At 32.9% G+C, this 144179-nt stretch overlaps 6 protein-coding genes and 2 long non-coding RNA genes across 19 annotated transcripts; 2 read left to right on the top strand and 6 right to left on the bottom strand.

Moving 5' to 3' along the window:
- Positions 1 to 312: 312 nt before the first annotated feature.
- LOC145332254 (uncharacterized) lies at positions 313 to 4376 on the bottom strand. Its single transcript, XM_080177205.1, has 7 exons — positions 4221 to 4376; positions 2900 to 3025; positions 2742 to 2833; positions 1368 to 1522; positions 700 to 771; positions 453 to 624; positions 313 to 344 (listed from the first exon to the last, which is right to left on the bottom strand). Exons 1-7 carry the CDS (start codon positions 4250 to 4252, stop codon positions 319 to 321), a joined length of 675 nt encoding a protein of 224 aa, XP_080033331.1. The 5' UTR covers positions 4253 to 4376; the 3' UTR covers positions 313 to 318.
- A 10282-nt stretch (positions 4377 to 14658) lies between these two features.
- LOC145332253 (chitin deacetylase 1-like) lies at positions 14659 to 26434 on the bottom strand. Of its 2 annotated transcripts, XM_080177203.1 has the most exons (19): positions 26258 to 26389; positions 25688 to 25817; positions 25265 to 25297; positions 24377 to 24444; positions 23960 to 24028; positions 22537 to 22609; positions 22247 to 22362; positions 19693 to 19774; positions 19087 to 19159; positions 18802 to 18913; positions 18253 to 18334; positions 17924 to 18039; positions 17516 to 17698; positions 17289 to 17375; positions 16911 to 16997; positions 16639 to 16732; positions 16059 to 16139; positions 15646 to 15723; positions 14659 to 15137 (listed from the first exon to the last, which is right to left on the bottom strand). In XM_080177203.1, the coding sequence occupies exons 1-19, from the start codon at positions 26260 to 26262 to the stop codon at positions 14985 to 14987; spliced, it is 1722 nt and encodes a 573-aa protein (XP_080033329.1). In that variant the 5' UTR covers positions 26263 to 26389; the 3' UTR covers positions 14659 to 14984. The 2 variants fall into 2 exon arrangements, with proteins under 2 accessions (XP_080033329.1, XP_080033330.1); XM_080177204.1 differs by lacking the exon at positions 25265 to 25297 and having other exon boundaries at positions 26258 to 26434.
- Positions 26435 to 39967: 13533 nt separating this feature from the next.
- Positions 39968 to 41869, bottom strand: LOC145331508 (uncharacterized). 4 transcript variants are annotated; one of them, XR_013883767.1, is made up of 5 exons: positions 41801 to 41869; positions 41079 to 41159; positions 40711 to 40842; positions 40417 to 40601; positions 39968 to 40107 (listed from the first exon to the last, which is right to left on the bottom strand). It is a non-coding gene; the product is annotated as an uncharacterized LOC145331508 (long non-coding RNA). The 4 variants fall into 4 exon arrangements; XR_013883765.1 differs by having other exon boundaries at positions 40417 to 40842; XR_013883764.1 differs by having other exon boundaries at positions 39968 to 40088; positions 40417 to 40842.
- Positions 41870 to 42231: 362 nt separating this feature from the next.
- On the bottom strand, positions 42232 to 66395 carry LOC145332506 (G2/mitotic-specific cyclin-B-like). Its single transcript, XM_080177511.1, has 17 exons — positions 66287 to 66395; positions 65372 to 65425; positions 63773 to 63870; positions 62800 to 62889; positions 62144 to 62244; positions 60806 to 60894; positions 58905 to 58977; positions 58185 to 58252; positions 54964 to 55068; positions 54064 to 54123; positions 53723 to 53812; positions 53138 to 53224; positions 52714 to 52770; positions 52544 to 52600; positions 44634 to 44737; positions 43662 to 43733; positions 42232 to 42331 (listed from the first exon to the last, which is right to left on the bottom strand). The coding sequence occupies exons 1-17, from the start codon at positions 66341 to 66343 to the stop codon at positions 42232 to 42234; spliced, it is 1362 nt and encodes a 453-aa protein (XP_080033637.1). The 5' UTR covers positions 66344 to 66395.
- An 11658-nt stretch (positions 66396 to 78053) lies between these two features.
- LOC145331884 (protein SPEC3-like) lies at positions 78054 to 80000 on the top strand. Its single transcript, XM_080176757.1, has 4 exons — positions 78054 to 78146; positions 78730 to 78823; positions 79437 to 79503; positions 79882 to 80000. The coding sequence occupies exons 1-4, from the start codon at positions 78066 to 78068 to the stop codon at positions 79979 to 79981; spliced, it is 342 nt and encodes a 113-aa protein (XP_080032883.1). The 5' UTR covers positions 78054 to 78065; the 3' UTR covers positions 79982 to 80000.
- Positions 80001 to 80247: 247 nt separating this feature from the next.
- On the top strand, positions 80248 to 81772 carry LOC145332869 (uncharacterized). The gene is made up of 3 exons (XR_013884363.1): positions 80248 to 80384; positions 80788 to 80839; positions 81295 to 81772. It is a non-coding gene; the product is annotated as an uncharacterized LOC145332869 (long non-coding RNA).
- A 1057-nt stretch (positions 81773 to 82829) lies between these two features.
- On the bottom strand, positions 82830 to 122460 carry LOC145332868 (bestrophin-1-like). 2 transcript variants are annotated; one of them, XM_080177958.1, is made up of 18 exons: positions 122374 to 122460; positions 120103 to 120192; positions 118248 to 118296; positions 91834 to 91879; positions 91381 to 91460; positions 90936 to 90991; positions 90271 to 90318; positions 89561 to 89636; positions 88634 to 88717; positions 88250 to 88321; positions 87849 to 87913; positions 87137 to 87231; positions 86505 to 86545; positions 85957 to 86010; positions 85171 to 85254; positions 84264 to 84344; positions 83899 to 83961; positions 82830 to 83071 (listed from the first exon to the last, which is right to left on the bottom strand). In XM_080177958.1, exons 2-18 carry the CDS (start codon positions 120189 to 120191, stop codon positions 83024 to 83026), a joined length of 1131 nt encoding a protein of 376 aa, XP_080034084.1. In that variant the 5' UTR covers position 120192; positions 122374 to 122460; the 3' UTR covers positions 82830 to 83023. The 2 variants fall into 2 exon arrangements, with proteins under 2 accessions (XP_080034084.1, XP_080034083.1); XM_080177957.1 differs by lacking the exon at positions 122374 to 122460 and adding an exon at positions 120883 to 120943.
- Positions 122461 to 127351: 4891 nt separating this feature from the next.
- Positions 127352 to 142680, bottom strand: LOC145331588 (uncharacterized). 7 transcript variants are annotated; one of them, XR_013883790.1, is made up of 11 exons: positions 142535 to 142680; positions 141335 to 141407; positions 140760 to 140857; positions 140286 to 140384; positions 133428 to 133503; positions 132540 to 132619; positions 131501 to 131569; positions 130130 to 130244; positions 129014 to 129186; positions 128520 to 128656; positions 127352 to 127802 (listed from the first exon to the last, which is right to left on the bottom strand). XR_013883790.1 is itself a non-coding variant. In XM_080176333.1 (9 exons), the coding sequence occupies exons 1-9, from the start codon at positions 142636 to 142638 to the stop codon at positions 129109 to 129111; spliced, it is 792 nt and encodes a 263-aa protein (XP_080032459.1). In that variant the 5' UTR covers positions 142639 to 142644; the 3' UTR covers positions 129005 to 129108. The 7 variants fall into 7 exon arrangements, 1 of the variants encoding a protein (XP_080032459.1); XR_013883791.1 differs by having other exon boundaries at positions 128520 to 128635; XR_013883793.1 differs by lacking the exon at positions 128520 to 128656 and having other exon boundaries at positions 127352 to 127831.
- Between the last annotated feature and the right edge of the window lie 1499 nt (positions 142681 to 144179).

Below are 144179 nucleotides of genomic sequence, written 5' to 3'. Positions count from 1 at the left end.
AGGAGATGTAATTTTTGGTGAGCCTCTTCAGTAAGGAATTTTACCTCACTTAAAGAAGAGCTTGAACATCTTTGAATATTTCCTTTCAGAACAACTTATTTTAATTCCCCTTTTTACCCCAACTATTATAAATTCCAATTCAGAATTGATTTGCAATTCTAGTTTAGTCTTGATAGATTTATTGAAAAGTCAATATATGCACATTAATTTGTTTTAAAAATATTTTAAGCTGGTAATTTTCAATGATTAGCACAGCAAAACATAGTGATGTTATGATATTATTTTATTTAAAAACATATTTTAAATGTATATAGTATCTTACCAACTCGTACCAGCCTCTAAACCTAAACAAAATATTTAATTATAAGAAATAAGTTTATCAATATGATTTTTAATTCAACATTTTAAATTGACACCAATAATATTTTTTAAAGTATTGTTAATCTTATTACCAAAATATGATTTAATACAAATTTCTCCAATAACTTTGTTATTAGGTTGGCTTGGTCTCCAGAGGTCAATGGCCAGTGTTGTATTAGTGTAGATGTGGACAAAATCTTCACGTTCATATTTACCCTCAGTTTTGAAAGATTTGTAGGGCATCCAATGTAGCAAGCGACTACCCTGTACGTACAGATAAAGTTATACAATATTAAGCAAATTATAAACAAATGACATCTTGAAAAAGTTTGAAGTTACCTGCCAACATTGTTCTTTTACTGCTGGCTTTAAAATACTACTTGTGTGATAAAACTCATAATCTTCAAAAGTCTGTAGGTATAATTGTTAAATGGTTAATATATAGACTATAAATCTAGTTTATGTAATATTACAGAATACAATTATTTCCATGAGCACACACTTTCTCTTTCTTACATTTGTTTCTTATTTTTGTTAAAATGTTTAAAAATGCATGTTTATGTATTTTCTAAAGTTAATAGGTACTAAAATATTCTCTTCATTTTACATTGGTTCTTTTTTATCAGTTATCTGGTTTTCTTAGGTTTTGCTTATAATTGGGACCAGCTTTGCTATACTTTATCCTCTTTATTTTCAGTAGCAGAATAACAATAACTAATTATTGTATTCTTATAACAAAGTCGCAATCAAATATTCTGGCAAGATATGATCTGGAAAAACTGGAAATTTTTAACAAAGGTAGAAATTAAAATTTTATGGCATTTGATCATTGATAATATTGACAGAATACTCGAAAGTCTCTATTTTTATGTGCAGTATTACAAAAAAAGTGATACATACATATTTTTGTCATTTATTAGGTGAAAATGTATGAATTAGAGTATAAAAGATAATTATACTGCAAATAAAGTATTAGAATTTAAAGCACAATAAAAGATATTTTTTACCTGAAAGAGACCAGTCATACTACCAATAGTAATCTTATTGCATGCTTCTTCTGCTTTATCAAAAGTATCATACAGTACAGGGAAGTTTACTATAGAATAATTTCTAGGACAGGCCATTTTTTCCCAATCATGTGTGGACTCCTTGATCAATGTTCCTAGAAGTATAGGTTTTTTTTAAATACAACCATCTCGTAATCAATGAGCAAATGGCACTTAGAATCCGAATTTCTTTATAATATTTGGCATGAGTAGTAATTGGTAGGTCTATTTTTCATAAATCGAACAAAAAGTTGGAAAAGTAACGGCCAATGGCTGGTGGTTCAGCCATTTTTTGGCTATTTCCAGGGCAAATCTGCAGGGAGTAAGGGAGGGGACAATGGGCAATTAATTCAATATAAGAGTTATCAAAGAAAGGGCATGAAATCCAGATTAATCCAATAAATTTGGTGGAAATTATAAAGGGATTGTTAATTGAATAATAGATTTCCATAGTGTCATGCAAAGTGAAATCACAACTTGTTTTTGATGAAATATATTGAGGTTTTATGGTGTGATTTTTATATTACAAGATTATTGGACCCGGCCAGCTGCTAGCTGGCTGGGCAAGAATATGACTGCCCCTTTTTACTCTGTTTATTTCCCTTGCCCCTTGCCCCCACCTCCCTTCTCAGCCGTTTAGCCATTTTTTGGCTTTTTTTGAGGCAAATCCATCACAAAACCTATCTTCTCATAATACTCTTTGCTGCTCCAAAACGTTTTAAACAGGTCTAGCCAGTAGTTGCTGGTACTAGAAATCTAAAAAGATGTTTTTTTTTGTATCTTTTCAGATGAATTAAAGCAAAAATATGTTTCAAATAGTTGATTTCTATGTAATTTATGACAGATTTGGCCTAAAAATAGCCAAAAAAAATAGCTAAACAGCTGAGCCGTTAGCCGTTACTTTTTCAACTTTTTTTTAGATTTAGGGAAAATAGACCTATCAAGGATTACTCATGGAAATTTTTAGATCAAAATTTGAATTCTAAGTGCCATTTATACATTGGTTACAAGATGGTTGCATTAACCCCCCCCCCCCTTATTTAAAATATTTTTGTTTTATAAAAAAAATAGATCAAAAATAATATATCAAGAGGATAGATGAGATTTTTCCTTGAACTATTTCAATAAAGCATATGATTACACTAAAATGAAATGTTTTCTATCTTTTTATTATAAAGAATAAACTGTTTCAGCAATTCATGACATTTTCAAATTTTAAGTCAAAATGATTATAACAATTAATTCTTTATCATTTTAAAAATCATTCAATTAAAATTTAGTATAGAAGTTGGAGAAATATCAACAATTCTAATGTCTAATGTATGTTTAAACCACCTGTTATATTCCAAGTTGTGGTTGAATTTATAATATTTCCAGGGTCTCTTGTGTGGGATTTACAGGAAGAAAACTTTGTCAATTCTTCAATGCTGAATCAAATAATGAAAGCAATTCATTTTATTGATTAAGATTATAAAATAACAATTCAAATTTACCTTAAATATCTGTCCCAAACATCAATATCAGACAATAGACCAATTAATGGTTTATTATCAAAGTAGTAATGGCCAACTTTAATCATCATGGAATTTGTACTGTTTGTCAGTCTTCCATTTACGTTGCTAAACATATTTTTATGTGATATAAAAATGTTAAAACATTCAAATATTGTTAATACACAATAAAATTAATATCAGACAACACCAAAAGCATCACCTGGGTCTAAAGAAATATTAATCTAAATTTTAACACCAAAAGCAATATTATTTTTGTAATGATATTATTGATGAAATGGGTATTTCAAAACTTGAAATTTTAAGTTAAAAAATTGTTTAAAATATCGAAAAATTCAACAATTGCTTCACTAATGTCAAACTGACAATAACAAAATTAACAATTATATAAAAAATTATTCGAAAGAGTTTCAAAAATTACAAATAATGCAAATTATTTCAAAGATATCAATTTTTTAAAACATTATTTGATTGTCCATGGTAAATCTATGTATTGTATGTAAAAAATTTATTTTTGTCAGGTTGACATTGGCAAAGCTTTCGGTGAAATTTTTAGGTATTTTTTATTCAGGTATCTTAAAATTTTTTTTTGTCTATAGTTCTTTTCAATAAGAAATACACATATTTAGTGAATATTATCGTTCTACTACTGTTTTTAAGCCTCAAAACTCACACCTTTACAGATTTTACCCACAACCTACTCCTCTCTTTGTAATTAAAGTGAGAGAAATGGGCAATTAGAGTTACTTGGATACTGATAAAAAATCTTTTTTTTTGTTTTTTTATTTTATACTAAATAAAAGATATGGTTTACTTTATCAATTTCTAAGAAACTATACATATGTTTTAAGCAAGGTATATGTTAACGGATAGGAATAACTGACAACTATGTCAAAAAGTTTAGTTTCAGCTATAGAAGGATAAACAATGTGTGCATATGTGTGGCAAAGAATCTTGCTAACCGCTGAACTGGTATGGTTTTCCTTTAGAGTTCAGCTTCTAGTGGTTCCAGGGAAGATACCATCGCCCACCCAAGAGAAAAAGCTCCTTTTCACCTTCTTTTTCTTTTTCAAAACTAAATTATCTTTGAGACAACTTTAATTTTAACCAAGTGTGCATGACATAACGTTTCTTATTGGCTTGTGAAAGCAACATATATGTATTTTCAGAGAATGTTTTTTTTCTCCCATTGACATATCCTGTAGAGTGACAGGACAATTGGTTAACAAATTAAATATGACAGTCATGCTATACAAGATACATCTATACATAAACATGTTGTGATTTTGTATTAAAGACCAACCTTAGGATTTTCCTTGTACAAATTTCATCCATATTTTTTCCCCCAACAAATATGTCAAGTTTATTTTTTGGAAAAGAAATTGCAATACACAAATGAATCCATTTCCTTGTGTATCTCCAATCAGAGGGAGTGGTGAATGAGTGTATACCATCAGTTACTATGCTTTCTAAATAGGCAAAATTAGACAACAAAAAATACTTAAATGTTCTTCTTTTCCTGATATCTTCAACATTTTTGTCATTTAGAAAAACATCCGCTTTATTTTTTAAAAATGATATTGCAACACAAATATGACTCCATTTTATCTTATAAAAAGATTGTGGATTTGATGTGAAAGACTGCAAACTATCCACAACAAAACTACCAACATTTTTACATGACATATTATTCAAATAAACAAAGACATCCAAGCCTTTTTTGTTTTGGTATGAATGATTTCATATTCATTTTACATATAATATTATATCAATCAGAGTATTACCTCTTTTTACTCCCTAGATAATAGTTATTTATTGCATCGTAATGTAGACAGCTTTCCGCAGATATTAAAATTATAAAGTACTAAAAAGACTAAAACCAGTTCTCTTATCCCAAAGGGGCCCAATTCCTAACAAAACTGGCATTAATATTATGATTGTTATTCTAATATTCGTAGAAAACTGACTAAATTAATACAATATGAGGGGGGGGGGTAACAAAATTTGAAGGAATGTGGGTAAACACTTCCCATAATCTGTTGAGAGAAGTAATTACCACCCCCCTCTAAAAATTTACCTCAAGGGTAAAATTTTTTTGGGGGATAATTTGATTATGTAAAAAAGTACCTCCCTTATAATAAAATTTTAATAATTTAATATTTATACTATTAAATATTTAGTAGTATCTCATTCCTATACATGAAAACACAATAATCAACACAAAGGCATCTTGATAACCTATGAACCAATATGATTCTCCTTTAAAATTTAACTTCTTATAGGTTCTGGTAAGGTTTTAACTAGTTTTGGGGAGGGTACCACAACCCTGGCACCCTCTCGAGATAAATCACCCCTAGAAAAAAAAGATTTGATATTCACTGAAATGTTTAATTAAGTTGAGTTATCAATTATATGAAAGCTTTACAATGACCCCATAGATCCCAGGATGATTTTGGGCTATTTAATTTTTAAATTAAAGTCTTGGAATTGTTTAAGATTTTTTTTCTACATTTATAAAAAAAATAACAGACATCTTTAAGGTGCAAGCTCACTGATTTATGTTTTCTTCTCAATATTTGGGACTATATTTCTTCTTATTGCCTTATCAATAGAAACAAGGATGACAAACAATGGATGGGAACACAGTCAAAGATTTCAAAAAATATTTGGAAAAATCAAGAATCACAAAAACTTTCTCACATGTATTTTTTATGTTTTTTAGTATTTATATTTTGCAGCGTGACTGACAGACTGACGGACAAACTAAATTATATTACGGACAGAAAAGTGAATTATAGAGTAGCTTTGCTATTAATAAAAAGATTACTTACTGTTAATTACTTATTTAAAATAAAAATTTAATATTTACATTCACAAACCTGGCCTGAAAAAAAGTTGTAATTAACTAGGGATCTAAAAGGATAAGACAATAGACAATAAATTAATATAGTACATCTCCAATGATTATACACAAAATCATCCCTTCTTTGGACACTCTTAATTAACCAACCAATCAAAATTCTATAAAAGTCCTCTAATTTGATGAAAAACTTTGGGGACTATTGAAATAAACAACCCAATAGTCAAAGAAGAATTAAAGACTAGAAATCAATAAATAATATGTATTGTTATACTTGTATGAGTGTGTAGCCATAGTTTTTTCATAGATAGTTATGGAGTAGGAGGAGACACTTATGTAGCGACTAGGGCCAGCTCAAGCTCCACATTCAATTGCATTATTACTTCACCCACAGTCTCATGTTAGCTACTCTTCTTTACCTCACCCTCGCACCGAGTATGGCTTAACGAATGACGCTCTCCATAGAGTAGCTTTGGTTACAGGTTGCACTGATATCATGTACGTGTTTATATTTTGTTTCCAAACTACTAATTTATCTCCCTTCTTACACAACTAAGGGAAAGATGCGTGAATGAATTCCACTATAGGGACTACAACTCTCACCACCATAACCCAGTGAGTTATTATTGAACTACGATGCCCCTTTATGATACTTCAAAAAAAATAAGATTCATTAATTTAGAAGTATTTTTAAATATAATTTTACTTACCTTAGAAGTAGAGAAATAGCTGGTATTTGCCCTCCAAATCTTATTACACACTTTAATCTTTAAATATCAAGATAAAGACCAGAATTATTTCCTTCAAGTTACATAGTCCTTCAATTGTATTGGTAAATCCTCATCCTAAGCCGTTAGGGGCTTTTTCCCAAGAGGGAATTTGGCAGGCTAGATAATATTAGACAATAAAAAACAAAGCTCTAAAACAGTAGGAAAAACAAACCTTAACCATCATTGTTTTTTTTATCAATAATATATTAACCATTTAGGTTATTGATTAAAATTATATTCCAATCAAACAGAGCAAAAACTCTTACACAAGCTGACACCTAAAATAGGTTTTATCTATAATACAAAGTAGCTTGATGTCTGTCCGTCTGTCTGTCCCTTAAGATCTTGGTAACCGCTGAACCGATTGGATTCTACTCTTCAGGGTATATACCTATTGGTCCTTTGGTGGTTTTAAGCTATTTTCTTGGGGGGTGGGACACCCCCAACCCCCCCAAAAACCAAAAAAATCCCCCCATTTTTTTTTTTTTTTTTTTTTTTTTTTTTTTTTAGAAGAATTCTTTTGTAGAAATATTCTTTTGTAGAAATATTCTTTTGTAGAAGAATTCTTTTGTAGAAGATTTCTTTAGTTCTTCTTATTTTTTTTTTGAATTTTTTGTTGTTGTCATCTCTTGGGGCAAAGCCCCTAGAGGCTAGGGGCGAAGCCGCTAGTATTTTACAAAGATTAAAAGAATCTAATCACATTACGATTGATAATTTTTATAAAACAAAATGATTAATTAATTATAGAAAATCTTAAAATATGCTCATTTGAAAAGATTTTTACTTTTTAATTGAAAAAATTGTAATTAACTAAAGAAAACTTAAGCCTTGCTTATCTCATCAATGGATATAGAATATAGGTGGATACTATGACAGGGGAAAAATTTCGTCAATTTAGGTTTTTAACAAGAACATCCCTTATTGGTTCATCCAGTTGGAGGGGAGGAGGTAAAGGGGGTGAGCTACAAATTTCACTTTATTAGAGTATATAACAATCTGGCCTAAGATCCAAGTAATAATAAATCCATTACCTCATCAAACATGGGTTTTCCAGTGTTGTATGTCATAAGACCATTATCAGGACCAAATCTAACATCCATCTAAGGAAAATGGACAACATTGAAATATTTCTATATATCTATAATCTGTCCGTCTGAAGCTTAAGATCTTGGTAACTGCTGAGCTCTACTATAATGCAATGACCCTAGATGCTAGACGGCAGATGCTAAGCTAACAATTTTTTTTAAGTATATGCTTTGATTATTTTTATATATTTTTATTAATTCTTGATAATCATATAGCTGTTTTTCAAGCAATGTTCGACATTTAATTATCAGAGAAAAACATGACAACAACCAGAAGTAGCAAAAAAAATATAAAACAAAGTAACATAAAGCGTAAATATGAATAACAATCTAACAAACCTCATTGTCCACAAAATTAAATGTTCTTAGCATTTTTTCTGCACCAGTGGCAGAAAAAAGGAGACTTAGCAAAATCATTTTCTAAATATAAATACTATATACCTACCTATTCTATTCAGATATACAAGGAGAATTCGTAATAAAAATTATTTGGAAAAAAACTGTTTCATTAATTTGCATAGTTGATCCCTCCTCATTTTAAACTTTTGTTAAAACAGAAAAAGTAAAAAAGTACATTTGGGGGAGTGCAATTACTCTTGGGAGGATGGAGGTAGACTCCCATAAAATAGTTTTAAATTTTTCCTATGAGAAGATAAGGGAGAACCATATCTGTTCCGTGGTTGATAAGAACATTTTGTACAAACAGATAGACATTCTGTTACTTAGGATTATGTATACAAATACATTTTAGAGTCTTATCATTTAATGATCTATGTACACAACTCTTTTAACATTTACAATTTTTTCTTATTAAAATCAGTAGAAGTCTATTAGAATTGTTTTTTGTTATTAACATATAAATAAAGTGTTTAAGTGTTAAACAAAGTGTTTAAGAAAATAAACACCTCCAGAGTAAGGTGCCTACTATAATTTTTCTCATTTGTGCATAGTTCTTTATCTTTGAAACCTAATCTAATCATTGTAAAATGCTTACCAATATCATGGTTCAGACCCTTCTATCTCTGCTTGGCATGTGAGAGAGGTCTGAATAATATTACATGGTTGCACAATATTTATATCAATTTTCACAGCAGAGTACAACAAGAATAATATTTCTCACAGCAGAGTATAACAAGAATAATATTTCTCACAGCAGAATATAACAAGAATAATATTTCTCACAGCAGAGTATAACAAGAATAATATTTCTCACAGCAGAATATAACAAGAATAATATTTCTCACAGCAGAGTATAACAAGAATAATATTTCTCACAGCAGAATATAACAAGAATAATATTTCTCACAGCAGAGTATAACAAGAATAATATTTCTCACAGCAGAATATAACAAGAATAACATTTCTCACAGCAGAGTATAACAAGAATAACATTTCTCACAGCAGAATATAACAAGAATAATATTTCTCACAGCAGACTATAACAAGAACAACATTTTTCATAGCAAAGTAAAACAAGAATAACAATTTGCACAAAACAACATTAGCCTTAATAATCCTCTTCAAATTTATTTTTGAACGCAAAGCTTTTCTATAATTAGAGTAGGCTCATCTTTCTCTTTTCTTCAAATTAGACAAGTTAGATTTGTCCTATCAATTTCAAGCTTCGTATTATTACTTATTTAAAAGTTAATGATAATAATTCTAAAAACAACTAAGTAAAATATTGTAAGGGAAGCATAATATTAATCAAGTCGACTCCCCCCACCATCAAACAGTTTACTAACAGGGAGATTTTATTCTAACAATTTTTAGCATCAGGTAATAGAGATAATCTAGTGACATATTCTCTAATTCAGACAATAGGAGAAAAGTGAAGGTATATACCAGATATGTCGACAGTGGTAAGAAAGGATAATGAGTCAACTATAAATATTTCTTGGGTAAATGTGGTAGTCAGACAGACAGACTGTCACTTCCTAGAGCACGCTATGCTCTGGGACTACCGATAACACCCAGGTGGTTAATCCCCTCACTATCACATTTTTAGCCAACCCATTCTTCTATTGTTTGACCGTCAGAGAAAGCGGTCAAAGTTATCACCCGCCGATATGGGGAGGGAGTTGCCCCTCCCCCCCTGCATGTTCCAGTAACCTACCCTTTTCCGGGGGACGTCTACCTTACCCCCTACAGGGGCCTGCCCATCTGCTATTCACCTGGCTGCAGCCCCCCATTTTCTACCTAACCCACTATTGTAATCTGTTTGTATATAAAGCCATTAATTTGTTGTGTATATGCAGTTCAAATAAAACATTCAAACTGTAACTACTTGTAGTACTTTATTGATAGAATCCTTAAGGCTAGGGGCTCTTTTTTTGTGGTAGGGTTGAACCGCTTCACCCTACCACATAAACACTGTTGGGAGGCCAGATGAAAAAAGTTTATTTTAGTGTTAGGCAAAAATGACTTTGCAATTGTATCACTAAGTAGGTCTAATAACAACCTTTGCTAATTTTAAAATCCAACTAAATCTAATTTTTGAGAAAATTAGATTTGAAAATTTTAAGTTTAATTTTCATCCCCTAAGAGTTGCCAAACAATCATGACAATGTAAGTAAAGATTATTGATTTAAAATTTTGCTTTTATAAAATTCTTCATAAAACCACTCCTGAAGGGAGTTAATTAATAGCCATTTTTATCAGTTGCTTTGCTAAGGTCACGGAAATTCAGCCTTAAATAAATCATATATAGAGTGGTTTTATGAAAGACTTCATAAAAGCAAAATTGTAAAGAATTGAAAAGTAGAAATATTTGTTTTTCTTCTCATAGATGAGTGTAAGATCTTAGGGGATGAAATATGAACTTGATATTTTCAAACTCGAATTTTTCAAAAATTAGATTTAGTTGGATTTAAAAATAAGCAAAGGGTGTAATTGTCGTACTTACTGATACAATTGCAAAGTCCTTTTTGCCTAACACTAAAATAAACTTTTTTCATCTGGCCTCCGAACAGTGTAAATTATATCGTGTAATATTTATTGATGTGTTGCATATGACAAAACTTAAAATAAGTTAGCTAAGAATAGTTTTATTCCTTAGGATAAAGTTAGCTTTCAAGCAATTATATCATTGAAAAATTTTGTGGCTTAATTCATTGGATACAAAAAAAAAAACGGAGGTGTTTGTCTCGGGAATAAGGTATAACCAACAAGTAAAATAAATCTTGATAACTTTTTGGAGAAAAATGGAGAGGTCATCAATTTCACTATATGTGGCCCGCAACGACAGATGAAAACCACGTATAGGTTTCGTGAGGGATCTTTTACGAATTAATTTGTTATTGGTATAAGCTGTGTTTGTTGTCTGCTATAGGAAACCCTATTTTAAGTTTGATGAATTTTAGGGTCAGATGGACCATCTATATATATTATGTCTATTCTTCAGGTAAACCTGTAATAATAATTATTTCTCACTATTTATTATAAACAGATTTTCGCGGATATAGAATGTCCGGCATCTCTGGGCTAAAAAAATGGTTTTGATTTTATGGTCGTACATTTTATATTCGTAGAAAACGTGATATAATACGATGCTAGACATAGTTTTTTCGTATGGATGAGAACCAGTTCCTATCCACGGGATTCGAATGAATACGAGAAATCAATTTACAAAAAACTCCATTTAAGTTTTCAGTATCAGTTACTTCCTATTTTGATCAGACCTACTGTCCGTCCAAGTTATTGAGTAGCTCTGTATCTATAAGATACAGAAGCGTACTATGAAACAAAGATGACAACATCCATAAGTAGCAAAGCTAATGAATATAATAACATACCAAGCCAACATATGATTTATAAAGTAGGTAATGTATTGATCAACAAGATCAAGAAATAATCAGAAGTATATAGCAGACGAGAAAAGCACACTTACTCTATGTTTATTTGATATCTATAGGAAATTTATAGACAGACTGACAGTAAGTTTAGTTATAGAGTAGTTGCTGTTATTAAACAGAAACTCTTAAGATTAAAAAAATGATTTAGTATGTCCAATAGCCGCAGAGTAAATCAGTATTTTTTTCAAATTAAATCTTACTTCTGTTTAACAATACCTACAGGCCAAGTAAATTATATCCATTCTCGCTGCATATGTATTAATGCATCTTTTTAGATCAGAGATGGGTTTTTAATAAATGCCACGTTTTTACGACAATTTTTTAGACATTGATTGATTGAACGAAGACGATGGGAAAGTATACAACTTAAGAATTCAAAATTTTAAAATTATTATTTTAGCCATTTGTATAATGTCTAATACAACTTAAATCCATTTTTGCTGCATGTTTATTAATGCATCTTTTTATAGCTGTATTAGATATTATACAAATGGCTAAAATAATAACTTTAAAATTTTGATTTCTTAATTTGTATACTCTCTTAAAATCATACGGGGCATTGATCTTCAAGATGAAATAAGGTTTAAAACAGAGTACACAACTTAAGGATTCAAAATTTTAAAATTATTATTTTGGCCATTTGTATAATGTCTAATACAGATCTAAAAAGACGCATTAATAAATATGCAGCGAAAATGGATTTAAGTTGTATTAGACATTATACAAATGGCTAAAATAATAATTTTAAAATTTTGAATTCTTATGTTGTATAATCTCCCATCGTCTTCATTCAATCAATCAATGTCTAAGAAATTGTCGAAAAAACGCGGCATTTATTAAAAACCCATCTCTGTATTAGACATTATACAAATGGCCAAAATAATAATTTTAAAATTTTGAATTCTTAGGTTGTATACTCTGTTAAAAACCTTATTTCATCTTGAAGATCAATGCCCCGTACAATTTTAACAGAGTATACCACTTGAGAATTCAAAATTTTAAATTATTATTTTAGCCATTTGTATAATGTCTAACACAGCTCTAAAAAGATGCATTAATAAATATGCAGCGAAAATGGATTTAAGTTGTATTAGACATTATACAAATGGCTAAAATAATAATTTTAAAATTTTGAATTCTTAAGTTGTATACTCTATGTTGAAATCCCATCGTCTTCGTTCAATCAATCAATGTCTAAAAAATTGTCGAAAAAACGTGGCATTTATTAGAGATGGGTTTTTGAAAGATGAATGCAGCGTTTTTTGACATTTTTTACGATATGAATAACAAGTGCGGCATTCACGAGTATACAACTATTTATTTAATTATTTCGCTTTTGTTAGTACAGCCTTTATTAAAGAAAAACAAATTATCTTAAATCCATTTTTGCTGCATATTAATTAATATATGTTTTTAGAGCTATATTAGACATTATACAAATGGCTAAAATAATAATTTTAAATTTTGAATTCTCAAGTTGTATACTCTATTTAGATTTCGCGAATGCCGCGCTTGTTATTCATAGCGTAAAAAATGTCGAAAAAACGCGGCATTATCTTTTAAGAACCCATCTCAGAGATGGGGTTTTAAAAATACCAAGTTTTTTTGACAATTTTTTAGACATTGATTGATTAAACGAAGACGATGGAATTTCAACACAGAGTAAACAACTTAAGGATTAAAAATTTTAAAATCATTATCTTAGCCATTTGTACAATGTCTAATGCAACTTGAATCCATTTTCGCTGCATATTAATTAATGGCTAAAATAATAATTTTAAAATTTTGAATTCTTAAGTTGTATACTCTGAGATGGGTTCTTAAAAGATGCCGCGTTTTTCTACAATTTTTTAGACATTGCTTGATTGAACGAAGACGATACACAGAGTATACAACATAAGAATCCAAAATTTTTAAATTATTATTTTAGCCGTTTGTACAATGTCTAATACAACTTAAATCCATTTTCGCTGCATATTTATTAATGCATCCTTTTAGATATTAGACATTATACAAATGGCGAAAATAATAATTTTGAAATTTTGAATTCTAAATTTGTATACTCTGTTAAAAACCTTATTCCATCTCGAAGATCAATGCCCCGTACGATTTTAACAGAGTATTCAACTTGAGAATTCAAAATTTTAAATTATTATTTTAGCCATTTGTATTTTGTCTAACACAGCTCTAAAAAGATGCATTAATAAATATGCAGCGAAAATGGATTTAAGTTGTATTATTTTGAATTCTTATGTTGTATACTCTGTGTTGAAATCCCATCATCTTCGTTCAATCATTCAATGTCTAAAAAATTGTCGAAAAAACGCAGCATCTTTTAAGAACCCATCTCTGTTAAAAACCTTGTTTGATCTTGAAGATCAATGCCCCGTACGATTTTAACAGAGTATACAACTTAAGAATTCAAAATTTTAAATTATTATTATTTTAGCTATTGGTATAATTATCTAACAGCTCTAAAAAGTACTTAAATTAATATGCAGGAAAAATGAATTGAAGATAATTTGTTTTTCTTCTATAAATACCGTACCAACAACAGCGAAATAATTATATAAAAAGTTGTATACTTTGTCTAGTCAATCAAAAACCCATCTCAGGCATCAAAACAATCCAAACTATAAACATGAAAATACCATGTAAAAGTTATTGAAATGTCAAAAATGCACATAAAAATATAAAAATATAAATTACATAATGCAATTAAAACCAGCTTATTTAAACAACATAATTCATTCAGAAAAAAACCTATGCGTGATTTTTAGCAGTAGTGTGGCATCACTTTTATTCTACCCTCAAATATTGTTTAAGATTGCTTCTTAGCTATATTTTGTTCCTAAATTAAAACGTTCATTATAAATGTAATTAGACAAACTTATCGCACTTAGCTTTTCATAGTGAAATCACTTAAAAATCAAGAAAGAATTGATAGTAATTTCTTTCATCGTATTATAAACAGCTTTCCGCGGATATAGAATTCACTTTGGGGCTAAAAAAAACTAGTTTCTTATAATTGTACATTTTTATATTCGTAGAAAGCTGATTATAATAAGATTCTAGACATAGTTTTTTCGTATGGACGAGAACAGATTCCTATCCACCGGATTCGAATGAATACGAGAAATCATTTCCTATGCAATACAGAAATAACTTTATAATTAGTCAAATGTATATTTAAAATGAATAAAAGCAAAATGACTATCACAGTTGTCTTAGCAGATAAAAAAATATGATGAAAAAATTTGACAAATTTTGTGCATTACATTTCCATTAGGTAATAATTAGAATTAATAATAAATATAAAATAATAAAATAATTTTAAGTTCATACTCTGTACTACAAAAAAGGCAAGAGGATATTACTTTAGAATCTTTGAAAAAAGTACCAAATAAAGAGCAAAAGAATATGGAAAAAAATTTAAGTTGTACAAAAGTAAAGTTTTATGTGAATGAAATTGAACATTTTTCAATGTGAAGAGGATGCTTAGAAGCTGAAGCCATCTCCAGTTGGGTCCAGGATCCAGGGATACATCTTGGGGCAGGGCATGCAGGTGTGCAGCCTCAAGGTTTCTCCAGGAAGCTCTCTGGTGGTCAGAGGACAGGGGTTGGGCAGGCTGCAGTAAGGCTGTTCCTTCACCTAAGTTAAAAATTTATTAATGGACAGACTGATAAGAAACGTCTTTAGGTAATTCTAATCTATTAGGGAAATTTATAAAAACTTATATTAGCTCATATTCAAAACCAATTTGTATTATTGTTCAGTAAATTAAAGAAAATATTTTTTCACAATATTAGAGTGTACAGTACAGCTATTTGTATATTGGAATTAAAACAAGGATCCACAAGTAGCGAAGCACAAATGCTCATCGATAGAGATATGGACAAGAAAGGTGTAAGTCAAACCAAGAAACCTTACTCACATTTAAATATCTTTTAATATTTAAACTTTGTAGCAAGACTGACAGGTCTACAGAAAAAGTAAATTTCATAAAAAAATTTCATTGGACTGCCTGACAGACAAACTAAGTTATTGAGTAGCTTAAAGAGCAACATTTTAAAACTGTAAAGGAAAATTCGTCCAAGAATAAAACTAATAACCTCAACAAGAACATTACAAATTCTGTAATCTGGCAAAACTGAATTACCTGGCATTTATCCTTCTTCCAGTCCTCGAAGTCTCTGAGAGACTGAGTGGCAGTAGGGTTCTGCATCCATTGAATAACCTAAAATTTTATAAGAATTTAGAATTCAATACACTAAAGTTGATAAATCTTAATTGTTTTAAAGATTTTTTTCATTTGTTTCTAGCAGTTTTCACGAATGATTGATAATATGGATAAGGTTTTAGGCTATTATGAACAAAAGTTTGATTAACTTCAACCTGTATTATTTAAATCCTAGATTTTTTTGATACGAAATTACATCTTTTGAAAATGTACAATCATATTATATTCTTATTAAAGTACGAAAAGCAAAATACAGTTAACCTCTAAGCAAAGTGCAAAAACCTAATATTCCTATCCAAAAAACATAATTTTGACCCAATAACCGGTTATACCTGGATTTCGGTGACAAAGTAGACATCAGTGTAAGTGGCCAGGATAAAGCCCATCCATTCAGACAGAGTATCATCAAATCCCTGAAATAAAAATTGTAAATAGACTTATTTAATAAAAAACCTTGAACATTTAGCAAAATATCAGAGTTTAACTAAATTAATATTTCAGTTAGAAAAGACTGTCAAATCCCTTTAAAAAACCTAGCGAGAAAAGAAAATTAATTTTAAACTTTACTATATACCAATTTATATAAAATTTCACTGAAAAGGAATTAAAATAACAAACCAAAACATTTTAAAGTACTGGACTAATAAGAAAATTAATCATTACTTATTGCTTTCAGATAGCCTATCACTTATTTTTTATTGAAAATATTAGGGAATAGAGAGTGGGAAGGGAGAGTCTGAAAAGTTTTTGTTTAACCAATTTAATTAAATTATTTTGGGTTCTGGGTAGCCGAGCAATGTTATGTCCCCCACGGGCTAGGATTGGGAAATGCTATCCATATTTTGAAATTTATTTTTAAAAAAGTAGACTTAACAGTGCTCAACAGGAAGTTTATGTGAAAACACCAATTACCTTGTTAGAAATCAACCAGGAGGGGTCAAAAGAGAGTGAAAGAGGAGCTCTGTTAGTTCCATAATGCCTCTCAAAGTTATGCTGAAGCAGAGATCTAAATAGAATAATAATAAATATTTAACAAGATGACGGCTGAAAAGTAACAGATGCCATAAGTGAAATATTTCAAGAAAAAGATTAGCGGGGAATCAAATACTTATCCTATTAATTGTTACATAAAAGTAACTAAAAAGTTAAAGATAGGCAATCAGCTGATTATTAAGTTACTATACCTGAACTGTTCCTTGTAGTAAATATTGGAGCAAGAAGAAACAAGATGGCAACCAGTCAGCTGTTCATCAAATGTAGGGTCATCACGTCTGAAATTTAATAGTATTTCAAATTCAGATCAAAAGTATGAGAAATCTTTATTACTGCTTAGATATTGCACCAGATTTGCAAGTACTCCGATCAAGTGATGCTTCCATCTGGCCAAAATACCAATAGTAATACCCCCATTCACCACATAAAACCGATCTCCTACTTCTGAATGCAAGAACTGAATAATGAATTTATGACAAATTCTCTCCTATAAATATCCACGTAATTCCCAATTCCATCCTTTTCTATTGACAATTATAGAAAATATATAAAAAATTTTAATAGTTTACCTGTCCAACTCGTTGATAGGCATCTCCCAGATTTCATGAGATCTGGAGGGACAATTCTTGGCATTTCCATGGCACTTGTGGGGCATTCTAAATAAAAAATATTTTAAGGATAACATTCACAAGTAGCTTTCATTCTAAAAATATTTTACTTTAAAACCAGTCTGTTTAAAAAATTTTTGTCCAAAACTTTTTTAAAAGATAATATATAATAAAAAATGTATAATAACCTGTATTGAAGAGTGTAGGGCCAAATGGGGACACGTCCGAATGGGGCAGTGATTGAAGAATCATACAGGAAGAACTGATCAACCATCATCTGGAACTGTTCGTTGCCACCAACTCTGAGATAAGGAGCTCTCACACCAACAACAGAGCCATCAGTAATGTTGGCAAATCTCTCAGTAATCAATCTGAAAAATAAAAATTAAACTTTTAAGTTCCAAAACTAATCAGGCCAAAATTAAATAAATCCAATTGATAAACTATAGCTAAAGACTGTTTATTGAAACAGCTATTCTGAAATTAGAATAAGACTATAAATGACAAAAATCTAATTTTAATAGGTAATCCTAAAAAAGTAAGAAACTTTTTTTTCTTTTCTGTATAGCTATTTGTACCAACAAAAATGTTTATACCTGGCACCAGCCATCTCTCCCAGCCAGGTGTCATAATTGCCCTCAGTCCAGTACTTGGGATCCTCATTATTGGTAATAGAAAACACACCAATCTCATGACCCAGTCTGTGCAGATCCTGAACAGACAATAAAAAATCAAAATGTGAAAAATTTAAAAGCATATTTCCACTGTGAATAAACAATAATCTATTAGGGAAAAGTAAAGCTTCAAATTAAATTGAAAGTTGCTATGAAATTAAATGCAACCTTAATAAAAATTAATGATGGACAGGACAAAACATGCAATGAGTATACAAATAATTTTAAGTAAAGATACAAAGAGTGCATACCTGTACAGCAGAGTAGTTCGTGTACTTGTGAGATACAAAGAAGGTTCCTCTAGCTGTGCAACCATTAGGGTTCAATCTCTCACTGCAAAAAAGATCATTAAATTAGAATAGATAATCTATTAATATTGCATATTATAAGTAATTTATTAAACTAAAGCTTACAATGAAGGTCTTTCAGAATAGTCAAAAAAAACAAGCACAGAATTTTGACATATTTTACCTCATCAATTACCTCTTACCTTTTATTAGGTTAAGTAACACCCACCAGACAACCAACCCTTTTATTACACGACCTTTGAGAAGTCCTAACTGTGCATGGTAAGCAGTTGCACCTGTTTTGGGCCATTGTATTCCTCCTATTCTAACTATTAATGCCGCGCACCTGACATTAGCAGTAACCATTTTTAACGTCTTTTAGTTAGGACACGGTGGTAATCGGAGATTCAAACCTATTACCTCCCAATGACGAGATTTACGCTACGTAGTGAGCTACGGTCGCGGCTTAGAAACGTAGATACACAACTCAATATGATATCAATGAAAACTTACGAATGGAAGAGCTTGCTGTAGACATTAATATTCTCTCCGTTAACAGCACCGGCGAAGGTAATTGTGATCATCTGGGGAATGTTGCTCACCTCCAACTTACCACCCTCAACACCTTAACAAGAAGTTTAAGTTCTAGTTTGGGTGATAAAACAAATAAATATCATAATATTAAACAGCTTTTCCAGCTTAACTCTAAACTAATTTTGATCCAACAAAAATAAAATGGATTCAAAAAGTATTTCACAAACTATTGGAAATTAAATAGGCGCAGTTTAAATTATATACCTGGAGCCTTAGTACCATCAATGGAACAGTAACAGTTGGGCAACACACATTCAGCTGTGTTACAAACATCAGCCTAAAAAAAAATATTTAATTAACACTTGATAGGAATAAACGCATCCAATTTGATATTGGTTGACTTAAAAAGAGATGTCCAAGTTTGACAACAATCATAGGATTATTTTAGTATGGGGGGAGGGGCAAATAAAAGACAAATGATGCAACATTAATTAGAATTTAAATTGAAATGTCTTTAATAATAAGTTAAAATTATAATATTTTCTCACCCTATTTTCTACCCCTGTTGAATTACTAAAAGAATGGCTATTTCATTTTGATAGCCATCTCACAATTTATAAAAAAAAAGGGGGGTAGGTTTTCTGGTAGAATCCGTAAAGGTGTGTGTTTTAAGACTTAAAAATATTAGTAGAACGATAATATTCACTAAATATGTGTATTTCTCATTGAAAAGAACTATAGACAAAAAAAATTTAAAAATAACATAAATTTTTTTATCGTTTTACTACCGTTTTTAACTTATAACTTTACGGATTTTACCAGAAACCTACCCATCTATTTATTATGGAGCAAAGCTGATAATTTACTTACTCTGTTAGGATCCTCATCAACGCTGCAAGCATTCTCATCAGATCCGTCAGCACAGTCAGGCTTCTTGTCACAGAAGAAAGACCTGAAGAAATGCAATTTAATTAGTTTAGAATTCTCGAAGGATGTGGGCATTAAGGAGGGGGGGGGGGCTTTAATGCAACCATCTCGTAATAAATGAGTAAATGGCACTTAAAATTCGAATTTTGCTCTGGAATTTTTCATGAGTAATAGGTTGCCACGTATGGTCCCTCAGATGTCAAAACTTTATTTTAGTGTTTGGCCAAAATGACTTAGCAATTGTATCTGTAAGTACGTCTAATAACACCCTATGCTATTTTTAAAATCCTAGAAAATTTTTTTTGCAAGAAAATTGCATAAATTCGCAACCTTTTTTAGAACCACTACATAACTCGAGTTTTAAAACTTTTTATATAAAATCCTTTTTACAAAAAATATCAATAATTACTTAAAATTAAACCTGAAAGAAAAAAAATCTCATTACACGTGTTAATTTGCATGTTTTAGGTCTTTTTTTGAGGAAAGTATAACTTCCACATTTTTGACAATAATTATATTTTTTAACATTTCAAAGTAAAATATAATAAAACTTAAACGATTTTTCTTGTATTATCAGTTGAAAATTTCATCAAACATGCAATTTAAGTGATGAAAATTTAATAAAATCATTTTTTGAATGTTTAGAATTACCAATTTTCTACATTTAAAACAAAATGTTAACAAAATTTAAAAACATTCTAATATAAAACTTTAAAAATCAATAACATTTTATAAAATGATGTTTTAAAAAATAAATCATTAAAAGGTATTAAAATGCATTTTAAGTTGCTTAAAATTAAAACGAGAATATCTTTTTACACTTTATTCTTTGTAATAGAGATTAATCGTCATTTGCTGAAAATGAAACATTTAATAAACTAATTGAATCTTTTTGTGACCATATTTAGAATTTTTAATTTTTACACTAAGGTGTTTTTTAATAAAAATCTTTGTTAATTTCTGTTTTACGACAAAAAAAGAAAGGGACTTTTTTACTATTTCTAGGTTATCTTATGCAATTTAAACTATATAATATGAAATAAATTTTAATTGTCTTTCTTTTGAGCCACAAAACACTGTAAAATGTAACATATATGCAAAAATAACAATTTTTTTAATGAATATTATAATATCCTTACATGACATTGCGTCAGAGCTTATTCTTTAGATCATATGTTCATGAAAAGTAGCCATAACTTGGAGGGTTGCGCTATTTATTAGAATATTAAATAAACTTGAATGGTAAAAATATTAGCATATCCTTTGTTAATTCAAATGCTTTAGGTATATTGTTCGGAAAGTTAGTTAAAAAAGAGAGAATTTGCTGTGTATACTGTTGAAAGACTTTCAAAAATGTGAATTACAAAGCAATCCTAAAAGATCGGGCCGTAGGCGAGTCTTAGTCGATTGGGGGGGTGGGGGGGGGGGTGGGGGTGGTTAATGATCACCTTTTCCAACCAATATTCAATCAACTTCTATTTAACACTTATCAGTCGGTCGCCTGCCCCCCTATTATCTCAGCTCCTATTTGATCAGGGCTCAAAAATTTTGTGCATGTCCCCTGTTTCATAATGAATTTCCGACTATAAGTGAATCAGATTTTCGTTATTAGTATACGAGGTAAAAAAAAGAACATTTTAAAAAAATTATTTAAATAAAACCCAACGTGTATTGGCAGTACAAACATCTTAATGCTAGCAGACATATGTTTATCAACATTTGCAGAAAGCTATTTCCACAAGAAAAATTATTCAGGTTTCTACCTCACAATTTTAAATATTTCTTTTTGATAAAATGTTTGACATATATCGTATAATCATTTACCAAAAAAAATATTTTGATAATTTAGATTTCAGAGAAGATTAATCCTTTCAAAAAACTAAGACGACATTTTACATCTTCTGTCATGACATTTTAGAAAAAATATAAAAAAAACAAAATTTAGTATGAAAACTATTTTCATCGATTTTTCTGAAGGTATTATCATATTCTGTGGCTTTGTTATTATCATTTACTTATATTGAAAGTGCCAAACTTTGTACCCTAACTTATTCATTTAATAAAAAATCAACCGTGTTGCATTAAACCCCCCCCTTGTAAAAAAAATTCAAATACTGTAGTGGCATACATTTTTTAAAGCACGAAAGACGCAACTTTGTAATAAGCCAAATGTAGTATGCTGCCTTTTCTAAAGGTGACAATTTTAAATAATTGAAAAATAAAGGTACTTTCACTCAAAGTGCCTATCAAGCACTGAAAAAGCATTCCACTTATAAAATAGTTGAAAATAAGCGGGAAGAGGGTTTTTTAATTTGTATAATTCATTGTAAGATATCCTAATCCTTCAAGACAACCTCGTACCCAATATTGTTTAAACTAATATGAAAAAAAAACTTTGTAAAACAATTAAATTCTTTATTCCAAATCAAGCTGGGTGAAAGGAATTATATGCAAGACTAGACACTTCTAGGGAAACAATGGAAAAATTTTGGCTTGCCTGTTGATACATTCTCCATTACCACACTGCAGCTGGTCATTAGGGCAAGCAGGTTCAGCTGTATTCAGGTTAGGCCTCACTAGTCTAGGCTTGCTTAGACGGTCACAGTTATTTACCTATAAAAAATATGATGTAATTAAACAATTATTGTTATTGTTTATATCCTTACTAAAGGTTTCACAAAATAAAAAAATTTAGTGATTTATTTTCAGAACAACCAAGAAATTGTTACTTTATTTAATGGAATTTATATTTTATGGCACAACTATTATCTAGCATGTGAAACTTACTTTGGCTTTCCAATCACAAGTCTGACGCTCCAAATCAAAAGCCAGTCCATTAGGACATTTTACACTGGCCAACCTAAAATGAAAAAAAATATATTTATTTTAATTTTAACATCTAATTTTTCTTACAGTAAAGAAAGTTTATTTCTTTAGATTAGCGAGGCAATTATTTAGCTCCTTTAGAAGATTCTCAAAAAATTTAATGATGGAAAGAAAATATTAGGGTAAGATTTTTATGAAATCTATTCAGTTATTTGGATATCTGGATATTCTTACCAAATATTTCCAATAATACCATATCTAACATATCTAACTATTCATTAGGATACCTTTTTTTTTATCTAATAGGGCAAAACCAGCTCTAGCACAATAAGCTATTTGGATATCTGGACAATCTTAACTAATAATTCCAGTGATACCATATCTAGCATAACTATCAAGCTATTTGGATATCTTACCTAGTAGTTCCAGCAATACCATATCTAGCCTATCTATCTAGCTATTTGGATACCGTACCTAGTAGTTCCAGCAACACCATATCTAGCCTATCTAACTATCAAGCTATTTGGATATCTTACCTAGTAGTTCCAGCAATACCATATCTAGCCTATCTAATTATCAAGCTATTTGGATATCTTAGCTAGTAGTTCCAGCAATACCATATCTAACCTATCTAGCTAATTAGATATCTTACCTAGTAGTTTCAGCAATACCATATCTAGCCAATCTAATTATCAAGCTATTTGGATATCTTACCTAGTAGTTCCAGCAATACCATATCTAGCCTATCTAATTATCAAGCTATTTGGATATCTTAGCTAGTAGTTCCAGCAATACCATATCTAGCCTATCTATCTAGCTATTTGGATACCGTACCTAGTAGTTCCAGCAACACCATATCTAGCCTATCTAACTATCAAGCTATTTGGATATCTTACCTAGTAGTTCCAGCAATACCATATCTAGCCTATCTAATTATCAAGCTATTTGGATATCTTAGCTAGTAGTTCCAGCAATACCATATCTAGCCTATCTAATTATCAAGCTATTTGGATATCTTAGCTAGTAGTTCCAGCAATACCATATCTAACCTATCTAGCTAATTAGATATCTTACCTAGTAGTTCCAGCAATACCATATCTAGCCTATCTAACTATCAAGCTATTTGGATATCGTACCTAGTAGTTCCAGCAACACCATATCTAGCCTATCTAACTATCTAGCTATTTGGATATCGTACCTAGTAGGTCCAGCAATACCATATCTAGCCTGTCCAACTATCAAGCTATTTGGATATCGTACCTAGTAGTTCCAGCAATACCATATCTAGCCTATCTAACTATCAAGCTATTTGGATATCGTACCTAGTAGTTCCAGCAATACCATATCTAGCCTATCTAACTATCAAGCTATTTGGATATCGTACCTAATTGTTCCAGCGATACCAGCTCTATCACATCTAACAACATCTCTACAATCCCCATCTGTAGTCAGTCTAAAGAGATTAAAAAAATATTAATTTGCCTGGAATTGTGAGGTCGAGCCACCCACATAAGGTAAAAGTTTTAAATAGGTAATCTTTGTTGAGTTGGAGGTATACTTTTCTTACATGTTAATAATTTAACTAATACAAAATTTAATTATTAATCTTATATTTTAAAGAATTAAAAACTGAAAAAACAGGGGGCCATGCATCTTCAGAATAAAAATCTTAAGTAAAATTATTTCTTAATCCCATTAAAAGATAAAGAAATTCCCCTTTAAATTGCACAGAGGTGATTGGTATAAAAAGAATAAACAAGAGGGGAAATTTAAAAAACAAAAAATATCAATAATTTGTTACCTAAAATACTCTGTGGCAGGTCTGTTCTTGCAGAGATCCTCAATGTTGTCCTGGAGGCCTAATTCATCCTACAATAAGAAAAGTTTCTTAAAGTTTTAATATATAAAGATGGTTCAACCTAGCCTAGTAAAGAAATTACAAAAATATTTTACCGTGATAAACTTCATAAATTTATTATGAAAATTACACATCTTTCAAATTAGATAAGCTCATATAAAAACAAGTACTTTTATAATTGTGTCAAAATGGAGGTTGTAATAAAAAAAACACTATCCCAATTTTGAGGATTTCTTGACTTGAATTATACTTTGGTGTTGCTTAACAAATTAAACATATTTATTAGTTTAGTTAGATTAAATTATAAAGGAAGAAAATATAATTCTTAAAAATAACTACATAAATATTTCTCACCAATTAGACAATGTAAATGTGCAAATTGCACCCAATAAGACAAAATGTAAAAATGCAATATTTAAGCCATTCTTAGCTTTAATTTGCATTAAAAAAAGAATATAGAAAGACCTATACATCCAAATTATTTAACTCAAAAGAATTAGGAATTAGACAATGGGTCTAAATTTCATTTTTAGCCGTCTTTGACTTTGGGTACTAGAACTAATGGAACTTTTCTTATTTTAGCCATTTTTAAAAGTAATTAGAGACTAGCCCACATAAAGCCACAGGAATTGTTCAGTTGCTAGCAGACAAGCCCAATAAAATATTAGCAATACAAACAACCAAACTTTAATTAAACAGTTACTTTGTTAGTTACAAATTTCTTCACAACAAAAAACATTTCATCAACATCTCATTAGAGGAAAGCTAGACTGATAATTCTAAATTGCCCATTGTCCCATCCCTCTATCCCTGATTAAACTACATATTCACCTTTCTTTCCCCGGTATTGTATCTGTTAAATCTCTAGAATTAGAAGCAAAATTTAAGCACAGGAAAGTCATTTATATATTAATAAACAACAAATGACTGAACACCTCCTGTAAATGGAAATTTACCAATGAAAGAAAAACTATTGGACCATTAAGGCATAAAGGAATGTTACTGTGGGGTTAAGAGACCCACAAAGAGCCATAATCGTCCAATAATAGAAGATAATTGGAGTTCTAACTATGTTAATATTATGCTACAGTAGATTTAAATTTCTTTTAATATTGGCAATCTAATTAGTATATATTTCAGTTAGAGATACTAAGCCAAATATTTAGATTTATCATAACATAGGATTATTAAATTTAGCTTACATGCATGGTTAATGGAAGAGATAGAAATAGCATAAATTAATTATCAACCTACCTTCCTAGGAGCTCTGGAATCTGAATCCTGACTGGCCTGAACATTACTGCTAGCAGAGTTGGAGCCTGACCGGAAGCCGCGGCTAAACTGACCCAGTGCTACACCCACGCAGCATAACAAAATAAGAGGCCTAAGAAATTAGATTAAAATTATGAATTAAAACTATCAGAACAAAAACTTGACATAATTACAAGTATAAATAATCAAAAGTTGAGGGAAATATCTTGAGTCTTTAAAACAGATCCAATAACTTCAACAAGCACTACTCAAAAATAAAACAAAAGGAATTGTGGTATTGAAAAGAGGAGGATATTCATTTTTAGTAAATCATAAAACTTGAACATGATAAATAGTCATTAAAAACACAATTTCAATCAGGAACGACCAAAGAGGATTCGGAGGGAGGGGGGGGGGGAGTTGGACGTAATGCTCAACTCTACACATTTAAAACTCATAATTTTAAAAATCTTGTACACCCTTAATTAAAGTTTATAACCTAAATTTTTATAACCTAAATATCGCTATCACAAAAATTATGAGGATTCACAAAGTTTAATAAATAAAACTTACTTCATTTCACCCCAACAAAAATGATAATACTATCAGATTGAATTACTTGCTCTTGTAGCTTCCTTACTACTGATTGTACTTTCAAGATTTTGTACTGTTAAAACCGGTTTTTATTCCATATTCTAATTCTGAAAATATATCAATTAAATCATTAATTTTTTTCTAAAATTTTAGTATGAAAATGAAATAAAATCATCATTTTAAGTTAACCAAAATTGTTGTTTTACCCTTAGTAGCCGAAAAGCTAGAACTATAAAAATGGCATTTTTTGGGCACAGATAAAGTCACGAAACCTTTTGCTGTAAAATAGAGCGTCTTATATGCCCTGGGAAGATTAAGTATACATCCTACTACTTTTAACCAGTGGCGGGCACAGAGTTTAGACGGGCAGGTTACACACAGCTTAAGCAAAATCGAGGGGGGTGTGGGGAATGGACACTTAAGGGGTGTATTAACCCAACCAAAATTTAGCCAGAGGGGTTGATACACCCCCCTTACGCACGCCTCTACTTGTAGTTAAAAGGAAGTTAACTGAAAAGCGACATATAAGAATTTTATCAATTTTGATATCTTTCCAAATGACCTGATATGGCCTTAAAAAGAGGACTGAAGAGCAGAGACTTGCTTAAACCCATTTTTAAATATTTATACCAAAGTTGTGGACTTTTAAAATTAATTTTGATTGGTTCTTTCATTAAGTTTAGTGTCCAAACGTTTCAATCACAAATTTTTATTTAAAGAAGGGATATTTTTTTTCAATTTATCAGCCATTGTCTTATCCCTTTAGATCTCTGATAAGAAGCGCAACAATAATAAGCAAACATTGCAGCATATAAGAAGAAAGAAAAATAAAATTTATGTAAGAATCTCGATGTTTCAAATGATTTTAGTAGATTTTTTTTATTTTTTTGAAGATTTGTTTACCTATGCACAGATATCCAATGGTGTGGGTAAAGGAGTGTTTACCCCCTTTTAACTAAATTTTATACCCCCGAAACCCCCTCCTTAAACCCCCCTCCAAATAAAAAGCTTGGATGTCCCTGAACCTATAAATTCAAAAGTATAGATTTTCTTCAAAACTTTATATCTGTGTTAAAGTACTTCGGCAATAACATTAAACAAATTACCCCTTTTGTAAATGAAATTTATTGGTTGAAAAGATTGGTCACTTCTAGTTAAGGCCAACAAATGTACAATGTCCTCTCAATCCCAACTGTTTTTTGTTTTATTTATTTGTACAATAAAACTTCGCTACTTTTGGATAAAGATACATAGTTAATTTGGATAAAGGACGCAATCTAAAAAGAGATAATGACCCTTTGACAAAATAACCAGTTTATTTTGTAATCTATTTAAAATGACATCCAATTAATTTTAAATGCTTAAAATATATTTGAACTAGGATGATGACAATATTCATAACAGCGAAGCTTAACAAAGAAAACAACTAAAGTAAGAAATATTACAATATAGAATAACAATAGCAGCTTAATATCATATTAGGTTCTAAGCAAAAGTGTAATAATTTTTCAAAATTATTTTAATACAGAATCTTAAACACAGTTTTCGGGCTTATAGTGATGCTTTGCTAATAACTTTTTGTCGCATAGTCTTAGGAATCATTATTCCAAATTGAAATAAAACACAAAAATTGTTGTCAAAAAAGCAAAAAGGAACATTTTTTTGGACACGCAGTCTTTCTTGTAACGTCTATAAAGCAGTGTTTCGGAGCCGGAGCCGGGAGCAGCAACATTTTTGGTGGAGCCGGAGCCGGATCCGGAGCCGTATTTTTCGTTAAAAACGGCTCCGGCTCCAGATTAGCTAAAAGTGATTTTTTAAAGTAATAATATAATTTGGCAACGGTCTATTTCCATATAATAAACTGAAAAACTATTGTTAATTAACAAATAGACACACATCCTTCTACTTTTATATAGTTTTAATCAAATAAAAGCAAAATATTTTATATTATTTATTTTATTTTATCAATTTCAATAATGAACAAAAATTGATATATTAATTTTAAGATAGGAGCCGGAGCTGGAGTTGGAGCCGCATCAAAATTAAACGGCTCCGACACCCTGTTATAAAGTTTCTACGTTTTTAAATTTGTCTAATTGTTACAGAATCATCATGTCAAATACATTTGAAAAGGTCTAAATTAACGTCATATATATCCACACAAAAGCAGGCATGCTGTTCGTCTAGAATACTGATTAATTATTGGCCATTCAGTTTTATCATTCTAACTATATAGTAGCTGCGCTATTAAATGTATATTTGAAAGCGAAGCTTTTCTATAATACGGGTAGGTCCGTAACGGATAGTTCTGATCGTTATTTCAATCATGATAAAATTGTTCTATCTATTTAAAACTCTCCATAAAGCTTCTTTTAATTTAGGACACGTAGCAACTCAATAATAGTTAACATTTAGTTGCCCTATTAATGTAATATTCAAATCTTCATTCTTACAACGATTGGGCAAAATATCTTTATAGTTAAATATAAAACGTAATTAGTTAGTTATCAAATGTATTTAGTCTACTTAATGACCTAATTCATCAAACTAATGTTTATTAGTAGCGAAGCTACTCTATAATTCACTTTGTCCGTCAGTCCGTAACGCTATGGGGGATTTACTCAGCTCCTATAAAAGATAGAAAGCTGAATTTTTTGACAACATTCCCATCATTAAGGAGCACAATTAACTATAAAACATCAATGTCGGTAGAACGGCTTTTTAGCAGGTTTTTGGCTACTTTTTATTTTCCACATTTTTCCTCATATTTTTGGTGTTTATGGTCCGATTTTCAATTTTTTTCAGTTAGATATATCAAAATTAAATTTTCCGTCGTTTAGAGAACCAACAATGACGGTCAGACTGCCTTTTTGCAGGTTTTTGGCTATTTTTATATTTTTTACATTCTCCACCATATCTTTGGTGTTTATGGTCCGATTTTCAAACTTTTTTCAGTTAAAGATATCAAAATTAAATTTCCCATTGTTTGAAGAAAACAACAATGACGGTCAGACTGCCTTTTTGCAGGTTTTTGGCTATTTTTATATTTTTTACATTTTGTCCCCATATCTTTGGTGTTTATGGACCGATTTTCAAAATTTTTTCAGTTAAAGATATCAAAATTAAATTTCCGGTCATTTGAAGAAATTAACAATGACGGTCAGACTGCCTTTTAGCAGGTTTTTGGCTATTTTTATATTTTTTACATTTTCTCCCATATCTTTGGTGTTTATTAATCGATTTTCAATTTTTTTCAGTTAAAGATATCAAAATTAAATTTCCCGTTGTTTGAAGAAAACAACAATGACCGTCAGTCCCATCCACAACATTTTGTGCTTCGCTACTTATGGATGTTGTCATCCTTGTTAATATTTAAGTGCAGCCATTCTAATAATTTGTACGTCTGTCAATTTATTTTGTCCGTTTGTTTTTCGCTTTAATTAAATGTTGTCATTCTTGTTTCAACGAAACTTTAACCCTGAATTCACGACCAAAGCCTTAAATAAACAGCTATGTGAGTTCATATTGTTGTTGGCATTTTAAATATGTAGTGGCTTCTAAAATCACTTCAAACAAAGAAATAACAGTACTATGACTGTCTAGGCTAGCATTATACAGTGGTGTGATTCTATTGTTAAAGTATTAACTCAAGAACCGCTAAATTGAAACTTAACAACACCCCTTTGCTTTAAATAAACAGGAGTTGTGCATTAAAAACAGCTAAAACTTTGGTTGATAGAAATTATTAAAGTTGCAATTGTTACAACTTTTTAAAATAAGATTTGTAATTTAAATGAAAAATCTTAATTAATGTTCTGCCTATTAAGTTCTGACACTCTACAAGAATTATTGTTTGTTCGTCCTTCTTTCTGATAATAGATATTCGCTTTTGTGGATGTCAAAAATGTATTTGATATGCGTGGATACCGTTTGAAAAACAGGAAATAATGCTTTGTATTTCTGAAACAGTCAGGCTATATTGGTAAATTGATTTAGAGTTATTTTCAAATACAGCAAATATTTGATCATCAAAATGGCATACAGCTTATCAGTTTTGTATTTACTTTTTAAAAGCGAAGTTTTTCTACAATTAGGGTCGGTCCGTCCGTCCGTCACGGATAGCTTTTTTCGTTAATTTAGACATGTTAGAATTGTCCTATCGATTTCAAATTTTGCATGGTGATTCCTGTAGTAGTTAGGTACGATTTAGAAAGCGTAGCAACTCTATAATCATTACCAAAATGTCCGTACGTCCATTTTAAACATGTTGATTTTTTTTACATTTTTAACAACAAATTTGTATGTGACCTAATTATCCGATTGGTCTGATTTTTGGTATTTTTGGTCCATTTTAAACATGTTGATTGTTTTACTTTTTTAAATAGCTTTTTTCGTTAATTTAGGCATGTTAGAATTGTCCTATCGATTTTAAATTTTGCATGGTGATTCCTGTAATAGTTAGGTACGAGTTAGAAAGCAACTCTATAATTATTACCAGAATGTCCGTACGTCCATTTTAAACATGTTGATTTTTTTTACATTTTTAACAACAAATTTGTATGTGACCTAATTATCCGATTGGTCTGATTTTTGGTATACTGATTCCTGGGACAACAAAGAACAATATTATAAGCGAAGCAACTCTATAATCAAGTCCTAAAAATGTAAGTATGTCCATAATCATTATCCTCTATCAAGCAGTTTTTCAACAAATTTACTTACAATTTTGCTTTGACTCTTATACATTCGCATTCTGATTATTCAGTTCTGACATTATACAAGTGTTAATGTCCGTTTGTCCTACCGTTTCAGAGCTTCGCTTTTATGGATGTTGTCATCCTTGTTTATACCCTGAGGTGTTAGTTTATCTGTCAGTAATGCAATTGAGGACACAGAAGGCATTTTAAAATGGTTTATTTACAAGAGTGATATTAAAGATAGTGAGCTGATATTTTTTAAGGCCAAGGCATTTCTCCACCCTTAATATTATTTTTAATAATAGTAATTTGTTTGTTTCTTCATATCTTAAAACTGAATATGTTTTACTTTATCTAAAACACAGAATGGCTATTTGTGTTTTTGAAAATTTACATTTTTTTAAAAACACTGCGAGACAATCAGTGGCGTTAGCCAAAAAATGCAACTAGAACGTATTTTTGGTGCGAGGCTACTATACAAGTAATTTGTACTTATTTTTATAATAAATAAGAATAGCTATTTATCGGATCGTATTATAGATAGCTTTCCGAATACTAAAAGAGATTAAAACCAGTTCTTTTAGCCCCGATGAGCCGAACACCCGGGTTAACAAAACTGGTATTAATATTATGATTTTTATCTTTATGTTCGTAGAAAACAGGCTATAATACATGATTTTGATTATGGCCCAGAACCGGTTCTAATCCAGCGGATATTAATCGGTTTCGAAGCCAAACTGGAAATGAAAATTAAACGATTTAAAAATAATTTTTTTACATATAAGATAAGATTTACGTCATCTCTTTATTATCAGTTAAGGTCTCCAAATTACAATCAGAATGAAATGAGTTAGAAGTCGTTTCAATCTGGTTTTCCTTATATAATAAATCTAAGGAAATTTTTTTTTTTTTGGGGGGGGGGCGGGGGGGGGGGCATGCTGAATCACAGAAAGGAACAAGGCTTCTTAAAAATGATACATATCTATTGTGTTTTTCTTATATTTTATTCTATTTTGAATTTTATGTCATGGGTTGAACTGAGCACCCTCCAACATGCTCAATGAGATACCCCTACAATCTAACAGAATTCTGTATTTCTTCTTAGATGGAAGGATATGGTTTTACATTTGCAGCTTACAATTATAAACATATAAAGACACTTTTATTAAAAATGATTTTTGAAATAATACTTTAAATCAAATCAAATATTTAAAAATAAAAATAAATAAAATACAAAATGCTAATCTTTAGATTGAGTAAAAAAAATATTTATCTAATCCTTAAAACACTGAAAAAATATGCATTTAAGGTAAGGCTATTTACTATAAAGGACTCTATAGCTAAAGTTTATGGCAACAGACGGACAATATACTTGAATTATAGGAAATCTTTGCTTATGCACACAATATTTTAAAGACATTTTAGGTAAGGCTATTTTACATTTTTGTTAGTAAAATATATATTTTAAAAGACTTATTCCAAACTCCAACCTTCTAGACAGACAAAAATAATAAATCGTAGAAAAGATTTGCATCTAATTTTTCAAGGCAATTTTATGCATATAAGATTTCTATTCAATATGTATTATGTGTAAGGCAACTTTAAATTTTTTTTTTTTATAAATCAACAGACAAACTAACATATATTATATAGAAGATAAACATAGTCTAATTAAAGAATCAAAATAAGATCTAGCTACTGCTTAGCATCACTTTTAACAAAAAAGATCTGCATTTTGGGTAAGGCTACCACGGCTATTGGTTTAACTGAATAAAATATTTAAAGGTCAAGATCACATGAGAGAGAGATATATATCCTTCTTTATGGCCCGGGCAGCGGCAAGGCTCACCATGCCCGGGCTTATCCCAATATGCACTTGGAGGGCGCTCAAACTATACTGACTCCCTTAGATACTTTGACACACACACACAAACACACACACACTCACAGACAATTTTGGTTTTTAATAAATTCCGTCTGAATATCACCAACGATTATTGCAAAATTTAAAAACATTTTATTCTAGGAATACTACGATACAAATAAAGGACAATGGAAGATAAAATAATCTTCTTTTCAACTATGATAAACAAAGTTGCACATTTTAAATTCGGATGAGAGGGGAGGGGGGTAATAAATTTTGAGATATTGTTTTTTGTGCTAGCTACTGTTCTTCTAAAAGCGTCCCACTTACAATTATAATATATCTTATTCAGCTTTGATGGAAGATTCATTTTTGTCCCTAGCCCTCTCACTTATTTTTATTTCATAGTAAGAATGATGTCTCAATAAACCTTCTGAGATCAACATCATATCAATATCATTAATTTGCTGTTTTGTGTTTTGCTTTTTGTTTCCTCATTATTCTGATTATAGCCAGGGAGGGTGGGGACAATGGTTTTATAATAACGTTTTCTTATTTGTTGGCTTAACAAATTTTATTGAATTTCGATTAGTTGGGTCATTTAGTTGAATGTACAAACGTTCCACTAATTGTAATCTACAGAAGATGCAATTTTGTGTACATCAATTTATCGGCCATTGTCTTATCCCTTTAGATCCCTGGATTCTAGCGCTTCTATGAAAAAAGTTTTATGCAGAAATGATGGCACACAGACACTTTCACCCACTTAATTCCCCCCCCCCCCCTCTTGTGTTAACCCCATACTATTTTATATATTATGCAGGAGGTCTTCAAGGGGTAACTTTTAACCCCCCCCCCCTTATCATAATACCATAAAGTACATTATAAAAAAATTATATTTTTTTTTCAGGAATGGCAAAAAATGAATTTTTTCTTTATTTTATTATGATGTTCTCTCATGGTGCAGTCTTCATATTTCCCTCCCCCCAAAGTTCCGACAGGGATCACAAGTCACTTAGCAACAAAAATGCTTCTTTTACAATTGCTAAAGACAGCGCATTTATTAGGTGTTTGAAAATTTGAATCTATGTTAAAATAAAAAACATATTTATTTCAAAGGTTTCTTGTATGTCATTTAAGATATAAATCCCCACTGTCAAACTATGGTTTCCTAGGGATGTGAATTGAACAACCCCCATCCTCACTCCTACAGAGAAAATGAGTAATACAAATTTTCAAAACCCGTAAAAAATTGTAAAATATTATTAATGATTTTGAGGAGCTTGAGGGTTAAGCTTAGATTTTCTAAATTTCACTTTTTATACCTTAATTGACATCATTTTTTTTCAAAAAATCTCGAATGATTTTTAAAAATCTTAAGCTTTTAATGGATTAACATTTACACCATTGCATTCTTTACATGAACTTATAGAAATACTTTTTACGAAATGTTGAGAAAGAAAAATTTCTTAAAACAACAAACCTAAATTTATTAAACTTAAGATTCTGAAAATCGTATATACCATCGTATTACAGACAATTTTCAAACCCAATAAAAGTAAAAATCATAAAACTAATACAAGTTTTGTTAGCTTGGGACTTTGGCCCCTCGGTGCTAACCAAACTTGATTTAATCTTTCATTTCAATATCCGCGCAAATTTGCCTATAATATGGTGCGATAAATAAGTGTATTATAATTTACTTTAACATTTGTAGAATTGGCCCAAAATTCTGACCCGGCATCCATGTCTCCTCTTGACCTTGGTTTCATATTCAACCAAAACTAAGGGACCTTGTGCGCCAGGGGGGGCCTTTAAGTCTCAACTTCCCGTATACTTCAAGTCGATCACACCCCCCCCCCTCCAACATTCCTTACATGGTATTAAAAATTTGTTCATCAAAGCTATCTCCAAATTTTACATGCAAGTATGTAAGGTGGAGGTGTTTTTTATACATTTCAATGGTTTATTTTTACTAGCTAAAGCAATTGAAATTTGAATCAAACTATAAACAGCATACTAGAAAGAGCTACTATCCTTATAATAATACAGATACAGGATACAGAATCTCTGTGTATCTGCTAAAAAAGGGGGGAGGGTGGTCGACTTTAAATTAACATTATAGATATCTAAATTAAACTATGGTGATTTTCTTAAACTCGTAACAGTAATTTTTTACACCCTGACAAATTCCTGTGCACGCGCCTATATTGACTAGAATGGGGAAAACATACAAACACTACTTGAAATTATGGTATCAACCTCCCTCCCCTCCCCCACCTCATACTGCAACCCCCCCCCCCCCCCCCCAACACCATTATCATACAAACATGCATACAAACAAACATAAACCTTATTCTGAATATTATATGTCTTTACATGTTGGCTAAATCATAATGACCTATTGATTACTTTTTAAATTTGGACTACCTTTAGAAGTTTCCTTAAAATTATAGCCTAAAATTTACCAACACAAGACTTCCCAGAAAATGTTCGTCCGTTTTTGAAATCTTATTGCTCATTAGGTCCCATGTAGAAACAAATATCAAACTAATTTGTACATTAAGAATATGTTTTTACTAAAAAAGGCTTGTTGAGCACTCCCCCCCCCCCCCCCCAAAGTAATTAAATAAATCAAAAATAAAGGAGGTGGCCGCGGAAGTTAAGAAGTCTTAATTATGATCTTTTAAAACAAAATTGCTGCCATATTTTAGTTTTAGATTTACATTACCAAAAAAGGTTAAACAGTTTTGCACGGTGACCTTAAAATTGTCTTTTATTTTGATCTGTGTGTGTAGTTTTCAAGTTTTGAATTTGGAGGAAAGTACATACAAAAACTTTTCTTAGTAGAGCAGTTTTCTTCTAGTCTAAATTTACTTGTCTCGAGCTGTTTAAAAAGACAAATATCAAAATTTTTAAAAGCAAAACTTCTCTAAAGTAAGTTCCAATTGTTTGTACATTTTTCTTGCTTGTTTTTTTTTTATTTTTTTGACAACAAAATTCAATCTCTCATGACTAAGTGATGCATCAAGATATTTCATCGTACGCAGACTAAATCCTAGGTAGCACTCCCATGTCTCAATCTTTAAAAAAATAGCCTAAAACTATTTCATGGCTTGCTCATAGCTTCAGTTTAGTTAGCGCGAGATCGTAATAGACCAACAAATAAGCCTGACTTTATATAATAGGATTAATTTGAATGCCGCTAATGAGAGACGTCCAATTAATGGGGGTTAAAGGGTGATTTATCTATCCCAAATTGAATTTGGAAATAACCCCCCCCCCCCTCTACTAAAAAATTTACCATACAATTTTTTTGGAGGGGATGGGGAAGCTGTTGTTCTCCCTGAGTAAAAGTTTTGAGGGAGTAAAATTCTGAACAATTATATGTTTACAATTATTTTTAGTTTGGCTTCGAAACCTATTAATATCCGCTGTATGAGAAAGTGTTTCAGTCATACTGAAAATAATGTATAGTCAATTATCCACTAATATAAAAAAAAATCATGAAATTAATATTACATTTGTTAGCCCTGGAATTCGGCCCCTCGGTCGGGGCTAACAAAACTGGATTTAATGCTATAATTTTTTATTTCAATATCCGTGGAATAGCTATTATCATAGCCTCATTTTTATTTACAGTTTCGAATTTCCCCAAAAACTCAAGTTTCAAAAATTTGCACACATTTATTCTTTTGCATAAATTAACTTTTTCGTAATTTCAATAATTTTTGCAGCTTACACAAGCTTTAGAGAGTTTCTTAAATAACATTTATTCATTTCTTTTATTCCAGAAAGTGCACTTTTTCCCCTACGGTCTTGCATCAAATTGAAAAAAAAATGACAGCTGACTGAAGCATGTTGACTTACTGGTGACAATGGCAGGAACTTCCCATTTCTAGCGGCTGCCACTTCTGTAATTGTCAGCTTAAGATTTTTGACAGATATCAAAATCTTCCTTGATATGTTTAAATGTAAGACTCAACAAGGATGACAACATCCATAAAATCAACTCCTGCAACTAAACGCTAGAACAAACATGAACAATTGTAAAATGTGATTTATTAAGGGTGACAACATCCATAAAATCAACTCCTGCAACTAAACGCTAGAACAAACATGAACACTTGTAGATTGTGATTTAATAAGCAGAATATAATTTAAAAGTATTCTCAAAACTGTTACAAAATTTTTCGTTTTTGGACTTAAATATATAGAGACAAAAAGCTTAAAAAATTGTTTTTTTTTGTTATCCTAGGAATCATAGTTCCAGAAGTTAAAAGCTATCATGTTTTAAATGGACACAAAGAATTCCTGGTAACGGTCATAGAGTTGCTACGCTTTCTAAATCGTACCTAATTGTTACAGTATTCATCATCTACAGTTTTAAATAGATAGGACAATACTTACATGCATAGATTTACTTGAATCGACAGACGAATGTACAAGCCCTAATTATAGAAAAGCGGTGCTTGTAAAACATCGCCACTATAGATGTGATAATTATCCTTTATGTTTTCAATTCTGGTTAGAAATAAGTTTTGGAATAGGCAACAGCCTCTTATTTTCATCCATTTACATTTCATATTGACCTTTTAATATCTTTTTTTAAAGCAAAGGTTTTCTAAAATTAGGGTCGGTCCGTACTTCCGTTACAATTACAGCTCTTTTCGTTAATTTAAATAGATTAGAATTGTCCTATCGATTGCAAACTTTGCATGCTGATTCCTATAACGGTTAGGCAGCAACTCTAAAATCTATATAGTCCGTACGTCCATTAAAAACAAGCGGTTTTTTTTACTTTTTTGACACCAAATTTTTGAATGTTAAAATTATACTATTCATCTCTATAATCAAGTCCTAAAAAAGTCAGTATGTCCTTAAAAAGTAACTTGTATTTATTCAGTTTTGCAACAAATTTACTTACAAATTTGTTTTGACATATGCATTGATATTTAGTTTATTCAGTTCTGACACTCTACAACTGTTAATGTTCGTTTGTCCTTCCATTTCAGAGCTTCGCTTGTATGGATGTTGCCATCCTTGTTTAAATAAACTTACAACTACACCCCTTAGCATCTGAGGGCTCTGTATTGTAAAAGAGAAAGGTGACAGGAAAATAGTCTGAAACCATTTAAGATCTTTATAGTAGCTTTCCGAAATTGGAAAACCCTATCAGTTTAATGGTTATCAAGATCTTAATGGACAAGCAAATAACCTTACTACTTTATAGGATAAAGAATGAGAGGTCATCAAAATAAGAAATAATTCTATTTTTCATTTCTTATCTGCGGAAAACTACCTTTAGTAAGATGCGATAAATATGGATTCTAAATATCTTCGTTTGAAAAAAATCAATTTTACACAACCATTACATGGTCATTAATCGATTAAAATCGCTGAAAGTGTCTTCTTAACCCTTACAGCTCGGGCCCCAATTCCCACCTTAATAGATCGGGGGGGGGGGGTCATATTGACCCCCCCCTCTATCTCGGCTTCTGTTACAGATAAAGACGTAAAATTTTTTTCTGGTGGTTCATGTGTATTTTTAGAGAAAATTACTTTTTCTAGTCATAGCGGTCAGGCCGCTCCTTAGCCGCTTTTTAGCGGCCAGCCGCTGAATTTTAAAACAGCTGTAGAGCGGCCAATTTTGCAGCTAGGATGATCAAATTTTAGGACGAACTTTTATTTTTCATAACAAAAAAATTACTTTTTCTGATCATCGCCGAAAAACGGCAAATAACGGAAACCGTTATTTTCGGCGGTTACGGCGGTAAAACGGCGGTTGGCGGCGCCAATTAATATTTTTATCTGTTTATTGTTGCTCAAGAATTTACCAAAAAAAATTATAGGTCTCTAGCTGTAATAGAAGCCACGATATTCATGATATATGTCTGTAGTAAAAGCCGGACAAAAATCGGTCAAAAAGTCGGTCAGGGTGCGGTCAAACGGTCATAACACCACTTTTCTCATAAGGTCATTTATATCTTAGTATTCACCAAAAAAAATTTAGGTTTCAAAAGTCATAATGTAGAAATTAAGATTTATTTAGAATTTTTTTAAAATTTTTGTGCTACCCAACCGACTTTGACCGGACACCACGACCGACACAGACCAGATATCCTAATAAAATCAACTCTTGCCGACGCATAATTACTAAACTTAAAAAGTCATGAAGTCACAGCTCTCCATCTTACCTACAAAAAAAATGACATTGAAAAAACTAGAGGGGGGGGTCAATATGACCCCCCCCCCGATCTGTAAGGGTTAAACAATGCAATATAGAAAAAAACCAGATATTTCTAGATTTAAAGTTGTTAGTTGTGTCTGATTATGGTGCTTTAGGGTCAATTTGGTAGCGAAGTTGCTCTACAAATATGTCGTACACGTTGGCAAGCAAGGGTGGGGGGAGATGATAAAAATTTAAAATATAGTATCGAACAGTAGGTTGGATTTTTTTATTTTTTTTTAGGGGGGGTGGGTTGGTAAAAACACCCTTCAAATTTGAAATCAAGACTCGTAAATAGTCTTTTTGTGATATATGCAATTTAAAAAGACGATTTTCAAGTCTTGATATTATAAAAACGACGTGGTAGAAAATTAAAATTCTTTCAAATATATGCCATATAAATGTAGTTTAACAAATTAACCAGGAAAAAATATGCGGTTCACTAAATTAAGTTCAAATGCCTTTCGTGAAACTACCCCTTTAATATGGATTTATGACCACTTAACACAAGCCCTTTAATCGCTCTCATCCATGATTTTAACTTGACATTAAACGGCTTAAAATCAAATAAAATTAAAAATTCCATAAATTCCAAAAGTTTCAAAAATATTTTAACCCTTACAGATCGGAGGGGGGGGGGCTCCAAAAAATTTTTCGTCTTTATCTGTAACAGGAGCCGAGATAGAGGGGGGAAGGTCTCAGACCCCCCCCCCCCCCCCCCCAATCTGATAAGGTGGGAATTAGGGCCCGATCTATAAGGGTTAAGGCATAGAGGAAAATTTACGCAAGTCAGACAGAAGCACAAACAATATCCTTATCAAAGACCACTGTTTTAGAGGTCATCAAGACCAAGCAATTGACATAAAAACTTGTAAATGTAAAAAAAAATAACAAAGATGTATTCTATAATATTTATTTTATAATATAATATTTGTACTTTTTTTGAAAAGATAAAACAGGTACATAATTTAATAGGTATGATTAATACATAAATATATAATATGATATTATTGATAATTCCTGATCGGGGATAGGACAACTAAAAATTACCAAGAGACAAGGGACTGGCATTCTGTGTGAATTCTAGCGAAAATATCCCAGATGTTGGACCAGATTTTCATGTACTTTGATAAACTGATACTCACAGCTAGCTAAGTAACGGTACCTCACATCAACCCCCTACATCCCATACTCTACTATTTGATGAACGAACTGCCCAATAAATAAAGTCCATAGCTACCTAAATCGACAATTTTTTTCCCCGTATATCCACGTACTTTTTATTCCCTGAGTAAAAGTAGGGCCATATTTAGCAATTTTGATAATTGTCCATTGATCTATCCCCTACCTAGGATAAAAGTCATAAAATAAAAAGATTTTTACTATAGATAAATAAAAAATCTGCTATACTTAACTATTATAATCACAACAAACATACATTAGAATTTTCAACAATTAAGATTTTCTGTGTTTTTTTTTCCTGCAGCAAATATTCTTCATTTATGTGGTTAAATGAAATTTTATTAAAAGGGACTATGCACGAAAAAAAGCAAATGATTTTAAGCACCTTCCGGCAGTAATCTGAGCATATTTTTAGTGAAATACACAGGTTAAATGTTGGAAGGTGATTAAAATCACTTGCTCTCGTTCGTGCATAGTCCCCTTTACTACATAAATTGTTGAAAAATCCTCAAGAAAACAAAATCTTTTCAACTATAATTACTAAATAATACTGATAATGTAAAAAATAAAACAACTAAAACTTAAAACTATACTGTTAAAAATTATTTTTATATTTAGAACTTTAGTTGTTATGAAAAACAGAGGGCTTAATTTAATTAATGAAAACTGTTATTGCTATCTTAAGTTCTTTAGCAAAAATTAACATCTTAAGCAGTAGTATTAAGAAGGGAAATGTAGTAGTGTTAATAAATTAAAGGCCTGCCTTTCCATTTTTAGGCCCCCTAATGGTTAAAACCCCCATGTTGGAATGTAATAAGTTCTAAGTACAAAAATAACCGTTTTTACAGTGTATTAATAAAAATGTCATAAAGTAACATTTTGTAGATTCAGGTACTTGACACATGAGAACTAAAATAAACAAGAATAATTAACATCTAGAAGTAGCTCAGAAATATTAAGTTAACAGAAATCATAATCCTGGGGCATTTAAATTTTGTGTTCACCAGGAGGGCTAGGAAGCAGGAATAAGGTATAACCAACAAGCAAAATAAATCTAAAATAATATTTGGGGGGCAAATGGAGAGGTCGTCAATTTTACGATGTGTTGCCCCCCAACGACAGCTGAAAAACACGTATAGGTTTCGTGATTTTCTTCCGAATTAATTTCGTTATTGGTATGAGCTGGCTAGGAAGACAAAAAAAAGTTAGATGAATTGAAACAAGGATAACAACATCTAAAAGTAAAAGCTTTAAACGGACTAAGTTGTTCATATATAAAATGTTCCTTGTTCAAAGAGAATATCCGATGAATCTTAAATTACAAAACCTTTGTTATTTATGTCTTTTGAAGCATGACCGACATGACAGACCGACAGACAAAGTATATTTTATACTGGATGCTTATTACATATTGGTGCAGGAAATCTTCACCAAAAATTTAAAGCAGTCGGTAAAACTAAATGTTCTCCATAGCATTACTTACGGACTGAGGGACAGACAAAGTAAATTATAGAGTAGCATCACTACTAAAATAAACTAGAAAATATTACCTGAACGCCTTTATTCTACAACCGCAACATGTTCTTGCAGTGCAGCTTTCACTAGGTCCTGGCCATTAGAGAAAAAATAAGAATTTGAACAGTAACACACCTTTCCTTTCCAATAACCTATACAAGTCATTAACACCAAGGGAGGAGAAGGTTGCGCTAAAAATCCGTAAAGGTTATGAGTTTTAAGTTAAAATAGTAGTAGAACGATAAAAATTTATGTTAACTTTTTTTTCAATTTTGTCTATAGTTCTTTTCAATAAAAAATACACTTATTTAGTCAATATTATTCTTTTACTATTTTTAAGCCTTAAAACTCACACATTTACGGATTCTACCAGAAACCTAACCCTCTCTTTCTCAAATTACATTGTCTAAATATAAATTTTTTGGGATTCTCTTTCTATTATGGTCGCCAATAAGTTATAAATAATTTAACTTTTGACTAATTCAATCAATTCATCTCTTATTTTTTCACTATGTTCCTGACAGTTCTCTAGGTTCTCTTGGCACAGATGGGGCATCATGGCAACCCTAAAGCAGCAAAAAAAACTTTAAACGGCCAGACCTCAGGATAATCTAATAGTTACATATGTTTAACATAAACAAATATGGACAAAATAAAATTTTTAATTTGTCCCTTAAATTAATGGATTGATCGACATCGTGGCAAAGCTTAGCACATGTAACCTTCTTATTATCAATTGTCTTGTGGACAAAAATTGGAATTTCATAAAAAAAGCTGGAAGAAAATCTTTGGTTATAGTACCTTTCGTAACATCGCACCTTAAGGGGCGATTCTTCGTATTTTTCACAGTAGCTTTTCTCATATTTCTAGCCCCTGCGGGGGTCTCTAACCCTGCGGGGCCAATTACCTAACCCTGTGGGTCAATCACCTAACCCAATATAACCTAACCTAACACAACCTATAAAAAGCCATTTTAAAAATACGACGAATCGCCCCTTATAGGGCGATGTTACGAAAGGGACTATTCCGAAAACTTTTTTAACAATTCATATGGGAAGCCCTTAAATTTATGGGTTTTTTAAAGGAAGTGACACTTTTTGAAACCATTACTAAAAGTCAAAGGAACTCAACTAAATAAAGAATTATAGCTTTTAGATTTGAAGAAACGGCGATGAAACCGCCGCTCTTGCCAAAATTTTTATTACCTTTAGATAATTTTCAATCACCTGAGATAAATTTTTTTTTCAAAAATATTCCCTTATATTTTCTCTTGACACTTGTAATATTTTAAATATGTCAATATTAGAAAATCGTAAGTGTCAAGTGTAAATATATAAAAACGGCATCATACTTCTAGTAAAACCACACTTCTCTTTTCCTGCATTAGAAGCCTTCCACTTTCCTGTCATTCCTTATAATTGAATTTGGCGAGAAAAGGCAAAAAAAAATTCGGCGGGAAACGGCGGTTTTCGGCTGGAGCGGTGGTTCCGACATCATTTCTTCACAGTTCCATATTGTACCACTTTAAAGCAACTGCCATATCAAATCTCAGAGCTGTAACTCTTTATTTAGTTGAGTTCCTTTGACTTTTAGTTTTGGTTTCAAAAAGTGTCACTTCCGCCTCCCCCCTTTAAACTTCCACAAATATTGATTTTTTCACTCGGTTATAAAATTTTACAAGGACACATATGTAAGTCTAAAGTATAAAAATCTTAAATGAAAAAAAAACCTTAAACTGTTATTTAAAAAAAAATAGGTAAATCAAATTAAAAAATGAAAATAAAATTTCTAAAAAATCATGAAACTTACAGGCTTACATACTTAAATTATGTGAAATACAAAAATGCTTTAAGTCCTTTGAGGATCCAGATTTTAAGCATAATTAAAATATTTCACCTTTGATGTTTGGACTGACTGGAATACTTCTTCTTTGCACCTTCGTACCGAGAGTTCTCTCCAATCAAAGTTCTAAAATAATAAAGAGTTAAAGGCTCTTAGAAAGATCTTTGTAAACTAAGAATCATTTTACAGTGAAGCTTTCAATATATCAATAATGAGGAAAGCTATCAATATATTTTGGGAGGATACCTCCACCAACCCAAGAAAATAACCCTAAGATATTTCTTTTATTTAAAAAAACTAAAATTAAAAATTGAATAATAACCCTCACCTACAACATTTTTATTTACCCCTAGAGGCTACAGTAGAAAAACTAAAGAATTAGGAATTTACCTTAGCCAGTGAGTTACTTAAGTCAGATGTTAGGCTTTAGTTTCTTTAATCAACCACTCCAAATCAAAATATAATACTAAGGTTTTATGATCTTCAAAATCATTTCAATGAAGTTTATTAACTCCAGGGCTTTTTCTTGTAGTGCCATAACCCTGCATGGCTGCCAAGTACTAATTATAACCTGACCTAAAGTAATAAATAAACAAACAGAACTACAACAATTAATTAAAAGTAAGGGTGGAAGAGTCCTAAGTGTTCAGTACTTTGTGTGAAAAGACTATTAGGACATCTTCATTATGTCAAAAGAAAAAAATATCCAATAATAGTTCTCTTCCGTCCTTTAACTACTGAATCTCGAATCTCAGCCCAACACCGTGTAATAACGAAAAAAGTTAAAAATGCTTCATATACTGTAATTGACATAAATAATTAGAGTAGGAGCAATGTCTTGGCCCAAACCAGGCTAATCTCAATACCATGCACAGTTTGAGTTTGGGTGTCTAAAAGGCATGTGGCCATGTACATAAAATATAAATCATGCATAGCACTTAGGCCAGATTTAGTTTGGGATGCACCAAAATAAGATCTCATTGTTCATTCCGTCCTCATCAGGCTATATTCAGGCTACTCACTAACCTTATCATGGAAGCACAGATTGGAAGCAACTCATCTGCTGAATACTTAGTATAGTACATCAGGGTTGGAGTCCACAGCTCGTCAAGATCTAGCTTCAGCTCATCCTAGATAAAGGGATAGCTCCATGAAATGCATTTGAAATTAAGGGATAATGTAACAAATTAAAAGGAAGGGGGGGGGGGGGAGTCAGATGTGCCACTTTTTGAAACCTTAAGTAAAACGCGCATGATCTCAGCGCATAAAAGAGTTACAGCTCTAAAATTTGATTCAGCAGTTGCTTTTATGGAGAACAATATGGAACTGTGAAGAAACGGCGGCGGAACCGGCGCTCCCGCCGAAAACCGAAATTTTATCATCTGACATAAACTTTTTTTTCTCATAAAAATTTCCCTTATATTTTAAACATGTCAATATTAAATAAAAATTGCAAGTGTAAAATCTTACAAGTGTCAAGTGAAAATATAAGGGAAATTTTTGTGAAAAAAAGTTTATTTCAAATGATTGAAAATTGACTATTATGGCATGAAAAGGCAAAAAAAATCGGTGTGAAACGGTGATAAGACGGCAGTATACGGACAAGCCTTTCATAGAGTTGCTATGCCGCGGCTTATCAAATCACCACCCAGCGCTAATCCTATTATCACCATTTCACCCCTGCCCCTCCGGGGCCTTGCCGAGACCTCACAAGTGGTCAGATTGGACAGCTCTAATAGTGGGAGGGGCGCGGCCCCTCTACAACCCCAAGCCCCAGTCAACTATCTTACCGGGAGATGCCTGCCTTCCCCTGACTGCAGCTTACCCCACAAATATCTACCGCAGCAGGGCTCCACCCTCATCTCCCAACACCCCCTTCTACCTAACCTATGTTATCATCTATTTTTGTATATATAGTAATAATCCTATTGTAAATGTATTCAGTTTAAAATATATCTTTGTAGTAGTAACTACTGCTAGTTCTTTATTGATAGAATCTTTAAGGCTAGGGGCTCGTTTGACTCGAACTCGCGACTGTAGGTTGAAACGCTTCAACTTACCACATCTTGGTGTCAGCGTGTTTCAATCAAGCCCTGCTAAAACTAGCCAATTCTATCTCTGATTGGACCCTTTTGCAAGTAAGGGGACAGTCAGCCGCCAACTAAGAAGCCAACTGACCCGAGAGACGGCCTTTTTAGGTCAATTTTCCATCATTTTTGAACGCATTACGTAGGCATCTGGCCTACTGCAGGCAGATTCGGCCTGCTAAAAGCGCCAGTTAACGGCGTTTTCCATACCGTGTGGGAGCTGCGCTAGGTGCGCAACCATGGTGATCGGATAATTTAGCCCAGACGGCTACAGAACCAAGTCTAATTTGGCATGTGTAGCTGGGACAAGCCCCAGGACACCCAGGCCAAACCTACGAGACGGACAGCTGCATAGCTGGTCTCCCTGAGAAGGCAATGTGTGGCTGCGAAGCTCCGGCACACAAGTAAGGCCTACCACTGCGACGGATAGCAGAATTCGAACCCAAGGCGCGGAAGGACGGGACATTTCTGCCGCCACCTCTCTGGATTCGAACCCACGGCGCTGCAGGACGGGACATTCCCTGCCGCCACCTCTCTGGATTCGAACCCACGGCACTGCAGGACGGGACATTCCCTGCCGCCACCTCTCTGGATTCGAACCCACGGCGCTGCAGGACGGGACATTCCCTGCCACCACCTCTCTGGATTCGAACCCACGGCGCTGCAGGACGGGACATCCCCTGCCGCCACCACTCCAGATACGAACCACCAACGCTAGCAGGACGGGTATTCCCTGCCGCCACTGCCTCTAACCCCAACTGTGTCGCTGGAACCAGCCCAGGACACAACCTACCGGCGCTTGCAGGACGAACATTCCCTGCTGCCACCACTTCCAGAATCACCCTTAGAGCTCCTAGTGATAATTACACATAAGTGTTTCCAACTGTCAACCAAGTGATAAAGTATAAATTGTTGATCTAGTGATTTAAAAAGCTCAAGTGGTTCGAAGCTCAAGTGTAGACCACCTTCAGAGGTTTGCACTCACTATGGTAGGCGAGAGCACCATAGCTGCGGCCCGGCCGCCGCCGAAGTTCCGCCCGACACCGGCAGAACGGGAGGCCCCCTTGTCCAATGGCCAGGACCTCCACTTCCCCTGCCATATTAGGGTGAGGTTCCCCACTCACGACCCTGCCCAGCACGTACAGGTTGATGCCATGGTTGATTCTGGCAACCGTGTACCAGGGTCTGCTGTTATTTCCGAGTCCCTCATGCATGCAATGGGCGTGCAGAGGATGTTGATTCCGGACAACACCCAAATCCTGACCACTAATGAGGAAGGGCAGCCCCTCCAGGTAATTGGGAAGTTACATGAGTTGTATATGGCAGTTAGTCAAACTCTCATACTCTGTGGTACGGAATCTCTCGCATCCACTGAACTTAGGGGGGTACTTCTTGTGTGAATTCGGAACTAGGCTTTGTTTCGACATGCAAACCCCCTGTCTGTGGGTGCGTGGGGAGTTCATCCCCCTCCGCGGCTTCCCTGTGGACCGGGAGACCGCAGAGAGAGAGTTGAGCTACGAGGGGCCCCTGCCAGGCCCTCTGCCGGAGCAGCCGCGCGTAGTCGAGCGAGGGACACACTGGGTGGATACTGCGCTGAACGCCCACAGGGGGACCAACCTGCTAGCCATGGGAGTGCCCCCAGTGCCCCTGGAGAACCTGCCAACGACGTTCCCCGAGATTTCCAGCCCTCCAGAGCCCATCTTCTCTGCAGATACCTTTATCAACGGCCAGCCGTGTCCACCTGGCCCCCTCTACCTGGAGCCCCCAGCAGCCCAGCCCGCTAAGTCGCGGTCAGCTAAGTCCGAGACCAGGCCCGTCAAGTCGTGGTCTGATGCACTTGGAGCCGCACCCGACCCTCACGATTCAGTCACTCCCGGCGCCGAGCCCGTCAAGTCGCGGCCGGACCCCCCCGGAGCCAAGGCTGGCCCCGACGATTCAGCCACTCCCGGCGCCGAGCCCGTCAAGTCGCGACCGGACGCCCCGGGAGCCAAGGCTGGCCCGCGCCAGCCACCACTTACAAGCTGAATGCTGTCACTCCAGCCAATGGCCAACCACCCCAGCTCCGAACAGCCAAGCGGTGGCCCTGCCTGGGCGCAGCATCATGGCTGTCCCTGTTGAACTAGTGGGACACCGCACCAAGGATGCCATCCAGCTGTCTGCCCCGGAACAGAGGTTTGGGGAGTACCTTGTCATCCCAGAAGGCCTGTATGCACACCGGCCTGGCTCTGCCAACATGTTCCGAGTACTGGTGGTAAATGAGGGGGAGATGCCTCTCCTGCTGAACGCCAGCCTCCCCATGGCAGGGGAGCTGGTGAAGCCCGACATCCTGGAGGTCTCCAACGAGCCTCCCCCTCGCCTCCACTCCATCCAAGAGCCTTCTGAACCCCCAGATATGCAGCAGCTGTGGGCAGACCTTGAGATGGAAGAGAACGAGTTCCTACGGAAGGACCCCCTGCTCAAGAAGGAGGTTTGGACTATGCTATCGGAGTACAGAGACGTATTCTCCAACTCTACCCGGGCTGCACTGACGTAGTAGAGCTGCAACTCCGACTAAAGCCGGGGACCCAGCCGATCCGCCAGAAATTTCGTGATCTGAACCCCCGGCAGGAGGCTGAGTTGGAAAGCCAGCTGGATACCTGGCTGAAGGAAGGAGTAATAGAGCCCTCGGACTCGGCCTGGAGCAGCCACCTGGTGCCCATCAAGAAGAAGGACGGGAGCACCTGTTGGGCTGTCGACTACCGTGCCCTCAACAAGTGTCTCGAGCTAGACAGCTACCCCCTGCCCAAGATCCAGCAACTGGTAGAACGAGCCAGGGGACACCGCGTCTACAGTGCCTTAGACGCGGTGGCCGCGTATTACACCATCCGAGTGTCCGAGGACAGCCGGCCCTGCACGGCCTTCACCACACCTAGAGGCTTGTACCAGTGGAAAAGGAGGACCTTTGGCCTAGCCACGGCACCTTCCGTCTACTCCAGGTTCATCGCCGGGGTCCTAAACCCACTAGGCACGGCCAACCTCCAGTCATACCTGGATGATGTCTTGTCCTTCCACAATGACACCTGGGCCCACCTGGCTAGACTCCGAGAGGTCTTGGAAGCCAACCGTCGGGGAGGAATCCACCTCAAGCCCTCCAAGACCAAGCTGTTCCGAGCCAAGGTAGACTATCTGGGCCACACCCTCAGCCGCGAGGGCATAGCCATGCAGGAGGACTACATCGACCACATCCTCGACTGGCCAGCCCCCAGCACCCCCCAAGGACCTGCTGGCGCTCCAGGGGTTCTTTGGGTACTACCAGCTGTTCATCCTGGAGTACGCCGACCTCACCTACGAGATGAATCGGCAGAAGACGGCCAAGGCACTGACATGGACAGCTGAGATGGAGGCCCAGCTGGTACAGCTCAAGGATAAGTTCCAAGCCCCGATCCGAGCGCCACCCAGGTTTGACCTACCAGCCGTGTTCCAGCTCACCACGGACTACAGCAGCCCGGCCATCTCTGCCATTCTCAGCCAGTGCCAGGACGGCAAGGAGAGGCTCATTGCCGCCATGGGGCGCAAGACGACTGACCCCGAGACCCGCTACCCGTCCTGGAAGGGAGAGATGGCTGCCATCATGTATGGGATCCGGAAATTCCACGGGATCCTGTCCTACCGCAGCTTCCAGATCAACACTGATTCCTCGGCCTTACTACAAATGAAGTCACTGAACGCATCCACAGGGATGGTAGCCCGCTGGCAGGAGGAACTAGCAGCCCTAGACTTCACTGTCTGCCATTGTCCCGGCGCCCAGAACACCGACGCCCTCAGCCGCCGGGAGGATGACAACATGCCTGCCCTGTCCGCCGAAGAATTAGCAGAGCAGGCCGAGTATCTCCACCACCTCTGCCAGCTAGGGGAGCCCGCACCTGGCAGACCCTCCACAGTACGGCTGGACCCGGAACGAGTCCTGGAAGCCCAGACCCAGGATCCCCTCCTGCTCCGTGTCCGCCAGTGGGTGGCTGAGGGAAAGCCCCCAACTAAGGCTGAGCTCCGGGGCAAGGACCGAGACGAGCAGCAGTGCGCCAGCCGATCCGCAGCACTCGGACTCGACAAGCATGGCTGCCTTACCACCACTGACACGACCCTGACAGGGGAGAGTACTCGGAGACCTGGTCTGGTATCTGGCCCCCCGCCTGGTGCCGGGGAAAGCAGCCAAGATTACCAAGAGGTGGACCGGCCCCTGGAAGATAATGAGCCGGGCGACGGACGTCCACTACGTCATCAGCCCTGCCTCTCCGACAGCCAAGATCTCAGAAATCACCGCGCATGTTGGCCGACTGCGCAAATACACAGGAGATGTCACCGCCCAGCAGATTCAAACGGACATTCAGGATGACTTGAACGGCGACGAAGATGCCACCGAGCTGCCTGTCAGAGCCGCGGCGGTGCCATCCAGTGGACCAGGGCAGCTCCTCGTGTATCAGCCGGCTGCCGCGGCAACAGAAGCCCCACAGCCCAGCCGCCAGGATCGTGACCCGGTGGAAGAGAACCTGCAGAACCAGCCCAGCGAGCCACAGCTGGCGCCGCCGGCCCCAAAACCACCCACTGATGCAGTTTGGAATCCCGACGAGGACATGGAGCCCCTACCTGCCAGCAGCAAGCCCCCAGGGAGAGAAGTTGCCACCAAGATGGAAGTAGCGGCCCCCGAGGGCGAAGCAGAAGCGATGTGCCCCTCCAGATGACAGCCATCCCCATCCGGGTAGGAGCCAAGAGGCCAAGTAACCTGGACAAGACAGGCGGCCCTATGGAGTTCTACGCGCCTACTACCATCGTTGTCCCTCCTCTGGGAGCCTCTAGAGTGAGCCTGGGCCTGGCCGTCGCCAACCCTCAGCTGGGAACCAACCGGGAGCTGACCATGCTGATATCCAACCACAGTCAGACCAAGAAACGAGTTTCCCGAGGGGCCTGTGTAGCCCGAGCTGTCCTACACCGCGCTGTGCCCCAGGGAGAATCTGCCGTCCCCCACGGTTCAAGGCCTGATGTCCTGGTGGTCCCGCAGCCCTTGAAGGGGAGGATGTGGTAAGACAGCAGTATACGGACAAGCCTTTCATAGAGTTGCTATGCCATGGCTTATTAAATCACCACCCAGCGCTAATCCTATTATCACCATTTCACCCCTGCCCCTCCGGGGCCTTGCTGAGACCTCACAAGCAGCGGTCAGATTGGACAGCTCTAATAGTGGGAGGGGCGCGGCCCCTCTACAACCCCAAGCCCCAGTCAACTATCTTACCGGGAGATGCCTGCCTTCCCCTGACTGCAGCTTACCCCACAAATATCTACCGCAGCAGGGCTCCGCCCTCATCTCCCCCACACCCCCTTCTACCTAACCTATGTTATCATCTATTTTGTATATATAGTAATAATCCTATTGTAAATGTATTCAGTTTAAAATATATCTTTGTAGTAGTAACTACTGCTAGTTCTTTATTGATAGAATCTTTAAGGCTAGGGGCTCGTTTGACTCGAACTCGCGACTGTAGATTGAAACGCTTCAACTTACCACAAAACAACAGTTCCATACTGTCTCCACAAAAGCAACTTCTGTGCCAAATTTTAGAGCTGTAACTCATTTATGGGCTGAGATCATGTGCATTTTACTTTTGGTTTTAAAAAGTGGAACATTCACACCCCTCCCCCCCTTATTTTAATTTAATTTGGAGGTTGCACGAAATACATTTGAACGTGTATTATTGAACCAAGTATTTTTTTCATAATGTTGTTGTTGTTTATTCATAATCAAAAGCATTATAAAGAAATACATTTTTAAATCTGTAGTTTTAACAAGGATAACAACATCCATAAAAGCGAAGCTCTGAATTTAGAAGTGAAATAACGAACATGAATACTTGTAGAGTGGCAAGACTTAAAAACCAAAAATATTATTCAAAGGTTTAGGCAAAATTGTATAAACAATTACTAAATATTGGATTCTATTTAAGGACATACTTATCCTTATACTAAAGTAACAGGATGTTTGTCTGTCTGTGTGTCTGTCTGTACCGAAGGATCTCGCTAACCGCTGAACCGATCGGGTTCTCCTTAACAGGGTAGCTTCTCATAAGTCCCGGGAAGGTTTATAACTATTTCGGGGAGAAATGACAAAAAAATCAAAAAAAATTTTAATTTAGGGGAGACTTCAACGTCAAATAAGGTGGTATCGTACATAAAAAATTAACTTTAACAAACAACAACATTTAAAGTGCCACTAGAGGCCTCTAGGGGCGTAGCCGCTAGTATAATATAAAGGGCAAAAAGGGTTGCGGGTAAAATCCGTAAAAGTGTGTGTTTTATCCTATTATATAAAGTAGCAAGCGTTTTTTGTCTGCCCCGAAGGATCTCGCTAACCGCTGAACCGATATTGTTATCCTTTACAGTGAAGCTTCTTATAGGTCCTGTGAAGGTTTTAAACTATTTTTCGAGAGGGTGTCTTCACCCCCCTCTCCCCCAAAAAATAATTTTTATTACTCTTTGGAAACTCAAAAATAGGATGAGGTCGACTTTTCCTTCTCCTACCAGTGCAGTGACCCTAGAGGCTTCTAGGGGCGTAGCCGCTAGTGGCTTATAAATAGTAGTAGAACGATAATATTCACTAAATATGTGTATTTCTTATTGGAAAGAACTATAGACAACATTTTTTTTTTTAAAGTTAACATAAATTTTTATCATTCTACTGCTGTTTTTAACTTCAAACACACAACCTTTACGGATTTTACCCGCAACCTATTTTTCCCTTTTTCTAAGTCATAGCTGTCTGATGTACGTACATACAGACATTTGAATTATAGAGTAACTTAGCTACCACAAACAACTTACAGGATTAGCGCGAGCAAAGAACAGTATAAGGGCAGTCAAAACACCTCCAGCTATCTGTAAATAGTATTTTAATCAATATTCAAGGCCATACTGGAAAAAATTATCCCAAAAACTAACTCTTATAAACCTATCCCTGTATATCCCTAATTACAAATATTGATTAATTCCTGACGAGAAGGAAGGACTGTTGGGAAGGTAACATCAACTGCCTGGCTCTCAATCAAATACTGAAACAAGTGCAATAATAAAGAAGGTAGAAATAATATTTTTTAACTCTATCCCTACATGTTCGTCCAATATTACAAAAATACAATACATATTTTTTTGTATTTTAAAATGGATGAATAAGTGTAAAAAAAAATCATACATGAATAATCCAGTATTACTTTAAGATTCAGTAATGGATAAATTATTTTTAAAATAAGTTTTAGAAATATTTATGTACACAATAAGGAAGATTGGTTGGTCGAGCCTGCTATGACCAAATTCTACAATCAATAATTTTGAGGATATAAATCAAAATCCAATGGATTATCCTTAAATATTCCATACAATTATTACAAAGCTGCTCTGAAGACAAAATATGAAACCAACCTGACATGTCTTGATAAACTCTGGATTTGATCTGAAGGTAGCTCTGACATATCTGTTCAGAATTGTCTGGTAGCAGGGCATGTGCAACTAGAAAAATAAAGAAAAGTTAGTTGTAAATAATTTTTTTAGAAAAAAATCTGCTAAAATATTATCAAAAATTATCTGATTGTTTTGTAAAACTCTTTAGTTATCAGTATCTTTCTGAAGATTGCTAAAGCATGAAATTTAAAGCTAAAGAGTAGAAGTAAAAAACATTGTTTTACTGTAAAATAAACAGGTAAAATATTAAATTTATATTAGTATAAATCAAATTATACATGAAAGATAGGTTGGCCTTCAAAAAAAAATTTTTCAATTGGTATAATCTATTTGATTATTTATTTTGTATCTAATTTACCTAATAATCTCTCAACCAGGTTGAGGATTTCAGTCCTAATAATATACAGGGACATGATCTTCAACAATAAACAATGTAGAAACTCAGTTTTGTGTCAATGAAATTTAATAATGAAAATGACCTAAATAATATGAAGTTTCATGATCTTCATGGAACTATCCCTTTAGCAAGAAAAAACAAAAAAATACCCTGAATTTGAGAACACCAAGAATGATAAACTCCATTCTGACAATCTGCTTGATAGTATAACTGTTCTGGGTCAGGTAGGCCAACTTACTGAATTACAACTAATTAATCCCAATTCAACCATGAGGATGACAACATAAATGGGTAAGCACAACAAATCATGGAATGGTCAAATTGATAAAGTGAGTTAAAATGCAGATTTTCAGTTGCCATTCAAAAAAAAGTGAGAGAAAATTTAGTAAAAACCAAAGAAAATCACCAAACCTTTTAAAAACAAGGTTGATGTCTTTTGAAGAATAACTGACGAATTATCCACTTCATAGTTTAAAAGTTGTAATTTCCTAAGATCAGCAGGATAATATTCTTCCAATTTGGAGGCTATCCAGATGCATGAAACTGCAACCTGCAACAAATTAAGTGAATAAAGTTTTAAAAAAAATAGAATTATTCAAACCATGATTCAAAGTCCTTAATCATGTTCAAATTAGATATTTTTTGCCATTCACACCCTAAATGTGTTTTTTTCCCCTGAAACATCCTTTCAAATAACAAAAATATATTTAGACAAGGGTATTTATCTAACCTAAAACAAAATGCTGATTATGTCTAGAAGAGGGGGGGGGAGGATATATTTTATTTTGTTAACTAATTTTAGCAAGATGATTTTTTTAGTTACCTTTACCTCTCTCAAGTCAATTTAGGGAGCGGATGAAGAGTTTGGGGCTTTATGCCCGAAATAAAGTACCCAAACCCCAATGCTAAAATAATCTTATTTAAAAATCTGGATTGAATATTTCCTCTTAAACTATAGTTTTCCCCCGGAACACTCAACTACTTTTAATATTTTTAAAGTTAAACTGTGTCAATAAGTGCTAAACTAGCTTACTAACTGTACCTAGCTATTACCTCATACGGATGAGGCTTCTGTCAATGACACTATAACGTCAAGTCCAATAACTCAGAATAACTAAGGGGAGCCAAATCTCTCCTTTTCTGACCCCTGGGTAATAGGTTAAGTAGGACCTATCAGACAACCAATTCTACGATTACACTACTTTTGAATGGAAGTCTTATATATGCATGGAAATGCGTTGTGCCTGTTTACGCCAAGGCATAATCCCTACTATGTCGTGCACCTGACATTAGTAAGACGCCAAAAGTAGAACCAACCGACTTCTCCATGACGAGCCGAGGCGCAGGTTGAGCCTCGGATGCGGGTTTTACCAATCAAAATTAAACTTACCAACTGTAACCTATCTCCTTTAATATCTCTTCTTGAGATAACTGTGTCTAGAAGTGAGATACTGTAGAACAAAGTCTCCTGACAGAAGTTGAAGTAATGGCACACCTAAATACGTATACAAACAAAGATGACAACCTCCATAAGCAGCAAAGCACCAAAAAACAAAATTAATTGTAAGGAAAGATGTTCATTTGATAAATATGAAATAGCAACCCCCAATAGTGTTACGAAGGAACTGACTGAAGGACAGACAAAAAGGATTATAGTAATTTTGCTATTCTTTAATGGTTGAAGAAGTATTAAATATTAGGTTTATATAATTCAATTCTTACTTTGGATTCAGATAAAACAATAATATTAAATGAAATTTCCAAAGGTGTGTCTCATTTGTAAGGACTTTGAACTTAGGCGTGAAGCATCCAAAAGGAGGATGTGCTTAAGGACCATTTGGGCAGGGGGGGGGGGGTTTACACGAGAACCCTTGGAGCTAGAGGGAGCTAATTTTGGATTTAAGCTTCTATGGGGCCAAAGTTACTTTTAAAATTATCGTTGACCCCCCCACCCCCCCCCAAAAAAATTTTTTTTTGGGGGGGGTAAAAAAATTTTTTATTGCATTTCTCGCCGAATTAGGCAATTTGGAATCATTTGAGACCATGTTATTTTTTTCAAAATAAAATTGCTGGTTTGTCGTGTGACGAGTCAACACATTTCCCCCCCCCCCCCTTATCTAATACCTAATATTCTACTCCCTTAGTTTTAGAGATAATTGGATGAAATCTTTTGGGCTGGATCACTAATTACCCCAACTATTGGTATCTTTAAAAAAAACGGCGGCGGGACCGCCGCTCCCGCCGCCCGCCGCCGTTTTCCGTCGCCACTAAAAACAATTTTTTTATTGCATTTCTTGCCGAATTAGGCAATTTGGAATCATTTGAGACCATGTTATTTTTTTCAAATTTTTTTTTTAAAGATATCAATAGTTGGGGTAAGGGGGGGGGAGTTTGTACAGTTATAGGAAATGAAATTCAGTACTAAAGTTTGGGAGGGCCGTATGGGCTTGTTTTTAGAGTTATCAACCTAATTCTTTTTGTGAGCTCTCTTATATGACTGGATCTACACATAAAACTTTGAAAATTGAATTTTGGTACTTTCCCTCTAGGGGCTAGTGGAGCAAAAGACCCCCCCAAACACTAAAAATTTAAGTTCTGAGCTTATTTTTAGAGATATTGAGATGATTTTTTTTTCAGAAACCTTTTTTAACAAAACCAAACTAAGTAATCATAGGAGATTTCATTTTGGGACTTTCCATCTAGGGGCTTGTGGAGCTACAGACCCCCAAAAACACTAAAAATATGCGTTCTGAGCTTATTTTTAAAGATATCAACCTGATTTTTTAAAATAATACTTTTTTAACATAACTAGATCATTGAATCATTACAGATTTCATTTTGGGACTTTCCTTCTACGGGCTTGTGGAGCAAAAGACCCCCAAAAACACTAAAAATATGCATTCTGAGCTTATTTATAAAGATATCAACCTGATTTGTTTTTAAATTATACTTTTTTAACATAACTGAATCAACAAACCATTACAGATTTCATTTTGGGACTTTCCTTCTAGGGGCTTGTGGAGCAACAGACCCCCAAAAACACTAAAAATATGCGTTCTGAGCTTATTTTTAAAGATATCAACCTGATTTTTTTTAAATTATACTTTTTCAACATAACTGAATCAACGAACCATTACAGATTTCATTTTGGGACTTTCCTTCTAGGGGCTTGTGGAGCAACAGACCCCCAAAAACACTAAAAATATGCGTTCTGAGCTTATTTATAAAGATATCAACCTGATTTTTTTTAAATAATACTTTTTTAAATAATACTTTTTTAACATAACTGAATCAACGAACCATTACAGATTTCATTTTGGGACTTTCCTTCTAGGAGCTAGTGGTGCAAAATACTCCAAAAACACTAAAAATATGAGTTCTGAGCTTATTTTAAAAATGTCAATCTGATTTTTTTAAAGAAAACTTGTTTAACATAACCAAATTAAGGAACCATTACAAATTTCATTTTGGGAGTTTCCTTCTAGGGGCTAGTGGAGCAAAAGACCCCCTAGTCAAACACGTGAAAAAAGTTTTCATAAAAAAATCAACTCAATATCTTAAAAAAATAGTTTTTAGGGGTCTTTTGCCCCATTAACTTCTAGAAGGATAGTCCCTAAATGAAATCTGTAAAAGTTACCAAGTTCGGTTATGTTAAAAAAGTGCTCTCAAAAAAATCAGGTTGATATTTTAAAAATAAGGTCAGAACTCATATTTTTAGTGCTCCACAAGACCCTAGAAAGAAAGTCTGAAAATGAAATCTGTAATGGTTTCTTAGTTCGGTTATGTTAAAGAAGTATTATTTTAAAAAATCAGGTTGATGTCTTTAAAAATAAGCTCAGAACTAATATTTTTAGTGTTTTTGGGGGTCTGTTGCTCCACAAGCCCCTAGAAGGAAAGTCCCAAAATGAAATCTGTAATGGTTCGTTGATTCAGTTATGTTAAAAAAGTATTATCTAAGTCCCCCCGCAGGGTTGCTTGTAAGGCGAAAAATTTTTGAAAAAAATAACATGGTCTCAAATAATTCCAAATTGCCTAATTCGGCGAGAAATGCAATAAAAAATTTCTTTTTTGGTGGTGGCGGAAAACGGCGGCGGACGGTGGGAGCGGCGGTCCCGCCGCCGTTTTTTTTTAAAGATACCAAAACTTGGGGTAATTAGTGACACAATCAAAAAGATTTCATCCAATTATCTTTAAAACTAAGAGAGTAGCATACTGTATTTAAGATATACCTTCATAAACGAGAATTTGAAAAATAGTCCCCCCGCAGGGTTGCTTGTAAGGCGAAAAATTTTTGAAAAAAATAACATGGTCTCAAATGATTCCAAATTGCCTAATTCGGCGATGATGCAATAAAAAAAATTTTTACCCCCCCCCCATAAAAATTTTTTTGGGGGGGGTGGGGGGTCAACGATAATTTTAAAAGTAACTTTGGCCCCATAGAAGCTTAAATCCAAAATTAGCTCCCTCTAGCTCTAAGGGTTCTCGAGTAAACCCCCCCCCCCCCCTGCCCAAATGGTCCTTAAGCACATCCTCCTTTTCAATGGGTTTCAAAAATTCTTAAATGATTTAATACTTCTATAAAAGTTTTTTGAAAAAAAAATTGTTTCTTACCGATATCATCCAGTCAATGACTAAAGCTCTGTTTGATGGCAATGTACTACCTCCTTCCAGATAATTATCTAAAAAAAATATCTCTTTTAGATGATGATTTCCTTAAAAATAGGCATAAGAAAGCCAAGGACGCAGCAAAAGTTTAAATAAAACTTAAGAATAATCTTATAATTTGGCAATAGTCAAGTTTTAATATCTTTTCTCGTATTCATTCGAATCCGGTGGATAGGAACCGGTTCTCATCCATACGAAAAAACTATGTCTAGCATCGTATTATATCCAGCTTTCTACGAATATAGAAATGTACAATCATAAGATTAAAACCAGTTTTTTAGCCGGTGCCTTTGACACCTCGGGGCTAAAAAAAACTAGTTTTAATCTCATAATTGTACTTTCTATATCCGCGGAAAGCCGTTTATAATACGATGCGAGAAATAATATTCTAGTATGGCTCCAAAACCTATTAGTATCCACTAGATTAGATCCGGTTCTCAGCCATACTGAATTTATGTATATCAATGTATTTCACAAAATTTCCACGAGTATTAGAATAAAAATCATAAAATCAATACTATTCATGTTAGCCCAGGCTTCCGTCCCCCCGGAGCTACAAAATTGGTTTTAATCTTAAAATTTTTCTTTTAATTTAGCAGAAAGCTGTCTATAATACGATGGCAGAAACAACTATTCTTTTGCCAAGAATAATAATATTGTACTCACCTGGCAACACGGTGGTTTGTTCTAGCTCCCGGAGGTAGGCTATCAAATCTGCACCATATTCATATAACCCATGCTGAAATTGTGAAAACATTATATGGATTTAAACCAGTGGCACGCACAGCAATTGAAAATGGAGAAGGGGGGGGGGGGGGCTTTGGGTGGTTAAAAATGGGGAAAGACGGGCATTCCTTATTTCGAATTTATGGGGGTTGTTTAAATGGGGTATTCCTGTCCAGTTTTTTGTTTAGGAAGAAATATTCATTTCTAAACAAACAAGGATGACAACATCCATAAGTAGCGAAGCACAAAAAAATTGTGGATGGGAATACGTAGAAGTAGATTTAAAGTGTATTTATTAAAATCAAGAATAGATTTATTGGAGAAAATAAACCCAAAACCTTGTTTTATTTTGTATGATGAAGACAGTTAAAGTAAATTACATACTAGATGCACATAACAATGGGGGAAAAAAATTTGAAACTGTTGTTTTAAGTTTTAAAATTGGACCAAAAATACCAAAGATATGGGAAAATATGTCAAACATATAAAAATAGCCAAAAACCTGCTAAAAGGCAGTTTGGCCGCCATTGTTTCTTTTCTTAAAACACCAGAAATTTAATGTTAATATCTTTAACTGAAAAATTTTTGAAAATTAGACTATAAACACCAAGATATGGGTAAAAATGTGATAAATACAAAAATAGCCAAAAACCTGCAAAAAGGCAGTCTGACAGTCATTGTTGTTTTCTTCAAACGGCAGGAAATTTAATTTTGATATCTTTAACTGAAAAAATTTCGAAAATCGGACCATAAACACCAAAGATATGGGGAAAAATGTGAAAAATATAAAAATAGCCAAAAACCTGCAAAAAGGCAGTCTGACCGTCATTGTTGTTTTCTTCAAATGACGGGAAATTTAATTTTGATATCTTTAACTGAAAAATTTTTTTTAATCGGACCATAAACACCAAAGATATGGGGAAAATTTGGAAAATATAAAAAATAGCCTAAAACCTGCTAAAAAGCAGTCCGACCGCCATTGATGTTTTATAGTTAATTGTGCTCCTTAATGATGGGAATGTTATCAAAAAATTTCAGCTCCATATCTTTTATAGGAGCCGAGAAAATTACGTTTCCCCCAATTCATTAATTACGGACGGACGGACAGACAGACGGACGGACAGACGGACGGACGGACGGACGGACATTGTGAATTATAGAGTAGCTTCGCTACTAAAAACTGGACAGGAATATCATTCTCATTTAAACAAAAAACTCATTTTTTTCTGCTAAAATGTGGTTTAATTTTGGTTTTTAATTTTCATTTATTTCCCGGCTATGATCATTTATATCCCTGATATCAAGTTTCTTTTAATAATTAATAAAAATTCAAAAATCTTCCAAAAAAAATTGAAAATCTTCTAAAAATGACTACCTCGGGGAAATAAATGGTTACCTCCGGGAAATAAATGAATATTTACATCCACTATTTAAGGGGTTGTTTGTATGGGAATGGGGTATTCCTGTCCAGTTTTTTGTTTAGGAATGAATATTTCTTACCCGAGGGAATAAATGATGGACCGATAGATTTTAGAATTTTTATTAATTATTAAAAGAAACTTGATATCAGGGATATAAATGATCATAGCCGGGAAATAAATGAAAATTAAAAACCAAAATTAAACCACATTTTAGCAGAAAAAAATTAGTTTTTTGTTTAAATGAGAATGATATTCCTGTCCAGTTTTTTGTTTAGGAATGAATATTTCTTACCCTTGTGAATAAATGATGACCAGGGGCTAAAATAACTGGTTTTAATCTTATGATTGTACATTCTATATCCGCGGAAAGCTGTTTACAATACGATGCGAGAAATAACTATTAAACCCAATAATTTTTACCTCAATATCAATATTGACAACATTTTCTGGTAGAATGATTGGCGGCAAAGATCTCTTGAACTGTTTAGCCTCAATAGATCTCCTGAGATCTTAACATTCATAATTAGTACTGGGTGCTTATAAAGAATAGTGTAATCTTGAAATAAAGTAACAGGGTGTCTAGTGAGTGTGTGTCTGTCTATGATTTTTTAAAACTATAAATGAAAATAAGAGGAGTAAGGCGACTCCCCTAACCCCCACCCTCATAAGAAACTCAGACTACCATAGTATTTATTAATCCTGTAACCCAAAGTAAACTAAAGAGGACTATCCACGAACAAGAGCAAGTGATTCTAAGCATCTTCCAGCCTTGACCCATAGTATTTTTTTAGTAAATATACTAGGTTTATGATAAATATTTGCTTTATCGACTAAAAAGTTAGGTTTCACCATATTATTGTGATTAAAAATGTATATTTAGAAAAAGGGTTGGTAACTTGTAAACAGTTTAATTAATGTACTTTTGCAATTTAAAACATTTAATGCTTTTCTACAGTGTTACTTTATTTGTCCTTTGAGCTCAACAAAGCATTTGATGATATTGCTTTAAAAATTGATTTACATTTCAAAGTTTTTTTCATATAAAACCATGGTGAAACCTAACTTTTTAGTCGATTAAGCAAATATTAAACATAAACCTAGTATATTAACTAAAAAAATACTATGGGTCAATGCTGGAAGATGCTTAGAATCACTTGCTCTGGTTCGTGGATAGTCCTCTTTATAAAAATCAACTGTCACTTAAATAAGTGGGTTTTCTGGATTTGGAAATCAAAGAAAATGAGCATGAAAAAAAAGCATGCATATGTCCATATTCTCTGTAAAAATATACATCAAATTTACAAAATTGTGTTTTAATATCTTTAAAATTGTGTCCAAATAAAAAAAAAGTTTGGTTGTTTCACTTGCAGTTTTTATGAATATTGACCAAAATGAATGAGAAGCTACCGGAACATTCTTTAATTTGTGTTAACACATGCGCTTGGCTACTACGCAATTCTGCAAATTCTACTATTAGAACTGTGTTTAACAAAAATTAGGTGTGTTTTTGTCAATTTGGTAATAGATGTATTAAATATTATGGATAAATTAGAATCTATGTAATATATGTAGGCATTTGTCAAAATGTAGGTTTATGAATAATTGAGAGAAAAAATGTGCAATATGACAGTGCAAAAACTGTATTTTGTCATACCCCTTAAAAATACAGCTCTGAATTTGACAACAAAAAAATGTGTTTATGAGATAAGGTTGACTGTACTTCTGCTAGTTGTAAAAGTGTTATGCATCCTGATATACCTGTAGCCACTGGAATTCTGGAAGGTTTGGACACTGAGGACTTTCTCTTGGAGGAAGATAGCTGTACCTCAACATTCTCTTCTACACACTTCACTATTTCTTGATAAAAATACTTTTTTTAAAACAAGGCTTTTCTTTTTTTGTGGTGTACATCTATAACGAATAGCTCTAATTGCAATAATGGATTGGAAGTAAAAGCTTTTTTTTAAGAACGACAGCTGTAAATCACGTTCAGGTTTTGTGATTTTTTTCCGAATTATTTCCTTGTTGGTAAAAGCTGGTTGTGGGGGGGGGGGGGGGTTGGATTAGGCATGATGTGTGCATGTTATCCCCCTCCAAGCTCCAACCAAAAATAATACTACCATAAGTGGGGGAGGGGGGTGTCAAATCTAATAACTTTTTACAAAAAAAAAGAGGTTTGTCCATTATGAATATTTGACCAATGATCATGTATTAAGTCGCGTAGAATTAAAACCTGACACAAGATTCCTGTATCAAATAGTAATAATCTGATAATACAATATAAATGTTATAGCTTTTATAAGACATGATTTTTAAAATTGCAATTAATACAATGAAGAAAACATTCCTGTAATTTTAAACAGCATTAGCTGAGCAAAAATCAATTTTTTTTATTCAAAAGTATTTTTATTCCTGTATTATTTGTAAAAGCTTTGCTGTCTAATCTGGACCTTGCCTTGGTAAATTCATCTACTATCATATTATTCGGGTCTTCAGATACACTCCTACAACAAAAAATAATACTTGTTACACATGTAAAAAGGACAGTAAACTATTAAAACAAAAACAAAGATGACAACATCCATAAGCAGCAAAGCACAAAAAACCACGTAATGGACAAACGGAGAGAATAGATTGTAGAACAGATGATTAGTTGAAATAACAAAGAAAAGAAAGATACTAGAGATTATGCAAAAAATAACCAAGAAAATCACAAAACCAACAGAAATAAGGTTTATGTCTTTTGATACATAACTAACAAGACAGACGGACAAAAATGTATAGATTAGATGCGCATATGTCTTAGAATATTTCACTAAAAACGTTAGCTATATAACGTCAATAGAAGCCGAGAAAATCACATTTCCCCAAGTGCGTTCCGGACTGACAGACAGACAGATTAAATAAATTATAGAGCAGCCTCAAGGTAGGTAGAAAAGAAAAAAAGTATAAAGGTAGGAGTAGGTTGCGCTTAAAATCCGTAAAGGTGTGAGCTTTAAGGCTTAAAGATAGTAGTAGAACGATAATATTCGCTAAATATGTGTATTTCTTATTGAAAAGACTAATGACAATTTTTTTAAAAAGAAGTAAACATACATTTTTATCGTTCTACTACTTTTTTTAACTTAAAACTCGCAACCTTTACGGACTTTTAGCGCAACCTACTCCTCCCTTTCTAAACATCCTTTAATAGAAAAAAATTATATCACGAAACCTTTGAAACGTTTATTGAAAATATTAAAATAAGAAAATTAACTTAATTAAAACAGAAAAAAAGGTATGTTAGAAAGAAAGAGAATGGGTAAGAAAATTTTTCTTAAATTAACCCTTTTTCCCCAAACAAGTAAAAATTTCAATATACCATTGCCCTGTAACTGCCTTATTTACCTAAGTGATAATTGTCTTGGCTTCGACATATTTTCTTTGCCCGATTTCAACGGGTTTAAGCCATCTGCTACGGATAGGTTCCTACTCTTCGGAATAACCTAAATTAAAAAGTCATTATAATGATAGTTGCATAAAGTGCATTTAACGAGGTTTATTGCAAGCATTAGTTACAAGAATACGAGATAACATATTAAATTTTGAATTACAATAAATAGCAATAAATTAGGGACCATCAAATTCAAAATAATTTTGTTAAAACAGGATAGCCATATAAGTTGCATTTATACAAAAAATATGATTTCAAGTCTTAATATTTTAAAACTACCTGGTAGAAAATTGAAATTATTTCAAATATATGCCCTATAAATGTAGTTTTAACTATGAAACATATAAAAATATTCAGTTCACTAAATTAAAGTTTAAATGCACTTCATGCAACTACCCCTTTTATCAGTATTAAAAATATACAGTGTGTTTTTTTACGAGAACTTTTTTGAAAGCAATTTTACCCCACTTATAGTTATCAGAATTTAATGATTAATGGCTTATTTTCTTCGTTTTTTAATGCAATTAATAGAACAAAAAAAATATTTCAGTTTTTATTTTTAAAAAAACAGTAAAATCTAAAATTCAAAACTTAGGTGTCAACATCTAAAAATGGTTTTAGCGCATTTTTCTTATGCTCAAATATTCAACCTTTTGCAAGAATGGCTGCAAAACACTTCAAAGTTTAGATTTAGAGCTAAAAATGTATACAGATACTATTAGGGGCATGTACTAGAACATATCAAAGTTTGAAGGTCATATCTCAACCAGGGAGGGAGTACTGGCCCCCCAAAGTCGACTACAGAAAATCAAATTTTTTTATTAGAAGATTTAGGCATAAGAAAAATGCGCTAAAACCATTTTTAGATGTTGACACCTAAGTTTTGAATTTTAGATTTTACTGTACTTTTTAAATGAAAACTGAAATATTTTTTTGGGGTTCTATTAATTGCATTAAAAAACGAAGAAAATAAGCCATTAATCATTAAATTCTGATAACTATAAGTGGGGTAAAATTGCTTTCAAAAAAGTTCTCATAAAAAAACACACTGTACTTGGTAATGTAAAAATTCTTGTCAAAAAACTTTCATTATATTCCACTAGATGCTATGAACCTAGTAGTTGAAAATAACAAACCAAACTTGGATATAAGAGAAATAGTATTCAGTCAAATATAAATCTTAAAAGTAATGTAGAGTATACCTAAGTAAAAAAAATCACTAAGAAAATTTTTAATTAAAAAAGACAATCATCAAGTAACTTAAGTTTGTTGACAAAGTCTTTTAACTGTCAAAAGTACTAATAAGTATTAATAGAAATAATATTTTGGGTCAGGTAATAATTTCGTCATTACTTCCATGACAGACACCCAAAAACAACTGAAATCACGAAACCTCGACAAATATTTTTTTTAATGAATTTAGTTGAACTTAATATAAAAGAAAATGTCAGAAAACTGAAAAACAACATTAATGAGACTTTTATGGCCGGGACTCGAACCTTTCTTTTAGTGGTAACATTTCAGCATACAATAAGTTTCAGGTAAAAAAGTACCTTCTGCACGTTGTTATATTCTGTAACTGAACAATGCCTGGCCATTCCAGGTCTCTTAATAAACAAAAAAAAGATGAAGTAAAGGTGGAATAAAATATCTAAAAATGCAAGACATTTATGTTAAAAAATAACAAACTAAATAAGATAAAGAACAAAACCGAAAATTGTCATAACATGCAAAGAAGTTAAAAAGAGTACAGCAAATAATACATATTTTTTAGTATACACTTTAATTTCCTAGATAGCCATAAGTGCTTTATATAAAAATTCTATACAGCCTGACATTTTATACAGTAAAACAACGTTTTCTACTTCAATCAAATTTATCTTTAACTTCTTAAAGTTTCGTGCTTTTGCAATCTTCATAAAGATACTAATAGCATAAGATTCATACAAAACAATTAGATGATTTTTTCAAAAATTTTTAGGAGATTTTTCGAAATTTAAATTTACATTAAAAATAATATAATCCAAATTTCTAAAATGAAGATACAAAAGAGAGAAAAGAATTTGTAACAGAATCCAAGTTAATATTTTTTAAAGATCTGTAAAAGCTTTTTAAGCTTTTTTGAAAACAATTCTTAATTGATATCATATTCATATGATTTTAAATTAATGATTTCTATTTATTCTAGGAAAACAAAGTACAATGTTATAAGCAAACATCCCTATAAGCCGTCAAAATGTAAGTATGTCCTTATATAGTATCCTGCATTTAAGTAATTTTGAAACAAAAATATTTGTACTTATCAAGTTCTGACACTCAATTATATTCTATCCTAATTTCATGGCTTCGCTTATGGATGTAGTGTAGTCATTCTTGCTCTAGTAAGACTAAGACTACATATTCAAAACACGAAGACATCATACAGGGATATATAACTGCAAGATAAATCTTACTTCAAATGTGCTCACCTTGTTGTTATTAATATCAGACAGAGATTTATGTCTTGTGGAGTTTACAGCAGCCATTTTATAGTCACAAATAATTATAATAGTCTGAAATTAAATCTTATATAAAAGTAACAGGATGTCTGAGTCTAGGTGTTTGTTTGTACCGAAGAATCTCGCCAATTTGGTTCTCCTTTTCCCTGTAGTGTTGCAAAGGTCCTGTGAAGGTTTATAACTATTTTGTGGGAGGGTACCAAGATAAATCGCATCTAGAAAAAAAACAAATTACATTAATTTTTACATTTAAGCAAATGTAAAACTCTTAGGATTGACCCCACCCTTAAAGTACCCCTAGATGCCTCTAGGGGAATTCCCACAAGTTTTAAGTGTTACAAGATATGTTCAACTGGATATGGCTAGAGAAATTAAATATATTCTCTTAAAGGCCGGACCGACGCCACCTAAATGTAGAAAACAAATGTACTTACTAAATATCCTGGATAACTAGCTTAGTGTTTGTCTAGAAAAGCTTTATTTTAACTTTCTCCAAGATAAAACTTAAATCTGAATATTAATAATTGATTTATGGTGAAAGTTTTAAGAAATTTTTACTTGATACGGCAATTTTAATTGACAAATAACCAATACAGATAAAAGTAGGAACATATTGCTAATAGTTACTTCTAAAATTAGAGAGAAATAACACTGTCACTTAACTTTGCAAATGGTTATTCATAGAATCGTATTACAGACATCTTCCGCAGATAGTAATATGAAATATTACAATATTAACTGGGGAAAACAAAACTGGTATTCAATTTATGATTATTTTAATGTGAAAATTCTACAATATGACGCGATACATGATTTTTCAGTATTGCTCAAAACCGGTTCTAATCCAGCGGATGTTAATAGGTTCAGAAGCAATACGGAAAAATATAACAGTTAATTTTTCTTGAGCAAAATACTGGAAAGGCTCAATGTTTTGCATAAAAATAACTTAATCAATTCAAACAGAAAAAGTAATATATAACTGATAGTAAACAAACTAAAAAGTTTATAAACTAAAATTTTTATAATCTTTAGCTTTAAAGTATAAACTTTAGACAGTACACATTATGAACCCCACAGCGTAGCAACAATTAACTAACTAAAGTCATGTAGCTCTAATGATCTGCGTAATTTTCAGCGGCATTTGCGCTTACGGGTTGTACAAGGTGGCCAACTTCAAGATATTTTCCCCAATATTTAAAACCTAAGATTTTTTAAAGCAAAGATTCGAAATAATTGTATATAAGAAGAAATACGGAATTATCATTTCTATTGAAGTAAAATGTCAGTATGATTAAAAAAATATTTCTCAGCTGCCAAGTTGACTTTGTGAAGCTTAAAAAACAAACCATTGATCGTTTTTGGTCGTTTTTTGCAGGTTGAGCACTGACCTGCCCCCTCCCCTTTTTATTTTAAAACTAATCAAAAATAGATAGAGTTTAACTTAAAGTCAAGAAAATAAAACATTATGATAACCCGTTTTACCCCATCCCTTATCCTCTACCCCACTTTTGCTTTCATTACAAAATTCTTCCATCCTAACTTAACAACGCTACTCAATACTGTGGCTCACCAAATTTACACATAAGGTGACGTTAACATGGGAAATACATATAATTAATTATGAAAATAATATATCCAAGTGCGTCTGTCGATAAAAAGAGAAAGACACAATAAATCATTTAGCTCTTTATTTTTAATTTTTTAAGTTTAAAAATATTGTACTCGGCTATTCCTTGGCCGATTTAGGCTTTTAATCATATCCTGGCCGAGACAAATTTAGACCGTTGACTAATCAAAAATCGGTTCAGTTAGAGGGATACCCAACGTCTCAATTTATTGCTACCAAAAGTCTTATAACTACGTTGCAATTATATAAAAACCCGTAAATTGAGTTTAATCAAAGGAGTATACTACATATTTCAATCACGCCCCCATCCCGTGATACAGCGTGGCAATAATTTGTCATCGACCCAAAAATAAACCAAAAACTAACCCCCCCACACACACCTACCTACCCACTTCAATATAGAGGTGGGGATGTTTTATTGTGTATGATAATTTTTAGTAGCGAAGCTTATCTATAATTCGAAATGTCCGTCCGTCTGTCATGAAGTGAGAGAAACGTGACAGACTATTAAAGATAAAAGGCTGAAATTTTCAGGGATTAAATTGTTAATATTCTATATATTTTCATTAAGTTTCATTAAGATTCGCAATTGATTGGGGTGCTAGATTGATTCCCACATTTTTAAGTTTTCTTGATTTTCTCAACTCCTATTCAAAATAGACGGCTGAAATTTTTAGGGATTGAATACCTTTATATTCTGCATACTTAAAGGGCGAATATAGGTTTGATATGATATGAGCTTATATGAAAGGTGCCATTTCATACTTTTAGAATATCTATGCCAAATTTAAAAATTCAAAAAAATCCTTAAGTAGATTTTGCAATTTTCTGTTTCAATTGAACATATGATAAATGAGATTGACGAAAAACGGTTTATTTTAGCCCTTTACAAGACTTTTTTTTTGACTATTTTGCTTAAGTTTGATTGACTATTACAATGGCACGCACCTTAAAAGATAATTTAAATGTTTATTATTTTAGATTATATACTCTTTAATTAAATTTTTTAAAAGCGTAGAAATAATTTGCGTAAAAGTTTTGACTAGGGTAAATAATACGTCTTAAAGTTTATTTTCTGTACAAAGATCATTGGTTAATTCTGGAAAATATAAAAACCCTGATGTACGCAATTTTAACACACACTCACACGAACCTTAAAAAAACAGGGATTTGAAATCATTCTTCCTCCAAGAAAATTTTATCAATTATTTTTTTTTTACTTTTTACATTATTTGATGTTTTTTTAAACTTTTAAATATTTTACTTTATATAATTTGTATTAAGGTAGAAGATGGGTATATTTACCCCTGATTAATTAGTTTCCACGTTATTACGACTATCCTTTACGAAAGCTTTTTAATTCAACCTTGCTACGAAGCCTTGTGTGATGCTAGGGTAATTGGGTTCTTAGGGAACCACACTTATTACATAATATTATCTTGAGTTAGAAAGGTTTTAAGCTATAAACAGACTTATACAATTAGATATGTCAATATCCTTAAGTTATTTATAATCTATATAATGGCACCTTTGAAATAAGCTCATATTATATCAAACCTATATTCGCCCTTTAAGTTAAGTTTTATTAAGATTTGCCTATTGGTTGGGGTGCTAGTTCGATTCCTAGATTTTTAAGTTTTCATGATTTTCTCTACTTCTTTTCTAGATATTTTTATGGATTAAATAAGTTAACAATTTATATATTCTTAAAAGGTTTCATTAATATATGCTGATTTTTTTAGTTTAATGTTTTTTTTATGAAACTGCTCTATGGTATTTTCTTTCCGGGTATTTATCCATAATTTTTAAGCTTCGCTACTCATGGATGTTGTCATCCTTGTTTTTAATTGAAAGAATAGTAAATAAACAGCTTTCTGTGGATATTAAAATGAAAAATTATTAGATTAAAAACGGTGTATTAGTCCCAAAGGCCTGGGCTAACAAAAATATTACTTATTTTATGATTTTTATTTTATTATTCGTGGAAAATTGTCTGTAATGCGGTGTTATTCATGATTTTTTTTAGTATGTATGAGAACTGGTTTTAATCCAGCGGATATTAATCGGGTTCAAAGCATAATGGAACATATTTTTTTCGAAATAACGTTGATAAAAGCAAATTTGCAGTTACTTTCAACTTTGTTTTGATTATAATTTTTTTGCAGAAGAAACTTGGAACCAAAAAATAATAAGGCCATGATAAATGTTCTGAAACTCGATGAAATAGACTAAATTTGATAAAGTAATCAGAGATTTTTTAAGCCTTTTTGATTTTTTGGATCATAATCAGCTCTTTCTCTGCCGTTTGTTCCTTTATTATATCATCAAAAGACAATAGTTCAATTATAAGAATATGCTGTATCGAGAGATCTTGATAATAACCAGACTGATAATGTTCTATTTAAAAGTAAAGTTCCTTGTAGTTCCTCTGAGAGGCTTTTCATACCTCTACCCTCAAATTTTGAATGGTAGCGGGTCAGAGTAAAAATTACCCCCTCCCCCCCTCTACTATATATCAAAAATGCTAAAAGATTATTGTTTCCGTGTTTATAAACATAATCATTCATGTTTTTAAAATAGAAAATAACTATTCTATTTTAACTCTATTCATTTGCAAGGCGAAGACAAAATATTCCCCCTGGTAATAAACCGGGTTTACACAGGGAATTCAGGGAATGACTCTTTTAAATTTTAAAATCAGAAAATTGTGGATTACCGGGGATTCTTTTTTTCTAATTTATATTATAAATATATATATATTGTATTTTAAAAATGTTGCTGCTCCATAATCGATTTATAAAAGTATATATATCTTTATTATGTCTGGTTCAACCTTAAATTTTTTTATTAATTTTTGATTAGTAAATGTTTTCGCTTAATTAAAATGCAGTAATTTTTATTTAATGATTTATCTCATTCCCCATGACTAGAATTGTAGGTCCTATCAACCAATAATGAGCCCAACTCTCTATCCCTGTATATCCCTGGAGAAAACTAAATTGCAGGTACTATCAACCAATAATGAGCCCAACTCTCTATCCCTGGATATTCCTGGAGAAAACTAAATTGTAGGTACTATTAACCAATAAAGAGCCCAACTCTCTATCCCTGTATATCCCTGTGGAAGACTAAATTGCAGGTACTTTCAACCAACAATGAGCCCAACTCTCTATCCCTGTATAGCCCTGGGGAAAACTAAATTGCAGGTACTATCAACCAACAATGAGCCCAACTCTCTATCCCTGTATATCCCTGGGGAATACTAAATTGCAGGTACTATCAACCAATAATGACAACTCTATCCATGTATATCCCTGGAGAAAACTAAATTGCAGGTACTATCAACCAATAATGAGCCCAACTCTCTATCCCTGTATATCCCTGTGGAATACTAAATTGCAGGTACTATCAACCAATAATGAGCCCAACTCTCTATCCCTGTATATCCCTGGAGAAAACTAAATTGCAGGTACTATCAACCAATAATGAGCCCAACTCTCTATCCCTGGATATTCCTGGAGAAAACTAAATTGTAGGTACTATTAACCAATAAAGAGCCCAACTCTCTATCCCTGTATATCCCTGTGGAAGACTAAATTGCAGGTACTTTCAACCAACAATGACCCCAACTCTCTATCCCTGTATAGCCCTGGGGAAAACTAAATTGCAGGTACTATCAACCAACAATGAGCCCAACTCTCTATCCCTGTATATCCCTGGGGAATACTAAATTGCAGGTACTATCAACCAATAATGACAACTCTATCCATGTATATCCCTGGAGAAAACTAAATTGCAGGTACTATCAACCAATAATGAGCCCAACTCTCTATCCCTGTATATCCCTGTGGAATACTAAATTGCAGGTACTATCAACCAATAATGAGCCCAACTCTCTATCCCTGTATATCCCTGGAGAAAACTAAATTGCAGGTACTATCAACCAATAATGAGCCCAACTCTCTATCCCTGTTTATCACTGGAGAAAACTAAATTGCAGGTACTATCAACCAATAATGAGCCCAACTCTCTATCCCTGTATATCCCTGGAGAAAACTAAATTGCAGGTACTATCAACCAACAATGAGCTAAACTCTTGTTGTAGTAGAAATTACAAAAACATAATTTTATATGATAAAAATGAATCTCCCTTCAGGTTCGAAGTAATTTTAAAACATGATCCTTCTATCTATTCATAAAAATTAGACGGAAAAGGTTATTTTATATATATTTAAGCAATGTTTGAAATTGAAAGAACAATTTTAACAACATGAATTATCAATTATATCATTTCTCTATACTATACAATCATAAGGAAAAAGGATAAGAGGATGAATACTCACCCCTTTTTCATGGTAAAATACTACTTCCCCATCCCTAAATTTAGAAGCAGACGAAAATCAAAAACCGCCCAGGGCTTTTTGTAAGTCAATCATAAATAATAATGTGAATAAAAAGAAAAGCGATATTTAGCAAACAGCCGTGGGCGGTCAGAATCAGCTGAATGTTCATTATGAAAAAAATTTCCCCCTTTTTAGAAATAGAAGGATTCATCTTTCATGAACAAATTTTTTGAAATAAAAATAAAATTCTATGTAATTTTTAATTAAAACATTAAAACGAAAATATCTAATCTAATATTCTTTCCCTAAATATGGAAATAGTAAAAAGTAAAAAAATATTTTTTAAAATAATTTTTGATCCTTCCATTTGAAAAGTAGTGAAATAGCAATAAATTTTAGCGCGGCAACAGCGCTGAGTAGGCCTCTAGGCCCACTGCCTATTTTCATCTTCCAGTTGCTTCGATTCCTCTCTTTTATTTTTTTCTCTATGTATACAATTCATTCAAAAAGTAGATAAATTTTGCGTTAAGAAGTATGAAGGGGGGGGGGGGGGTCGAGGAGTTTTTTAACCTGCAAAGAAAATAAGGCTGACCAATATTACACTTTTCTCTCTGTCTCTCAGTTTAGTTTGTTGAATTTGGTCAAGTAATAAAGTACTATTTCTAAACATATCCCAGCAATAAGGAAATATTTTTAGTTCAATCTAGTTTTAGTGTGGCTTTGTATTTAAAGGGGCAGATATCAACTTGAAAAAAAAAGCTTGAAAGTCCTAAGATTTAAATCTGAAAATCTTTGTTTTTGACCTATGTAAAGCTCACCTAAATTGAGAACCAAATTAGATCAAATTACTTTAGGGATAAGACAATGGACGCAACATTGAAACAAAATTACCTCTTCTGAATTTAATTAAAATTCATTGGTGGAAAAGTCTGGACACTACTAGATCGTACCAAGTATTCAAGAATTAACAAACGTCACCAAATCCAACTAATAGGAGATCGTAACAAATAGAACTAAAGTACCTTACAGACAAATTTCGTGCAATCAAAATGTTTGTTACTTTTTTAATTAGACAATTCAGAAGTGCATTGAACCTTATGTAGGAGCTTCAGCAGATATATCGATATTTTTTAAACCTTGGATGTCGTTCATCAGATATTTAAATCACGTAAAGTATTCAACCTTTAATTTTTTAAAGCGTACCATTGACGGAATGTATAACATTATCTATAATACAAAGTAGCTTGATGTCTGTCTGTCCCTCCGTCCGTCCGTCTGTCTGAAGCTTAAGATCTCGATAACCACTGAACCAATCGGATTCTACTCTTCAGGGAATATACCTAATGGTCCTGTGGTGGTTTTAAGCTATTTTATTGGGGGGTGGAACACCCACCCCCCAAAAAAACAAAAAAAATCCCCCCCATTTTTTTTTTGCAGAACATTTCCTTGGTCTTTTTTTTTGAATAACATTTCCTTGGTCCTTTTTTTTTGCAGAACATTTCCTTGGTCCTTTTTTTGCAGAACATTTCCTTGGTCCTTTTTTTTGCTGAAGATTTCCCTGGTCTTTTTACGAATTTCGCCTTCATTTTTTTATCACCTCTTGGGGCAAAGCCCCTAAAGGCTAGGGGCGAAGCCGCTAGTATGAATATAAAGTGGCTATGGCTGACATAATATCGACATTAGAATATTATAATAATATTACTACATACTTTTCTAAGACTTTAAGATGTATTTCTATTTGAATCTTTAAAACTTTTAAATAAATTTTGGAAAATTCTTACAATTAATTTATGTTAAAATTATTCAAATTTCAAACATACAAAAGAACACAGAAAATATTTGAAGTTTAAATAGCATAAATCTCCTAAAATCTAACCCTGTCTGTACTAAGAAGTTCTTCAAACAAAAATATTTTCGGATCTGTGTTAATAATGCAACAACTTTTTGTCTGTAATTTGTGCATTTTAGACATAAACAAAGCGTTTGTTGATTATGTTATTTTTTTGGTTATTTAAAACTATTTTCAGTATGGATTCGACACCGATTACTATCCGCTGGATTAGACCTAAATCTCAGCCATAATTGAAAATCAGTTTTGTTAGCACGGACCTTCTCTAAATATGATCAAGTCCCAAAATTTAAGAATGTCCACACGCGTATCATGTGTGCAATTAATTTTGCAATGAATTTTTGCACAATTAGTCTTATAAATTAAAATTTATTATTTAACATGATAATTTCTGACACTCTAAAAGTGTTAATGTTCGTTTATTCTACCGTCTGATTCGACTTTGAGGATGTTGTCTTCCTGGTTATAATTTGCAGTGTTATCCTTCTGAGGGAAAGTATCTAAGATCCAACTTAATTGTTATTTCCTGTTTGTCAAACCAGGGATCTAAAGGAATAAGACAATGGTAGATAAATTCATGTATATCCCCTGTGATGATACACAAAATAAAGCATTCTGTAGATTACAATTAATAGTTAGTGGTTGAAACATATAGACACAAAAGTTAATAAACCAACTTATCAAAATTCTTTAAAAGTTATCAACCCAATAAATAAGAAAACATTAGTATAAAACATTGGGGACAATTGCAATAAACAGCCCAATATCCCCTCCCTCCCTGTGGTCAAACTAACCTTGTTCTATCAAATTTTTATTTTTTACTTTCCCTTATTTAGTTTCTTTTTTTAAAAGCGAGGCTTATCTATAATTGTTTTATTTGCAAGGATAAGGGACAGTTGGTCAGTAACTTCATTCCATTGAAATGTTGATTGATTGTGTGGCTTTAAACATCAGAATATTCTACTTATCCTACTTGTTTATCAAATAAAGCAAATAGATTATAAAATACCAGCTCATTTACAATAATTTTTAAGGTAGTGAAACTCTCAGCTTTTTCGTAAATGTACTCGTATTTCGTAAATGAGAAGGGGGGTTAGGTATAAATCTTAAAATTTTTGTTCGGTGGGATAACCTCTCCATCCTTGGACATTCTTGTGTGTATGTTTATCAATAAGGCAAAAATCTTATCAATATTTTCTATGTGAAATAATGACAAATATGATTTTGATTTGAATTTAATCAATACTAACGTTACTAACACAAATAAATAAAATTACTGAATACTTGTCTCTATCTATTGTTATATTTAGTGACAATGTCCTTGAATTTAATATTTTTTGCTTATTGAAGGGGGATATAATATCTATTTTTACAAAATTTTGAAGTTCAGTCTTTTTAAATATGGTGGCATTGCAACAACATTTAGTAATATGGAATAACCCTTAATGTTGGGGGGGGGGGGGGGGGTTCTTTAACGCCCATACACTTCATTTTTTTCTATCAAATTTTTGTTGTGTGAAAGATAGAGGGCTATAACTTTATATATGGGTATGACACATAACTGAAAGTCAATTTCAGGTTCTAGATATGATCATGCAGGTCTCCAACAATCTTTAATTGACTCCTGTTTTCACAATTTTAGACTTCAATCTTAGGCTTTTCTAAACATGTCTACATAACATATTGAAATTTGATGAAAATCCGCCGAAATTTTTGCCTTTCGACTAAAAAGAAAAGTGAAAACCATATTTTTTTATATCCTTGTTACTTATATGCTAGTGGTTGTACCTCTTGTATCTATTCGAATTGGGAGGGAATGGCCTCCAGGAACCATTGTGAAAGTTTAAACAAATGAAGAACTCAATCGGTACATAAGTTATTGAAATATTAAGACGTTAAAAAAAAACCTTACTAATTTATAGTATTGACCAATCATTTAAATAAGTCCAGGGCAGGTTTAAGGCTATTTGGCGGTAGAGTGTAAAACTTCGACACAACCCAATCTGTCCCGATTTTGTATCACTTTGAAAAGTTCGATTCCAGTTACGACATATACGTTTCTGGAAAGAAAAAGGAAAGATGGGAAGAAAATCTCTTCAAAAGAGATGGGGGAAAAGGGAAGAGATTTTCTTCCCCCCTTCCCTTTTTATATGACGTCACAGGAATCGCACTTTTCAAAAGTGATACAAAATTTGGACAGATTGGGTTGTGTCTAAAACTTCCTCAAACAAGATAATAGATTTAGGCAAAAATAAAGTTTTTGTTAACTCAAACCTAATGACATTGCACATAAGAAATACTTATAGAGTAGATTTTCAAAGAAAAGTGTGTCCTTTAAATTTTAAAATGACCATTATATCCTAGAGCAATGAAATAAAATTGAATAACAACTAAATGACAATTTTGTTGTTGACAGTAATAAACTTGACCCAAATATAATAAACCTTTCCTGGCATACTGCAATAATATTATAAACAAGGATGACAACATTCATAAGAAGAACAGCACAAAAATGGAAGGATAGATGGACATATGGACTAAGTGAATTGTAGAGCAGATATTCAGTGGTCATAAAATAGGGAAAGTAAAAAATGAGAGAAGGTAAGAAAATCACAAAACCTTTATTTATCAATTATAGGTTGCCCGACCGACGAACGGGCCTAGTAGGTTGTATACAGGATACTTTTAATATATTTTATTCACTTGGCTGCTATTGAAAATAAACAGTTAGTTTTTGTAAAGATCCCCCATATTAACAAAAGATCATCATTCTATCTTTAATAGCAGACAAATAAATCAAATTTCCTCGATTGTCGGACGGACATACGGACAGACTTGAATTAAAGAGGAGCTTTGCTACTAAAAACTTAAGTTAAATGCGACAGGGGAATTTAAAGAAATGTACAACCAATGTATTTTTTGTACAGATTTTAATTTTATATTTAATTGTTGGTTGAACATTTTATAGAGACTAACAAATAAAACTAAATTAAAACTTTACGTTATCAATTATTTTCTTATTTAATTTTTTTGTGTGTATATTAGGTTCTCCTTTTATGGGAAGCTTTGCATATGTTCCTGGATGGATTTAGACCATTTACTGACTTTCCCCTTCCCATCATATAAAGAGCCTCAAGTTGCTAAGGGTACAGCCACCAGAATATAAAAAAACATTAAACTTTTTTCTTGGTTTAAATTATTTTATAACAAAAATAAAATCAATCAAAAAGTTAACAAAGATTTCATGCTATATCAAACAAAGTTGGTGTTTGTTTAAAATTTATTCCCCATAACTTTTTTTGTGTAGTTTTCATAATATTTTTGATGACTTTTACTTTTAATAATTGCAGTTGGGAAGGAGAGAGAGAGAGATAATAATAACGTTGTTCAAAAAGGTTGGTTTATTTCCCCAAAAGAATATAAGATTGGTCTCGTACAGTAAGGGAGGGAGGGGACATTAACATGTAAATTATAATGGCAAACATAGGTTTTCTTAAAGACGCTTATTTGTTGGCTAATATAAATTTTAAATAAAGTGTTACATTTATTAAAACTTGATTGGATGTTCAAGCTAGCAGTATCTAAACTTGTCAACCAAAATTTTTATCAAAAGGGTGTATATTGTTTATCATCATTGGGTATGTAAGTCAATTTTTCGTCCATCTTATCACTAATAGTTTAAAAATAAAATTTTGTTTGGGGGAGGAATTTTTCAACGGGTGATTTCTTTTGGGGGTGTTGAGTTATCCTCCCACAAAATAGTTCTAAACCTACCCTGTACCTATTGGAAGCTTCACTGTAAAGTAAGTATATTTCAGTCCAGCGGATATTATCTTATCTCCAGAGACACAGATAGACATCATGTTGCTTAAATTGAAATTAATATTCTTATTTAATTTATTTTAAAATTTCAGGTGTATAAATGCGCTTATGAGGAATTCTGAATTTTTAATTCGGGTCACGAGGATGATAAATATTCGCTGTGAAAAACAGAAAATAGATCCTCAATTAGTAAGTAGCTTTTTGAAAGTGCAGCTTTTCTATAATTAGTGCCGGTCCGTCTGTCCTTCCGTCCGTTTGTAACAGATAGCTCTTTTTATTAATTAAGGCATGTTAGAATGATTTCAATGATTTCAAACTGAGCATGTGATTTCTGTAGTAGTTAGGTACGATTTAGAAAGAGTAGCAACTCTACAATCTTGTCCTAAAAATGTAAGTATGTTCTGAAACAACATCCTCTATTTAAACAGTTTTGCAACAAATTTACATTTGAAAAAATTTCAATCTTGTCTGCTTATTAAAATCTCACACTCTACAATTGACTATGTTCATTTGTCCTACAGTTTCAGAGCCTTAATGTATCTTTATTTGGCTACATAGCATCTTTACAAGAAAATCACTTTCTAATTGTCTCCTTCCATCAAAAGTTTTTACTTTCTATTTCATGTAAGGTGGGATTTTTTGTGTGGGAATTTACTGAGGATACAGACAGACAGACAAACAAACATCCCACTCATTTAATACTATTGAAAGAACGTACATGAATACTTATAAAAGTATAGCTTTCTTATTGATTCTTAACTTTTTCTTTCAGGTAGAACCAGCATTAGTGAAAGGAGCTATACCAATTCTATCATACCCATCAGCTGCAGTTTGTCTCACTTTAAACTGTATTCTTCCAGGGGTAGGTAAGTAAGTTTGTCTTACCTCCTTGGGTAGATAAGAAGGTTTGTCTTACTCAAAACTGTATTCTTCCTGGGGTAGGTAAGTAGGTTTGTCTTACTCAAAACTGTATTCTTCCTTGGGTAGGAAAGTATGTTTGTTTTACTCTAAACTGTATTCTACCTTGGGTAGGTAAGTAAGTTTGTCTTACTCTAAAATGTATTCTTCCTGGGGTAGGTAAGAAATCAAGATTATTTTTGTGAAAGTTTTTCTGAAAGCACTTAAAGTACATAAGAAATAACTATTTATGTGTCCTCTTAGAACATATATAAATAAACATACATTAGACCGCCAACCATTTAACTGCATGGCCTTTACCTTTTAAGTCAAAATTTTCATGGTAGTAAGTTTATGTAAGGTACAACTATGTATACATGTATAATCTTTAATTTGACAATTATGACTATTTCTATCTTGAGAATGCTCAAAATTATTAAGATGTAATTGCTATCATAAGGTTAATTTTAAGTTTTCTAAGTATTAAGAACAGATTTGTAAGCTTTATAAAAAGAAACAAAAACGAATTGGTTACTCCTAAATTTGAAACTATTCATTATTTTTTTCTTAAATTTTGTTTAGGAACAATTGTGAGTGGATTTCTTGTACTATGCTGTTATAATTGCTACACACCAGTTGGATGTCCAAGGTTTAGATACTTTTATTTACTTTTTATTGGCATAATCACTACATAACTTGCTTAATCTGTCACTTAGTTTAGTTCTCTTGAAAAGACCTACAAAGCTTTAAAAGTTTTGTGAAAAGTAAAATTCTCTAAACCTCAAAACCAATACTGCAAGGAAATGCTTGATTAGATAGAATAATAAACAAAGAGTTCAAGACAAAATAAGTTTCAATAGAGATTGATAATCTTTGAGTTGAAATCTCAACAATATTGTATTTTCTTGAACAGCTGTAGCTTTTGTCTGATCAAAGAACAATTTTACATGATTCATTACCCACTAAGACTTGAGTCTTTTTAGGACTCCTTCAACAGCAAGTAATCATTCTTGTTTGTTTTCTTCAGATGGGCTCAAGATTGTGATTTTTTGGACAGACTTGGTTGCACCCTCATCAATACAATTGTGGGACTTGCTCAATTAGGATTAACTTTTAACTTAATCTAATGTTTTTCAAGTATTAATTCTAAATGCCTTTTAGATCCTTTTTTTAGATTACAATATATCTTTTAAAGCCTGAAGCCTGTTTTATTATTTCTGATGTTCTTATAGCCTAGAATTACGAGAAAAATTATAGAGTAAACCACTCTAACTTAGTCTAGAAACCTACACTGTAAATGATATTGAGTTATGCCTGTTTATGGACCAAAGTATTTCCTTGATATTTTCTTACAGACCTGAAAAACTAACTTTTGTATCTTTGACAATAGTAGAAAATGGAAATATAAATGGCAGAAAAATCAATAAAAAATTCTTCAAGTACAATCAATAATAGAAAATCAGCAATCAAAGCTAGATGTTAAACATTAAATTAAAAGTTAATGTCACAGGCAGCACACCTCTTTGCCTGGTAAATTTTAATTCTAATATTTATACTGAAAATATATTCTATATGGCTTACATTACTTGTTTTTGATGGACTTTTTTAGTAAAAGTAGCAGATCACTTATACATCTTAGTACAATTTTATAAATCATGAAAGAAAGTTTTTACAGTTTTCCTTAATTTGCCTAGCGAGAACAGAATCTTAACCTCTTCCCTTATTTTGAAATAAGTTTAAAATTAAGGGGTTATTTTTGGTACAGTGTTGTTTTGCAGGGTTAAGGCACTGCAGTTTACCCCCCCACCCCCAAGCTTATTTTAAATCAATTTAAAACTAAGGGAGGATATTTTCTGTGCTCGCAAAGCACTTTGATTGAAATGACCAAAAATATTTGCTGAAATTTTTTTTATACCTATTTCATTCTTTTAAGGTTGGTCTGTGTTGGAGCATTGGTTGGGGAATTACAATGTTAAATATATCAAGTAAGACATCAGCTATTAACAATTTTGACAATAGTTTTAGATGTACCACTTATTTTGATTTCAAAGAGCAGCTATTTAAACCGGACAAACATAAGTCATTGGAAGAAGTATATGTGAGGGCTAACTAATAATAAACAATAAAAATCCTATTCCAAAACCTTAGCAGGGCGGTCCAAATTACTTTCTATTCTCTGTGGCCAGGTATAGAAGCTCTTTTCTAAAATTAGAATTTTATATTTAGATTTGGATTTTTAAGGCAGGAAAAAAAAACTTAGTATTTCAACATACCTCTAAATATTACGTATCTGAATTTTGTAAGGCACATATGGCCACTAGGATTGATGGGTATAACAATGTCGCGTTTTTGTATCATTTGAAGTCTCGGGATACTTTGTTATGGCATTTTTTATGGCGAAAAAATTCTAATTAAATTCAAAACTTGATATTTTTTTCAGAAACACAGAACAAATATTTAGAGCGCGGCTCCTCTGCCAAATCCGCGGACAGAAACTCGCTGCGGTCCTTCCCAACCTCCCCAGATCATATCTCCAATTTTACATAATCCAGTTCAGGGATCGCCAGCCGCAATCGTGTCTATCCATTTGAAAGTTCTGCATAACATCCTTAAAAAGCAGTTGAAAAATTATAAAATAAAAAATCATAGATCACTTTTTCCTTCCTTGAATAAAAAATTAAAATTGTCTTTTGAGTAGATCAAAATAAATTATACAAATAATATTAATATATCAAAAAGGATGAATTAAAACTAATTTATTTACTTACAAAAGTGTTCTAAAGACTAGCGATCCCGTAAATGAAATTATTTATTTTATCTTGTATGACAAACATTTTACTATTATTTATTTACATATAAAAAACATGTATTTATTTGATATGCATCGTATAATTGCTAAAAATATTTGAAAAATAAAATTTTTATACTACATCAAGAACAAGTATTTCCAAAGGTAGAGCAGCATAAAAAAACTAATACTTTATTAAATACTTTGTATTATAGACTAGTAACTTATACACCCATAGCATCTAGATGTTCTTTATTCAAATGATCAGAAAGGAGCTAGAAAATAGCATAATCCCATCCCATCCCAAGACTAAAATCTGAATATAAAATAGTCTAAAACCATCAAAAGCTTACCTGTAATAGAGAACCAAGCTTACTTGGAATCGAGATCTGAAGCTTCAGACAAAAACTCTTACTACTTTGTATAATAGGATATTAGTATAAAATAAAAATGAAATAACCAAACAAAACTGCCATTTTAAGACAGTGCAGTGGTTGAGTAGTATAAGAGAAGCTGCGCTACTTAAATTATGATTGATTTTGAAAAATGAAAAATGATTATTAATAAATTTTAAAACAAATATTATGTTTGTCACTAATTGTAACTTATCAGTAGCGATGATACTCTATAACTGACGTATTTATTGGCATTGCATTCTATTAAAATGTTTTTGTAAGTTTTTTTACTATCATTTATTATTGATGTAGAAACAGAATAATTTGAAGAATATATAACTGAGAATATTGTGAATCTTAAATAATATATAAGGGGGGCAAATGGATAGGTCGACAGTTTTGCTATATATTGCCCCCCCCCCAAGACAGCTGAAAATCGCGTATAGGTTTCGTGTTTTTCTCGAATTATTGCTATTAGCTGCACATAGACGTCCAGGGGGGGGGGAAAGGGGTGATTTTGGGGGGGTAAATAAAATTTACCCCTGCCAACAGATTTTAGGGGGGTTAATTACCCCCTCCCCCAAGCAAATTTTACTCCCCGGCTAAAAATTTTGGGTGAGATAAAAAAAATTTGCGGCGCGCTTCGCGCGCCACAAATACCAACCCCAAAAACGAATTACCCCCCCCTTAACATTTTTTTACCCCCACCAAAATAAAAAGCTTGGACGCCCCTGTAGCTGTATCTTTGCATATAATGCAAATATGGAGTCTTGTCTTCAAAATCAGTCATAATGCATTAGTTGTTATTTATTTTAATAAAAAATCATTACACATTAAAAAATTCAAATTTTAGTTGTTTAATGTTTGTTATCTACTTTTTTATTTTGTTAATAAATAGTTACCATTATTAAATTAGTTGTCAAAGGGTTACAAAAAAATTGATTTAAATGCAAAGTTATATTAATAAATAAGTCACAAATAAATTTTTAATCTTCTTTATCCACTGAAATAGATATCAATCCATCTTGTTCTTCCTAAAATATAGTTTGATAATTTTCACAAAATCTTATAAGCGGACCAAAAACAAGAACCTAGTAATAGTGTCTAACTTTTTTTTTATCTTTGTGACGTAACAAAAATCGAAGGATGAGAGAGGAGTTGGGAAAGGAAACCTCTAAAAAAGAGATTTTTGTTACGTCACAAAGATAAAAAGTTAGACACTACTACTAGGTTCAAAAACAAACTTTTCAATTTTTCATGCTTATTTTAGGGCAGGTTAAGTAAGAGTTTAAAAAGGGTCGCAAGATATTGCCGTTCATAGCTAAAGACAAGTATTTTTTTAACTTCTTACAGTCATTAAAATATTTTTTGGATATTTTTTACTATTTGTATGCCCCTATGGACCTTTAAAACAGTATTCTCCAAATATTTTATCTTTGCGTTTGTGTGTCAGTCACACTTAGCAAGGTTCCGTGATCGTAAAAGTATTTATTTACAAAATTTACAACTTTGGCTGAAAGTATTAGGAAATAATTTGCAATAGTTCTATGCAGTAATAAAAATCTATATAGAAGGAAGATTTCTAGACGTTCTATGAGGTTTGTTTGTCTGTGTTTTAGTTTTTTAAAGAAAAAGTAAAACTTTGTTTTCAGGTAAGGTGGCGTTTTCTCTGCGTAAGGTGGTGCTACCCTTACCAAAATAGTTATAAACTTTCCCAGGACCTATGAGAAGCTACATTGTTAAGGAGAAATATATCAGATCAGCGGCTAGCAAGATCCTTCAGAACAGATAGACACACACATAGGCTTCCTATTACTTTGTGTCTAATTAGTAATGGTGCTACTCTATATTTTGTATTCACCTGTTCTCCGTTATCGTCTTCAGGTGGTCCCTCAAAACCAGCTTTCAAATGCTCACCACATGCCTGTCAAACAGAAATCATAATGATATCTCATTACATCTAACAATCGATACATAATTACTTGGATGATTTTTATGTACTCTAATAAAGCGATACTCGCAGCAGGCTAAATAACGATATCCATTTAACCCATCCTCTCTATCCTACTGGATGAACAAACTGACCAATAAATGAAGTCCATGTTTTTAGCAAGCTAATTTGACGACAATTTTTCCCCTGTCATAATATCATCCACTTATATTTAATATCTTTTCTAACCGACCAAATAAAAATACAACAACTTGTAGAATATATTCACTACGTACCCAAATATGTCTGGAAAGAAGAGGTCCAATTTCAAAATCTTCCCCGTCATCGCCAAATGGATTTTTCAATGCCAAGGCAACCTGAACATAATTTTTCATTTTAAAGATATACAGTATTTCTTAATACTTGCTCTGGAGGCGATTTTTTCTAGATGCATATTAATAATTAAATTTTGTGCCTTGTTTGGATAATTCTGATGGTTTTTGCATATTTTTGTTTCTTTAAAGAAGGGTAGTCCAAACTCTTACAAAAATTTAGTCTAAGAAAAGGCTATTCCCGACTGGAAAAATGACAAAATTTACAATTACTTTGATATTGGAAAAATAAAATCCATAGCAAGTTCTAAATTGGAAGTGATTTCGGCATTATAATATCTGTGCACGCCACTGACTACAAGCAAAGAAGATAAAGTATAGAATAGAATCCAGGTAGAAGATTCTGCCTGGCTAGCCTGAAGTAAAATTGGAACTTTTGAAGCCAAATGTCTATATGGCTTTTATTAAATCACATGATTTAAGTATATTATTCAGAAAAAATATTTAAAATAAATTCCTTTTGCAATAATTTACTGACAGCCATATAGACGCGTATCCTGCTTTCTTTACCCTATTCACAATGGATTTAAATTGAATTTTATGTGCAAAGCCTTAACAATCTAAATTAAAAGTATGTTTTGAAAACAATACAGATTTCAAATGTAAATACATGAAGATATTTAACAATATTAATTAGATTTTGATAAAAAATTAAATTATTCTAGTTTTGTCCAAATAGTCACTGTGATCTTTACTTTGGAACAATTTTACTTTCTGCGCATATCAATCTTTACTTCAAATTTCCAAGAAATATTTAGGGTTTTCTATTCTATACTTTATCTTCTTTGACTACAAGCCCTAGCATACTAACCTTATACCATCCCACGTAGAAGATGAACTTGAAAATCAGAAAGAAAGGAAAATAGACATCTATATCGCTGGCATCAGTGGTCATCTAAAAAAAAGAGTTTTGATAAAAAGCTTTTCTACAATTAGGATTTTTCCATACGAAGTAATGAAGCGCTTAGATCAATAAAGAGTAGCTAAATTTAGAAGCTTTTTCTAGTGCCCATAAAAAATGACATCTTACTGGCCTACCATTGGGCAATTAAAATTAATACATGCCTGTCATTGGTAATCTGTATATTGGCCTATCCTTGACCATTTGTATTGTATGACGTCATTGTTTATAAGCACTATAAAGAGCTTCCAAAATTTAAATATAGATATAAAAAATACATTTATACATTTTGAGAAATAAAAATAAATGATTGATTCTTGCCGTTGTAGCTAAATTAAAATATAAGCCATCACAGGCCTAATCGTCTTTGTTTACGATTTTTTATACCTCTGGGGACGAATGATCACAAACGTAGAGCCTGACTGTATAAACTTTGTCTGGAAGTCCTAACTTTCCTTGGTAGTGTTTTGGACCTAACTTTAAACATCCTTATAGTTATTATGTCAAGATTGGAACCAGGTATAAAATAAATCAAAAATAATATTTTGGGGGCAAATGGAGAAGTCGTCAATTTTAAGATGTGTTAAACCCCACGACAGCTGAAAACCACGTGTAGGTTTTGTGATTTTATTTGAATTTATTTTCTTTATTGGTATCAGCTGGATTGGAATCCATTACCTCCCAAAGTTAGGTTACCTGATATCCTATAAGAGCAGCACCAAAATAGAAATACACAGCCAAGGCTACAACCTACAAAATTAATGTTAATAGCGTAGCTATTCTTTACAGAGTGTATGTTCGTCTGTTTAAAGCCTGTTTTTGTTTTAATAAATTGTTTGTTGAACAGCTAAAGTTATATACAAAAAAAAATATTCAAAAAAATAACTGAAAAATATCCAAGATTAAATAATGTATTGTGAAAGCAAACAATTAGGAATACGTTTCAAAAAAAGCATTAATGAAAATCACTAAATATGAGTATAGACATAGATCAAATAAAAAATTAGCCTTAATGACATGCCATAAAAAGATAGTTTGAATAATGTTATAACTTTTAAATTAATGGAATATAATTCATAAGTTCAAATTAGTCCTTTACACTGGGTCTCTCGCTCGCTGAATTGTAGATTATTTTGTCTTGGCTATTCCAGTAGGTCTGCATGTTTATTGATGTGCAAATCTAAATCTTTCGCTACTCATTGCTATACAGATATTCTGCTACTTTTATATCAGGATTCAAATACCTGTTTATATACTGGAGGAATGGGAACATGCAAATGACTTTCTAGAAAAAGAAGATAATTTAAATTTTAAATCATTAGGAAGGGAGGGGACATTGGGCTGTTAATTATTATAATATCCAAAGTTTTATAGCCACGTTCTCTCATTCATTAACTTAAAAAGCTTTAAAGACTCTTATTCAATCTTGATTAGTTGCTACAAAAACTAGCAATGTAAAAACTTTTCTCGTATTCATTCGAATCCGGTGGATAGGAACCGGTTCTCATCCATACGAAAAAACTATGTCTAGCATCGTATTATATCCAGCTTTCTACGAATATAAAAATTTACAATCATAAGATTAAAACCAGGTTTTTTAGCCGGTGCCTTCGGCACCTCGGGGCTAAAAAAAACCTAGTTTTAATCTCATAATTGTACATTCTATATCCACGGAAAGCTGTTTATAGTACAATGCGAGAAATAACTATTCCACCAAAAATTTTACTCTACAGAATGGGTTATTTTCATCAATATAATTTGTTGTCCATTGTCTTGTCCCTCGTTTTACTTAAATTATCCTTCTTATTAAAATTTAAAATTAGTAAAATCAATCTAAAAGATGTTGCAAATATAGGTATTAAAAAGGATATCTAACCCAAATTTTCTAGTTTCTCCCAGAACTTGTTAACTTCTCTGAGAGCTTCCTTGTGGTCGCTGGGGATTATTTTCTTCTGTTTTGCTATCTTTATCCTAAATTAGAACAATGGATGTAGAATACGTGGATATTGTGACAGGGGAATTTAGGTTGCAAATATAGTCCTCAGATAATGGTCAATACGTTTCTCTATGGTCAGAGAAGGGGGTTTAGGTAAAGCCACAAGGGGAGGGGTGTATCGTTATATTAGTCAGCTGGGAGAAATATTTTATCATGGTATGCATAAGAATCTCTCACAATATCCACGCTATATCCATTATTAGGACTTAGGAGAAACATTATATAGAGTCGAATGTGGGTATATCTCAGAAAACACCATCGTCAAAAACGCGTTTATAAAAAAAATTGCATTTTCTATAACGCAAACGTAAAAAAGCGATCAAAAAAGTATCATTTTAAAAGAAATTTTTTCCTGTTGCGTTTTTTTATGTTACTTTCCTTTCTTTACAAAATTTGGAAGTGGGGGGGGGGGGGGGTGTAACACCCAAGGCATTCGTAAGAAGGTGGTAAATTTTTAATAAAGTATAAAAAATTTAGGGGATTTTACCATTTACTACTAGGCATATAAACATAAAAATGTTTTATTTAGTCCATTAAAGAAAACAAGAGCATTTATTAGCATAAGAAGCGCAGCAATATAATATATTAGTACCTGTGCATACACCATTGTAATGGTACCCACCATAGAGTGTCTAAGTCACCTTTACTTTCTAGATTCTAAAAAAACAACAATTATATTCAGCAGTGTTGAATCACTTTTCAACAATATTTTTAATAAACAATTTTTTTATGCATGAATTTTTTTATTTGTCTCGAAATGCACCAAAACATACTTAATTTTCAAGCTAACTATAAATCAAAATCTTTTGCAATTGCTGGAAGTTTAACCTTTTCTAAGGATAAGTAGTAAAAGGGCTAGCTATATCTAACATAGAAATAAAAAATAATCGAACCCAATTCCCTAATTGTTATTTTTATGAACATGTACCTATATAATATCTTTTTTTTTTTTGGGGGGGGGGGGTGGCATATCTCATATCATATTTAATTTACCTTAATCTCAGCTGGAGTTGCCAGCCCTGATTCAATTATTTCACTAGAAGTTGGGAACTCTTTTCTTACAACCTAGGAAATTATAGATTTAGAAATTTTATTGAAAATCTTAAGTTTCGTCTATATATTAGATTTATGTCCACCTTTATGTCTATTTGAAGGCATATCAAAATGTTTGTCTGTCTGTTAGTCAGTCTCTTTTGTATCTATTTCCTGACTGTCTGTCTGTATATATGTCTGTCTGTCTATCTGTCTATATCTACATACTTTTGTTTGTTTGTCTGTCTGAATGTCTGTTTGTCTATTATGTATCTATCTATGTATGTATTTCTATTTGTCTATCTGTATGTCATTATGTTATTGTAAAATAAATAAAATTTGTACCTTGCTTATTTTTCTAATACAAAGTATAAAAGCCAACATTTGGTAGCGTAGAATTTCTTCACTTAACTTTTTGGATTCATCACACTAGATAGAGAGATTGATAGATAGATAGATAGATAGATAGATAGATAGATAGATAGATAGATAGATAGATAGATAGGTAGACAGACAGATAGATAGAAAGATAGATAGATAGATAGATAGATAGATAGATAGATAGATAGATAGATAGATAGATAGATAGATAGATAGATAGATAGATAGGTAGATAGATAGATAGGTAGATAGATAGACAGATAGACAGACATACAGGGAGACCAATAAATAGATAGATACACAAACAGATAGACATATGAATTTACCTCATATAGTGTTAACCCTGTATTGAGAAGTCCCATAGTATCAGGTCATGGTATCAGCTTATATTTAATATTTATAGATAGATGGATAGAAATAGCAAGACATATGAAGTTACCTCATATAGTGTTAACCCTGTATTGAGAAGTCCCATAGTGTCAGGCCATGGTATCAGCTTATATTTAACATTTATAGATAGATGGATAAAAACAGCAAAACATATGAAGTTACCTCATATAGTGTTAACCCTGTATTGAGTAGCCCCATAGTATCAGGTCATGGTATCAGCTTATATTTAACATTTATAGATAGATGGATAAAAACAGCAAAACATATGAAGTTACCTCATATAGTGTTAACCCTGTATTGAGTAGCCCCATAGTATCAGGTCATGGTATCAGCTTATATTTAACATTTATAGATAGATGGATAAAAACAGCAAGACATATGAAGTTACCTCATATAGTGTTAACCCTGTATTGAGTAGCCCCATAGTATCAGGCCATGGTATCAGCTTATATTTAACATTTATAGATAGATGGATAAAAACAGCAAGACATATGAAGTTACCTCATATAGTGTTAACCCTGTATTGAGTAGCCCCATAGTATCAGGCCATGGTATCAGCTTATATTGTTCCCACCATCTAAATATAATGGTTATAAAAAGAGAATAGTGTGAAAATTGTTAACCCAAGATAAAAGATCAGAAGGCATAAACCCCAAAAGGGGTGTTTACCCCCACCACATTTTTTGTTGTTTTTGCCTCCCCCCCCCCCCTTCCAATCAAAGAAATGGACGTCCTTGTCGGAATGGGTTTTTTTTCTGTCTCATTTTCAATAAAATTGAGCCATCATATTGATTTCAAACTTACATGATGTTTTATGTACAATTTAGAAATTGTTGCAACTCTATAATCATTAACAGAGGGATCCGTAGTTCCATTATAAACATGTTTATATTGAATAATCAAACTTAATTTCAGACTTTTCATGCTGACTTTTGTAACAACAATTTACAATTTAGAAATTGTAGCAACTCTGTAATTATTCACACAATGTCAGAAGCGAAGCATCTCTACATATTTCCTAAAGTTTTAAAATGTAAATACTTAGTATAACCTTCTTGTGCATTCTATTCAAGCAATTTTAAGACCGGGTTAAATATAATTTATTTCAGAGTTTGACACTTAAGAAGTGGTAATGTTCGTTTGTCTGTCTTTCTGGTTTTTAAGCTACACTTTTAAGAATGTTAGCATTCTTGTTTATTTAAAAATATTACCTTTTAATAACCAAATTTACATAGAAGCCCAACAGAAAAGTCAAATCTCTAAAAAGATATAATTTTTTTATGACAAACTAGCGGCTACGCCCCTAGAGGCCTTTAGTGGCACTTGTGGAATGGGGTTCATTTTTACAGCCCAAATTTTATTTTAGATTTAAAAAGAAATTTTTTCTAGGGGCGATTTTTCTAAGGAGAGTGGTGGTACCTTCATAGAATTCATGAGAAGCTATCCTATAAAGAGGAACCATATCGGTTAAGCCGTTTGAGATATCCTTCGGTATAGACAGACAGACAGATATCCTGGTACTTTTATTAGAAGTATTATTCTTGGTGAAATAAAACACAGGAAAGGTGGGGAAAATTTGCTGTTTATTGCACTAGTCACTAAAGTTTTACAATAAAGTTTTCTTATTCGTTGGCCTAACAACTTTGGAAACCTATTGCATTTTGATTGGTTGGGTTATTAAGTTGAGTGTCCAAACATTTCAACCACAAATTGTAATCTAAAGAAGGGATAATTTTGTTTAGCAACATCAATTTGGGGAAGTACATCAATTCATCGGTCTTTGTCTTTTCCCTTTAGATCCCTGAATAAAACAGCATAAAAATTGCAAAGGCTGCAAAGATTCGAACCCATGACCTTACCAATATGAAAAGCTCACCTGGAATGTCCATTTACTCCGTCCTCGAAGTAGGTCTTTACTTTATGAAACTGTTCCTGCAATTAGAATTAGTATTAAACGGAGAAATTATTCTCATAGCTCACCATGTCTGCCTGTCTGCCTGTCTGACGGTCCAAACTGTAAAAACTGATTTCTATTTGTCTGTTACAACTCTGTAAAACTGACAGCATTTTGTTGCTTTACAATTTCAGTTAAAACAACTAATCTAGATATATTAAAAGTACCCTAAGTTTTTAAATCTAATGAATGAGTGAACATTTGTTTTAAACTCTGGGTACCAGAAAGATTTGAAGTCCGATATCACCTCTCTCTGTGGGTAATTTGATAACTGTGTAACAACACAGCTGGCAATCATGGGACAAAATCAACTCACGCAATCGAAGGACTCGTAGAGTATCTTCGCTATAACAAAAAAATAACTTACTTGTTGATCAGAATTTAGGCCAGCTCGATATATTATATTAATTATATAATATAATACTATATATAACAGTAATTCTAGCCCTAAAATAAAATAAAAAAACAATGATTATTAGTCTAATAGTAGCTACACTGTCTGAAATGTTTTTATAGGGACTAAAGGTTTAAGACAATGGACAATAAATTAAAGTAACCCCCCTCCAATCAATTGCAATAAACAATATTACCCTTTTTTATTTTGAATATTTAGGACTATTGTTTGAGCGCTGAAAGTTTAAAGACCTAAATTAAGCTTTATTAAAAGTGAGCAATATGTTTAAGCAAACAAATTATAGAACGTGTTTATAAAACTTCAGGTACTTATATCATCTACTGACAGGAAATATAATTGGACAGACTGACATATGTGATTTTAAGAGAACCCGCTCTACTAAATAATCAATCCAGCTAAAATTACCTGTATGTCCTAAAATTGACTTTTTCAAGATTTTTGCCCAATTTTCCTAAAAAATATATTTTTAATTGATAAAAGAAATTCTAAGGCAGCTTGGCTGCTGCTGTGCTTACTTGCAGTTGAACAAAAATTGCAGCTGGTTAATTATTTGTATCTAGCTACCAAAATGGCGGCTGCGGCTAAAAATTGTTTAAATAGCGAATTAGATTTTCCTGAATTAATTAATAATTATTCATTGATAATTTGGAGGGATAACACCGTAGCTGGTAAGAGAGCAATATATCATGTTTTCACCCAAAGTACCTTGTTGATCTACGACCCCCCGGGCCCCCCTCCCCTATACCATGGGTCATATATGACCCAAAAAACAGTTTCTAAGAATTATTTTATAAAATAACAAGTACTTTTCTTTGACCTTTATGAAAAAGAGAAAGTTATGAAATAACAGTAATAAAGTAGTAAAATCCGTGGAACTCGACCCTGTCTTTGTTCTCGGGGCCTAAAAACATAAGTAAAACAAAATCACCCAACATAACAAAGACTTGGACGAACACTCCACTTTAACATACATGAAAATCATTTAAATAAAACATTCGCTCTATCCAATTTCTATATCCAGTTTTATCCAGATATGTTAAAATGGCCTAGTTAGAATAAAACGCGCTACAACCTTCTATTTTTGCGCAAACAAAATCATATTGCAATGGACAGACAAACACACTTTCTACTTTGATAAACGTTTCCATAAAACAACAAATTTACCACAAAAAGTGTATTTTTCTTCTTTGGAAAATGGATAGGTATAAACTTATATAAAATATCAATAAATTGTATAACAATCAAATAATAATAGATTATCAAAACTTGTGATTTTTAACATGTAAAAATAAAAATGATAACATTTAGATATTATTGTAGATAAACCCGTAATTTTAAAATAGTAGTAAAGATATAGTGTATGTTAAATATTTTTTCTATAAAATGTGTGATTTTGCTATTTTTTCCATAAAATTTTCACTGTATTGTTCGAGTATATATCACAAAAAGGGTTAGCTCACCTTCCACATATTAAAACTTTCACTAGGATGTGTCTATAAATATGAGAAGACAAGGGAAGACATCATCAGTTTTCGGGGTACCACTATCTCAGGTTCAGTTTCTAAATCTTGCAGCAAGCCCGTTCCTCTGTGATGTAAACTCGTACAGCAACAAAACCTGTAATGAAATAGTTTTTAATAATTAAATTGGAATTTTAGAACTGTAAATAAAATACTAAAACTTAAATGGATTTTTTTCTCTTTATTTAATTTTAGGGTTTAATCCCAATATTGTTAATAAATATGTAAAGCAGAATGTCCTCCGCTTTTGGCTTATTAAACAAACGTCTGGGTTAAAACCCAGGCCAGAGGAAATAACGTCCTAACAAATTGTTTAATAAACTTTGAAGGCCAGGGATAAGGGTTGGCAGTAGAATTTGAGTAGGAAAACTGATAGTTTTAGGGCAGACTGACTCTAAGTGTAAAAAGTATAAATAGCTTAGTCTCAATCTGACCTAAAATTTAGAACATGGTACAAAAGGGTTAAAAAATACATTGATATTTCTGACGGGACGGTTAAATCTGCTGTATCTACGAGTAAGTGAGAGTTGTAGCTAGGTGACACTAACAAATCTAGCTCCTCGGGACCAGCGAGACGTCCCAGAAGTGGTTCCGTTACCGGTTTCATCGTCACCCGATCAAAGTAAGTAACAATAGTAATAATAGAAATTTTTTTTCCAGAGGGGGATATTTTGGAACTAGCTAATATAATTGAGTAAAGAAGGCCTATTTACTTGAATAACACATTAGGCTGTTTCAAAATACAATTTTTTCACATTTTTACCTATTTTTTCCAAATAGATAAAAAAGTGAATACCTCCCCGGAATTACTATTCTATTCTCATAAAAAGGACCAAAACGAGAAAATAATAGTAATGTAGGATACAGATGTAAATTATATATAAACTTACCAATAAATACTCAAAATAGAACCAGATCATTATAACAAATCGGACAGCTAAGGCAACATAGAGTAGAAAGAAGGTCAGGGCCCAGACAAAGGCAGCCTCTGGCAACATAATCACACAACAACACCTAAAATAAAATAAAATTATAATGACAAGCAAAGTTAGAGATCATATACAATCATTAGATGATGATCTATATATTGAAGATCATCCCTTCAACCAATATCCATTTAACCCAGAATACGCACATTCCAGCGGTAGCGAAATATATCTCCGTGCAAACGATTTTGACGGAGATATACAATATCTTGAGAGAGCTGAGTCTCGTCAAAATATAAATTCCGCTACCGCAATGTCGCTATTTAACAAACTAAAAAACAGGACACAAAATATAACAGTACAAGCCGATGTACACAAGGAGAATAGGCCAGTAGCCCCTCCGCGTATTAAGGAAGAAAAACTAGACAAAACTAATAGACCAATCAAAGAAAATATCCCAAATGACATTGACTCATATCCAAAAGCTAGAGGCCTACCATCAGATTACACAGAATTTGAATATGACGCAACTGACGTGGATGAGAGAACTAAAATAGATAAAAAAGGCAAAAATAAAAAAAGTCACAATAAAGATCCTAGTGACCAGTCAGATACAGACAGCAGCTATAAAAGAAAAAGAACTAACAAGACAAAAAAGCAACAAACAAAATATGACACATACAGCAGTGATTCATCTGACAGTGAGTCTGAAACTGTCAGACAGACAAAAACAAAAAAGTATCACAAAAATGACAGAAGTGATACAGATGACACAACAGATAATGACAGACAAGACACAAAATACAAAAACCACGGCAAGGACCAACGTGGAAAGGACAATGACAAACGCCGCAAAAATGACAAAAATGACAAAAATGACAAAAATGACAAAAAAGATAAAAAAGGCAATAAAAAAAGAGAAAACAAACAAAGAGAAAGAAAAGGTCACGGAGATAGCAGTGACGATAGTAGCACAGACAGTGACAATGACAGAAAAAAAGACAGAAAAAATAAAAGGGATAAACATTATTGGTCTAGTAGTTCGTCAGAAAGCAGTTCGTCAAGTGATGACGAACGCTCCTACGGCTATAAAACTAAAGCTGAGAAAAACACCAACCTGTTAAAACAATTAGAATTATCAGACAGTCAAGTCCACCAACTCAAGCAGTTACTATCATCCACACACTCAGCTGTAGACCTTAATATAAAGAAAATTATAAAACTTGTGCCAAAATCACTAATTAAAGGACCATGTGATCATTATAGAATTAGCAAAGAGATAAAGGTGCTCGGTAAGATACCGAACACCTTTTCTGAAGCTACTAATCCTATACTCTTTGTAGGATCCTTTTCATATATAAATGACTTTAAAAGGCCCTTCACACACTCAACATACAATAATCTTTTGGCTCATTATTTCAGCCCAGAGGCCCGAAATAAAATGGACCAATTAGAAATAGATCCGAATAACTTAAAAGGGACTGAATTTGTGACCAAAATTATCACAACAATAGGAGGTGAATTACTTACGTCGTCGGACTACGAGAAAAAGTTCCATACATACAAATTCACCCCTAAAGATGAGGACCGCCCTAATGTTTGTGCCATAAATTTGGCAGCGTGGCTAAAAAAGACTGGACAGACACCAGAGGCTCAAATGAGTAAGCTAAGGGAAAAAGTGAATAATTATCTTATCCCTAGTAACTTGCAAAGTAGTTTTATAACTGCAACTAACACCCCAGACTGCAACCTTGAAGTTATTCTAAACTGGTTTAGTGTGAACAAAATTTTCTTTGACCAAGCCATTGAAAGGAAAAGGAGAAATAAAGAAAGGCCCGAAAATAAGGCAAATATAGGTCAAATACAGGGAAAAAAGGAAAATAAGTCTAACCCAAAACCAGTTAAACAAATGCCTATAACTGAAGATAAAAAAGTGGACACAAATGAAAACCAAAATAAGCCAGTCCAAAATCAAAACTATAGGCCCCCAAGGAAAATATTCCCCCCTTGCCCTCATTGTGCAAAAGAAACACATTTGGAGGAACATTGTATGCGACATCCTGACCCAGATCAGCGCCAAAAGAATAGGGATTGGGTTGAAAAGAAAAGGATGGAAGCAGCTATAAGACTACAATTAAAATGTCTCTTATGCAATCAGGACAGCCACGCTGCCGATACTTGTCCTATTTTTAAAGGGGTGACGCCTTGCCAAGATCCATGCAAGAGGTGCGAAAAATACGGTTTATTCCGTAGGCACCACCCCATAAATCACTGCAATATCCCAGAAAAAAACTAGATAGGCAGCCGAGCATCTCCCAACAAGCCCAACTTAATGTAAATAAAATAAATATGTCCAACACTTATTGGGAAATGCCCGGCGGTTGCCGCCAAGAAAATATAAATGAAAAAAACTCACCTTTAAATAATATTCAACACGTTCCACTCATGGAGCCAGATACAAATACAGAATTAACGTCTCAACCTAAAATAGATAACATAATAGAGTTAAAACAATTAGATATAGAAAAAAGTCAAAATAACACGAACTTAAATTTAGAAAAAGTACAAGATTTTGAAATTTTAAATCAAAAAACGCATGAGATAACAAAAAATAAGGATGAAAATTCGGACATTGATAAGGAAAACTTATTTGAACCATTAAATATTCATGTAAATAAAATCGATAAGGAATTTAATGATATGTTTTCTATAACTACAAGTAACGTGTCCACCCCCAATTACAGTCGGACAAGCAGTCTCGAATCATTAATAACCCCTTCATTATATATGGATGATAATAACGTCCAAACAGATCAGTCTGATGAAAAATCAGAAGACGAACAAATAGACATAAACAAAATAGAAAATAATCCGAATAATGAATCATTAAACACAGATAATAGTAACGAGGACAATGAAGAATTGCCAAGTGACATTTTTAAATATGATATTGATGATACAGACTTACTAATGGAAAACTGTAATATGAGTCGAGCGGAAATAAGAGATGAATTAGAAAAATTCATAAACAATAGCGATGACGATATTAATATTCTATCAGACAAAGAGGACAGTATTAATGATGACAATATAAGTACAAATAGTACAAATTCTGAAGAATATCTAACCAATCTAAGCGAAATTTTTAAAGAATTTGAAGAAAATAATAATACGGACAATATAGAAGAAAAAATAGAAAAATTAGCATACGTAGTTGCTAATATTAATTTAAATGACGAACAAACAGACAAAACCTCTGATAAAGAAACAGATATATTTACCTTATTAGAAGGTACAATAAATATTGAAGGGAATAGCGCACAAACTCCAGACAATTCAATAAACACAAGCCAATCATTGTTTTCTGAAACACAATACATAGATCAATACAAAAAATCAGAGGGAAACATTGAAAACAATGACCCAGAAAATGATAGCATATTCAATAAAATGAAATCAAAGATTAAAAACAAACTAGAGGAAAACACACTAATTAGTACTTTGTTACTGATAATGCTTATTAACTCTCTCGGTCACTTTGCGCCATGGTTAATAATGGGTATAAGCACTATGTTATACTGTTTTAATCATGGGAAGTTAAAATTGAATGAGTGGATAAGCACAATCAGTAACAAAAATGAGAAAATGTTTGATTTGAATAATATTGAAGAAGGCCTAAAAATCAAAACTATTCAATCAAACATTTCAGTACTCGAAAAAATCGAGGTACCCTATCTAATTAACAATCAGAGGCACATTTCGGAACTTGATTGTGGGGCAGCAGTCAACTGTATATCAGCCAACTTAATTAAACAGTTGCTCCCCACATACAAGTTCCTAAAAAGTGCCAAACAATATCGCCTTAATTCTGTCGAAGGAGCCAACATAGAAGTTGAATCCTGTAAAAAAATACCATGTGTATTCGACGATGTAGGTAAAGTTTTTCTTGACTTTCATATACTAAAGGAAGATAATATTAGCCTTTTAGGACGCCCGTTTATGACCAAGATGAATATTTCACTAGAAGTTAAAGGGGAGAAAATAACAATAAACCTTAACCCAGTGAAAAAAACTAAAGAAGCTAAAATACCTTATTGTGTAAACATCAACAATATTAAACTCAGTCAAGGGGAGGAAAAAGAGGAAATCTTTAGTATAAAAAATAAAGGTCAAGAAGAACTCTACCTACCTCATCATAGCAACCACAACAATATAAGCATTTACTATAGAATATATAAAATTGATCGCAAAAACAGCGTGACACTCGGTGTGACCATAAAGAATGTGGGAGAGAACGATCTTGTCTTGAAAAGCGGAGATCTCCTGCTTGGATTAATCCCTTACACACCTGAAAATAAAAAAGAACCAATTAATAAAATTAAAGGTTTTAAAAAAAGTAAGATAGGATCTATAAGAAAAGTTGAGACAATGGACGAAAAAAATCAAAATAATGAGCAATCTAAAGACCTAGTAGTACAAATGAATTTTCGTTCTATAGTTTCAGCCATTTTTATTATCCTACAACACTACATAAAAAATAATATAGTAGCAAATTATTTAACCAAACTAGTAGAAAGTTTCCCATTTGAAGTGAAACTAAAAAATTGAAAAAACCCCAGCCTAAGACTATTATATTTGAAAAGGACCAAATATATAAAAGTATTCAAACAAAACTTAAGATAAATAGTATATTTTCTGCAGATGAAAATAGCGCTCTTTGCTTAAAAGATGTAGAAGATAAGTTTATAAATAACAAAGAAGGGATTGAAATCACCACTCCACTCCCCCCTCCGCCATTAACATTAGATGAAATTAAAGCAAAGTTAGATTATATAACAAATGAGAATCATAAACAAAAAGTAGCCGAGTTATTACTAAAGTATAACTCGGGTGCTAGTCATAATTTTGATACAGGAGCTTCAAATGTAGAAATGGACTTTCCTTGCCCAAAAAACTTTAACCATAATACCAAAGTTTATAATTTAACTCTAGTAGATACCCTTCACTTAAGATATTTTATAGACCTTTGCATTAAAATGGATATAATAGAATGCTCGCCCCCAGACCAACAATTTGGTTCTCCAGTATTTGTTACAGGGAGAAAAGACCGGCAAGCTCCCCCCCGCATAATAATAGATGCTAGGCAAGTTAATGAAAGTATCCCTTATAATGTAAGTAGTATAACAATGGACCCCATGCAAACGCTTAAATCCATTTTACCCCATGTCCGATATGGCACTTTTGTAGACATTAAGAACGCTTTTTATAACTTAAGATTATCAGATAAAGTTTTAGAAAGTGGTGTAAGTAACATAGTGACTAGTTTTGGGTGTTTTCGTTTCAAACGTGCTATAACAGGATATGCAGGGACACCTAGTTTACTTTTACACTACATTTTATCCAATATCCATATAAATAAAATGGGTCTACAAGAAATTATTGAATTACTTCTAGTTTGGTTTGATGATCTCTCAATGTTTTCTTGGAAAGAAGAAAGCATTGAGGACCATCTAGCCAAACTAGATATTCTACTTAGTAGATTAAATAGACTTAATCTTAAACTGAATCTAGATAAATGCAAATTTATGGTAGATTTAAGCAAGGAAAAAGTAACTGTTCTTGGCTACGATATAGGAGAAGGGAAAATTGTAATCCCTGATAAGAAAAGGAAATTTATAGCCAAAATAGATAGACCAAAAAATTTAAAAGATCTTCAAAGCTTTTTAGGAAATCTTCAATACTACAGAAGCCTTTTATCCCTAACTATACATGGCCATATGAATGCTTTATATAAACAAGTAAGAAACTTTAGTTGGGATGAAGAAGCCGAGTATAATTTCCAAAGCATAAAAAAGATTTTCTTAGAAGATTCCCTTAGTAATGACGCAGCCATCGATTGCGATGTTCAACTGCTCTATACCGACGCGTCTAAGAACGCAATCGGTGCAAGTTTAATAGGATATAAAATAAGGGACCTAATACCAGTCAATCTCCCCCCCTTTTTAGAAATGCCAGAAAAAATAAAGGCATATTTAAATAATTCAAATGAAATTGGTATAATACACCAAGATGAAGATTATTTATCTTTGTTTCATAAAATTTCTAATTTCTTAAACATTGACAAGAATGAAGATTTTGAAAAATGGAAAACAAATTTTTCCATACATTATACAATGAATGTAGAATTGGCCTATCTTCTTGAAACAACAGAAGATAATGTAGAATTGGATAAACTACAGAAAAATAAATTATTCGTAGAAAGAATGAATACTTTGCGGGCTGGGGGATACCCGCAAGAATGTCCTTTTTATCAAATGTTCCTATTTATGTCTTTTTCGACTTTCAGCAAAAGGAAAATAAAATTAACTTACCAGTCATGCAGAGACGGGAAGTTTATTGACCAAGATCTCCATCGTCGATTTTCTCAGACAGAGTCATCTGAAATAAATATAATATATTATAATGGGATATATTATTATATTGGCTCAAAAGAAGATGTTAAAATAAACGACAAAATCTACAAAAAGGTAGACAAAAATCTAGATATAAGTGACAAAGAAATATATTCTCTAGTAGAAGAATCAATGAAAAAAGGCACAAATGACATAAAAAACAGAGGGAAAATTTTAGGATTTTTCTCAAAGACAGTTGCCCCGAATGTTATGGAGCAGACAGGCATTGTCTATCTAGAAATTTTAGCAATATTTGAGGGACTTACTTTCTTTGAGACGGACATAAAGCCAGTAAAAACTTTAGTATTGACAGACAACATTGCTTGTTTTAAAATATTAAAAAATACTAAAATAGAGAATAGAAAGTCAAAATTAGATTGGATAAGTCAAAAAATATTATTTTGGGTAGGACGATATATTTCATTTTTAATTATATCAACAAAAGAGCAACTCGCTGATTTTGTAAGTAGGCTCCTGCCTGAGCAAAAACAAAGACTAAATTTCATAATTGACAACATAAAACCAGTATATATAGGAAAAGAATTTGAAATTTACGAACCTACACCCATTGCTCGTGACCGAGAAGGGTTTGAAAATAAAAATAATCAAGTAGATATTCAAGCCATAACAAGGGGAGTGGCGGACAAAGTTGTTAAAAAATATGAGGAGTTGAAAAAAACAGGGAAGGCAATTAAAGAAAAAGTGATAAGTATAATGCCTGAAAAAACGCCGACCAAAAAACCTATAAAGGTACAATTCCCCACTCCACAACATATTATTACTGACATAATAAGTAATAATAAAGAAAAAAAGGTAATAAATACTCCAAAGAGAGATATTACAAATCAAATTTCTAAGAAAATTGAAAATAAACAATTATCAGAAAAAACAGTTAGCAAAAATAACGAAATAATAATAACAGAGAATAAAACAAATGAAATTAATGATCCCTTAACCCCTGAAAGCAAAGATAAACTTTCTAAAAAACCTGAAGGGAAAAAATTAGAAAGTAACATTAAAATACCAGACAATAAATTATCAAGTGGGGGAGAAAGTAAGAATAAAAGCACACTTTCCCCCAGCTTAGAAAATACTTTCGACAACAACATAATAAACTATGATGACTTAAACTCAATATTGCATAGTTCAAATCAACCAGTGCTTGCAAAAAGTTTAAGATCTTTAGAACACAGATTAAATAAAAAACCAACCAGGGAAGAAAGGGAAATCATGCGAAAAGAAATAATAGAAAATTATCTAGACCAATCAGTAAAACTACAAGAAAACTCTAAAGAAAACGAAAATGAATTTCCCAGTCATATAGAAGACGAGGAAAATGACAGCATTATATTAAGGCCTAACGCTAATGCAACTTTTGAAAGACTTAGAGTATTCAATAAGTCAACTTTTATAATGTTACAAATAAATGAAGGCATGAGTAACGATGTTTACCCATTTTCTTTAAAATACTATAATAATAAACTAATTTTGCCTTTTAAACTTTATGGATATATTGCAGCACTAACGCATGCTGATATGATACATAGTGGAATTCAAAAAGTATATGATAATATAAAAACAATTTACTATGTAAAACATAAGTCAAAATTATTTGAAATAATAACAGCCCAAATATCATTATGTTTCACCTGCCTGAAAAGCAAGGCAAATCATATGAAATTAGAAAAACAAACGTCAATAACAAGAGCAAATTTTTATAGAAATAATATTGTTACTATTGACATTCTAGAATTTCCAAAGCGACTAAATGAAAACAAAGATATGAAACTAGAAAATATCGCAGGAATCTTAGTCGCGATGGATGTGGCAACACAGTATCTTACTTTATACTTCCTGCCAAATCTTAAACAAAAAAGTGTTGAAATGGGCCTAGCTAATTATATTATGATTCATGGACAAGTCAGATTTATATGGTGTGATAATGGAAAAAATCTAAAAAACCAGAATAATACAGAACTACTGAGACAATTAGGGGCTAGATTTTTAGATTCGGCTCCCTATAAATCCGCAAGTCGCGGAAATATAGAGAACCGTATCAAAATAGTCCAAAACTTAATAAGAATAGCTAGGGCCCATGCAGGAAGTATAAAGATCAAAACTGCGTTAAGCACACAAATCCATATTGTAAATACAATGAAACTAATAGGAACCTCCCTCTCACCGTACAACTTACACTGGTTAAGTCTGTACGGTTTCGAGGGAGGGATAACTCAAACAGACGATTTATTTAAGCCTCAATTTAGTTTTGATGAAAAATCATTAGAAACAAGGTTTGAAGAATTTCAAAAACCATTCAAAAGCTTACATGACGAAACAAGAGAAGTAATTATAAAAAGACAAGAAAAGAAAATTAAGAAATTAAATCAATATAGATATCCACATAAAATAAAAATTAACCAATTTGTGCTACTCAAAAAAGACGCACAAAAAGGACACGTATTTCATAAAAACAAACCATTATTTGACCTATATGTTTATAAAGTAAGACATGTGGGAAAAACACTTATTACAATAGAAAACATCGTATCAACGGCTATAGCGAGAGTAAATCCGACACAGTTAAAAGTGATTAAGACAGAATTGATTGGAAATTATCAACTACCCCCCAAAATAGCGAAGCACTTTAGGCTCGTCACTATTGACGACATTGAAAGATTCAATGAAGTCAGTAAAATGAACAAATACTTTAAAAGATTACCAAAAGAAACATAATTATTAAATGAGAGCTATGAGACAAGCTAAACAAAATAAAAAACTTACCCGATCAATTTCCTCGACTTCAGATATGGAGACACTATCAAAAATCCCTCTCTCCTCAACTCCCTGCTGGGCGGCGGTAACAAGACCGGTCACCGCCACACCAGCGGCCGAGCCCGAAAAATCTAAAGCAGCATATATGGGCTCGGCATTTTCACGTCCTCCGTTCTCCATAACCGCGAAATGAGAGGAAAGCGGTCCAAAATTTCCTGTCTCAGCACCTCTAATCCGAGTATCAGCTATCTCTCTGAGGTGTTGGGGCCAGCTACTAACCTCCAGCAGAGCATCATGGTACCTAAGCGCTAAGAAACTTAATCGGCCTTTCAATAAGTCATTCTCATGAGACATGCGCTGAATAGTACCACGATGCTCTACAACAATATCACTAAGCTGATTGTTAAGACTGGAGATTTGACGTAACAAACGGCGTTTAGTCAGACAAAGGCTCATAGCACTCCAGGACAACATCACCTGAAAACAAATAAAAAATTAGAACAAACACAAAAAAACATTAAAAAATATCTCCCTGTCCTAGTAAAAGAGAAAGCGAGAAAAAAAACACTCCCATGAATGTAATAAACATAAAAAGTATAAGACCAAGCGAGTACAGGAATGAAGGAATATAGAAAAATATTTAAATTAAAACCAAAATAAATTATTACAAAACAATAAAATAATTTTTAATATTAGAAAAAAATAACTTATTAGAATAAATAAGAAAAGACTTTTAAAAAAAATATTCCTACATTCCTGAAAACTAGGTACTTTGTGAGTTCAAAGACCTGAAAACCAAGCAACAAAGGGTTCAGTTAGTCAAAACCTTTTAAACATAGTGTTACAACATTTTAGTTTTATTAATTATTAAAAATATATAGTAATAAAAATAGAAGTTTCTTATGTTTAAAACCTACAATAAAAAGACTAAGGCAAGATTTTATAATCTGAGGAAATAACGTCCGCCGCCTTGTCTTTCCTTTAAAGGAAAACTTATTTCGACAAATGTAATAGACTTCTATAGTAATAATCAATGGGAAAATATTTATAACATGCAGTAATGATCGATTTTCAGAATATTGTTTTCTTAATATGCATCCCTATCGATGTAATTGCTTCTATTTTCTCAATAGGATGATACCTACCAGGCCTATTTCAGTTCATCTTTGCTATAATATGACTAGCGATATGACTCGCCAATATGTCGACTTGTACTTGCTATTCATCAATTATTGCATAGAAGATCTTCAGACTATGCTAATCTGGGCCACTAATAAGATCCTAAGGGCCAGATTAGCAAAGGCTATGAGACGGGCAGGGGAGTTAAAGTCACTATATGAGATAATAGGAGCACAAAAATATGAAAAACAACAACAAGCCGTAGAAAAAATGATACGCCAGGCCGAGGACACGGACGATTATTTCTACCGTGTTAAAGGCTTGTGGGAGGAGTTTGACCGTTTCCCACCCAGAGGCTGGAACGAAAGAAACCGTTCACATAAATAATATTATGCTTATGCCCGATTTCATGTAAATTAAAATTTCATTAAAATGTCAAATAAAATATTAAACAGTCCATTAAAACATTAGCAGACGCATTTAAGAAAATAATTGATACGAAAATTGATTTATATTGTTTGTAATCATATTTTTAAAAATCAGGATTAAAATATAAATATTCACCCAAAAAACTTTGTTAATATTATTTAATTTTTATATGTATTTAAAATCAAGGGAATAATATTCATAAAGTAGCGAAAATAAAATAATAAATAAGATTGAAAAGCAAAGGAAACAACTTGCATTATTTCATACGCGCCAACTTGCAAAAGACACACACACCTATATTTAAACCAATAGGTTACACACACACACACGCCAGCCAGCTGGAAGGAAAGTACAAGTAATACAGTTAAACACACACACTCACATAGACACAGTGCCACACACACACACCATAGTACAAAACAACACACACACACACTCACGCTAACCAACGAAGGTGAAAGTACAAATAAAATAACACACACACGCAAACCAAGCTAGCTTAATCTCTCAAATTAACCCAAAAAAGGGGAGGTAAAAAACCCCTAGACACACAAAGCGCAGAGCGCTTTAACTTCTCTCTTCAAAACACCTCGTAAAACCAATAATAGACGGTAAACTGAAGAGCAAATCATGGATTAAAAAGTCCGATAACAACTAAACACAATAAAATATAAATGATTTAGACCCCCACCCCTAATTCTTTCTCTCTCAAATAAAATTCTCTTTTCCCCAAAGGAAAACCAAGAAAACACCAAAAATAAAAAAACAAGGAAAACCATTTCCAAAATAGGTTAAAATGAAATAACGAATACACACAAATAACAAATATTAAACTAAATAAACAAAAAACACTAATTAAATGAATAAATGATTAATTTATTTAAAAAACAAATTAAAACAAATAAATCAAATTAAAAAATAGAGAATTTCAATCAAACAAGAGAACATGTCTCACAACTAGTAGTGCAGATGGAACAATTAGTCTTCTCCCTAATTCTTCTTAAATATCCACGTAGCATTATGGTTAATGACAACATTCTTCCTTTCACAATAAACACATCCTCAAATGGATAAGGCCGATATTTCAATATCATACACAGAACATCATAAAGTTCCATCCGAAGCCAAAATCTCTCATCTTCAGTACTTTTATCCGCATAAATTCCTTTCTCTATATTCGAAATCCAACTCTGCACTTCAGCCTCATAGTTAGAACATAGTAAATTAAAATCAATGGTAGAACTCATAGCCAGACTTTCCAAAACAACGTCACAAATACAACTAAACCCAACCACAGGTAAAAAATAAAAAATAATCACCTCTTTTAAAATAACACCCCCAACCAATTAAAACAAAACTTTTCAAGGACAAAACATAGCAGCGACACCGCGCGCAATTAATAACAAAAGAAAATAAAAAAGAGATCAAAAACAAGAAAAAAACTAAAATATCAAACACAAAATAAATAAATAGGACAACGCCAAGAAAATAAACAAAATTATTAAATGAATTCAAATCATTTATTTAGCAGTAAAATTAACTACACAAAATTATTTTTAAATTCAGCATCTAAAGCTTTATACTCGTCCAATATAGGCCGCATCTTATTAACAAAATCACTATAATCCTCGCCAAAAACGGGGCGTACGATCATAAATTTGTTAAAAAGACAGGCCAGACGTGATGAAAAATCAGAAACGTAAGCTGCATCTATTTCTTTACGGTCAGAAAGCAAAACTTTCTCATCAAAACTCGTTCTCAAAAAGGAAATAATCTCCCTAAGATCTTCCCAACGCTCAGAAGCCTCATCGAATGTATACTGAGAAAGACGCTTTTCAATCTCATCTATTTCAGACATTTTTCAACAAACAACAAAACACGAATAATAAATAAACCAAAATATTTCAATTTATAAACCAACACTAAGACGCGCAAAACCATGCGCACACAAAACACAAAGGAATTAAAAATAGAACTCACAAACAAACATCATAAACACAAAAAATAGGGAAAATGTACCCCCTATTTCTCTATACACAAAGGACAGAAGAGAAAATAAATAGAACTAAAAATAAACTATTTTAACAATAAAACACTAAAAATAACCCAAATCCCTCCCCACCCAAATAAAGAAACTCTAAAAAATAGAAATTTTTTTTAGAGGGGGATATCGTAAAAAACATAAAAGATCATAATTCCTCCAAACGAACAAAATTAAAATATAAAATAAAAGGCAAAATAAAATAAAAAAGCCGAAATAAAAGGTTAATAACTGCAAAAAAGTAAGTAAAAAAGGCACATCATACATTATAAAAAATAAGTTATACTTGGCCAAGTGACTTTCCGAAAGGTTTTTAGGGAAAAATAACTATGCCCAACACGAGTGAGGGATTTATCCTGGACAGAGGCTTACAAGTAGTTTAAAAAATCCCGCAACTAGTTTACTATGCTCACTAAAAAATTAAGGAAGTAGCTAGCCTGTGAAAGAGCGTATGTAGTAATCTAACCCCTTGGGTAGTTCACACTCACGAAAGAACATTGCACAAATCCCAACTAGCCGAAAATAATTACTTACCAAAAAAGCAGCAAAAAACCATAGAGAAACCACACAACCCGCCAGCATTACTCCTTGATTAGCCGGCGGGACAAAAGCGGAAATCAAATCCTGCAGAACTTCGTTCGCACTCGAACCGCTCATAGACTTGACAGTCAAATCCGAAACATTAGGAGGAACACCAGATCTAAAATAAATAAAATAATGAAAATAAATAAATCAAAATAAATAAAAAATAAATAAAAACATAAGTCAGAAACAAAAATTTTAAGAAAAAAACCCTAATCACAGAGAAAATATCCAATCAATCAAGAAAGAAAATAAAATAAATCAAGAAAACATTACCCGCAAATAATCTCTCTCACGGAACTAACATTACAATAAAAAAGGTCCCAAGGGGAATCACTAACCCCTTGGAACATATCATCATAATCGTAATGATACAACATCGTTTCATTAGCCATTTTTTCACACAAAACTTAACTAAGCTAAACTCACCGATTAACTGAGGAGCAGAGAAAAAACAGCCCAGATAAGACGGTTGAATATAAAAACAACACCAGATCTCCAGAAAAAAGCCCAGAAAAGACGGCTGGATATAAAAACAACATCGGATCTCAAAAGATCCATCAAACAATCTAAAATTAAAAGAGAAAATTAGAAACAAAAAACTAGATTAAAATCAACAAAAAGAGTAAAATAAGAACAAATACTTATAGACAAATACAAAGGTAAAAAATTGAGAAATAAAAAGAATGTAAATATTTTTCTGTTTTGTAGAAACACTAAATAAAAATCAGGGACTTATCCACGAAACTATAGACCTAAGACATAAAAAGTTAAGAAATACTTACTTAATAATTACATAATACGGCATCGCCCCTCCTCTACTTCTTCAGGCTCCTCCGCCACTCCAATCTCGACGTCGCCTCGCCTCTCCACGCCGCGTAGGCGGGCCAAGACATGATTAAAAAACATGTCTATGACCCACCTACATAACCTCTCCAACTGCTTCTTCGACAAAACTGAAAATAAAATATGGCAGTTAATATAATAGTAGAGAATAAAGCCCCTGAATAAAAACAATAAATTATATATAATATCTATTAAAAACTCAGCAAAGATTAAAATATATTTTTCAGTTCTTGGACAGACATAAGAATTCAAGAAAATGGGAGACATAATTATAGGAGGGTCTTATCTTAACAGAATAAGAAATAGGTTAGTAAAAATGAATTTTGTATATTTCTTTTTAACAAATGTACAATACTTATATCTCAACACTCACAGGCCAGAAAAAATACAACAGAAAAAAGATTTCTTTACAAATTTTAAGAAAAGTCTGACCAAGGACTCGAAAGTATACATTAATTTAACTGGCAATAGTCTTTACGAAAATAGAACACGAGATAAACATTGTAATCCCATGACCAATTCTGCATTTGATGAGTCAAAACAAAGTAGATATTATACAGATATGACCTCGCTAATCAATTTCATTATTAATCAATATAAAGACATAGGCGTATCTGGAGAAGAACTATCGGAAAAAATCATCATTTTGCCCACCCTGCCTCGTTTTATTTTCACGTGCTGTCAAAACCAAACACACATTAGACAAGATCATAAACTAACTCAGGATGAAATTAACACACAACAAATTAAAATACAAAAAGAATTCACAATAAAAGGAGTCAAAATAGTAAATGTAATAAGCATAAAACACCTATTGAATTATTTCATTACAAGATTAAAACTGAAAGACATTTTCGTTAACGACATGGATCTAATTAAGAAATTGACAAAGAAAAACTTTGAGTTCTCATTTAAAAATCTTTGTACGAACAAAAAGGCTCAGCGTATAATTCTTAAATATATCCTAGACGGAAACGATAATGGTTTACATCTAAAAAGAGAATACAACCATATTTGGGCTGATTATCTTTTTAGATTAACTCAGAAAGATTTTAATCCACACCAAACTGCTACACAACACTTAAAAAAACTCTATGATGACAATAAAAACTAAAATTTTGTAAGCTGAAAGTTCTAAAAAAGATGTTTCCTTAAAATAAAACAATTAAAAATCATTTTAGGAATGTATTCCCTCCTACTTGTGTTAACAATTTTGACGAGAGGAAATGAAGCCTTACAGGATAATCAAAAAAGGTATCTTTCCGAAAGTCATTACCTCCCAGTCCTAAAATATAACTCCTACTATGCCGATAATGTCACCCTTAGCCTAGATATTCTTGGGGGAAATTTGCTAAAGAAAATATTCTCAGAACAAGTAAATGTAGGATGGGCTAGGAAACTGGAAATATTTTTTGGACAAACAAACAGGGAGGCACCTGAGGCAGTAAGGGATATAGCTATAGGATATTTAAACTTGGACAAAACATTGAACAGGATAGAAGAAGGAACAGTAAAATGTCACTTAGCAAATTTAGAAAATCTAATAATAGAATTAGACGATATGATAACTAATACACAAGGAACATCTAATGAACAATCAGCTCGCAAAAAAAGACAAACAAATAATGATCTTTCTAGCACAGACACACCTATGCATTTTCCTACTAAAAGACCTCGACCCGATAATGACAATCGAAATGACCCTGTTACTAAAAAACCACGCATGGAATATCCCCTTTTGCCAATGCTCCGAGTCTATGACATTATTTATGACCAAGAAATTCCCACTTTATACAGGGATAGGTCAATAGAGGATCAAAGGATAATTAGTATCCAGATCTATAGCTCAATCGACCAGGTAAGGGAAAAAGGACAACTAGGAAATCTTATTCATAAAGCAAACTGGGACATACCCACGAATTACAGGAAAAAAATACTTAAAGCAAAGGTAATAAAAAAGGTATGTGAAGTATTGGGAATGACTGCCATGCCAGATGACACTTTTAAAGAATGGTTCACGGACAGGTATGGTGGAACTAGAAGACCCCCTGCAATTAACAACCAACAGGGAAACATAGATAATGATACCTCAGATAATGTACAGGATGAGGAAAACAATTTAGATTTAAATAATTTACAGAATAATAATGACCCCCCAATAGAAAACAGTAGCGAAAATATGGATCAAGTAAATAATGTCACACCCACACAACAGGTAAATAATTTTGACCAAGGATTAGACCAATCTAATGAAAATGTGGAAAATGTCCCTAATGGATTAGAAAATCTTAACAATCAGGTAAAAAATGAAAATATTGATACACCAACCTCTGATTCACCAGATAATGCAGGTAATATAGGAGACACAATTACACCTCCCAGTACAGTAGGAACCCAAGCCCCCCAAAATAGGTTAACAGACCAAAGTAATTTGTTACAGGTAAAACAAGAAGACCACACTGGTAATTGCTATAATCCAGAACATATTAACCTAGAACAAAATCTAAGGGAGGCCAAGGGAGCCATAGCCATTTTAACAGAAGAAAATAAAAAGATAGAGACTTTAACAGATCAGGTAACAGAAATACAGAGTCAATTAAATTATGCCACGCCATTTATTACTAAAAGCCAGGACCTGGAAAGCAACCTACAGACGGTCATAGGCGCTAGAGATGGATATAAACAGCAGGTAACTAGTAAAGATAATGATTTAAAATTAGTTAACGAAGAGTTAGAAATAATAAAAAGACAAAGAGATACTTTCGAATCTCAGGTAACAGAAAAAGATAATGAGATAGCAAGAATCGGTAATTTAAAAGTCAGTTTAGAGAACCGACTGGAAACAGAAACAACAGGTAAGCAAAATTCAGAGAAAGAAAGAGACGAAGCTCAATCCCAGGTTATAGAACTAAGAGGTAAAATATATAGTTTAGAAAATCTAAAAAATAAAGCAGAAACTGATCTGGCCGCAGAAACATTTAAACTAGAAGTAGCAAATAGGAATTATGAAGGTTTGAATAATAATTATAATGCATTAAGTAGAGGGAAATATGAAGCAGATAAACAAATTAAAATTCATGAATCAGCTATAAGTAGGCTAGAAGAACAAATATCATGGTTTGAATTTGATGTATCTCATTATAAGGGTGAAATAGAAGATAAGGATAAAGAGATAGCATTACTAAAAAGGCAAAAGAATAAGTTGAGAGAAAATCTAGATAAATTGACTAACAAATATGATAGACTGAAACTAGAAAAAGAGATAGCTGAAAAGAAAAGAGAAGAATTAGACGACAAAATTACAGAAATGGAAAGAGAGAAAAATAAAGAAAATGATATTAATAAAGAAATAGAAAGATTGAGAGAAAGAGTAGATGAACTAAAAAACTGTGAAAAAAAGAGTAAAAATGAGTTAGACATTAAAGAGAGAGAATATGACACTTTGTCTAGACAAAAAGACGAAATGGAAGAGAAATTTAAAAAAGACATAGAGGATTTAAGGACAAAACTAGAAAGGGAAATACAGAAAGTTACAGAAAATCTTACGAATACACTTAAAGACTTACGAGAGAGTAGGGACGCAGTAAAAGAACTAGAAAATGAGGAATCCAAAAATAAAGACATTATAAGACAAACTGAGAAAGACAGAGATAAATATAAAAACGATTTAGAAGCTAAAACATCAGAATTGGAGGGTAAAATGGAAGAATTACAAGCCTTAACTACTCGCTTTGAAAAAATAAATAAAGAAAACACAGCTTCAAGTTTAGAAAATGTAAGGTTACTAGCCGAAGTAAGTAGCAAAGAGGAAATAATAAGCCATCTGGTGAGTAAAAGACAAACTAGCGACGCGCTTAGTGGCATGAACGTCCAAGTAGATAGCGGACAAGGCAACCAAAACCAGGTAAGATCTGAAGAAAACAATAATTCAGATAAAGATGTACAAATAGCTGGGCTTAAAAAATTATTGGAAGATATGATTGAAGCACAAGGTGAAAGTACCCAAGAGGTAAAAAATTTAAGGGACAAAATAGCAGAATTAGAAAAAGCTCAACAACAACAAGGTAAAGAAACAGATGAATTTTTAGACGCAATGACTGACATCCAACGAGGAGTAAGTATGTATCAATTCATAAAATTCAAAAAAGGGTTAAGTATAACAGAACGAGAATTCACCCTAAAGGTAAAAAGAATTTATGAAGTGCTTAATAGTCAAAGTGATACGGAACTTAAGAAAAAACTAAATCTGAGAATTACCCAAGAATTAAATTTGTTAAATAACTATTTAATGAACATAATCCCTTTAGGCGACGACTCTACACAAATCAACCCTGCTTTATTTCACGGTTGCCAGGACCTTATCGGTCCACATGAGATTAAAAGTGCAATTTTCTATAAAGAAAGGCTTTTACTATTTAAAGAGGACAAAGGTTATGGATATCGCTATGAAGCAATGAAATTCGGCGTCATGCCGCTTTGGCAGCTGAAAAAGAATAGAGTATTTTTCTCCCCAACTTTTCCCCCTATCATGGTCTGCCCTAAAACTACTACTATAGCAAGCTCTATATATTGCTTGTGGCCTGAACTAAAATACGAATCACTGGATTGCATTGGTGACATAGACCGGACTTGTGATTACCATTTTTATTTTTTTGGAGGAAGTAGGACTGAATTAACGAACCAAATGTACTACGAATGCAATGAAATGTGCAGTATTTATAGTAAGGACAAGGCATTAATTGCAAATTTTATCATAACAGCGGAAATCTTGGCAGAGCATTTTATCCTTACCAAGAGCTTCTCTGATATTTTTGGAATGATCTATGATTTTGTGATTACTTATGGTTGGAGTATTTTTATCTGGATGAGCTTTGGGGGCTTTAATGCTATCATAATTGCTTACTCGTGTTTTAGCAACTTCTTTGTGGGGGCAGATAAAAAACTTAGGTGGTGTCCTTGCTCAGCAAGAGACTTAAAAAATTTTGCAAACTGCTTAATCTGCCGACCACAAGAAGCTGCTACTAGCACCGAGTATCAATTAGTAGCAATAAATAGCCCCCAAAGCCTGTCTTAGGAAAAACACTGCAAACTTAAAAAACTACAAAATCATAGGCATGGTGTGTAAACAATAACGAAAAAACTTTGCGCAATTTTAAATAAATTGGAAGTAAATTAGTGAAATGTTTAACACACTTAATGCACAACAACCAAAAAATACATAGAAACTCTTGAAAAGTCTAAAATGCTACATTCAAATATTATAAAGAAACCTGAGCTAAAAATATTAACAAATATTTCGAACAAACTAAACTTCAGCCGTAGTAATAAAAAAGAGAACAAAATAACATATCTAATTAAATCTATTATTTTAGATGGAATACTCCACAAGCGAAGGGAAACAGGACCCACCAATAACAATTGTACCCTCTGGACAGAGAATTAATAACTCTCTCAAAGAGTGTGAGCGTCCACCTTCTGGAGAAAAAACCTTATACTGGAAGTTTGATTATAACATCCCAGAACCGAAAGTATACTTTCCTACCAATAAGGATAAAGAAAGAAATTATACATCAAAATACTTATTAAATTTTGTATCTCAGGATAATGAGTTAAAGGGCAATCTATCCCCAGGCAATTTCGGGCCGGCGAATAAGCTAAAAGGGAGCTCCAACTCTATCCAAAAATACTACGGCGAAGAGATACGGTTCAACTGGACAGATGTCCACAGCTCAGATCCTTTAGAATATTTGAATACTGACAGGGATATATACTTACAAGAAAAGAATAATGAAACCTATTTGCACAAAACTCTAATAAATAAAATTGAAATTTGCCAGGCAGACCTTGAAAGGCTGGATAGTAATGGGATATTTGAAGGGAAACTCTCAGGTGAAATAATAAATGCCTTTCTAATTGAAATAATTTCTGGAAAAAACATTGCTATGCCATCTACATATTTTGGAAACAAAATAAAAGATCCCCGATTTAACTACGATAACATAATGAGGAAAAAGGTAGTAGAACATTGGTTAAATAAAACAAACAAGGCCATCATTCCTCTACATCAACAAGAACACTGGACATTATGTGTAGTAGAAAGAAAAAATAATACCATCTACCACTACAACTCCCTTATCAACTGTACCAGCAACCAAGAAGAAATGTTAGAAGATATAGCAAAATATCTAGAACACATAGGATACATCAAAGATGCTCAAATAATACAACTAACAAACATACCACAACAAAACAACAATTTTGATTGTGGCGTTTTTACCTGTGTATATGGATATTATGCAGCGATTGAAAAAGAAATTGATTTTGGGCAAGAACACATGGAATACTTCAGAATGAGAATCATCAAAGAACTAATGAAGTCCGACAAACCCAGAATCTACAACAAAACAACAGTTACCTGGGCATATGCCGAAGGTGGTAAAGAAGCCTATATCACCTATGACAATATTCCCAAGGAAGAAATTCAAGACTGTATGTTTGAAGAAGAGGAAACCTACATACCTGAACCCGACGAATACTTAAACAACCCACACCAAAACAAATTAGAAGAATTACTACAACTCCAAGGGCAAACTGAAATACCTTACGTAGATTACAATGAAAAAGGAAATTTTGAAACAATAAACATGAAAAAAGACCTATCTAGAAGCTTGATTTTAAACGAAGTACTGCACATCCTAAAATTACAACACAATATAACAATTCAAAAAAGTTGGGAAATACTTGAAGAAAACCTGAGAAAAAATCCTACAATCCTGAGAAAATGGTTAGCAATTAAAACACCAATCGGAATCAAAACTAGCCCTACAAATTTCCAAGTCGGGAGTAACAGAAACATGAAAAAATTGCTGTCAATAGCTAAGAAAATCAAAAACAAGGACAAAATATCCATACTCCCACACACCCGACAAAGGAAAAACAAAAGAAAAAGTCTATACAAAAGAATAAGAGAAAATAGACAAAAGAGGAACAACAAACAAACAGAAATGCATTTACAGGTATAAATTTCTCAAATTTTATTATTATCAAAAGCTTTATTCTTTTCTTGAAATAATTATGAGGCATAAAATAAATAAAAAGTCTGTAGAAAAAATAACATCATTTTACGCAACTTAAAATTAACAAGCGAAACTACTCTATAACCCAAATCGTTCTTTCTATCCAAAACAAAGTACTACTAAAAGATTGCTCTAAAAAACTAAAGATTTGGAAAGAAAAAACGATTCTCTTGTCTAAAATAAAGTATGGAAAAAACTGGTAAACAAAAATCAGGTATTGTTTAACAGTTTTAACCAAAATAAAGTAAACTATTTGATTTGTTTTGTTTTTAATCATATTAATGAAGGTACTATAACGCTATAAAAAGTGAAAAAACTTACCCATCTTAAGAGCAAATAAAATAAGGAGCACGCCACTCAGCCCGACTAGCAGGCTGGGCGTGTCAATAACCACGCTGCTGGCTCCGGCTCCCTCCACACCGCACGCTGAGACTTGTGCCACCCAAGACAGTCCTTGTGCGTGTAAACTCTTCAACCGGCTCTAAAAAACAAAAAGATGTAGTGAAAAAGATAGTGAAAAAACAGAAAGTGCCTAAATAAATGTAGTAGTGATTTTATAAGTATATGATATATTGTGTAATAACCTATTAATGATTAATGTAAACTAACGATGTCAAAATATTTAATAGATGAGATAGTAACTAACCGTAAATATTAAGTAATTAATAAGTAAAGCCTAAATCTGTAAATATTTGAGTTATTAATATGCAAAGTTTATATCTAAGTAAAATGTAATAGTAAACAACCCAATAAGACACTTAATACTTAACGTAACCATAATAGTTAATCAAAATACTAAAATTTTAGCTAATATAAATTGATTTAAAAGATTACCTTCAACATAATAACTTTAACCTCCATAGACAAATCGCCATCCCCCAGTGTAGACTCTAAGTACTGGGGGGCGAACATATTCAACACGTTCCACTCTTGAAGAGTGATGCCCAAGGTCGCTAAGACTCCCAAGGGCAACTCCATCTTTGAGTGGAACGTGGAACAAAGGATAACAAATTTTTGATAATAACTGAAATGAAAACAAGGCATATTATAAGAGGCCATGGAAAATACATTATAACAAAATTTATGTTATGAATATGATATTTTCACCAATATTATTTCAATTTTTATATATGATAATTAATCAGAGATCAATTTTTAATATTTTCACTAATAATATGCCTTAAAATAGATTTTTAACTAAAATGATGTGCTCACGGTGAATGCGTATAATGTAAACTGGACCAACCAGCCCATGTGGGAGAAAGCTACGTAGTATAACAAAATACGCGGCATTCCAGTAAACAATATGCGCATCTACGGTATAAAAGACGACCTTAATAAGATCGTCTTCGTAATTGGAATAAGTAAAAAGGAGCATTTTTAAATTAATGAATATTTTGTAAATATTATGTAAACATGAGAAAAACCAAAAAAAAGTATTAAAACGAAATAAAAACACTTTTTAGTATTTTACCCTCTTAAGTGAAGATTAAAACCACCTTTTGAATTTAAGCCTGAAAATCACTAGGTTACGCAATCTTTTCCTGAAGGAGGGGAGGATGGGTCATATATGACCCAAAAAACAGTTTCTAAGAATTATTTTATAAAATAACAAGTACTTTTCTTTGACCTTTATGAAAAAGAGAAAGTTATGAAATAACAGTAATAAAGTAGTAAAATCCGTGGAACTCGACCCTGTCTTTGTTCTCGGGGCCTAAAAACATAAGTAAAACAAAATCACCCAACATAACAAAGACTTGGACGAACACTCCACTTTAACATACATGAAAATCATTTAAATAAAACATTCGCTCTATCCAATTTCTATATCCAGTTTTATCCAGATATGTTAAAATGGCCTAGTTAGAATAAAACGCGCTACAACCTTCTATTTTTGCGCAAACAAAATCATATTGCAATGGACAGACAAACACACTTTCTACTTTGATAAACGTTTCCATAAAACAACAAATTTACCACAAAAAGTGTATTTTTCTTCTTTGGAAAATGGATAGGTATAAACTTATATAAAATATCAATAAATTGTATAACAATCAAATAATAATAGATTATCAAAACTTGTGATTTTTAACATGTAAAAATAAAAATGATAACATTTAGATATTATTGTAGATAAACCCGTAATTTTAAAATAGTAGTAAAGATATAGTGTATGTTAAATATTTTTTCTATAAAATGTGTGATTTTGCTATTTTTTCCATAAAATTTTCACTGTATTGTTCGAGTATATATCACAAAAAGGGTTAGCTCACCTTCCACATATTAAAACTTTCACTAGGATGTGTCTATAAATATGAGAAGACAAGGGAAGACATCATCAGTTTTCGGGGTACCACTATCTCAGGTTCAGTTTCTAAATCTTGCAGCAAGCCCGTTCCTCTGTGATGTAAACTCGTACAGCAACAAAACCTGTAATGAAATAGTTTTTAATAATTAAATTGGAATTTTAGAACTGTAAATAAAATACTAAAACTTAAATGGATTTTTTTCTCTTTATTTAATTTTAGGGTTTAATCCCAATATTGTTAATAAATATGTAAAGCAGAATGTCCTCCGCTTTTGGCTTATTAAACAAACGTCTGGGTTAAAACCCAGGCCAGAGGAAATAACGTCCTAACAAATTGTTTAATAAACTTTGAAGGCCAGGGATAAGGGTTGGCAGTAGAATTTGAGTAGGAAAACTGATAGTTTTAGGGCAGACTGACTCTAAGTGTAAAAAGTATAAATAGCTTAGTCTCAATCTGACCTAAAATTTAGAACATGGTACAAAAGGGTTAAAAAATACATTGATATTTCTGACGGGACGGTTAAATCTGCTGTATCTACGAGTAAGTGAGAGTTGTAGCTAGGTGACACTAACAAATCTAGCTCCTCGGGACCAGCGAGACGTCCCAACCATTTATTTTATAGTTTGTTTATTTGGTTATGTAGCTTCACATAGGAGAACCCCTCGCCCCCACTTTATTTTCAATATATTTTAAAAATAAGGGGGGTATCATTTCTCAACGGGACCTTTATGTGAAAGAAAGAAATACCTTTTCGTAAGAATACCATCCTGACGGGCTACCCTTTGTCCACAAGTACCTAAATGTTGAAACTAAATTTAAAAATGAATTTCAAAATATTTGGGCATGCACATGAATATACCTGGGACCTGTACAAAATTTTGACAATAAAAAACATGACACATAAAACTACACTTAATTCCCAAATAGAAGCAAAAAAACATGGAGTAATTTCTATTGCGTTATTAGATAGACGTACCGACGGAGATTGATAAAGAGCAGTGACAAGGGAATGATATTCTGACTAACAACTCTAAAGGAAAATTTCCCCACAACCCTCTTCCCTTTTTCCTCCCCTTCTCTCCCACCCCTCTTCACTTACATGACAAAAACAAAATATACCACCAGATACTTAATAGGGTTTCGTGATTTTTTGTAGAACTGTTAACTAAAATATTCTAACTAGTGTTAGGAAGCGAGGGAGGAGACATTGGGCTGTTTATTACACGAGTCCCCAAAGTTATGAAATAACATATTCTTATTCGTTAGCTCTACAACTTTGGGGACTTTTATTCTATTTTGATTGGTTGGTTCATTAAGTTCAGTGTCCAAACGTTTCATTCAACCGCTAATTGTAATCTACAGAAGGGGTAATTTTGTGTATCATCATTAAGGGTTGTACATCCATTCATCGGCCATTGTCAAATCCCTCAGTGCACTGCAGTGTTAGGAATTTTTTTGCAAAATTTCTTTTCAATTTGTTTGCTTTGTAAAAAAAGTTTCTTAGTTTCTAAGAATTTGAATAAATATGGGTAGGGCATATATTTTATTATATTTAAAGGAACGAACCTACTCTACATATGAATAAAAAGTGTGTCTGTCTGTGTGCAAATATCAATATTAGGATTTCAGGAAAGGATATGAAACCCGAAAGGTAAAATTAATTTGCCTCAAAATTTTTTTCATTTTTCATGAAAATAGGTATAAAAGCAATCTTTACTATTCATCAATATATCTGACTGGTAAAAAAGGTTTTATTACGTTGCCATATCCTTGTTAAAAGCTAAGCTTTTCTATAATTAAGGTCGGTCCGTCCGTCTGTTACGGTAAGCTCTTTTCGTTATTTTAGTCATGATAGAATTGTCCTATCGGTTTCAAGCATTGCATAGTGATTACTGTAGTAGTTAGGTACGAATTAGAAAGTGTAGCAACTCTTAATCTTTACCAGAATGTCCGTACGTTCATTTTAAACATGTTGATTTTCAACTTTTTTAACAACAAATTTTTATGTGATAAAATTATCCGATTGGTCTGATTTTTGGAATACTGATATCTAGGACACCGAGGTAGAATGATTTACCTAAGCAAAGCATATCTATAATCAAGTCCTAAAAATGTAAGTATGTCCGTAAACATTATCCTGTATTTAAGCAGTTTTTCAGCAATGTGTTTCGACTTTTATACATTTATATTCTGTTTATTCATCTTTGACACTCTAAGTGTTAATGTTCTTTTGTCCTACCGTTGTTATCATCCTTGCTTAAAGCCATTTACAAGCAGAAATATCCTAATATGTATAGTTGTAATACTATATTTGGTAAAAATATGGGTTTACAAATTTTAGAATGAACAAACACTCGAGTCTAATATTTTTTTAATAGGGCTGTCAAGAGACAAAAAATAATATCATGCTAATACCCAATGTTTTAATAACATGTTATCTTATTCGTTGTCCAAAACTTTTTGTTATGATTAGTTAGTTTTAAACTTTTCAACGAATAATTTTGATCTACAGAAGGGTAATTTTGTTTATATAAATTAAGGAGGTCGACAGACTAATATTTATTTCTTGTAGAGTCCCTTCGCTCTTGAAATTTATATTTACCTTTTATTGGAATATTGACCTTTGCTATAGCCCACAGAACTCATTTTTATCTCTGATAACTTTAGCATGGGTTCATACTCTTTCGACATTCTAAATAAATAACATGAGGTTTTATGTGGGTTCGAACCTTCAACATCATGGAATAATTAAAATTATGTAAATAGGGATCTTAAATATTAAAATAATAAAATCATAATTTTGTTTTTACAAAATTTAATTCTAAATTTGATTTTATAATTTACCTTGGGGCATAGTTCCTAGTGCTTAAAATTGTTAAAAACATACAAATCCTAATTATAGTATAACTTCGCTTTATAAAAGCATATCATAGTTGCGCTATATACTAAGAATTCTAAAATGAATTCATTTTTGCTTAAGCATCCATAAAAAAAAAATTGATTTCTATTCTGCAAATTTTTTTACAGTAGCAAAATAACTTCGAATTTTAAAATAAGACAAGCAAAAATATAGAATCATCATTTAGCCTTAATGATTTGTGTTTGCTATGTTCCCTGAAAGATCTTTTAACAACTAGAACGCTTGATTATTACAACATCTAAAAAAGCGAAATATTGTATTTTAGCTATATCAGATTTCAGAGAACCAAATCGGTTCAGTGGTTAGCAAGATCCTTCTGTAGGACAGTGACAGACACATATAGACATTCTGTTACTTTGACATAGCAGCCGAGAAAATCAAATGTCTGATTCAGCCAAAAGGACGAACTGTCGGTTATAGAGTAGCTTCGCTACCGAAAAATTTTGTGGTTTTGTAAGTTACTTTTTAGCACTCCTTATTTAGATGTTAATGGTGGCGTCACTTTGAGCTGACTAATGCCTCACCAACCAACCATTCACAAGAAAAAAAATCATTCATAAAAAGAAATTTAGCATTGTCCCTTCGAATACTAGTGGAGCATTTACAAACCAATCCTTCCCCCTCCTCCTCCCCGAGTATGTAAAAATCATCTTTTTTGTTTGGTTAGGGCTAATCGTAGAGGTTATATACAAGCTTTGATAAATTTATGAATAAGTGGGGTTCTAAATCTTACTCCCCCCCCCCTCATCATTTAAGTTAAAGGGAATAAGCAAGTGCAAAGCCCTGTGAACGCCACTACTTGAATATGCAGTAAAATTTGTAGATAGAAGTTTAATGAAACCAACAAGAAAAAAAAGTCTATACACTTCTTCAACTAGAGGTACGGACATACCCCAACTATATAAATACCTATGATTATATAATGATATGATAATTGAAGATGTTTACTATACCCCCAAACATTGAAACACCTTTCACCCCCCTCAAATATTTTAAAAGTACATTTGATTACCTCCCTCAAACCTTTGAGACCCCCCATTTAACTCTCCTCAAAATAAAAAGCTTAAACGTTACCTTCTAAATTATTGTAATGGTAAAATAATCTTTTTAATATCTCTCTGAAAATAGAACTTTGCTTGTTCTAATAATGCATTCAGAAAACACGACTTTTATGTATTACAACAGGGTTCACCCACTAGAACTATAATTCGTGTTTACCAAACTCATTATCCGCTTCCTTAACCCCTACCCAATAAAACATAGAACAAAGCACAATTTATTCTATGCTCGACAAGTCATTTTTAGTGAAACCACAAATAAATTTGAAACTGTTGGGCTGTTTCAAGAGAATTTTGAAGATTGTTAAGATCTGTCACTGGAATTGTAAAAGGCTTGAACGAAAATTACAGCTCCGGCAAAATATGGCGGCTCCACGGCTCCTGCTCCGAAACACTGGGTCAGTTAGTTCATCCAGTAAGAGGGGAGAACATCCTTAGTAGCTTAGCTTCTCTTTACCTAGTAGATTACCTCGTACTTGCGGGATTACAGTCCAGGACCTTTTCGACTTGGTGTACTGTCTAGGTCCTGGTCCAGCAATCCAGGAGAACTAAGGATGACTGTTACGCACCCTTCTATGTCCAAACACCCAAAGATATTAGGTTAAATAACATCCAACAGACAGCCAACTCTCTGTGATGCACGACCTTTGTCTGAGAAGTCCCAACTGTGCATGGTAAAAAGTTGCGCCTGTTTTGGGCCAAGGCATTCCCCCTACTCTAACTATTTATGTCGGCATCTGACATAGCAGCAGTAGGAACCATTTTTAACGTCTTTAGTTATGACGCGATGTCGGCCTGAGATTCGAACCTATCACCTACCCGACGACGAGCGGATGCGCTACGTGTTGAGCCACGGTTGCGGCTTCTCTTTAACTAGTTAATAAAGAAAAATTACCTTTATGGTCTCTCACCATATTGCCTCTGTCCAAAAACATTTTCATTATTTTGCTCTGATTTAATCTCTGAAACATTTAACAATTCTAACAAAAATAAGACCGAAAAATATGTAGATCTAAAATCATGTTAAGCTTACCTGAAATGCAGACCTCATTCAGTTCTGTTATTAAAGAAATCTTAAGCTTCAGACAAAATAAACTTACTACTAAAATTTACTTTATTAGCTTTGACTCTTAAAATTGGGCAGAAAGAATATTTCCAGTGTGGCCACAACCAAAAAAATACTGATACCCAATGTAATCGCCACTTTACCCCCCCCCCCCCCTGGACGTCTATGATTACCATAAAAAAGCAAAATTAATGTACAAAGTTATAGGGTAATTTAAAGGAAAGTAAAGTGAGGCGCGAAGCGCTGAAAAAAATCTGACATCAACTACTTGAGAAAACATCTTATTTATGCAAAAAATTTTGGAATTTAAGAAATAATGAAAATACTGAATCATGAAAATTTCCAAAAACTGAAAAATACTGAATAAAATTTTCAAATACTGAATATTCAGTATTTACTGAAAATACTGAACCCCCAATCTCCAAATACTGAAGAATACTGAATATTTTCAGTATACTAAAAATGTGGCCACGCTGTATTTCTTATGCAGGGCTAGTCTGCTATTGAGTCAGTGAAGAAGGAATCCATCTAAAAACTTTTTATAAATACAGGCACTAAGAGCTATAAGGGGTTAACTCACAAACAGAATATATACTTCACATATTTATTCAGACATTGAATGTTGTTTTGAGCATGTCTGTTCTCTTCAGATGTCAATGTAGAACAAAAGTTAAATATTTAAATCAAATTTCTCGTATTCATTCGAATCCGGTGGATAGGAACCGGTTCTCATCCATACGAAAAAACTATGTCTAGCATTGTATTATATCCAGCTTTCTACGAATATAAAAATGTACAATCATAAGATTAAAACCAGTTTTTTAGCAGGTGACTTCGGCACCTCGGGGCTAAAAAAACTAGTTTTAATCCCATAATTGTACATTCTATATCCGCGGAAAGCCGTTTACAATACGATGCGAGAAATAACTATTAATAAATTTTTACAAATATTTTGGAAGATTTTTTGTTCATTACAAATCCAATTAAAAATTAAGTGTTTAAGTGATGGTGCGACCTTTGATCTAGAAATCTTGCTGCACATCCAGATAATGGATGTAAACAGACTTTATTTCAATCTATTATACAAAGGAGAACAATGTCTGCCTGTCTGTAGCTTATGATCTTGGTAACCGCTGAACCGACAGGGCTGTGCTTCTCAGAGAATACAAATACTGGTCATGCGGTGGTTTTGAGCAATAATAGAGTCTTGGACATCCCCAAAACCTCCACACAAAAAATGAACCCCCTCCCCGGATTTTTGAAAAAAAAACAAAACAAATATAGGCGTTACATATGGTACATTCTAAATCCCCCTGTTGGTGAAGATATTAGATAATTAAATTTATATGATTGTCAGCTGCCTTCGAAAAATACTTGATTTTGTTGAAATAGATATAATAAGGTTATAGTCGGTATTGGTAGTCGAAATGTAGAAAAAATACTTTTGCAAAAGAATGCTTAATTATATTAAAATTACTGTTAAAAAAGAATGCATACTTTTAAGATAAATTACTTCAATTTAAATGGAATTCTCAAAATAGAACATAAAACTATAAAATATAAGAGAAACTAATTTTTAACCAGAAAAAAATGCAATTGAACTTATTTTTACGGAGTCTTTTATGGCTTCTTACAATAAATCCTAAAAATTTTCATACACTTTTTACAATTTATTATACACATTATTAACAAAGTGTAAATATTCCTTTCTTGGCATTGTTAATAGTCGTCACTAAGTTTGTATTGGTTCCAGACAACCAACTAACTACAATAGTTTGACTGACGGAGTAGGAACTTGTAGTAAAGAATGGGCGTCCATACGCTGAAGCAAAATGTATTAGTTGTAAATTTTGGTGATAAAATAAATTTTAATTTTGTTTCCGGTATGGCTTCGAAACCTGTTTATATCCGCTGGATGAGAACAGTTATGAGCCATACTGAAAAATCATGCATAACATCGTATTAGACATTTTTTCCAGCGATTATAAAAATCAAATCATAAAATTAATATTAGTTTTGTTAGCCTGGATTTCGGGGCTAACAAAACTTCTTTTAACGTTATAATTTTTCATTCAGAAACAAAATGTTCTTTTTTTAATTATCTGTCTTTCTCCTTCTTTAACTCTCTTAAAGTTTGGCATTATTTACACTAAATGTCCTTGTTTACAAAATATTTAACTATCTTAAGCCTAAAATTCAATATTGCTTTTTTTGTAATAAAAAATTTAATTTATACATCTAGCTCCTATTGCTAATGAACTTCTACATTATTTTTGTTACATTGCATGAAACAACTTTATAGTAACCGAAGGTCTCTTGAGAAAGGTCGTGTACCGTACAATGTACACAAATTAAATCAAATTTTACATAAAGGATTGGCCATTTTTTCTTCATTGTTGATAATTACAGCACAATATTGTATACAATATTGCCAAAGAAGTTATTATTATTTTCTAATGCGCGGCGGTAATTTTTCTCTTAATTGAAGCGCCTACATTGGAATATAGAATGAGGCTACATTAAAAATGAGTAGTATTAGTTATATAAACTTTATTTAATGAACACCATACTACGATTTTTTTAATGGTAAGGGAATTTTTTTTTGCAGCAATACTTTAAAGCATAAAACTTGTTTTGTTTGTGTCAAACTAAAAGCTGCCTTGGACAAGTACTAAGCTTCTCAGACCACCAGAAGAGAGATGGGGGACAAAGTCCCCAAAGTTTTATACCGTTTTCTATTTCGATGGTTTCACAACTTTAGTGGAATTTTTTTTTAAATTTTGATTTGTTGGTTATCTAAGTTGAGTTTATAATCGTTTCAACCACTTATCTACATAATTGCAAATTTTGTGTATCATTATTGGTATTATCAATTTATCGGCCATTGTCTTATCCTTAAGCACAGTAGCCAACTAGACGAGATCTTAATTAACATAAATCAATAAATCAATCAAAATCGTGGATATAAGAATTAGTGGGGTGTAACAGTAGTAAGGAATGCATTGGCTCATAACTAGAGCATCAAATTATTACCATTTTTATAAAAGCTTTTAAGACAATAGGCATGAAATCAAAGGGTCTATTAAGTTTGTCATCTAACACCAGGGCTACATAGCAACATGTTCTTGCTGAAGCCCTATGATTAGATCTATCCTTATACTAAAGTAACAGGATGTCTGTGTGTTTGTGTGTCTGTACCGAAGGATCTCGCTAACCGCTGAACCGATCGGGTTCCCCTTAACAGGGTAGCTTCTCATATGTCCCGGGAAGATTTATATATATTTTCTTAGGGGGTGGGACACCCCCCCCCCCCAAAAAAAAAATGAAAAATCCCCCCCCCAAATTTTTTTTTTATTGTTTTAAAATCTAAAATAAGAAATTGGGTTATTAAATTCAACTCTCTTCTCCTCAAGTGCCCCTAGAGGCCTCTAGGATCTGTGTGTCTGTCTGTACCAAAGGATCTTATTATCTGCTGATTCCATGTGGGTCTTCTTTACCTTGAAGCTTCTTATAGGTCATAGGAAGGTTTATAACTATTTTGGGGAGGATCAAGTCAAGCAGAGTGTGCCAATATTTTGACAAGTAAAGCAGAGTAAGCCAATATTTCTCCAAGTAAAGCATAGTATGCCAATGTTATATCAAGTAAAGCATAGTATGCCAATGTTTTATCAAGTAAAGCAGAGTATGCCAATATTCCCCCTAGTAAAGCAGAGTATGCCAATATTCCCCCTAGTAAAGCAGAGTATGCCAAAACAGGGTGTTGGCACACTCTGCTTGACTAGGGAGAATATTGGCATACTCTGCTTTACTTAATAAAACATTGGCATACTATGCTTTACTTGGGGAAATATTGGAACACTCTGCTTGATCCAACTAATGAATTAAAATAACACTATCTAGTCTAAAAGGCCAATCATTATGACAGACTTTGAAGTAGGCGGGTTTGTCTTAGACTTCTTAATAACTGGCGCAACTTATTTGCACTGCACAGTACATTATAATTTCTAGAAAAAGGTTAGTTTACTGCAGTAGGTGGCAAATGTCAGGCCCGACATTTTGTAATCAAGGGGGAGGGGGAAGTTTAGACACATTTGCGTAAACCTGGTGTATAGGCTTTATCTTTGGACTGAGAGGATAGGTTATTAGGGATAAAATCATTCTTATATAATGAGTTTCACGAAATTTTAATATTTTTTGGATAGGCCTCCAGGTTCCGGAGCTGCAGGACTATGTAGTCTCTGTACAGGTTTACGCAAATGTGTAAAAACTCCCCCCCCCCTAACCCCCTTGTCCACGGGGGTGTTACTGTTCATCGGGCATAAAGTCATCAGGGTGCATGAGAGTCAGGTGAATAAGCCTTAAGCCACTTTTTCATACCTGGATATTTGATGTGACATAACTAAGATACCAGCATAAATTATATAATTTGTAAGCTTCTTGATCAGGAGAACCATAACAATTCTACTAGCTCAATCTCTTTCAAACTAACTCGTGGCTTGGCACCTGGCATGTAGGAGCTCTGTATTCTAAGGGGGAGATGTGGAAATGAAAACTATAGGTACCAAGACCTAGACCAAAATTAAGAAATAGCCTTAATCCATCCCAGGTCCTATAAAGTTTTCCTTAAATGGAGAGCTCAATTAGTTGAGTAGTTGTTGAAATCTTAAGCTTGCGACAAAAAAATGAATACTTTATACCTATAACTAGCGGCTACGCCCCTAGAGGCATCTAGGGTAACAAAAATAAACAGACAGACATCCTGTTACTTTATTATAAGGATAGGATAGTACCTAATGCTGATTATTAATTTTATGCAATTATTTTATTAAAATGTGTAAAATGTTCCATTTTCACAGAAAATTGGGAAGGATATAAAAATATCACATTTTTTAGTGGTGGCTACATTATTATGTAAATATAGATTCTAACTAGTAAAAGGGAAAGTTTCATGCAAGGTATATTTAAAAGATTTTCTATGTTGAGGATAAAATATTTGTCCTTATGTCATGTTTCATTTTCTTAGACTTTAATAGAAAAGCAACAGTTAAAGATCATACCTAATTATATTAAAGTAATCCCCTTTTTATATTAAGTAAAGTATTTCGTCAACTCCCCTTCATGAAAATATCCCTTAAAACGATAAAATAGCTGATGTAAAATTGTGTAATAAATATATAATTACAAATACAATGGCATACAAAATGTCAATATTAAAAAAATTAAACAACGACAAACATTTAACATGGTAGTGTTTAAAACTTGTTAATATTATTAGAAAAATAATCATCTATGAAAATATAAATAATTAACAGAGATTTGGATACAAAATTATGACGAAAATTTGAGTTTAATATCGTAGAGTATTTTATTTTTAAAAATTTGTAACTTATTAAGGTTATTGTCACAAAAAGCAAAGATATCTACTTTCTTAGGATTAAACCTGCTTATTAAAATGCGACTTATTTTTCAACCTTTCATGACTATTAAGATTTCGGAGATTTCTATGGAATGATTAAGTTGAGAATTTTATTAGAGACTCTTGTTTGAAGGGTTTTATTTTTTTTTTAAAATTCTAGTTTTAAACAATAAACTACAACAGATTCAATTGATAAAATCAACAATAATTGGCATTTTTAAAAGTTAAAGACTGTTTTATAATTTTGTTTAACATCTAATATATGTCCAATAGTCGGGGAGGATCTTTTGAAGAAAATATTTATTGTTAAAAATTTTCAATAATCAAAAATAAAAACAATATTTTTTTGATCAATGGAAATGATATTAAAAAAATAGGTAGTTTTCTTTCAGACAAAAAAAAACGTTAATATATACAATTCGTTTAAAAATTCGATGTAAATAAATTATGAACTAAAACTAAAAGGCAATTTAAATAAAATAAATGCAGTGGTAAATACCTGATGTTTAACGAAACTAAAAAAATAATCAAAATTAGATTTTGACGGATTTTTTCTAACCTAGTAAATGCAAGTTTTAAAATGGCAACAAACAGTAAAAAAGCGATGGTAGAATATTACATTCAATTTTTTTGTTATAAAAGCTTTAAAATGCAAAATTTTAATTTCTATTATGCCTATTCGATTTTTTAGTAGGACTAAAGAAATATAATAAACAATTCTAGTTAATTTGCTTCATGTTATTTTTTAATTTGATGATTTTTAACCCTTATTTTTTTCAGTCCTTTATTGGAAAAACCAAAGCGCAGATGTAAAATGTTAGGTAGATATTTTTTTAACAATGCAAAAACACAAAATACAAGATTCCTAACTGCTTAACAATGATAAAAGGTTTCTTTAAAAGGATATTTTTTTATTAACTTTCAAACATTCAAGTTCTCAATCTTAAAATAACTGTATTAACCTAACTCAACGTAAAATAGCATACAGAAAAAGTTATTTTGACTGGTCAAAGTTTCAAACAAAATAGATAGATGCCTTGTAGCTTTCTTTACCTTCTACTTTAGCATAACTGGTTTATTATAAACAGCGGTAAAATTATTGAAAGCAATAACAAACAATAAATAACAATATTTCAACTAGTAGGTATTTATTCTTCGGATCCTTCATCTATAGGTGATAGACAGTCAGTTTCTCTGAGACTTGATTCATCCTCCACAGAACAGGACTAGAAAAGTAATAAACAAAATTTGAATAAGGTAAAAACAAGAACAATTATATTCATAATTAGCAAAAGGTAATAAAAAGTTAAGAATACTACTAAAAAACAGACCTAATCTACATTACAACAAGGATGACAACATTCATAAAAGCGAAGCACTGAAACGTTAGGACAAACGGACATTAACACTTGTATAGTGTCAGAACTGAATAATCAGAATATAAATGTATTAAGGTCAAAGCAAAATTGTAAGTAAATTTCTTGAAAAGCTGCTTGATAAAGGATAATGTTTATGGACATACTTACATTTTTAGGACTTGATTATAGAGTTGCTTCGCCTATAACATTATACTTTGTTGTCCCAGGAATCAGTAAACCAAAAATCAGATCAACCGGATGATTAGATCAAATAAAAATTTGTTAAAAAATTTTTAAAAAAATGTTTAAAATGGACGTACGGAGATTTTGGTAATGATTATAGAGTTGCTACGCTTTCTAAATCGTACCTAACTACTAAAGGAATCACCATGCAAAGTTTGAAATCGATAGGACAATTCTAACATGCCTAAATTAACGAAAAAAGCTATCCGTTACGGACGTACGGACGGACCGACCCTAATTATAGAAAAGCTTCGCTTTTAAAAATGAAATTTAGGAAAAAAACCTAGGTATATTATAAGTCATGAAAAACTATACCTACGTTATCAAAAAAAAGCATAAGTACAGGTATCAGAAAAATTAATCACAATAAACAAAAATTCTAGGTATTTATGATATCAAACCACTATGTATGTCTATCAGTCAATCAGAAAGATGATTTGGATTTTGGTTTTTCAGGTCAAAATTTCTTAATAAGTATAATAATTTGCTTTTTTTTAAGGCAATCTTTTTAAACACTTTCCAGATTTGGAAGCGCCGCCACTTAATAGTTTGTCCCTACTATACTCACCTCAGCCGCATCTTCCCCTTGTTCAATGTGATTCTCTTCGCCATTGATTTTTTCATCATCTTGTAGGTCAAGTTTATCAAACTTCTTCAACTCTACAATTTCCAGCTTAGGTTCACTGAAAAAAAAATATCTTTATTGTAAGTTAGTCAGAGATGGAAAAAAACCAGGTTTTAAAAAAAAAAAAAAACAGTTTGTTTTTTGGTTTAAACCAGGTTTTTTTGTTTTTTTTTGTTGGTAAAAACCAGGTTTTTTGTTTTTTTTTGATAAAACCAGGTTTTTTTTGTTGGTTTTTTTATTAATATCCAAATTATAGGCCTGCCCCCCCCTCTTTTTTCACCCCCTCCCCCTTTTTCTCACCCCCGCAACGCCCAAATCTGCCCAAAAGGACCCGAAAAAGGGCAGCCCAAAACCGCCCACCCAAAAGCGCCCGCCAGATTTGACAACCCTGACTGACAGTTATTTACTGTATTATTTACGTTATGAAAAGATATAACTGGAAAGATAGGCCTTTGTATAAATATTTTAAAAAAAACATTTAAACCATCCCACCTTGTTTTTTTAAGCTTGTTTTTTTTGGTTTAAACCACTTGATTAAAACCACGTGGTTTTTTTTTATGCCATCTCTGAAGTTAGTGTTTTCAGGGATCTTATTGGTAGGGGTGTATATTCTGCATGGGATCGCCTGCTAAGGTGGGGGGAAAATTAAAAAATGAAGAAATAATAGAGCCAAAGTCGTAATGTATTTAAGCTAACAAAGAAAACTTAAACTAACTGAATGCATTTATTTTTTCATTTTTTCTCCCTCCTTGGAAAACAAACTAGGGGGGGGGGGGGGGAATATTTTTTAGTCGAGAAAAAAATGAATCTTGTGCAGAATATACATACACCCCTGCTTAATGGATAAGACAATGGACAATAAATTGTTGTATATTTCCAACATTAATACTTCTGTAGAATACAATGATTGGTTGAAAAGTTTAAACCAACCTATAAAGCTATGATAAAGGTTCCATAAAACTACGATAGCGAATGAGAAGTAGATTAATATAAAACTTTGTGTACTAAAATTATTTGCATCAAAATGTTCACTACCTCACTGCAAATGTTTATTACTGCTTCTTAAAATCTAGGTATGCCAGAATAGTCCTATCCATCTAAAACTTAGAATTACGATTGGGATAATACCTTAGAAGCATAGAAAAACTATAGGGAATACATTTGTTTTAAGCGAAACAATGAATTTATTAGGTCTTTTGACACTACTCAATTTAGACTTCCTTTTTATGCCTGACATAGTTCAATCATAAAATAATTTTGATGTCTCTGGTATGACGCAATGCGACTCTCGACACTTATATGTAATATACGTACTTGTCATCTTGGAGATTTGTGTTGTCTGCAACTTTGAAAATAATTTCAGATCTGCCATCCTCGTCGACACTAGAAATAAAATATAAGGAATTAGAAAATGAATATTTAATATGAATACATACTTTATTAATCAGCCATTAGGAAATCATTGTAGGAACAAACCTGCCATATTATTGGTTAGCAAGTGCTTATTTATAACTAATAAATTCGTTTACCTCAATTCCTAACTTGGAAAAGTAAACTAATTTCCATCTGTTTATGTAAATTGATTGAAAAACTTGCGAAAAATGCATCAAATTATTTAAGCTTAGCTGAAAAGGATATGGATGGATATCTAGAAAATTTTATTAGAAAAATTAAGGAGGGGGTTTTGTTAATGCAACCATCTCGTAATCATATTTTGAAATGTCAGCACTCTTCAATCTCCCCCCGCCTAGCTTTTGACTAGACAAAAATCTCCAAAATATAGTTTAATTGCATCACAAAAATATGCATGATCAACTGATTAAAATGACTAATATCTATCCTTAACTTTGTATGCGATGCAAATTTTTTAGATGATTGGCTTCCATATATTTTATGCATTATATTTTTTCTTTGAATTTATTTTGCAAAGTAGGATGGTATTTTTTCATCGCATCAGATTATAAACAGTTTTCCAGTGATTGTCCAGGTCCAACAAACTGGGATGATCCCAGTTATCAAAAGAGATAAGACAATGGCCAATAAATTTATGTACATTCCTAATGATAATACACAAAATTCCCTCTTCTGTTTATCACAATTAGTGGCTGAAACTCTTGGACACTCACCCTAATGAATCAAACAATCAAAACTCATTAAAAAGTCCCCAAAGTTGTTGAGCCAACAAATAAAAAAAACTTTATTAAAATCTTTATTTTGTTTTTGTGAACACAACTGTAAAGAATACCTACCTACTATAGTTAAATTAATGAATTTTCAGTTGAGCTCAGAACCAGTTTTAAACAACAGGAAATGAAACGGATTCGGCAATTATTTTGGAGAAACTTTACTATACCTTGTATTTAAAGAGGCAGGATTGGAACCCTTTTCACTGGTTCTGTCAAGTTCGGGGGGAATTCCTGGTTCAAAATAATCCTGACAAATAAATAATAATTAGAAGGACAGTTACGCTTTCCCTTAAAAATTCTAGCGAGCATATTTTGGAAATAAATAGAAATTAGGTCGTGTTCTTTCAGTATTCCCTGCAAGACTACGCTGTATCCACTTTGTTTTTCAATTAATTCAAAGTAAGTGTAGGGATTCTGTGCTTGTTTAGGCCCTTTTAGGGAAACCGCCAATGTACTGAATATCTGCTTTACGAAAATAATTCATTTCTGTCTCGAATCTAGATGTTATTTTAACAAAAAAAAATGCAGAATAAAATGGTCCTATAACAAACGCAGGAGTCACAAACGTCGGAGTGGACAAACGCAGGAGTGGACACTTAACCTAACCTATTTTAAACCATATTTTAGGTTTTTAAATGCCTAACCCCTGCGGGGGGCTTATTTGTATATACATATCTTAACCTAACCTATGTAGAAATACTAACTTAAATTAATATTTTAACACTCCTGCGTTTGTCCACTCCGACGTTTGGGACTCCTGCGTTTGTCCTGGAACCAATAAAATGCATTCTGTTTAAAAGTAATAATTTTTATTTTAAAAATATTAGTTTCTTTGCATGTCATATACTTTTAAGGCGCTTTCATACAGAGTACCTTGTTGAGCACTGAAACAAAATTTAAAATAAGAAAGGGTAGGTATGGGGTTAGTTCTTAGTTTATTTATTCTACATTAAGAGGGGGGGGGGGATATCACTTTCAGTGCTCAACAGGCACTTTGTGTGGAAGTACCCATGGGCCATTACTCTGAATAAAATCCAAGCATAGGACAATCTCACCTTTACAGGGCTGTCTTTGCCATAGATTAAGTAACTTTCGTATTTCTTCCCAAAATTACTGTCTATTTCTTTCAGCCTGAAATATAAAAATATAGATATTCTTTTCTTTTAAATAAAACATTAGTCTACGATTCCATTATATAAAGTTGAGGATATTTGCATAACATTTTAATAACTACCTACTGGATTGATTGAGTTCTTCTTAAAAAAGAAGCTAAACATAGGTAATGGAACGGTTTAAGGCTATTTTATTTTATATTTAAGGGATGGTTTTAGTTTATTTTATATGTCCCTTTATTGCTTACCCCTTTGAATACAGGGCCCTTAAATGCTAGGGGAGAAACTTCCAATTTTCAATAATTCGTCAAAGGACTCCTGTCATGCTTGATCTGAACGATTCAATGAGTATGATACGATTCGAACTGCAATTTTTACCCTTCCTTTGGTTATATTATTATATTATCCTTCTACATGAGAACACTGTATTTGGTCAGCACAACAAACAAGTTCAAAATATTATTCTCATATTGGTTTCTAGGAAAGTGATAACAACTAAAGATATTAGGTATAGATATATTATCTTGAACATGTGACATAATTCTTAGCCCATCTGCTTCAGATATTAGCACAGTTAGATCTTACAGACAAAGGTCGAGCTATAAAAGGGTTGGTTGTCTGAAAATCTTTATTTGCAAGGCAATCTTAACTAAGAACTTATACTGGAGTAGCCTGTCATAAGTAAGTTACCAAGGTTATGATGCTATCTAAAACAGTAACATTTCTACTTCACTATCCTAATGATGATGATAGTAGAGCTATGTAAAAGTACTGGCGACTGCGCCCCTAGCAAGTAGGGGCTCTTTAATTCAAACGGGTAGGGAAGGAAAGAATAATAGCCTAAAAACACCCAAAGACTTAATCTAAAGAAAAAATTGCATAAAATCATCAACATCAACTATGTGAGGCTTACCTAAAATTGGTTCAATTGTTATTGAGAGCTAAAGCTACAGACAAAAAAAAACTTACTACTTTATTTAAACTATGCTAGATTGTTATTATTGTCCATCTGTGAACAAGCAATATTTAATTTAACCAAATTGCCTTGTTTTACAAAGGAACTATACTATATGCCTATATTTACAATTACATAACCCACATACAGACTCGCAAGCACATACACACACCTATATTAACCAGTACCATAATACACAAAACTGAGCAATTTCAATAAAATTTTAATATTTTTCTTAAAACCTAAATTTTTCAATTGCGTAAAATCGAGTTCCTTGTATAATTTTCCGTATTTCAGCTATAATCGGATTAAGATTACCTAAATTACGCAATTGTCAGGAATGGAGAGGACATAAATCAGTGTAATCTACAAAAACTCTCACCCCCCCACCCCCTGATATTTCCAAATACAGAATATAGTTTTATAAGTGTACAAAAATTGTGTGAATATCAAGCTGTAGTCCATTGTCCTATACCTGTACCCTATGTATTTATGCATAGAAAATATAAACAAACGGATAGGTAATTGGATTGATAGAACCCATACAATTAAGTGGTTTTATTTTTTTAAGTGTCCTTGTAATTTTTGTGATTAAGGTCTTACAAACAGACGCTATTAATCATACAAAGTACCCTTTTAAGCCCTTGGTAAGAGCAGTTTTTGTTTATTTATTACTTAAGGTTAGATGTTGAATTTAAAAAAATATCTAACCCTATGCAGTTGCACACCCCACCCTAAACACACAATTTTTATAAATATTTTTAAAACAATTTATTTATCTGTACACCACATTAAAAACATACATTTCCTCACAATCAATAAGAGTATCAAGTTTCTCAGATTACGATAGCCCACAAAAAACATATTTTATAGGCATGTTTTTTTTTAAATGCGCAGCTTTTCTATTTCTGTGCAAGTCCTTCAATTTATACAACTTTTTTATGTGATGATAAACAAAATTAACCTTCTCTAGATTATAATTATCATTTAATAGTTATTTCTTTCATCGTATTATAAACGGCTTTCCGCGGATATAGAATGTACAATTTTAAGATTAAAATCAGTTTTTTAGCCCCGAAGGCACGGGCTAAAAAAACGATGCTAGACAAAGTTTTTTCGTATGGATGAGAACCGGTTCCTATCCACCGGATTCGAATGAATACGAGAAAAAGTTTTAAAAGTAAGTAGGTAAGGGCCTTTTTAAACCGACTGATCAAGATTTAATAAAAGTACCCAATGTTTTTGAGGCAACAAATGAAAAAGCACATTTATAACTTTAAGGTACCTACCAGTATAAGGGGGGGGGGGGGGCGTAATGACATAAGCTCTTAAACCGTGAGCAAAATGGTCTAAATATTGAGCTAGACCCTTCAAACTTGGTATATAAGCTTAGTCCTATAGGTATTACATCTAAATGGCAAAAAAATCCAAAAAATTTTATTTTTAGGTTAGGTTAGGTAAGAAAAACCCTGCGGAAATGGGGTTTTTAGGCTTTTTTCGGTCTATTTTGATGTGGAAACTTGCCTTAAATTGTTTTTTCTTAGAGTTTTAACTTAAATACACTGTATCTATTCATATGGACATTATTTAAGATGATTCAGCAAGTCGGGGACCGACCCCAGGGGGCTAGGTGGGTGGCCCGCAGGGGTTAAGTTCATTTTTCCCAATATATTTGTTGTGATACATCAAATTATAGGTATTTTGGGTCAAGGAACTCAAATTCAGAGCTAAAATAAGCATTAGACTAATCTGAAGCTAGCCCCAGCGGGCTAGGTTGGTGGCCCGCAGGGGTTAAGTGCATTTTTTCTAATATATATCTTGTTATATATCAAACTATAGGTTTTTTAGGTCAAGAAACTCAAATTCTGAGCGAAAATTAGCATTAGACTGACTTGAAGCTAACCCCCCCGGGCTAGGTTGGTTTTCTGCAGGGCTTAAGAGCATTTACCTAACCTAACCTAGAAACTTACTTATATTTTTACAGGTTTCTTTCTTGAATAAACTGTGTCTATTAATGAAGACTTTATTTAAGATGATCCAGCAAGTCGGGGACCGACCCCAGCGGGCTAGGTGGGTGGCCCGCAGGGGTTAAGGAACTCAAATTCAGAGCTAAAATAAGCATTAGACTAATCTGAAGCTAGCCCCAGCGGGCTAGGTTGGTGGCCCGCAGGGGTTAAGTGCATTTTTTCTAATATATATCTTGTTATATATCAAACTATAGGTTTTTTAGGTCAAGAAACTCAAATTCTGAGCGAAAATTAGCATTAGACTGACTTGAAGCTAACCCCCCCGGGCTAGGTTGGTTTTCTGCAGGGCTTAAGAGCATTTACCTAACCTAACCTAGAAACTTACTTATATTTTTACAGGTTTCTTTCTTGAATAAACTGTGTCTATTAATGAAGACTTTATTTAAGATGATCCAGCAAGTCGGGGACCGACCCCAGCGGGCTAGGTGGGTGGCCCGCAGGGGTTAAGTGCATTTTCCCCAATATATATGATGTGATACATCAAATGATATGTTTTTTAGGTCAAAGAACTCAAATTCAGAGCTAAAATAAGCATTAGAATAATCTGAAGCTAACCCCCGCGGGCTAGCTGGGTTGCCCACAGGGCTTAAGTGCATTTTACCTAGGCTAACCTAGAAACTTACGTTTAATATTTTTTTTTCAAATAAACTGTCCATTCATGAGGACCTTATTACATTTATTATTTTTTTTAGGTTTTTTTTCTAGAATAAACTGTCCATTCATGAGGACCTTATGAATAAACTGTGTCTATTAATAAAGACCTTATTTAAGATGATCCAGGAAGTCGGGGACCGACCCCAGCGGGCTAGGTGGGTGGCCCGCAGGGGTTAAGTGCATTTTCCCCAATATATATGTTGTGATAAATCCAATTATAGGTTTTTTAGGTCAAAGAACTCTAATTCAGAGCTGAAATAAGCATTAGACTAATCTGAAGCTAACCCCAGCGGGCTAGATAGGTAGCCCACAGGGCTTAAGTGCATTTTATCTAACCTAACCTAGAAACTTACGTTTAATATTTTTTTTCAAATAAACTGTCCATTCATGAGGACCTTATTTCAGATGATCCAGCAAGTCGAAGACCAACCCCAGCGGGCTAGGTGGGTGTCCCTCAGGGGTTAAATGCATTTTTTTTAAAGTATGTGTTGTCATACATCCCACTATAGGTTTTTAAGGTCAAGAAGCTCAAATTTACAGCTAATAAAAGCATCAGACTAATCTGAAGCTAGCCCCAGCGGGCTAGGTGGGTTGCCTGCAAGTCTTAAGTGCATTTTACCTAACCTAACCTAGAACCTTGCTTGTTTTTTTATGGTTTTTTTCTGGAATAAACTGTGTCTATTTATTAGAACATTATTTAAGATCTAAGACCCCAGCAGGTGCGTGGCCCGCAGGGGTTAAGTGCATTTTTAGTTGTCATACATAAAATTATAGGTTTTTTAGATCCAGAAATTCAATGGGGTAGTTTCACAAAATGCATTTGAACTTAATTTAGTGAACTGCATATTTTATCCTGGTTGATTGGTTAAACTACATTTATATGGCACATATTTGAAAGAATTTAAATTTTGATAGTACAATGTTAGCTGTGGAAGAATTTAATATGCTAATAGGATACAATTTTTTAATTTAATGTATACCACATACCACGAAAAAACTAGCATCAGGTTGCTATTGTGTTTTTTTAGCTCCAAATTGACTTTAAAAACCTATAGTTTGGTGTATAACAACACATAATTTGGAAAATTTACCCCTGCAGGCCACCCACCTAATAGGCGGGGGTTAGCCTTAGGTCAGTCTAATGCTTAAAATAGCTCTGAATTTGAGTTTCTTGACATAAAAAACCTATAATTTGATGTATGACAACACACACTTTAGAAAAAATGCACTACACCCCTGTGGGCCACCCACCTAGCCCGCTGGGGTCGGTCCCCAACTTGCTGGATTATCTAAAATAATGTCCTCATTAATAGACACAGTTTATTCAAGGAAAAAAACAAAAAAGAATAAGTAAGTTTCTAGGTTAGGTTAGGTAAAATGCACATAAGCCCTGTGGAAAATCTACCTAGCCCGCAGGGGTTAGCTTCAGGTAAGTCATATGCCAATTTTAGCTCTGAATTTGAGTTTCTTGACCTTAAAAACCTTTATTTTGATTTATAACAAGATCTATATTGGAAATAATGCATTTAACCCCTGTGGGCCACCATCCTAGCCCGCTGGGGCTAGTTTCAGATTAGTCCTATGCTAATTCTAGCTCTGAATTTGAATTAACTGACCTAAAAAACTTATAATTTGATGTATCGCAACATATATATTTGAAAAAATGCACTTAACCCCTGCGGGCCACCCACCTAGCCCGCTGGGGTCGGTCCCCGACTTGCTGGATCATCTTAAATAAAGTCCTCATTAATAGACACAGTTTATTCAAGAAAGAAACCTGTGAAAATATAAGTAAGTTTCTAGGTTAGGTTAGGTAAATGCTCTTAAGCCCTGCAGAAAACCAACCTAGCCCGTGGGGGTTATCTTCAAGTCAGTCTAATGCTAATTTTCGCTCAGAATTTGAGTTTCTTGACCTAAAAAACCTATAGTTTGATATATAACAAGATATATATTAGAAAAAATGCACTTAACCCCTGCGGGCCACCAACCTAGCCCGCTGGGGCTAGCTTCAGATTAGTCTAATGCTTATTTTAGCTCTGAATTTGAGTTCCTTGACCTAAAAAACCTATAATTTGATGTATCACAACAAATATATTGGGAAAAATGAACTTAACCCCTGCGGGCCACCCACCTAGCCCCCTGGGGTCGGTCCCCGACTTGCTGAATCATCTTAAATAATGTCCATATGAATAGATACAGTGTATTTAAGTTAAAACCCTAAGAAAAAACAATTTAAGGCAAGTTTCCACATCAAAATAGACCAAAAAAAGCCTAAAAACCCCATTTCCGCAGGGTTTTTCTTACCTAACCTAACCTAAAAATAAAATTTTTTGGATTTTTTTGCCATTTAGATGTAATACCTATAGGACTAAGCTTATATACCAAGTTTGAAGGGTCTAGCTCAATATTTAGACCATTTTGCTCACGGTTTAAGAGCTTATGTCATTACGCCCCCCCCCCCCTTTACTATCCAATGTCCCCTCCCTCCTTGACTTAAACTGATTGCGTTTATCATATGTCTAAAGGTCTATTTTACCATTTTTTTTATATTGACTTGTAGAGTTTCTTCGCAACTAAAGCTCCTTTTGACAGGAAACAATATGTGCATAAGCTTAAATGAATAATTTACAGGAGGGAGAACTGATTTTAATCAAGTAGAATCATGAAATATTTGTGTGAAAAAACTCTGATGTATAAATATTCAAATGTATGAAAATGAATCTTAAGTTAAAATTTCCACCACAAAAGCCTTACTTCTACAACAGGGAGTAGAAAAGTAGAATAGACATTGGAGGGAAAAAAATCAAAATATACGTACACAAACATTTCAGGATTAAAATCCATTAAAACTGCTTAGGTATAGCTTTCCCTTATCCTTGATAATCCCAAGGTCGCAAATGAATTTAAATTATGCAAGGCTTAAACAAGACGATAGCGTCCAGGAAGTGTTAAGATTTCATCCCACATGGGCCGGGTGCACACACATGGGTGTAGGCCAGGGGATATATTCTGCCATGGTCTATCTCTTTAAAATTGTTCATAGAAAGGGTTTAACTCCCCTCTCCAGAGATACTTCAAAGCTTCTAAACAGAGGTGAGCTTATAAATGGAATCGAACCTGTCAACTAGCGTATGCATTACAGCCTACGCTGTAAAAATGACTTACCTTAAAATGAGATATGATTTCTGGTCATCACTCCAGCCATGGATCCAGGTTTTGTACAGGGACACTTGACAATCAAACAGGGAAGGTCTTCGTTTTTTCCTATAATAAAAACCAGGACGATTATGCCCGATACCTGAAGCTTTTAAAATAAGTTATATATGCCAAGAAAGAAGCAAGTGACAATATTGCTTCATAGAAAAAACATAAATCAAGATATAAATGCTATTAATGACAATTTTCTCTCAGTCTACAAGTAGAACAACAAGAACAAACTAGAAAGTATTTCAAAATAAAAATAAAATAGAAGCAATCTGTCATGCAATAAAACTTTAACAAACTAAAGGCTGTCTTTCCCCTTTTCAACCACTTAAGGCTAACATCCATTGGCAAATGAGATCGCTTAACACGCTACTTAATAATACCAACAAAAATCCAAATCAATTATAGAGTGGCAACGCTATACAAAGCACTTACGTCTGCTCTTCATCTGTTAGATTTTCATCATCTGAACTGCCGTTCTGATGAGCGTGCTTAGACGCTACTGATCCACATAAAACTGGCACAAAATCATCCTAAATAAAAGGAATAACTAGTTATATAGATAATATTAAACTGATAAAGCATTTAATTGGGCAATTATTTTGTTAGATTAAGTTTAGCTAATTTAAAAAAAAAAGTTGTGACTTGACAAAATTATAAAAACAAGAGTATGTACATAAGGTACCACTATCAAAAGATGGAAAAGTATAAAATTTCTTTAATTTAGAAACAATAAATGTAAAATGTGCATGTAAAAGATGAAAATTTCTAAGATTTGTACAGATATTTGTTTTTTTTAAAATCCTGCAATCGGTTACGCCCCTAGATGCCTTTTAGATTGATGGGAAGGAAGAGGGGGCTGGGAAATTCGACCCACCATATTTATATCTAATAAAAGATAAATTCTTGGAATGGAGATCTATCTTTTTCTAGAATAATTTCTGTCGTGAGGTTGGTGGTACCCTCATCTAATATAGTTATAAGCATGCATAAAAAATAGATGGGTATACCTTTTCTAATTCTGACCATTGATTAAACCAAGCCAATATAAAATTCATCTGTTGGTCATTTGATAAATCAGCTCTGAAATAAATATACATTGTAAAAAAAATATTTTTTAAAAAGTTCCACCTATCCTCTCTTTAAACTTTTAGTAATGAATAATAAACCAAGATGTTAAAAATCTATGTTAAGCCCTGGCAGGATTAAGCCTAATGAGAAAATCATATTAAAGTTCTTGATATTAGCTGGCAATCTATTTTTCTATTCTGTCTATCTACCTATTATATGTTTAGGCCAACTTATTAGCTATCAATCTTTCTATCAGTATCCACCTCATGATTGAATCTATATATCTGTTCCATCTTTCTATCTTCAGATAACCTTCCCTCTTATGTTCTATGCTTAATCCTATCTAACTATTCGACTTCTACGTAACCTGTGTATCTGATAGATACCTACTATTCTCTCAAATATTCTATGATTAATTTTGGCTACGTATCTATCAACCTTAATTACTTATAATCTTTGGACCTGTAATTAAATACCATTTTCTCTAATGTTCTATGATTAATTATGGAAATTTTAAAAGATCTAAAAAATAAGCCAAATTATAATTTATTTAAAAAACACTTGAAAAAAACATTGATTGAAAATATTGAAACAAACTGCAACAGACTTCTTTGTCATATTTGCCATTTAAATGCAATTTGAACTTATTGGTTAGAATATTACCTTAACTTATTTCTTGTCATTTTATTATTCTGTGATCAAAATTGTTTTAATTAGAAAGCAAAATTTGTTAGGTCTTAAACGTACTACATCGCCGTCAACTTCTTTTTTATGCTTTGTTGTAATCTTTAAAACTTTTTAACATTTAACCTTAAACCTGTATATTTTTTATTAAGTTTTTTTTGTATAGGGCTTGATCCTTTCATCGCATGTTCCTAGGGTTACTAATTAAAAATTGTTGACTATATAATTTTAGCTTACACTCTATGTTTGCGTTAGATCCTGCCTCTAGCAACATATTCTTATGTTTATTATTTAGTATCAATGATTTATATAAACTTATGCTATATGTAAATATTCTTAATCTGTCATTATTTCTGTATTTTAATATGTTGACTGAATTTGATGTTGATGTTAATTATGGCTATCTATTTTTGTAACTATTGGTACGCTTTTCAAATTCTCTGAAACCTATGTACCTGTTATTAGAAACTCTTCTCTCCAACATCCTTGGCTCCATGCTTGCAGGCTGACTGTTGACAGAACTCTGCATACTGAGGGTGCCATCTTTGTCCATTTTCATCCTTAGTCTGAAAAATTCATTAATCTTTGGATCCAATTTGAAGGGATAGTTGCAGGAAGTGCATTACGGAAAATGATTTCAAGCATATAAGTTACAAGTATACCATCAAACATACCTATATAATATTGCATTACAATAAATACGAATCATTAGACCTCACTAAATTAGTCATAATGCTGTTTATGTGAAAATAAACCACATTTATAAATTGCATATATAACAAAAACACGAGTTTCATGTCTTGATATTTTTAAAACTACGTGGTAGAAAATTGAAATTCTTTCCAATGTGTGCTCAGTATAAATTTTGTTTAAACCATTTTGAACAGGAAAAAATTGCAGTTCACTAAATTCAATTTTAAATGCATTTCGTGCAACTACCACTTTAAATTACATCTCACCTAACTCACTTATAAGTCAAATTTGCTATAATTTTAAAGGTTTAACATTACATAATGAATATTTACTATACACATATACTTTAAGAATATCTTGAGATGTTTGAATTATATCAAAGGACCAAATATTTTTTATCCAATTTAATACCATTTAACCTTGGTAACAAAATCATGAATATAATACGTTTTAAAAACCTCATAATTTCTCAGCTAGATAAAACATTTAATTTTGATATTCACAGATATCTTTTTTAGTAGCGAAGCTACTCTATAATTTGAAATGTCCGTCTGTCCGTATGTCCGTCTGTCCGTCTTAGTTTGGGGGAAACGTGATTTTCTCGGCTCCTATAAAAGATAAAAGGCTGAATTTTTTTTGACAACATTCTCATTATCAAGGAGCACAATTAACTATAACACATCAATAGCGATAGGACCGCTTTTTAGCAGGTTTTAGGCTATTTTTGTATTTTTCACATTTTTCTCCATATCTTTGGTGTTTATGGTCCGATTTCCAAAATTTTTTCAGTTATAGAATCAAACTTAAATTTCCTGTCGTTTCAAGAAAACAACTATGATGGTCAGACTGCCTTTAAGCAGGTTTTAGGCTATTTTTGTATTTTTACATTTTTCTCCATACCTTTGGTGTTTATGGCCCAATTTCCAAAGTTTTCCAGTTATAGATATCAAAATTAAATTTCCTTTCGTTTCAAGAACACATCAATAGCGGTCAGACTGCCTTTTTGCAGGTTTTTGGCTATTTTTATATTTTTCACATTTTTCTTCATATCTTTGGTGTTTATGGTCCGTTTTTTTTTAAATTTTTGTAGTTAAAAATATCAAAATTAAATTTTCCGTTGTTCTGAGCATCCAGTATGTAATTTACTTTGACCGTCAGTCTGTTAGTCATAGTACTGAAATATAAATAAATATTAAGAAATTAAAAACAAATGTTGAAAAGGTTTTGTGATTTTTTCCTTATATACATGCTTTTGATTTAATTTAATTGTTTATGCTTCGCTACTTATGGATGTTGTCATCCTTGTTAATTTAATAAAAAAATATTTTTCTTTTCTTTTATTTATCATGTATTTATAAGCCGATGCGTCCCTAGCACCTAGGGGGAATAGGGAAAAAAATCCTCCCA

Source organism: Acartia tonsa, chromosome 11 (assembly GCF_053477335.1).
Source record: "Acartia tonsa isolate MP-2025a chromosome 11, ASM5347733v1, whole genome shotgun sequence".
Classification (NCBI taxonomy): Eukaryota; Metazoa; Arthropoda; class Copepoda; order Calanoida; family Acartiidae; genus Acartia; species Acartia tonsa.
This window is presented reverse-complemented; position numbering and strand designations above follow the sequence as displayed.

Bases quoted from the DNA above. Each gene is read 5' to 3' on its own strand.
- LOC145332254 (XM_080177205.1), bottom strand. From the start codon at position 4,252: ATGGATGAAATTTGTACAAGGAAAATCCTAAG. The intron at 2,834-2,899 runs GTAAATTTGAAT...TATTTGATTCAG, and splicing joins GTTTGGGACAGATATTTAAG to CATTGAAGAATTGACAAAGT. The intron at 1,523-2,741 runs GTGGTTTAAACA...CTATACTTCTAG, and splicing joins CACAACTTGGAATATAACAG to GAACATTGATCAAGGAGTCC.
- LOC145332253 (XM_080177203.1), bottom strand. The intron at 19,775-22,246 runs GCAAGCCAAAAT...GCATTTCTTCAG, and splicing joins AATGGAGAATGTATCAACAG to GTCTTTCTTCTGTGACAAGA. The intron at 17,376-17,515 runs GTTATTATACAT...TTTTTTATTTAG, and splicing joins CCCTACACTCTTCAATACAG to AATGCCCCACAAGTGCCATG.
- LOC145332506 (XM_080177511.1), bottom strand. From the start codon at position 66,343: ATGGCTGCTGTAAACTCCACAAGACATAAATCTCTGTCTGATATTAAT. The intron at 53,225-53,722 runs GTATTTTTTTGT...TTATTTTTCTAG, and splicing joins TTGGTGTTCTCAAATTCAGG to TTGCACATGCCCTGCTACCA. The intron at 52,771-53,137 runs GTTGGTTTCATA...CACTTGTTTCAG, and splicing joins AGTTTATCAAGACATGTCAG to TATTTGATTGAGAGCCAGGC.
- LOC145331884 (XM_080176757.1), top strand. From the start codon at position 78,066: ATGAGGAATTCTGAATTTTTAATTCGGGTCACGAGGATGATAAATATT. The intron at 78,824-79,436 runs GTAAGTAAGTTT...AATTTTGTTTAG, and splicing joins CTGTATTCTTCCAGGGGTAG to GAACAATTGTGAGTGGATTT. The intron at 79,504-79,881 runs GTTTAGATACTT...TGTTTTCTTCAG, and splicing joins ACACCAGTTGGATGTCCAAG to ATGGGCTCAAGATTGTGATT.
- LOC145332868 (XM_080177958.1), bottom strand. From the start codon at position 120,191: ATGTCGAAAGAGTATGAACCCATGCTAAAGTTATCAGAGATAAAAATG. The intron at 90,319-90,935 runs GTGAGCTTTTCA...ATATCTTTTTAG, and splicing joins GGAGTAAATGGACATTCCAG to AGATTTGACTTTTCTGTTGG. The intron at 87,914-88,249 runs GTAAATTAAATA...TTGTTTTTTTAG, and splicing joins CAACTCCAGCTGAGATTAAG to AATCTAGAAAGTAAAGGTGA.
- LOC145331588 (XM_080176333.1), bottom strand. From the start codon at position 142,638: ATGAAAATGGACAAAGATGGCACCCTCAGTATGCAGAGTTCTGTCAAC. The intron at 141,408-142,534 runs GTACATAGGTTT...TATTTATTTCAG, and splicing joins AGAAGAGTTTCTAATAACAG to AGCTGATTTATCAAATGACC. The intron at 132,620-133,427 runs GTGAGATTGTCC...TTTATTTGTCAG, and splicing joins GCAAAGACAGCCCTGTAAAG to GATTATTTTGAACCAGGAAT.